This window comes from Spermophilus citellus (genome assembly GCF_964194105.1).
Source record: "Spermophilus citellus genome assembly, chromosome: 13".
Taxonomy (NCBI): domain Eukaryota; kingdom Metazoa; phylum Chordata; class Mammalia; order Rodentia; family Sciuridae; genus Spermophilus; species Spermophilus citellus.
Genome location: NC_138193.1, coordinates 21206916 through 21351094, shown reverse-complemented (window position 1 = coordinate 21351094; position 144179 = coordinate 21206916).

Here is a 144179-nt window from a genome sequence, read left to right as displayed (position 1 = left end):
CTCAAGTGAGATACCTTCCAGAGTCCAGGCTGTGACTCTCAGGCCCAGGGACCTCCACCCCACAAACACAAAGAGAGGCACCCTCTTCTCTGGTGGTGGGAGCTCTGTGTTTGGCTGGGGTTTGGATCCTACCTAGTGACCCATTAAATCTTGGGTGTGAAGGAAGACAAAAGGAGCTATGTGTGCTTAAAGGTACCTTATTTGTTCTCTGCTTTTGGTTTGGATGTAAAGCCTAAAGGTATATCAACTGGACTGATTCTAAAGCCATAAGGTATGTCAAACAGATTGATGGTAAATCCTTTGTGGTGTCTCATTTAGAATAAATGTAAAGCCCAGAGGTGTGTCAAGTAGGTTGAGTGTAAATCCTGAGAGGCATTTCACCTGGATTGATTAGAAAGCCTTGTAGGTGTTAGAATTAGCTGGTTGTCTGATGGACATGGGCTTGGCTCACAGTCTGATACAAAAAGCTGTGGTGATGGTCTGTAGACTGGGTAGGGTGGAGAGACTGTTTTTTTTTTCGTGGATAATTATCTTGTGTTGACCATGTGTGTATTTGTCTAGTTGTCCCTAATATTGCTCCTTCATTGTTGCCCCAGTGAGAAAACCTTCTTCTGTCCCTAACAGATTGGACCCATCAGTGACTCCCCACCTCAGTTCCCATGGATCCACAGACTCACTATCTCATTGGGTTTTTTTCTCTCAATTTCCTTCGATTTCTGCCTGTTGTTCTAACCCTTAGCTTTAGTATGGGATCTAACAAGTTTCATCATCTGACCTCTCTTTTCTGATTTCCATGTTGATTATGGGGTACCTGTGATCCTGGGTTCAAATCCTGCATGAGGTGGAATGGCCAAGGCTGTGGGATGCCATTTGAGGAATATCTGGATCCCCTCATATTCTGGAAGGTCTGGATATTGGTGACTAGCAGGCCTGGCCTTCCCAACCAGTTCCCATAAATAGACCAAAGGCTAGATTTGGTTCTACATCCTCCAAAGTTGTTACAAAAATGTTTCAAGGGCATAGTTTGATCAGCCAATGTTCTGGATCTGCAGGATATCAAAGGTTGCCTTTATAACTAGGCAAGATTCTATGAGAATCTCAGGTGATCCCTGTCCTCAAGAAATTGTCCAGCTGCTTAGGAACAAAATACTAAGAGTTCATCAGGAATTCACAAACCATGCTAGTCTCAAGGCAGTTGAGATTTTGGCTATATGACACACATGAGATGCCAATGATGTGATTTTGGCAAAGAGAGAATGGGCCTGAGTGACCCTTCAGGGTACAGTGATATCAGGGTGGGACATCCTGGGGATCCTGTTTTAGAGCTTCCAACTCAGCCTTATGCTTTTACCCCAATACTCCAAGAGCCCCTCTAAGACTGTCAGCAGCTCCCATGTGCTCTCAGGCCTAGGGCCAGCACTTATAAGGGGATTGGGGTCACTCAAGGTCCATTGGAGCAGAAGGGAAGGTCCCAGAGGTGCTGCAACTCCAATCACCACCACGACCCTGTACCTCTGTCCTCAGCATCTGCAGGTGCTGTGGAAGAGTGGGACCTATTGCCAGACCCCTGCTCAGACCTCTGCTCAGACCACACCTCCTCTTAGGGTCCTGGGCCCCCAGATTCACCTGTGACTAGTGTGTTAGCTACCCAGAAGAAAGCTGAAAATATATGTCCCCCATGGGACAAGATCACTGCTTCTGTCCCAGGGCTTCCAAATTGATTCCTTGGATTGTTTACTGACTTGTGATCTTGCTTTCTAGGGATAGGTCTGTGGAGCATCAGCATTATATATAATATCATGTATATTATTATATATATTTGATTCACATATATACTAATATATATATATATATATATATATATATATATATATATATATATATATATATTTAATCAAAGAAGTTGCCTTCGATTGTTTAAAATTAAAAAACAGATTCAGGTGGAGGTGGCCAAGGAGAATGGTGACTATGCTGCTCCAAAGTGAGGATGTGGCAGGAGCCTGGACCCTGTCAAAATTTGGAATCTGCTGTGTGGGGATGTTCAGCACATCACAGCTGTGACTATTCAGTGAGTCAGTCACCGTTTGTTTCTCAGCCCCTAGAGACAGATCAGAAAGACACATGTGAAGGGGAAGTGGAGACAATGGAAATGTTCATGCATTTTAGCACTGTTGATACTGTCTCTTCCAGGATGCAGAATGTGGTCAATTAACTGAGGATTTCCACTGGATTCATTTCACAAGGTTATCAGTTACTGTAGGCCTGCTTGACCTTTGCACATTACAGAGTAAAATATATTTTTCAATGAACGATGTTCTTCTGGGATCCTGGGGCCCCTGCTCCTACTAGAGCTCAAGATGGTCTTGCTGTTGATGGCCTCATTGCTCACAGAGCTCCCTCCTCTCCTCTCAGGTGCAACCCCAGATGCTCCAGTGCCCTCCTTAATCGAAACAGGGGAAATCTGCACACTCCACACTCTCCACACCACAGCAGACACCACACGTAATTCATCAGGGACTGACATGATTTGGCTCATTTTTACCATGCAGTCACTGTTTCCTGCATGGTATGGTCACTATGATTATGAGGACATCAGTTCCTGGGTCACACACTGGCTCAAGTGCACTTATCTTCATGTGAGGGCTGTAACTTATTCTGCAATCTCTGCCATGAAGCTGAAAACCTTCAAACACAAGACTATGTCACGGTTTTATACTGTAAAAATATCATGAATTTCACTACATTTCAGGTACAACTACTTGCACAGTTGAAAAACATTAATTGGGCAAAGAAAAAGAAAGTTACAAAAGCAAAGGGGATCTTTTTGAAATAATACAAAGAAAGCTTTATTGTTCCCCAGGAAGGAGGATGGAGAGACCCCAGGATTGTGGTGCTTAATGGGAGAGTCCATCCTGGGAAGGTGGTTGGGTACTAGGAGAAATCTTAGGTAGCTATCTGACATTAGGACCAGGTAACTAATTCCAGTTGTCTTTCCATGAGCTTTGATCTAGAAGAAGTGGGGAAGACCTGGACATGTTCCTAGGGTAAATGGTACAGAAGTTGAAATACCATGTTTCAAACCCGGAGCAGACAGCTCACAAACATGAAAAACCCAGTGTCCTAGAGAAGGTCCCCTATCACGCAGCCCATTCTCACATTTGGGCTCAACACTCTGAGCACACAATTCCAGGATATACACGTAATGCTTTCCAGCATGAAAGTCTTCTCTGGAGATAATTACTGAGTGCATGTCAGGAGCCACAGGGTAGAAATATCATGTTAATATTTTTGGCTATGTTTGGGATAAATTTTGCTCAATGCTAAAAATTAAATGACTGAAAAGTGAAAATTATCAATAGACAAAATAGATCAATGTTTCAGACTTTGCTTCATATCAGTACATTAAAGTTCAGATAATTCAACAGTGCTAATTTTAGCCAATTTAATTACAAACACAAACTTTTTGAGACTTTCTTACCATAAATTTTCTGTGACGAACTTAAACATTCATAAATTTACATCTTTAATTTAGTCCTCTTCATCTTGGACTATAGTGCGAGATTATTATATCACCAGACAATATACTTTCTAATCAAGAACAATTGATTTTACCTTCTCATTTTACATACGAAAATATTTCCATATGTATAACTTACTCTTATCTTTTTTAATTCTAGAGTCTTTCGTTTTATTTTTTAGTTCAAATATTCATATAAATTTTCACATATGTTTATATACATTCATATATATATTTTAATGGCAACAAATTCCTGCTCATGCATTTTCATATATATTGAGTTACATAATCATAAATTATAACCAAAACATATGGTAAACATCCATCTCAAAAGAAAAATATAACTACAAATTTATATACATTTAAATATTTTCATGTATATTTTCACATATATATTCATATTTGTATTCCTATATATGGATAAAAAAATAATTCTTATATTAACCTTAAATATTTTTCTACGTTAGTCCTATACCTACCAATACACCTCAGAAATTCTCTGTACATATAAACCAGAACATTTTACATGAATGCACCTGTTTATTTGGGGACACAAATTCATAAATTCACATAAAAACAATACAAATTTTATACAGTACTCATTTCCATAGGCATAACATAGATTTTACACATAATATAACAATATTGTTTATCTTAAAAATATCTGTAGATAAAAGTATACACACACATTAAGATATCACCTTTACATTCATATTCCTATCTATATATTGCTATATCTGTTCCAAAGGCAATCTAAAACACACACTTTCAATTTTTGAAGAAAAAGACTGTTGACCTAGAGCTCTAGACCCAGGGAAATGTTGTTCAGCAATGAAGGTAAAATCAAGAGCTCATCAGTTGTGGAACATGAAGACAATGTGTAGCTAACCCCAAAATAGCTTCAAGGTGCTGTATAAAGAAAAAAAATACAGGATTCTTGGAACACAGGGAGGAGACGGACCATAAAGAGAGGAACAAATGATGAGCATTTGACAGCTGGATCTGTGAACATGGCACATTGTGGACATCTATCCAAACATCACTGTGAATCCCCAGGTCACCAGGGAAATGCAAAATAAAACACATGAGAAAACACCCCCACTGAGGGATGGCCAAGTCCAGGAGGGAGCACCACACAGGCAGCAGGGGGGTGCCCAGGCCTCATCCCTGCTGCTGAGCTGGTCCTGGCTGCAGTTGCAAGCCACTCCCAGCAGCTGAGTGTCCTTGGGAGTTTCAAGAAGCTGTCCCCAAGATGAATACAAGATGTGGAGGACAGTGTTCTGATAACACTGAGGAGACTGAAGTAAGCAGTATTTGGGGTTGTGAACCAAAGATAGGCCTCATCATGTGTCCTACACAGGAATAGTTTAAGACATTTTTTTAACTGTGGTTTAAGCACCCAGAATATTGTGGTGAAGTACAGAGTTTTTCTGTGTCCCCTGCTCCCACAACCCCTTCCATCTGTTATCAGACAGACTCTGATAACCCTAGACATTCTGCTACCAATCATGCAGACATCATGCTCCTGTGTTTACTAAAGAGGGTGAGAAAACACAGCCAAATAAATAAATATCTCACATCCTGAACATAAAAATAAATAGGAACTCTCTTCAGCATGGAAAACCTGAGTGCACAAGAGTGCCCTTCTCCAGGGGATGGTCAATAATTTGGAAGAGGCAGAAAAGCACTGAAGAGGAATTTCAGCTGTCAGGCTGGGGCACTGACTCCAGACTGTCACCCCAGCAATGGGGAAGCAGAGGAAGGAGGAGTCTAAGTGCAAGGCCAGTTCCAGCTGCTTAACAAAGCCCTGACCAACACTGAGAAGTCTAGTCTCAACAGATGAAAAACTAAAACAGGACTGTGAGTGTAGCCAAGTGGGAGAGCCTGCCTGGATTTAACCCCCAGTTTAAAGAAAAATTTAAAAAGAAGAAAGAAAGAGAAGAGCTATCATGTCATGGAAACCTCTGGAGGAAGCTTATGTCCATAGCACTCAGATGAGGCCAGTCTGAACATTGTCCATGCTGTAAGGGCCAGGCAATTGTCAGTCAGCACAGGTGAAACTACAGGATGGAAAATCATGAAGGTCTGCAGCAGAGAGGGGTGTGAGGAGAAGCTGGAGCTCAGACAGTGTGAGGGCAAGACCTGCACTGTGCCAGGCCACACACTGTTGGACACATGTCACTGTCTACTTGTCAACTTCCACAGAATGCACAAAGTGACCCTGGTGTAGCCTGTAGATGTGGGCAGAGGTTGATGAATTGTAACAAATGCAATAGTCTCTGGGGTTGACTATGGAAGGGGTTGTAAGAGCAGAGGGGACACAGAAGAACTCTGTATTACATCCCAATTTTCTGGGTACTTAAACCACAGTAAAAACAAACAAACAAACAAATACATATAAATCAAGCCTTAAACCATTCCCATGAGGAGCACATGGAGAGGCCTATCTTGCTCCACAACCCCAACACTGCTCACTGTAGTCTCCTCAGGTCTTCTTTCTTTTCTGTAACATATCAGTGAGGCCATTGTCATGGCTGCCTGCTGAGGCTAAGCTGAAGAACAGAGTCAGGGTGCAGGGGAGCCTCCTGACCCCTCCAAAAAACTCCCCCAGTTCCCTCCAGAGCCTGTTGCCTCTGAGCTATGCTATCAGCAGATGGAGGCAGCAGGAGGACCAGCTCGGGCAGCCCAGCCTCCCTGTGCTGGTTTTTGTCATGGCCTGTGTCACTGTGGGAGGGGAATCCCAACTCTGTTGGCAGTGATAAGTGGCAACATCTTCAGGCTCAAGGCTGCTGATGGTGAGAGTGAAATATGTCCAAGATCCACTTCCACTGAACCTGGAGGGGACAACAGACTCCAAACTTGTTCCATAACTGATCATGAGCCTAGGCGCTTGCCCTGGTTTCTTCTGGTATCAGGTAAACTGGTGCCAATACTGGGTCTCCTTGAGATTTAGACATAAAGGATGGAGACTGGGTCATTGTGATTTCACATCTGGAACCTGACAATGGAAACATAAAAATAAACATCCTTTTAATTAATCACATTACTGGAGGACTTCATTAAAGAGACAGGCATTGACCACACTGTGCTGAGGACTTTCCCTAGTACTGTCCTTACCTGAGAGGCAGAGTAGCAGGTGCCCCAGGAACTCAATGGAGACAATCATGGCCATGCTGTGTCCTGAGTGGGAATGACTCCTGCACAGGGTATGAGCAGCCTCTCAAGAAGTCCTTAGGGCAGTGGGCTGTGCTGTGGGCAAATACAAATCAGTAGGGCTGGGCAGGCCTGACACAACTGCAGGGCTGTTCCTCTCAGTCACTCATCACAGGCCAGGTGTGCCCATTGACCAGGTCATTTCAGGCCAACACAGATGTACCAGAGCAGAATATGCATTTTCCTGGAACACATAGAAAAGTATCAGTAGACTCTCTGTGAAGAGTGACCTATTGCTCTCTGCATGATCCATGAAAGCCTTTTTCTCTTTCCTAAAGATGGTTCTGCATTATTGGCATTAGGAGTATGGAGGAATTAAGAGAGAAGGAAATCTCATGCTTAGGATATAAAAAGAGCACTGAAGGTAAAGGGGGAGTGGAGTGTGAACCCTCTGACATGGTTCATATTTATCTAGACACTGGCCTTGCTGACCAGGAGGCCACGGAGGTGGATACCATTATGATTCTGCCCTTCATGCCTCTGTCTCCCAAAAACACTCATTTATATAAAGGATGGTTGTTCTGTTCCCAAGAAGAGCAAGTCTGAGGCCTGCCAGGCTCTTTCTTAAGGGTCTGTTCTGGAGAGGGTAGAGTAATGTTAGAAGCAAGTCTCAGTTCCTTTAGTTTCATGTATAATGAAGCATGAAACTCAGATCTCCCGGGGTCCCTTGCACTGAACAGTGACCTGATCCTTACTGAGGGCTCTGGGGACACCCTGGCACAGAACAGGAATTGTAAGACCCCTTCCTTCCATGGTATAACCAAGTGTGTCTGTTCAGAGAGATACAGGGACAAGATACAGGACCCAGCAGCACAGCAAAGACCCAGCTGCCACAGACCTCTGCCTGACCTTATAGGCATCTGCAATCCCCACCAGCTCAGCCCTCAGGCATGACCTCATGCAATGAGAACTCTCTTGTTCTAGGTTGCAGCACAGCCTGAAGAAACTCTGGTCCTGTGGATACCATGCAGCACCACCCCATGGGACTCTGCCTGGATAGCATCATGTGGATTGGACATGATTAGCAGGAGATGGGAAGACCTCTGTTTTCCAGTGAGGTCCATGTTGTATAGTGATTGGGCTGCAGATGTATAGCAACTGAAGGGCCTGTCATACTGTGAACATGATGGGGCCCAGATGTCTGAGGCCTGCTGCCTCCTCCCCTTCAGGGAGGGAGGAGGAATTGCTCCCTGTATCTCCAAAAACTGAGAAGGACACTCAGTGCTGGCTGGGCTTTGTGCAGAGCTGAGTCGACACCTTCCATGCTGCATGAGCTTCACCAACCACTCATCAGCTACCTGAGAAGCCTGTCTATGCTGAGGGGTCCAGAGCAGGACACTCTGCAGCAGGATTGTGCTGTGACCCAGGAGCCATGCTGTATGGCCATGAGGCCCAGCACATTGCTAGGGGAAGAAGGGTTTGTACTAGATGAGGACAGCATGTGAGTCTCTGACAAGTCCCTAATATAGAGTCACAGCGGAGACATGCATAGCACTAGAGAAGAGAAGGCCATCCCCCAGAAACCAAGAAGAAGCAAGGACTCATGATTCAAAAACAGTCTCCAGAGCATTTCTGAGCTCTGGCCCCATGCCCTGGGGCACTGAGTGACTTAGTGACTTAGCCACTCACCACATGGGGACTGTTGGACTCAGTACAGTACAGCACCAGGTAGGCCCATCACTGCCCAATTTCATGATGGTAGCACTTTGGGGACTGGGCTTACCACAGTCATTGGATCCACTTGGAATACGTGGACAGGCATTCTGAGGTGCCATATCACTTCTCCCTCTAACCCTACCACCTGTGCATCAGATCTCATAGGACCTCATGGATATCCCCAAGCAGGTCATGTCCTAGGGATTAAGAAGCTTGGCTTTGATCTCAATTGGCTATCATACTAGGTGGGAAATGATCATGAAAACTTCACACATGAGCCATAAACAGGCTCTCATTAAATTTGGTGAGATTCTGTGAGAAAAAAAAAAAAACAAAAAAACAAAAAAAAAAAACATCTGAACAACTTCATGAGCATGTAACCTTGTGCTCAGCACAACACCGAGGGGAGAGCAGGGTCCTTCCTCCCCACCAGAGTCAGAGCAGCAACAGGAGCAGGGGCCAGGCCTGTCCCAGGTCCACAGGGATCTCATTTGACCCTCGTGACTTCCTCACTGTCCCTTTCTACACCAGCAGCTACACTGGAGACAGGCTTCAGCCTATATAATCAGGGAACAGTATTCAACCAATATTATGTAGGCTCTGGGGACAGAGAGGCAAGGGCAAGGCTGGGCTTCCAGGCCAAGAACACAGAGCTGCTTTCCCCACCAGGCAGCCCCTACCAGCTCCTCCCATGAGTCTCTTCTCACCACAGACACACTGGTGAAGACAGAGAGGCTCCTTGCTGATAAGAGTACACAACACTCTATTATTTCCCTCAGCTCTCTCAGTTTATTGTCCTTAGTCTGCTATCTACTGGTTGTGCTGTGACATAACATCCTCAGGATTTTAGAGCCTGAGTCCCAGTGAGGCTTCACTCTGAGTCTTCAGTTTTACTCAAGAAGCTGATCCTACTACTACCACCACCAGAATACTGAATTCTGCAGGAAAAACAGCTGTCCCCTCATGTGAGGAACCTTGTGTGCTAGTCCAGGACTGAAGACTAACAGACACCCAGGGGTCTAAAAGAGATTAGTCACAAGAGAGTTCAACATGACCTGTGTTACCCAGGAGGGATGACAAGGTGTAACTTCAGAAAGTTCACTGAGGACTGCAGGGTGTATGGTGGAGTGGGAGGAGCCCAGGCCTCCTGGTGTCCACCTGTCAGTGAATCAGTAGGTCCTTCCTGCTATGCAGAAGCTTCCCAGAGCCACACCTAGACCACAGCAGCTGTTCCAACCAGGAAGGACATGATACCCCCAGGCTCAAGACCAATGGCTCAAAGGTTTGTGCTCCGAGCTACAACACCAGGAATAATCAAGTTAATCTTTACACCCACATGGATTCTGCCATGGTAGTAAACTGTGTATCCAAGTTGTCCAACATGCTGGCCATTATCCACATGTGACATTGAACATTCAAAGTGAAACAACTACAAAACTCAATTTAAAATTTAATTCAGAGTTTATAAGGTCAATTGTGAATAGGATTCACATGTGACAGTGCACCATTTACAGTTTATAAGCATAGAATCTGCTCGATTCTGTGGTGTCTTTCAAAGATCAGCTGATACTGGGAACAGCAGAGGCCACCCATTGAGGTAAAGTATCAATATCTGGATGTTTCCTCAATCCAGGGGCCTGGAGGGAAGAAGCTCATGAAACAGTGTCTTGCTTCAAAAAGGAAGCAATAGCCATCCAGATAGATGGATGAAAATGAAAAATCAAAGGAACAAATCACCCATCAAAGAACAAACAGCCCAGAGCACTTCAACACCTGATGCCATCAACGCCATTGTGGAGGAGAACATCAGAGATAAAATTTACACAGCTCACAGCTAAAGTGTCCAGTGAGCTAAAAGGAGATGCCAGGAGTGGAATTTGAAAACACGAGAAAGACCTCTCCACTGACGACCCAGAGACTCTGACAAAGAACCAAAGGAAACCCTGCAAATGACCCAATAAAGCAAATTTAAATTCAATGAAAACAGTCACCAATCATTCAGGCCACTTTGCAGATGGATTTGTTAGGCCTGGAAGACAAAGTATATGATCTTGAATAGAAAGATGGCCATACAGGAAAGACATCAAGAGGCCAGGCCCAGAATACTCAGAAAACTAGGACTAGATCCAGAACCACACTTGAGTTTCACCAGGGCAGACAGAGGCTCCCAGACACAACTTGGGGCAGCACATGTTGTTCTCAATGAAGTGACCTTGACCATTAATATTCACACTGACCTGCACTTATGTGGTTTCCCAGTTTACCACAAAGTGCTACTGTGAATCTCTAAGTTCATTTTAGCTGATTAAGAAAGACTTAGACTAAGTAATTTCATAAATAAAGATAGAAAACATGTGACTTCTGAGCATATGTCTCTCCAAACTATGAGGAAAAATTGGTTTATTGACATAGAGGACTTTTCTGGACCCTCGAGACCTGTTCCAGATCTGCCTCATCTGAATCTGTTCACAAACATTTGGATTATTTCTTTGTTTTTTGATGGAAGCAGAAGAAAATATCCTGCACAAGGGCACCCTGAGCTTTGAGATGAAGGCTGTGAATGTCCTTCTGTGAAGGTCCATCTCTGTGAGCTTAGCTCCCCACCATCTTTTGCCGACTGAGCACCCTGTGCCTGAAGCTCTGCTTCCTCTATGCCTCCCTCTCCTCCTCCTTGAGGACAGGGAGCTCTGTCTTTAAATCAGGTTTTCCACACCCTGGAGCCCTTGGGGGTTCCCAGCCTTCATCCAGGTGACCTCCTGCAGTGACAACAGAGAGAACCCCCTGAGACTGGTGGCCCTTGTCAGGTAACAGGGTCTGTACCCCTCTCTTGACCATCACCTCTGATGAGTGGGAAACACACATTCCTCAGAGTGTCCACTGGGGAAAATACCATTCCATTTCCTCAAGTCTCATTTGCCTGTTCTGACTTTGGTGGCTGACTTTAGTCCACAGCTGAGAGACTGTCACCTGATGCAAAGTCACAGAGATTTTCACCTCTGTATTCTCATGAAAATTTGATATCTTTGCTCTTGAGTCCAGGCCTTTGTGACATGCTGTGCTATTGTCACACATGGTGCACACATGGGCCTAGGTTAATCCTTTTTCATGCAGGTGTCGAATGTCCCAGGTCTATTGTTCACAGCAACACTTCCTCCCTTGTGTGGTCTTGCCACCTTTGCCAAAAATCAACTACCCCAGTGTGTGAGTGTGGCCTCAGCTCTATCCCACCATCTGCACAGCTGTCATTATGCCAAGACCAAAGCACCTCACACCCCAGCATTGTGGTAGACAGAAGGGAGGATTGGGTGTGGTCACTGTGAGAGCACTGGCAGCATGAGGGAGGCCTGGGTTCTCTGCCCAGCACCACAGAGAAACAGCCAACAAAATTAAATTAAAAACATTAAAAATCAGAAACTGAGGCCACTCACTCCATTTCTCTTCTGCAAGATTTTTTAGTCTCCTTGTGTCCCTTACACCCCCATATTAACTGTAGGATTTGACTGACAATTATGAATAAATAAATAATTAAGGGCAGCTGAGATTTTTAAACTGGTTGCTTTGAATGTACTTATGAATTAGAGATGCACTGCTATTTTAATAATATTAGACCTAAAACACAAATAATCAAACAAGAATATACTTACCTTTGACAGCCTCTTTCAATGTTGTTCTGTAATATTCAGTACTCAAGCCTTTGCAAAATCAATTTTTTATTCCAATGCTCAACTAAGGTGTTGAGACTACACTGAACGTGTGCCCAGGAAGAGCCCAGAGTGAGCTCTGCCTTCAGTATTCCTAGTAATCGCTCTGCTTGTCCAATCTCAGGCCATAACATAATTTCCTTTGCTCTTCAGAAGGAAAGTAAAATGTATTTCTTCCATTTCTCATGTGACAAAACCTAATAAGCAGCTGACTCTAGTGTAAAGATCAAGACATCAGAGCAGCAACACTAAAGACCAGGACTCCCTGTGACATGGGGAAACACCTGCAAATTTTTTAGATGTTCAAATTCTAACACAAGTGTCTGTGCATAGTTGTCACAAATTCCTTCACCAAACTTGAGTAGAGCACTAGAAGGACAAGTGCCCACCATCTGTGCTGAGTGGGAAACGCACAATGGCAAGGGTTGCACAGGGACACTGTCCTGGAGAGAGCAGCAGAGATTCATGAGGAAGCCACTGGTGGGAGGGGTCTTGCTAGCAAACCTGAGCTCCAGAGATGGGCTGGTCTGGGATTCCAAAGCTTTCCATGAAAGTAATTGACAACAACCAGGCCTTACCCCTGATGCACAGAGAAGCCAAACTTGGACAATCAGGTTTGCAAAAAGAGCGAGATTTCCTGTGAGGCCAGCTGGCATGGAGGATAGGAGGAGTCAGCTCATGTCTGCCTCCCCAGCACTGGGAGCAGAGGGATTCCAGAAAGGGAAGGAGGCTGCCTGGAGACTGGGAGGTGAGAAGTGAAGTCTGAGGCCCTTCATGCAGGTGAAGGAGGTCATGGTGCCTCTTCAAAGAACATGCTCCTTTGGGGGTAGTTATCAGGTTCTGCATGTGAGATACTGAGCTTGAGACTTTGAAAGTTCTTTGGCTAAAGGGGAGAAGAAAAGAAGAAAAAGAAGGTTTATTGTCTAGGACAGTTGGAACTTTCTTGGAATTTCATTGTTGAAATAACTTATTGCAAATTGTGCTTGAGTGGGATCTGGAGTTTTTTTCCTAAATAACTCCATAAGTCATTGACTACTTAAGAAATTTATGTCCAGGTGTGTTGAGCTACAGTTGTATTCACACTCTTCATTATTCAGTGTTAAACATCAGGATGCAGGATTGTGACAGGAAAAAGACAAATCACTGACAAATCAGTCAGATGTTAGCTCCTTAGGATGGATGGAGGAATGTGCTCATCAGAAAGCCTGACCTTCCACCAATTCCCACCTCTTTGGAACCCTGGGATCTCTACAGGTAGAGAGGCTTTGTGTGGACACAAGCAAAAAGAAAGTGTTAAAGATTCACCCAAATTACCCTGGCTTTGTTATAAAATAAATGTGAGCTGAACCTGGAGCTATTTCTGGAGCCTTGCTTGACAGTGTCTATGCTTTGACAGATTTAGCAAGATGTTGTTGATGTCAAAATGAGAAGAAAATAAATATCTAAAAATCAAATTACTCTTAGGAATTCACCTTTAACTCCACCTGTGTTTGGGATATTATGGCTCTTCCAGAGATTCCATCCTCACCTGGTAGAGTAGGGAAATAATACCAAGTATTCCCATTCTCTTTAATCTCTCATATTTTTTTCCAGGGGAGCAAAAGAGGGCATAGGAGACTATGAATCTCTCAGACCTGAATGAAGTTTTATATCCTCTCTCACACAAACTTTGCAGGTGTGGAGAAAGAGAAAAGTGCAAAATGTCTTACTGAATGCCTCTGAGGGCAGCCGCTATGCACCAGGGGAGAGAGAGTGGCAGTGAGGCTAGTGAGTTTTTTGTTGGGGAATGATCCACAGTGGTTACCTGTGTGTCCTTTGACACAGTAATAAACTGCAGCTTCCCCAGGCTCTAAGCTGATGATGGAGAGGGTGTAGTATGTCCCTGATCCACTGACATGGAACCAGGCTAGGATGCCACTGGCCCTGCTGAGTGAACCCTAGATGAGTCATCTGGGAGCCTGCCCAGGCTTGTGCTGGTACCAGGCTAAGGAGCTGCCAACACTCTGACTGGCCCTGCAGGTGAGGGTGGCTCTTTCCCCTGGAGACATGGCCACAGAGGCTCGAGTCTGTGTCAGCACAATTTCTTCTATGGCACCTGAAATGGAAAGAGAACAGAAAGGTCCCATGTACAGTCTAGGTCATACCCCAGTCTCCACAGTAGAGCCAGGACCCTGCTGCACCCTGAGCTTGAATCACTGGGCTTGCTAAACAGAGGTGCCAGGACACAGGACCCAAATACAATGAAGGAGGTTTCAGACATGCAGAACCATCCCATGACCCCTCACTTGGAGCCAGAGTAGCAGGACACTGAAGAGCTGAACAGGGGATGCCATGGCTCCTTTAGAGTCCCCCCTAACACTGAGCTCCCCAGAGCCTTAATCAGTAACTCATATGGCTCTGGAAAGCGGTATGATTGGGGCATGCAAAGCAGCTGGGAGGGGCCAGCGGGGCTCATAGGGAGAGAGTTTGCCTGCTTCTGTCTGCACAGAAGGTGGTCCTACCAATAGAGTCCTATGCTCAGCCTCAGGGCAGATCTCCCTCCTGGGCTACAGAATTTCACCTCTCTTTCCTCATGCCTCACGTGGCTGATAAACTGCCCAGCTGACGTTGTCCTACAGGGAACAGCATGGAGGCTGTAGTCTCACTTCTCTCTTCATCTCCCAGGACTGCTCCTCTTCATGGGGGTAGGGTTACATGTCCTGGCCAGGAGGAGGTGACCAGGCCACACCTCTTTCTTGCTCCTTACTGATCTGTCCTACAGGCCCAGGAGAAACTCATCCTGTATGGGATGTAGTATGAGCAGCTCTCTTTAGCCCCAGAGTGTGCTACAAGAAACCACCAGTCCCAGGTGACAAGGGCCTGGCTCTGGCTCCTCAGACTCCAGGCACTAGGTCCCTGAGATGGACCACAGTGCTGCCCAGCAGGCAGGAAGATCTTTCTTCAATGACCCTCTAAAACCTTCTCCTCTCTGTCTTGTGTGATATGTGCATCTGACCAGATCCCAGCTTCTCCCCTGGGCAATGTGGAGGACGTCAGCTCCTGGTTCTGATCTACAAAGGATCCAGCTGGGTTTCTTTGGTCTCCTCAGCAAGGTTCACATGGGGAAGTGAGGGCCTGGTCCAAAACCTTCCCTGGTGAGGCTGAGAAACACTTCAGGCTACATTACCCTGTTCTGAGACTTGTGTCCTGTACTTCTTCTTTCCCAACAGGAGTCAAATGTGTTTGCTTCCCAGCCTTTTTTAGCTCATGGGGAATTAGCTATTAGTGCTCCCCATCAACTCCCAATGGAATCTTCAACCATTCAGAAGTTAGAGCTTCTTCCTGCAGAAGATCATGTCCCCAGCATTCTAGAAGTTACCAGCACAAGCACTGAAACTGCCCTTGGCTGGGTGGAGCTCCATCACCATGGAACTTGTGGCAGGAGAAGTTACTTCAGCTGTCCTTGCTCAGGGTTCACGTCCATGATACTGTGACGTGTCCAACAAGTTCTAACAGGACAGAGAATCAGGGCAGTGTAAGCATCCAAGTGTGCTGTGGTACTTTACCACTCTATCATGCTGTTAGCTTCAGCACAGTCCTGACGAGCATTGTGAGGAACTCAGCAGAGACCCAGGGAGCAGCCTGAAATCCAGTACAAATGCTTTCCTCACCTCCCATCAGGCCCAGGGCCTCGATGTCCATTAACTGCTCACAGTGCTCACTTCTCTCTCCTCCTGGTGATCTCCCCTGCTCAGCCCTTCCATCCTGCCCATTGGCCCTGGCCACCCTGTTCCTACAACCCTCTGTTATCCACACTCCTCCAGGACAGGCTCACAGGCCTTCGCAGTCCCTCTGTGTCACAGAGTGCTCATTCTGCCTATCTAGTATTCCCACTGTGGCCTTCACACTTATAACTCACATTAAAGACAAACCCCACTTTCCTTAGGGCTTTCCTTAAGACACTACCTTCAGATTTCTCTTCCAGGGGTTATCATGTAGCCAGCTAGTCAGAAAATACCTTAGCTTGGTATTTTATATGGAGACTATATTTATATCCTTCCAGAGTGACAAAATAATTTAGATAATCAGGACTAGGTATTTTAATGACACAATTAAGTAAAAGAATAAAGCCAAGGAGAAAAGAAATTAACACCAGAAAACACAGCACATGCATATCCAACATATCCACCAATGCTCATTGATATGTGAGTGTTAGCAATGTGTTAACAAGGTGAATGTAAGTCTCCTAGGTTAATATACTGCATGAGTGTGCACCAGGCCTAGGGCACACCAGCATGTGCAGTGCAGGAAAGTGTTGCACATATGAACCATACAGTGTTGATATGTGCATTGACATGCGTGTGAGAACAGCCGTGACCACGTATCCATGATGTTCCCCAATTTGAAGGCTCACTGGCTGGGGCACTGCTGTCATTGACTGGAGCCTCTGGCTTTTCCAGAACAAAGGCCTGCAGGATTCACCCAATGACTCTCAGCATTTCTCCCTGGCATAAGAGGAGGCTCACTGAGGGAAGCCCTGGAAGCAGTAGAGGCTAGTGCAGGCTCCTATTTTCATGAAGTTCCATGTCCTCCTGCCTCACCCAGCTAATTTTCCTGACATGCTGCTTGGGCAAACTCAGAGGGAAAGGGGAAGCTCCCACACCAGGTCACTCTCTACCCGATCTGTGCCCAGTGCTCTGTACCAGGACAGGACAGCATCAGGCTGGAATGGGGAGTCCATCAGAACTTGACCTTCAGGTGCACATCTCACTTGCTCCTTGCCCCACTTTCCTGAGGCCCTGAGGCCACCACATTTTCTGTAAAAACTGGCAAAGGAGAAGCCTCCCTGAGACCCAGCAGAGCCATGCAAGGTCAACCACACTTGCTTGCAGAAGGGCTGCCTGAGACTCAGGGATCTCCTCCTCCTCCCTGAAATGGATGAGAGGGCTGAGCAGCACCATGAAGTTCTGCCTAGGTTTCTCCTGTGGTCTACCCACTCCATCCTGCACAACGCAGCCATCAACCAACTCAGGGCCTTCTATCCATGACAGTATGGATATCTGTCACACCCCATCCATCTGCTGCTTCCTCTGAAAACCTAAACTCTTGATCTCCTGACTTTTCTCTGCACCTTAAAGGAGCTCCTGCACTGAGGCAGCTCCACCTTCCCCTGGATCCAGCACTGTTCAGCTATAAGAGCTTCACCACATCTGCACAGTGTCCACCCCATGGACTAATGATGTCAGATTGGGCCTGATTCAGGACATCTGTGTGAGAAAAGGCTCTGTCACTGACAGACTGTGTCAATGAAGATAGTCTCCAACCTCCTTTGACCCCACAGAACACATCTTTACAGCTGTTACACCAACAGTATCTTCCTGGTAGTTCTGTCTTCAACCTTAACAGGACCACGCCTTCTAAGAGCATCTAACAGAACAAGAGGGGCTCTTGATTCTGGTGTTGTGGTCTCCATGGTGACAATGATCATCATCATAAGAAGAAGACTAACTTAGCAGGGACCTACTGCTCGTGTTTTGGGGTTTCTAGATCAGGTTACTGGGATTGTTATTGTCTGCTGTGCTTGCTTTCTAGTGACAGTCTGGAGCATCAACATGCAGTAGTTCCACAGTCCTAACCATGGATTTTTTTCTCCTCAATTTATAAAGCTGTTCCTCTTCTTTCTTTACTAGGCAAGATTCTACGGGAAACTCAGGTGATCCGGTGTTCAAGTAATAGTCCATTGATTAAGGACAAAAGATTTACAGTTCATCAGGTATTTAAAATACATGCAGGTCTCAGGGAGGTTGACACCAGGCCCATGTGACCCACATGAGATGCCAAAGTTGTAGTTTTGGAAAAGAATAAAGGGGCCTGAAGAACACTATATGGTGCAGAGGTATCAGAGGAGGGGGCATTCTGGGGCTCCAGGTCCAGAGCTGCCAGCCAAGCCTCATGTTCCCCAGCCCAAATATTTCTAGAGCCTCTGTGAAAACCTCAGCAGCTTCTAGACTCTCTCAGGCCCAGAGCCAGCACTCAGCAGTTGGGCAGAGTCACCCATGACCCCAGGAGAAGCAGCACACATGGCCCCAGTGGTGCTGCAGCTCCAGTCTCCAGCATCCCCTGTGCCTCTCTCCTCAGCCTCTGCAGGTGCTGAGGAAGGAAGGGACTTTCCCTGGACCCTGAGCACCCATGCTAGAAGATTCTGCTCTTCTTTAGACTGGATTGGATATCAGATGTCTTTCAGGAAGGCATCTGTGAAAACCTAAAGGGATCTTCTCTGGGCAGGTAGCCAGGGAGATTTTAGGAATCCTTAGGAAATATCCTAGGCTCCCCCACAGAATAGATTGCCCAAGGCATATGACCTTTATGTTGCTTTACTAGGAAGGTCTCTATTGTCCCAAGGGAAATGGGCTTAACCCATTGGGGACTACACAGCCCACCATTTTAACATTTTTAAAAACATTCTATTGAAGGCCTTTGATGTCCACAATAAAAATAAAGCAGGTGCAGGCTCCATTGTACCAGAGTACAGAAGTGCGCTCCATTGTATGAACTGCTTGCCCCTCCCACCCCAATTTTTGAAATCACCTTCTGTGTCCTGTGATTTTTCATCATTCTATTTTTCTTAGGATTATTTCTCAGCAGCCCATCCCATTGAGGGGAACCCCATTCCCAGTGCCCATGCAGGTCACGTGGGAGACTGTCCCCATAAAGGTCTGTGTTAATGCAGGAATATTCATAGATGAAATGACAAGATTTTGAGAGCTGAGCCTGATCAGTCCTTTCTGGCCTGAGTGGACTAACTGGGTGGTGACCGAGGGCAGGTGGGACTAATGGAGGAGGTGGTCACTAGGGTTGAGCCCTGGAAGGTGCATCCACCCTGAGGCCCCTTCCCCTCTCTCCTTGCACTTCCTGGCCACCATGCTTGAAGCAGCTCTCCTCCCCCACACCCTTCTGCCCTGATGTTCTGCCCACCTGTACCAAGAGCAATGGGGTCAGCTGACCATGGATGGAAATTCTGAACCCATGAGCCCAAGTAAACTTTTCCTGCACTTTGTTAGATTTGTGCTGAGTTTATGCCACAAAAAAGTAAAATTGACCAAAGAAGTCTGGTGAGTAGAAGGATTTGCCTTGAATTCAGGCATCTGTGTCTCCTAAGTGCTTCCAAGGAGGTTTCTAGGCCTAGAAAAAAAATAAACCTATTATGGGGGGGGGGGGTCCTGCCCTTTTTTAGGCCATAAATCACAGCTCTGGCCTGTACTAGGCTCTGGCTACTCATTCAGAATTCCCAGCCCTGTGATGTTACCCAATTCACAAAATATCCAGGTAGTAAAGAAAACTCTCATCATAAAAACCTGAATAACCTCCTATGAATGAGAAAGTTCAGTCAGTTCACATTAACACTGAGTTAAAATATCACTAATGACGATCTGAACAGGATTTTAAATCAGCCACAATAAAAGTGCATCAACCAGAAATTGGAAATGTATTTGTAACAAATGAAGAACAAACAGAAAGCATCAGCCAGGGGACAGAAACTGTACAAGCCAGGAAAAGGAAAGTTCAGAACTGAAAACCCCATTCACCATAATAAGAGCGCAGTGGGGAGCTGAGCAGGTGAAAGGAGCAGACAGAGGAAGGAGGCTGCAGGAGGGACATCCATGGTCACACCCAGCTAGAGAACACTGGATACAGCCTAGTGGGCCAGCAAACAGGGACTCACCCACCAGGAGGTGCCTGCCAGCCCACCCCACAGCCACACTGCCAGCTTCTGAAGACAGAGACAGAGACCTTAAAAGCTGGGAGGGAAAAGGGACTCCTTAGCTTTGTGGGAGAAACAACTGGAATGAACAGAGAATTTCTCACCTGGAAACAGGGAGGACAAAGGAAAGGACACACCTTCAAGTGTTGAGGAAAAGACTGTGGACCCAGAACTGTTCCTCAGGAATCAATGTAAACTCAAGGGCCCTCAGTTGTAGAAACATGAAGAGAGTGTGTAGGTGACACCAAAGTGGCTATGAGGGGCTCTATAGAAAATACAGACATGACAGGAGCAGGGACCTTGGAACACAGGATGGGGAAGGACCATAGAGGATGGACAAGTGACAAGCATTTGAGAGCTGGGTCTGACCACTGCACATTTTGGACATCTGTCCAAACATCACTGTGACACCCCAGGTCACCAGGGAAATGCAAATTAAAACACATGAGAAAACACCCCCCTGAGGGATGGCCAAGTCCATGAGAGAGCACCCCACAGGCAGCAGGAGGGCATCCCAGGCCCCATCCCTGCTGCTGAGCTGGTCTTGACTGCAGTCACAAGCCACTCCGAGCATCTGGTTTTCTGGAGAGTGTCCACAAGCTGTCTCCAAGATGAAGATAGGATGTGAAAGACAGTGTGACAGATTCTGATAACACTAGGCATTCTACTATGAAACTACACACATACACATACACATCTAAAAATAAATCAAATTCTGTACCAGAAAATTTACAGGAATTGTGTTCAGCATTGAAAACTTAGAGGCCACAAGCCTGCCCTTCTCTGGGGGGAATGGATCAATAATGTTGAACAGCCAGAAAGTAGAATATTACTCAGCAATGAAAAAACAAACAGCTATCATACTGGGTGCTGTGGTGCTCCCCTGTAATTCTGCCAACTGGGAGGCTGAGGCAGGAGGGTCACAAGTTTAAGGTCAGGTTCAGCAACTTAGGAAGGACCTAACAACTTAGAGAGATACTGCAAAAAAAAAAAAAGGCATTAAAAATGTGACTGTGTAAGTAGTGCATGTCTGGATTTAATACCAAACTTGAAGAAGCATTTAAAAAAAAAAAAAAAAAAAAAGGAAACAACCCTCTATGCTGTAGTGAAAACCCATGGAGGAGGTTTGTGTGCATAGCACTCAGGGTGACAGGCCAGGCTGAACATCATCATGCTGTGAGTGCCAGGCAGCATCACTCAGCCCTGGTGAAACTACAGGATGGAAAATCATGAAGGTCTGCAGCAGAGAGGGGGCTGAGAGGCAGCTGGAGCTCAGACAGTGTGAGGGCGTGACCTGCACTGTGCCAGGCCACACTGCTGGACACACGTCACTGTCCACTTGTCTACCTGCACAGAATGCACAAAGTGACCCTGTGTGACCTGTAGACTTGGGCAGAGGTTGATGAATTGTAACAGAAGCAATAGAGTCTGGGGTGATGATGGAGGGGCTGTGGGAGCAGGGGGTCACAGGAAAACCCTGCACTTCACCCAGTTTTGCTCGGAACTTAAACTGTGCTGAAAATCAAAGTCTTGTAATATTCCCATGTGGAATACACGGAGAGGCCTGTCTTTGCTTCATGACACCAACAATTGTCATTAGAATCACTCAAAGTCTAAATTCTGTCCTGTAACATGTCATTGAGGCCGTTATCATGGTCACCTTCTGCGACTGAGCTGAGGAAAGAGTCAGGGTGCAGAGGAGCCCCCCCCTGGATCCTTCCACAAAACCTCCATGTGGCCCTGGGATTCTGGTGCCTCTGAGCTGTGCCCTCACCAGTTGGAGGCAGCAGGAGGAGCAGCTGGGGCAGCCCAGCATCACACTTTGGCTCCCTGGGAGGTTTTTGTCATGGCCTGTGTCACTGTGGGAGGGAAACTGCTACCTTGTTGACAGTAATAATTGGCAACATCTTCAGGCTCCAAGCTGCTGATGGTGAGAGTGAAATCTGTCCCAGATCCACTGCCACTGAACCTCGAGGTGATCCCAGGTTGCAAACTGATTGCAAGATAGCTGAGGATCTTAGGAGCTTGCCCTGGTTTCTTCTTGTACCAGTTTAAATTACGGCCAAAACCCTGACTGGCCCTGTAGGTGAGGGTGACTCTGTATTCATGAGACACAGGCAAGGGGGATGGAGACTGGGTCAGCGTGCTATAACATCTGACACCTGACATTGGAAACATAAAATAAATATCCTTGTAAGTAGTGATGTTCCAAGAGGACTTTCCTGAGTTGCCAGGCAGCACTGACCACACTGTTATTAGTAAATCCCCAGTGCTGTCCCTCCTTACCTGGGAGGCAGAGCAGCAGGAGACCCAGGAGCTGAGCAGGGGCCCTCATGGCCATGCTGTGTTCTGACAGGGACTGACTCCTGCACAGGGTGTGAGCAGCCTCTCAAGAAGTCCAGAGGGCAGTGAAATGTTATAAAGTTATAAAGGGGACAACAATTTGGGGACAACTAATTTGTCCTTTGGAATATTATTATACATTAATGAGTTTATATGCTCCTCAATGGTCAGAATATTGTGATCATTAATTATCTTAACACTTCAAATTCTTCAAATTTTTCTACTTGCTGTCACATACAAATTGCCTTCTGTTATGTTTTTTTTAATGACTCTCTCAATATTTCACTGCATCCTGTGTTTCAAAATGGTCCTAGTTTCTCTTTTTCCTACCCTATATTCTGAATAAAACATTTTCCAGAAAAATCACGTTTCCATTAGTGATAGTTCTTTTAGAAATTTTAGGGTTTTTTTGAGAGAATAGATGATTTCTTCAAGATGGTATGGATTTTTCCATTTATCAAATCACCCCTTAACCATACACAGTGATACTTGCTCATATTCTATCGACAAAATCTATGGTTTTATATGATTACATGTAATTACATTCTAAAACATAGACTTTGTTTAATAATTCTTCTGTCAAATAAGTCTCTTGTTTTTTCCTACAGTGAATCTCAATTACAGATTGTGAAATTACTTGCTTGAGCCATACCACTGTTTAAAACCAAGCTCTATATGATGTTTTTGTGAATATTCAGAATATTCAGGAGTGGAGAACATGGTCAATTTTGCTGAAAGAAAATGCTCTGTTCTCTGCTGCCATAGGCAGGATGAGGGTTGGAGAAGAGAGGACCCACCTCTGAAAACACTGGACTGGGAGGCCAGTGAGAGTAGGAGTGACAACCTGAGCATGCAGGGGACATCAGGTGTGGGCGTGGTCAATCAGAGGCAGAGCTAGGAAGAGTGCTGTGCCTCTCATTTTGGAGGGAAAAATATCTGATTTTGGCTTGTCTTGATAAACACAGTAGGACAGAGGAGGGATGAACAGAGGAAAAGAGTTTGAACAGCTAGAGAAGGAAGATAAGGGAGGAAAGATTCTGCCCTTCTTATGAATCAAGGCTTTTTTCTCATATTGCCTTTCTACTTCACCATCAGGGACTCTGAGCAATCAGTTGCCACTCTGGACTAATTAATGATCTCAGGTGTCAAATGCAAGTATCTCCTAAGCATTTCTGAAGCTTCTGGTGTTGTGCCATGGCCCACGTCCTCTGTCAGAGATGGAGGAAAGGACAGATGGAACCCGAGTTCATCAAAAAGCATGTCACATGCAGGACTCAACAAAAACACTGCCTTTGGTCCCAGAGAGGAGAGCATTTTCTGTGAGCAATTCTGAGCTTCCCTGTCTGACCTGGGACTTAGGACCTGGAGTCTGTGCTGAGTGACTGAGAGGAGCAGCCCTGCAGCTGTGACCAGCCTGCCCAGCCCTGCAGATTTGCATGTGCCCACAGCACAGCCCACTGCCCTGAGGGCTTCTTAAGAGGCTGCTCACACCCTGTGCAGGATTCAGTCCCCCATCAGGACATAGCATGGCCGTGAGGGCCCCTGATCAGCTCCTGGGATTCCTGCTGCTCTGCCTCACAGATAAAGAGGGACAGTCCTGGGGATTTACTCAGCACAGTGTGGTGAGTGCTGCCTGGATCCTCAGGAAAATTCTCTTTTAACATGATTAATATTGAGCATATTTCTTTTCATGTGTTCAAGTCAAGTTCCAGATGTGACATCACATTGACCATCCTCCCTGATTCCATCCTCTCTGTCTCAATCCCAAGGAGAAAAAGTCTCTGAAGGGCCAGTCAGGGCATTAGCAATTACTTAAACTGATACTAGCAAAAACTAGGGCAAGCTCCTAAGCTCCTGACTTATGGTGTAAACTGCTTGTGATCTGGGGTCCCCTTGAGGTTCAGTGGCAGATCATCTAGGACAGATTCCACTCTCACTATAATCAGCCTGATTCTGAAGATATTGAAACTTATTACTGTGAACAGTATGATGAGTGTCTTTCCACAGGGATACAGGCCATGACATAAACCTCCCAGGGAGTAAGTGTGAGGCTGTGCTGCCCCGGCTGCTCCTCCTGCTACCTGCACCTACTAAGGACACCACTCAGAGGCAGCCAGGCTCTGGGAGACATTGGTAGAAGATTCCAGAGAAGCTCCTCTGCATATGAAACCTCTTTGTGCTTCTTAGGCCAAGCAGGCAGAGATGACAGTGAATAGTCAAAGGTCACCAGTCAGAAGGGATGGCCCCAGTGGAAGTCTTGCTCAAAGGCAGAGACCACACCAGGAGGCTAACCTGTAGAAATCCTAATTGGCTCCATGAAGACCTTTTCCAAATGTAAATTCCCATGAGGTTCACCTGTGGGAACACTCCAGCCAACTCCTTGTCCCAGAGAGGTGGGAAAATGGAAGGTGGCAGTGAACCCAGAGGAGAATCACAGGAAGGGTTAAGCCTTCATGCTAAAGTGCAAACCAATGACTTGACCCTTTCTCAACACCACTTTAACATAGACTAATCTAAGCTCAGACAGTAAACCATATAAGCCCCTAAATTAGCACACCCAAAGTGTGTGTCAGGCCCCCTCCCTTGTTGAGGGACTTCTCTCACTTTTCCTTGAAATTAATCCTACTCCATTTACCCTTCCCTTTCATTATTGTCCATGAATTTTATTCCATGAAGGAAATTGGCAAAGCAGAAAACCAGTTTCTTCTCAAACCTCTGGATTCAGTGGTGTCCCTCCTGATTTAATAAAGGAAAAACATCAATGGATCTGAGGGGTTTGGTTTATAGTAAGACTTTGGATTTAAATAGAAATGAGAAGTCACTGTGTGTGTTCCAAACAGGAAATCCTCTAAAGCACAGGGCATGGGAATCTAACCTGTAGGCTCTCACAGTTCTGGGAGTGTGGTCATGAATATACAGATACTAAAAGAATACAGAGAGGGCAGCTGTGACCATGGAGGACCCTGTGCTCCTGGGTCAGAGCCCAGAGCACCTCTGCAGAGGCAGTCCTTGGAGGAATCATGGAATATGGATAAATTGAGTCCAAGTAGCAACATTTGAAAGTCCAGGGCCACCTGATATGAATGCAGATTCTGGACATGGGAGATTACCTAGTGCTGCCCAAGAGACAGACCTCACCTGCCACTGAAGGCCCAGGCTGGTGGCCCTGTCCTCCTTGCACATGCATGGGAGCCCAGATGATTGGCAATGCCCTCAGCGGCCTGCTACACCTCTCAGGTGACTCCCCATCCTCACCCTGGTCCATGTGTCTCCTGCAGGTGCAATGGGTGATGTGGAATCTTCCTCTTCTAGATCCTCCCTTTTAGATGAGGTCCCTCATGGACCTTCTCCACAGGAGTCCAAATCAGTGTCCTGGAGACTATGTTTCCAGAAGCCATTGTAAGTCCTGCAGTTTCCAGCTGACTTTCCCCTGTGGTCACTGTGGGTCAGGCCCACCCTGGCAATAGGTAGGCTCCCTTGCTGAGGCTTCTGTTGGGCTGATGGGTTTTATGTTTTTATTGTGTAGCTAAGGCCATGATGTGACTGCCATAGTTACTGTGTGGTCAAGGCCATAAACCCTCTGAGTCAGCACATGCACTCAAGGTCACAAACTGTGACCTGTGAGCAGGAGCCCTGTGTAACCTGATGGCAGGGGTCTTCTTTGTTTGAAATGCACATTTAAAGAGCCTAGGAAAATGGCTCAGGGATGGAGTCTGGCTAGAGGTTATTGCCCCCTCTGTATAAAGGAAGACCAGCATTCCCACCTGCCTCACGTCTTTCAACTGCCAGATCCTTGAGCCTCACTTCCTGGGCCTGAGTCTAAGCCTCACAAAGGCAGTCATTATTTCCAGCTCTTGGAGTTCTGTCCGGAAGGACAGGACACAGAGTACTTTCTATGTGTCACAAAGTGCCTTCAGCAAGTTGGAATCACATTATGAAACCTTCATTATGTCACAGAGTCCACAGTAAAGGAAGAAATTACAAGCAATAGATTAGGATCCTTTTCAAAAATAATGAACTCTTCCTACCAAATGAAAAGCAAGCCAAGTGTGGATGTGGAGTGATTTCCCATCCTGTTCAAAGTGTCAGGCTGAACAGCATCAAGTGTGTCACTGAGAGCTGTTCTGAGAGCAGAATTCCATAGCCACCCAGGCCAGCCAGGTGAGAATCTGCACTTCTAGAATGTGGAGTGGTCCATACACATGAGATCGGAGGACTACCTGTAGGATACAATTGTTATAGATAGAGTTGTTAATCTGTAACAGGTCATTTAATGAGATTTCAATTTAAACACTTATTAATAAAAAACACCTATTAGTCATTTTTCTGATGCTATAGCAAAATCCCTGAGCTAAGAATGTGCTGTGTAAAGGAAAGTTTTGTTTCATAGTTTTCAAGCCTTAAAGTCCAAGGTTGGGCAGTGTCACAGCATGGTGTGTAGGTGGGATGGGAACCAGCTGCAGGCTGCAGTGGCCAGGCCTGTGGTGTGGCCTCACTTAGGACCACTCACTCTGGAGGGGACTCCCTCTGTATGTGAGTCCAGCACTGGTCCTTCCATCAGGCCCCCTCTCTTAAAGAACCAACCATTTCCTATCATGGCCACACTGGGACTAAACCTCCAATACAGGAACTCCTAGGGAACAACCAATTAGGACCTCAGCAACCTCAATTTTTACCTTATAATTAATATGTAATTAATTGACATATTTGAACATTATTGCCCTTTAACAAAGCAGATTGTGGACAGGCATTTTCAACTACTTGATCAACTGCTGCACTGTCCAGCTTGGCTGGGCACTTGGCTTCCTCCTGCAACCTCCCATGAGAATTCTGTGGGTGTCTTTCTTGTCCACAATGACCCCTGCATTACACATCGTGGTAATGCATATTCGAAAATTGGAACAGGAGGGAGAGAAGGAGGGCAGAGCAGCTGGATCAGGGGAGGACAAAGGACAGGACAAAAAAAGGACTGGCATGAAACTGGGCACAGTGTGACATCCACACACCTCACTGCTGTGTGTGCTCAGAACGCACTCGCACCATTGAAGTAAAACTCCTCACTGTGGAAATGCTGACATTTAATAATTTCACATATACCCATTTAATTAGAATGTTTTAACTTTAGAATTTGTATGAATAGTAATCAATTCATTAAGTTATTTAGAAAAATTAAAAGTAAGCCATAATTGAAAAAAAGAATAAATGCATAGAATTTCTGGAAATTTATGTGTTTGCTTATCATATAAATTTTGGTGGTCAGTCTTGAGAATCCTGAGAACTAAGAGTGTAAACAGGCAAGGGTCCCTCAGTGTTTGGGGCACAGCTTTCCCTGACTCCCTGTACCTGGCATGTCCATGAATTGATCCTGCACTGAGTGGTGGCAGGCTGTGACTTAGAGAAGGTGGCTTGCTGCCCTCAGGGGCCTCTGGGCTCAGGATCCATCCTGACACCTGGGTTTGGAGAAGCCCCTCTGGGAGGATGGATCTCTAGTGTCACCAAGGAACCACTCTCTTGGGCCCATGAAGGAGCAGAGGGCTTTGTCTCTCCTCCTGGCCACACAGGGGTGTGTGTACCACTGGGCTACAGGGTCCTGAGAACACAGCCTGGTGCTGCAGTGACAGTGCCAACTCTGCATTCAGCACTCTGACCCAGCCAAACCCACACAATCCAGTGCCCAGAAGCCTCCCAATTCCCAGGGGTTACATGCAGGCTTGGAGTTTATGGACACAACTGACAGCATCTGGTATCAGAGTCAAAACCACAAGAAACCCATGTGCATAAGTCCCTTCTCTTTCAGTTGAAACTGGCCACATTAGACACACACAGGCTCCTCCCACCTGGGCCCACTGGGAATTTAGTCTCAGTCACCCTTAGAACCTTGTAATGTGTGTTCAGGGGAGAGAGAGCAGCTTTGCCTACTGCTCAGTTTTGATGTCCACACACAGCATGGTGAGCTATTCACAGGAGCCTGAGAGTCTGCCTTGGAATAAAGGATCTGCCTTTTCTTCTCATTCTATGGGCATATAGGAAAATGTTCCTGATCAACAGCGAATTTCAAAGATATTTTATCATGTCAACAATTTCTGAGATAAAATAACCAATCAGATAGGAAGATTTTAAAGATCTTATGTTCATTTCAAATAAAAATAGCAGCATTCTCTGAAACTTTATACTTTTATAGAATACTTTGTAAACTCAACATTTTTCTAAACCTGATTTATTACTAATCAGACACTACAGATTTCTTTCTGCTCATGGTTTTCCCACAATCCAGGTTTTCACAGTGGGAAATGGGCACGTGAGTTTCCCAGGGCTGCTCAATAGGCACCACACACCTGGCCTAACTCAGAGGAGATCACTCCCCAGCTCTGGAGGCTCAAGTCTGGAGTCCAGGGGCAGCAGGCCAAGCTCTCTCTGCAGTTGAAGATGGGCCCCTTCCCTGCCCCTTCCAGGCTCTGCTGTCCCAGGCCTTGCTTGCCTGGAAGCAGATGAACCCCAGGGTCTGCCCATTCACAGAATGGAGGAAAACATGAAGGTTAAAAAAATGTCAACTAGGTAAATATGACATGTAAAATTCTACACTCCTCCCCCAGATGTTTGTCAGTTAATCCAGTTGCTACAGTGGAAATCAGTGTGAAGGTCAATGTCAATTCAGTTTCTTCTCCAACCAGTTTAACAGACCTTAATTTTGGGAATTTCCCAGAGCTTATAAATGCCAAGCTTCTTTGTTAAATTGGTCAACAATCATACATGGTTTTATTCTTTCAATTGCTGCAGAATTCTGAGTTCAGGACAAAAGAAATTTGAACATGGCACCAATCTGCAGGAGGTGAGGTGTGAGACCCAAGGTGACCTGAGGCAAGTTGTCATTTGTTCACATAAGGAGTTAACATGCTGTTTTCTATTAAATTAAGATTGACATTTGGACTGACCTTGAGCAGCTGTGTCCCAGCCGTCTCCTCCAGGGTGAACCATGATTAAATGTAGGCCCAGGAGATGCCAATCAGTGGCCTGGGAACTTAAGCCCTGAAAGCTGAGGGTTCCTTACCTCTCATGAACTGAGTCACCTTCTGAGCTGAGAACTCATGGCTGTGGCTGCCCCCACAAAAAGGGCAGAGGAGCGAGATAATCCTTGCCTACAGCAAAGAAGGAAGAGGATCCCTGATGTGACCTGGTTCTACACGTGAGAAAGACTCCTGTGGGAGATCCTTTTCCCAGGATCCATTGAAAATTAAGAATCAATTATGGATTTTGAGTATCAGAGAAAGTTTTCTTTCTCCCTGTCAGGTGCTTCTGATTCATGCAAGGGCCCAGGAGAGATCATTTCCAGCACTTGTTAACATGGAGCTATCACAGGAGTCTGAAGTACCTGAAGGAGATGGGTTTGTTTGGAGGAAATTTCCTGTCAGTTCTAGTGGGTGTGGGATGATTTCCTTCTCCAGGTTTGCTAGGATCCCTCCAAACAGCCTGGCCATCACTCACCAGAGATTGCCCTGGACACACTGACTACATCTTCTTGTCTCTGGTGCTGTATTGGTGCTTCCTACTGAACTCATAGAAAATCTCTGTCTTTGCCAAAGATTTTTACTTTCACCATCAGATCCTCTGCCCACCACTGCAGGCAGCCTGGACATCATCTCCTTGATTTTCCTCCAGTCATAGAAGACATTTTATTTGTTCAAAGTCAGTCCACACCTGCCATTGGCTCTTTCCACACAGCTGCATCCACCAGGGCATTTGCATGCTGCTCCCTGGGGAGGAATTTCCTACAAGGCTGACATAAAAGCTCAGCTCTAACCTGCCCTTGACTCACTAGGACTCCTCAGCTCAGCTTCTCAAAATGAGGCTCCCTGCTCAGCTCCTGGGGCTGCTGCTGCTCTGGATCCCTGGTGAGGACAGAGGGAATGAGGAGGGAGAAGTGGGAGGGGGTGAGCTCATTGCGTCCTACATGTGATCCCTGCCCATGTTTGTGGTGTGAGATTCAGCTAAAAAAATGGGGAATGTGATGTTCAGATCAATGAAAGGGAGGAAGTATCTAAAGGAAAAAAGAAAGTTTTGTGTCCTGGTGGAGATTGGGACCTAAAAAAAGGAGATTTATGTGTTCAACCTCTAGACAGGCATTGTCCATGCAAACCTCTATCTTATATGACATTGCATTTTTTTTTTTTTTTGGTAAGAACCAAAACTACATACACTGCACACACAAATGATTAGTTAAGAAAGGAACAAGATAGAAATCATGAAAATGTTTCATAATACTGTGCATAAACTTTCATTTCTGTCATTATTTCAGGATCCAGTGGGGATGTTGTGCTGACACAGACTCCTCACTGTGCCCATCACCCCTGGACAGCCTGCCTCCATCTCCTGCAGTTCCAGTCAGAGCCTCCTATACAGTGATGGAAAAACCTATTTGGAATGGCATCAGCAGAAGCCAGGCCAGTCTCCAAAGCTTCTGATATATGAGGTTTCCAACCGTTTAACTGGGGTCCCAGACAGGTTCAGTGGCAGTGGGTCAGGGACTGATTTCACACTGAGAATCAGCAGGGTGGAGGCTGAGGATGCTGGGGTGTATTACTGCAGGCAATTTACACATTTTCCTCCCACAGTGATGCAGCCCCGAACAAAAACCTCCCGGCCTGGGTGGCCCAACTGTCACCTGTGCTGCTGGTTTGGGCAGCAGATCAGCAGATTGTCTGAGAGGAAGAAACTGTAGCTGAGGGCTCTGGACCTTGAGTGCCATGGCCATAGCTCAGTCACCATCTAAGCAACTTAACATGATGCTGTCTCAAAAATTAAAAAAAATAATAAATAAAATAAAAAAATAAAAATTGCCCAGGATGTGGCTCAATAATTAAGTTCAATCCCTAGTATCAAAAAAAATAAAATAAAATTTTTCAAAGTTTTCTTCCTCTTGCCCATCATTGGGCTCACATAAAGAGTTTGCCTTGAACTTTTGTTCAGGATGGAATTGTTTAGACTATGTGGACACTTGCAGATGAACTAAATGCATTTTGCATGATGAGTCATACATTGAGCAACACGGGTCCAGGTGTTAAACACTCTGGTGTAAACTTCCATTAATGAAGGAATCTTTAGAGGTGAAATGATGTAGCCTCATTGGTGTATTAATCCATTTAGTGGATTTATAGTTTAATGGACTAACTGTGTAGTAACTCTAAGCATGCTGGGTATTCCTGGAGGAAGTCAGGCTACTGGGGACATGCCCTGAGAAGTCCATATTGTGACCCTGGCACCTCCATATCTCTGTCTCTCTCTCTGCTTCCTGAGTACCATGATGTGAGCAGCTTCCTCCTTCCAGGCCCTTCTGCCATGGGCCTCACTTTGTCACCAGAGTATTGAAATCAGACAACCGTGACCTGAACTGAACCTCTGCAGTTCTGAACCCAAACCAATGTATCCTCCAAAAAAAAAAAAAAAATTGAACCCCATGCAACTGTCTCTTGTCCTGAGTTTCCTTCCAGTACACCATGTCCATGGGACCACATGGTTACCCCAGCCCAGGCCTTCTCTCTCAGCTGTCTCCAACCCCACTCCCCTCAAGCTCCATAAGCTTCCACCCTAAAAATGTTGGAAGTTGTTTTAGTCACTTTTATGCTGCCGTTACCACAAGACCTGGCAAGAACAATTAGAGGAGGACAAGTTTATTTGGGTCTCACTGTTCAGAGGTCTCAGTCAATAGACAGTTGACTGCATTTCCCAACAATCATTGGAGAACTCTGGTGACACCCTTGGCCCAGGTTCTGAGAGCATCACTAAGATGTAGGACATGAAGCCATGACCCACCTGACAGGAGGCCATGAGAAGAGCAGAGCATCCCCTCTGCACACTCCTGCCCACACTATGGACTGAGCTGTGTCCCTCAAAATTCACAGGCTGGGTCTGTGGTCTGCACAACTTCACAGTGTTTTGGAAGACAGAATTATGCAAGTATGAGGTTTGAGTTTGAGGTCTAATCCAATATGATTGGTGTCAAAATGTAAGAGAAATTAGGTCTCAGAGACACCAGGGAAAGACCATGGGACACACAGGTCTTTGCACCCATACATCAGGAGCTTAGGAGCTAAGGGAGAGCAGAAGAGCCTTGCTGGTGCCCTAATGTCTGCCTTACATTCCAGTCATGGGAAAATCCATTCGAGCAGGGGGTGGGGCTATTTTATGGCAGCAGAGTGACCACAATGCTGGATGCAGGAGCAGAATTCAGTCCTGTGGGACACTGTGTCCTTGGTGAGGGTATTCTATAGAGCCATTGGGGCAGCACCTTCAACAGAGACAGGACCCTGAGATCCAAAGAAGCAGAGGCTGCCACCCCAGGCTGAAGGAGGCTGAGGAAACCTGGCTCCACAGCAGCTGGGGAGTCTCCACTGGGCCATTTGCTACAGAAGACACTAGGGGGTGACTGAGCACGTGTGAAATACCATGGAGATGGGATGAGATAGGGCACTAATGTCCATGTCCTTGTCACAGGTGCACTGCAGTTATATGAGTACAGCTGTCTGTAGGGAAGGAAGGACAGACTTCTCCATCCTGAGTGCAACTAGAGGTCTGAATACACTCATTTCCACCTTCTCTATCTTAATTTTATGGGAGTGTCCTCAGTTCCTGAAGAGCTGGGCTCTAGACCATGCCCATCTCATCTCTTAGGCCAGAAGGAGACTATGAATATGAGCAACCAAGAGTCTGAGTCACAGATCCCCAAGGGCTCAGTCACTGACCTAGGAGACTCTGCAGGGTGGGCACCTTCTCCCACCTGGATGAGGAGCCCTGGATCCTTTTGTTCCTGCTGCCCATCAGAGGTCAATGCCAGACCACACTGTAGGGACCCAGTGTGCAATATTTTCCTCTATAGGACAGACTAGCCTGCTCATGGCAGAAGTCTAGATGCTGGGAAATGTTCCTCAGAAATCAAGGTAAATTCAAGAAGTTTGATCAAAAGGCCAAAGTGGCTGTGAGGTGTTCAATAGAGAATAGAGACGTGACAGGGATCAGGGACCTTGGAACACAGTATGGGGAAGGACCATAAGGGGAGAGACAAATGACAAACATTTGACAGCTGGGTCTGACCACTTCACATTGTGGATATCTATCCACACACCATTGTGACACCCCAGGTCATCGGGGACATGCAAATTAAAACACATGAAAAAGCAGCCCCCCTGAGGGATGGCCATGTCCAGGAAGGAGCACCCCACATGCAGCTAGAGGGGAGCCCAGGCCACATCTCTGCTGCTGAGCTGGTCCTGGCTGCAGTCACAAGCCACTCCCAGAAGCTGAGTGTTCTGGGGAGTGCCCATGAGCTGTCTCCAAGATGAAGACAGGACATGCAAGACAGTGTGAGAGATTCTGATAACACTAGGCATTCTGATATGAAACTAAAGATGGTGAAAATACACCATAAAATAAATAAATAATTGTACTGGAAAATTTAGAGGACCTGTGTTCAGCATTGAAAATTTGGAGGACAGGGCTGGGGATGTGGCTCAAGCAGTAGCGCGCTCGCCTGGCATGCGTGCGGCCCGGGTTGGATCCTCAGCACCACATACAAAAAAAGATATTGTGTCCGCCGAGAACTAAAAAATAAATATTAAAATTCTCTCTCTCCTCTCTCTCTCTCTCTCTCTCTCTCTCTCTTTAAAAAAAAGAAAAGAAAATTTGGAGGACACAAGTCTGCCCTTCTCTGGGGGTAATGGATCAATAATGTTGAACAGCCAAAAAGTAGAATATTACTCAGAAATTAAAAAAAAAAAAAAAAAAAAAAAAAACCAGCTATCATTCTGGGTATTGTAGTGCTCACCTGTAACCCTCAACAATTGGGTGTAGGAGGAGGATCACAAGTTTAAGGCCAGTTTCAGCAACTTAGCAAGGACCTAACAACTTAGAGAGATACTGCCTAAAAAAAAAAAAAAAAAAAAAAAAAAAAGAAAAAGAAAAAAAGAAAAAAAAACATTAAAAATGTGACTGTGATTGTATAAAAGTGGTAAAGTGGTAGTGTGTATCTGGATTCAATACCAAATTTGAAGAAAAATTTGAAAAAAAGAAATAAAAGGAAACAACTATCTATGCTATAGTGAAAACCCCTGGAAGAGGTTTGTGTGCACAGCACTCAGGGTGACAGGCCAGTCTAAACATAGTCATGCTGTGAGTGCCAGGCAGGTGTCAATCAGCCCAGGTGAAACTACAGGATGGAAAATCATGAAGGTCCCCAGCAGAGGGGGGGGGTGAGGAGCAGCTGGATCTCATACAGTGTGAGGGCGGAATCTGCATTGTGCCAGGCCACACTGCTGGACTCACGTCACTGTCCACTTGTCTACTTCCACAGAATGCACAAAGTGACCCTGGTGTGACCTGTAGATGTGGGCAGAGGTTGATGAATTGTAAGAGAAGCGACAGAGTCTAGGGTTGGTGATAGAGGGGATGTGGGAGCAGGGGGGACACAAGAGAACTCTGTACCTCACTCCAATTTTCCTGGATACTTAAACTATACTAAAAAATAAAGTCTTAAAGTATTCCTGAGTAGAATACATGGAGAGTCCTATCTTTGCTACACAACCCTGATACTGCCTAATTCAGTCTCTTCAGGTCTTAAATTATTTTCTTTATCATACAGTGAGCTCATTGCCTCCTGGGGCTGAGCTGAAAGGTCAGAGTGCAGAGAAGCCACCCTGATCCTCTGACAGACCCTCCTTTAGTGCTCAGGGCCTGGCTGCCTCTGAGCAGTGCCCTCAGCTGTTGGAGGCAGCAGGAGGATTAGCAGTGGCAGCCCAGCCTCACACTTCTGCTCCCTGGGTGGTTTTTGTCATGGCCTGTATTACTATGAGAGGGGAACTGTTACTCTATTGACAGTAATAAGTGGCAACGTCTTCAGGCTCCAGGCTGCTGATGGTGAGAGTGAAATCTGTCCCAGATCCACTGCCACTGAACCTTGAGGGGACCCCAGATTCCAAACTGTTTGCATATCTGATGAGGAGCTTAGGAGGTTGTCCTGGTTTCTGCTGATACCAGTGTAAATAATTGCTAATGCCCTGACTGGCCCTGCAGGTGATGGTTACTCTGTCTCCACAAGACACAGGCAAGGAGGATGGAGACTGGGTCACTGTGATGTCACATCTGACACCTGCCATTGGAAACATAAAAATAATATCCGTATGATCGTTAAGTTTCAAGAGGACTTTCCTGAGTAACCAGGCAGCACTGACCACACTGTGATTAGTAAATCCCAAGTACTGTCTCTCCTTACCTGGGAGGCAGAGCATCAGGAGCCCCAGGAGTTGAGCAGGGGCCCTCATGCCATGCTGTGTCCTGACTGGGACTGACCCCTGCACAGGGTGTGAGCAGCCTCTTAAGAAGTCCTCAGGGCAGTGAGCTGTGCTGTGGGCACATGCAAATCAGCAGGGCTGGGCAGGCTGGGCACAGCTGCAGGGTGGGCTTCTCCTGGTCAATCAACACAGGCTCAGTGTGTCCAGGTGTCCCAAGTCAGACAAGGCAGCTCAGATTTACTTGGGGAAAATGGTTCTCTGGGGACACAGGACTAAGTCAGCCCCCTGAGCTGTGAGGTTCAGCAAAGACCCACCAGAGCTTCATCTCAGCCAGCATCCAATTTGCATAGAAATGAATGAAAGGAATATTATATGCCACATACATAATATTTGGGAGATAAATTATATGAATCTATCTGTGTTTAATCTGCATCTCTAGTATGAGTATATATCTGCACATAGATATGCCCTGACTTTTGGTTTAATGTGTGGTTTTATTTATTTTTTCTTTTTTCTTTGCTACTTTGTCAGTTCTGGTGATCTACACAGAGTCTCTTACATGCTAGGCCAGCATGAGCTACACCCAAATAAGTTTCATTTTATTTATATTTAATGATCCTATAATTTTCCTGGGGTGCCCTTGATCCTGCAGTCCTTCTCCCTCAGTCTCAAGGTATCCAGGACTATAGGTATGTGCCACCCTGCCGATGGGACTCTAAGATCAGACACCCTGTGCCTGGGAAGGTAAAGCTGACATCTCTCGCCTGAACCTTTGCTGCCTCTCCACTCTTAGGACTGAGCATGAGCACCATGGAGTTCAGGACCTGCACAGGGTCCTCCTGGATCTGGAACAGTGATCTTCCAATTGCTAAGGACACTGGGTAACCCACAGGGCTATGGTTACAGATAGGAGCAGGTGTCATACAGATGAGCAGTTGTTCTTAACCCCAAGAGGACAGAAGTTCTGTGTCCAGAGTTGGGCAAGGGCTGCTCCTCCTGCTTGCTTCCCTCACACAGGGCAGAACAGCTGGCTCAGTGACTGAATGGCCACAGGAAAAACTCATTCACATCAGCTGCTGGTCACCCCTCTGACTGGACAGACAGAGGTTCCTCTGACAGCTCCAAATCTCACATGATACAGGGACTCTGTTCATAGTGGACCATTTTGGCCTCATGATCAGCTTCTGAACACCTATTGCTCTCCTTTCTGCTCTCTATAAGATCACCAGGCACCACTTTTGACTCTCCAATGAGAATCCAAGGGGTGGAGTCAGAGGAAGGCCAAGGGCCAGTATGTGCAGGAGAACACAGTTGTGACCCTGTGTGGTCATTGCCCATGTAGCCATGCCTATAGATGTAGATGGGAGAGGCTGGTGCAAGGGTGCAACCAGGCTGAGCTCAGGAGGTGCTCCCTTAGAGCTGCAGGCTCTGGCTTTGAACTATGAGGATTAGAGAAAGCATTCAGCCTTTGTTTTTTTTTTTTTTGGGGGGGGGGGTTGGCTTATTTCACATAGCATGATGTTCTCCAACTCCAACCATTTACTGGCAAATGCCATCATTTTACTCTTCTTTAAAGCTGGGTAATATTCCATTGAGTATATATACTATATTTTATTTTTCCATTCATCTGTTGAGGGACACTTAGGTTGTTTCCATAGTCTAGCTATTGTGAATTGAGCTGCTCTAAACATTGATGCAGCTGCATTACTGTAGCATGCTGATTTTAAGTCTTTTGGGTAAAAACCAAGGAGTTGGATAGCTGGGTCAAATGGTGGCTTGATTCCCACTTTTCTGAGGAATCTCCATACTGCTTTCCATAGTGGTTGTACCAATTTGCAGTCCCACCAGCAATGTGGGAGTGAATCTTTTTAGTTTATTCATATAGTGTTCCTGTAATTTTGCTGGGGTGGTCTTGAACCTGGACTCCTCCTCCCTTAGTGTCTAAGGTAGGTGGGATTATAGGCATGAGCCACCCTACCCATTGGACATTAATTTTTGAAGCAGTTAGCTTGGATATTTAAAGTTGGCATCTCTTGCCTAAACTATGGCTGCTACTCTACTCAGAGGGACTGAGCATGAGCATCATGGAGTTCATGACCTGCTCCTGTGTACCTGCTGGTCAAGATTGACCTTTCCATTGCTGAGGACACTGGGTGACCTAAGGGGCTCTGGTTACAGATAGAAGCAGGTTGTCATACACATGGGTGGTTGTTCTGGGCCCCAAGAGGACAGAAGTTTTGGTCCAGTGGTTGGCATGAGCAGCTTCTCACTTGTGTTTTTCCCACAGGGCACAGAACAGCTGGCTCAGTGACTGAATGGCCACAGGACAAACCCATTCAAATCTGCTGGTGGCCACTCTTCTTTCTGGAGAAACAGGAGTGCCTCTGGCAGCTCCACAGTTCACATGGTGCAGGAATTCTTCTCACCGTGGACATAGTGTTGTCCTGTGTGTAAGTATTTTTTTTATTGAGTGAAAGAATGAATATTATGTTTTTGATCATTGTTTTAATGATAATCTGTCAAACACATTTTCTATACAACTTTTGTTGGAATATAGAAGTCAGATTATTTGCATAGGGGGTTGGGATGTTGCAGGGAGTTGTTTCACCATGTCACCTCCCCAGAAACTCAGAAACTGCCTCATCCATGGCTCCTGGAGACTTGGCTACTCTTGAAGAGGGTGGCAGACATTGGCATCAACCCTTTTGTGCTGGTTCTGGAGCTGCCCTGGATGCAGATGCCTTTAAGTCCCAATGCACCAGGTTCTGACCAATTATAGCCTTCAGTCTGGCTTGGCAGTGCCAGGTTGCAGTAACTTGGGTGTTGCCCACTCAGATAATGAGGCATGGCTCCAGGTGTAGGCATCACCCATGGGGGTTGAGTTACATTCACCTTTTCCTTTGTAAACCTGACTCCTTGCCTCATTTGAATTTTTTCTCCCCAATAAAAGTGTTCAGCACCTCCTCCCAGTTCTCTTTCTTGCCTGGTTGCCCCCCTTGTGGCAGCTGCTGCTGAAGACCTGTCGCTGAACCCAAAGAAAAGGTACTTTCTTTGTCTGTGTCTTTATTCCCCAAATTAACATAGAGTGACCCTGGCGAATTTAGTCGTATGATATGACAGTACTGGTTCTACAGGAATGCATGAGGAATGAGCTAGGGGTTTGTGGAATCTTTCACTGATTTCAAAGGAAGTCCTGGGAGGCCTGACTAAGTGTGCCAAGGTCAGAGTACCTGAGGGGTGCCTCTGAGAGGGCAATGTTTGGGAAAGTGGAAGGAAGTGGAAGGTCCATTGGAGATCCCTGAGACTGAGAGACACCAGTAACACAGAACATCTGCTGAGGAAAAATTCAGGATCAAGCAGAAACAACACCAGAGAAAAAACATGTTGGTTGCACCTACAAAGCCATCTGTGGAGCTCCACAGCCCTTTGGAGAGAATATCAGAGCACCATGTACTCCAGGGGCTGGATGTGGGGCTACAGCACTAATTTTCCCAGCTGGATATTGGTATACTCGTCCCATTCCTTCTTTGTATGCCCTGTGACTTTCTTCCTTTTTAAATTTTTTATTCTTTTTTTATTTTGGAATATAAATGCTTACTTGGTGCTTTAATATATGGGATACATGTAACATGATTTTGATTTGTACAGGGGATCACACTGAGAATTTGCATTGAACTTGGACTTGAGCAATCCAGGAACTGTGAAGCATATGTAAACACCTGTGATGGCCTAAATGTATTTCACATTGTGAGGTGGGCATGAGCCTATCTGGGGGGTCAGAGCACAATGTTATGATGTGGATATAAGATGTTCCCCAAAAGCTCATGTGTGAGACAATGAAAGGGTGTTTAGAGATGAAATAATCAGATTATGAGTTGTGCATTTGTCTCCTGAAGATTAATTAGGGGGTTACTGTAGTCAGGCAAGATGTGGCTGGAGGCTGGTCATCGGGTACGTGCCTTTGAGTGACAGATTTTGCCCTTATGTGCAGTGCCCCTCTCTTGGCTTCCTGGGGCCACATCCTAAGTGTTATCTCTTTCTTTACCTTTCTGCCAGGATGCTCTGCCTCAGCTGGGGCCCAGAGCAATGCAGTTGGCTGTCTATAAACTGAGACATCAAAATAGTGAGCCTGAATAAACTTGTCCTGTTATTGTGCTTGTCAGGTTCCTGGTTCCAGAAGTGAAAAAACTGACTAAAGCAACTTCCAACCTCCTTAGTGATCAAATGACTCTAGCAGCTTCCTTTCCCTGCCAGGCCCTTTGACTTGGTCTTAGGGTGAAACTCGCCTCATAGAACAGATTGGGAAGTTCTTCTTTCTGCTGGTCAAGACAGTTGTGTAAGACTGATGACATTTCTACTTCAAATATGTGATTGAATTCCCCAATGATGTCCTGACTCTGTGCTTTACTTTATTTCAACATTTTAAAATTCTTTTCTTGTTATAATTCTATCCAATTTTCTAGATATTCCTGAGTCTTAATAATTTATCTCGGGCTGGGGATGTGGCTCAAGCGGTAGCGCGCTCGCCTGGGATGCGTGCCACCCGGGTTCGATCCTCAGCACCACATACCAACAAAGATGTTGTGTCTGCCGAGAACTAAAAGAACAAATATTAAAAAATTCTCTCTCTCTCTCTCTCTCTCTCTCTCTCTCTCTCTCTCTCTCCTCTCACTCTTTCTTAAAAAAAATAATAATAATAATTTATCTCTTTCTGAGAGTTGTTGTATTCCATCTAAATTGCATAATTTGACAGTAATGGCATGTTTTCATATTATCTTATAATGTTTTTACATTTCTATAGATTCATGACCAATTATGACACTGATTTTGGTCATCTCTGCCTTCCCTCTTTTTTTCTGAATGAGTTTTTGTAAGGGTCTGCTAAGTTTTTGATCTTCTCAGGAAATCACCATTTGGTGTCACTGATTTTTCTGGTTTTCTTTCATTTATCTGTCTTCTACTTTATATCATTTTCTTCTATCTGTTTGCTCTAGATTTCTCTTTCTTCTTCTAGTTTCTAAGAGTACATAATTGATTTCAGATTTTTTTATCATTACTAAAACACAAAATTAGAGGCTTATATTTATAAATTCAAATATTCATTTGTTCTCTAAAAATTTGCCACTTTGACAGAGGGGCAGCTTGGTCATTTCCTCACTTGGGAAGCAACAGAAGCAGCTGGAGAAGTGGAATGAAGAGGCCATTCTGAGGTTCCTGGGAGTTGTGAAGTTCAGGCCCATCACCAGGGGAAGCTCCCACATGGGAAACCTGAGTGCAAGGGCCATTTGGCAAGAGAGGAAGGAAATAGCCAAAGCCCTAATACTATGACAGTTGAGGTGGACACCACAAAAGGCCCCAGGGTACATATCCCTTTTTCTCACCAATGTTACCAACCATCCTCTCGAGGTAGTGGAGCTCTGACCAGCATCCAGCCCAATCAGTATCACCAAGTAAAGAAACTTTTCATATGGTTGATGAATTGGTATGAGTTGACAAGAGGGACATCCTCTGGAAAGACTTGACTTGGTGCTTTGTTATGGACTAAGAAAACATTAATACACCAACAAAAGCTCATATGTAGACAGACAAATTTAGAAATTAATATGAATCTTATTAGATTAAAATGTTGCAAAGCACAACTTAGAATAGCTCTCCTCCATTTGTGGGGATATAGAATCCCAAGGAAAGCTAGACCAATGGTACAGAATAGAGGACACAGAGTCAAACCCACATCAATGCAGTTATCTCATACTAGACAAAGGCACCAAAAACATACATTGGAGACAAGATAGCCTCTTCAACAAATGGTGCTGGGAAAACTGGAAAGCCATATGCAGCAAAATGAAATCAAGCCCCTAACTCTCACCATGCACAAAACTCAACTAAAAGTGGGTCAAGGACCTAGGAATTAGACCAGAGACCCTTTGCCTAATAGAAAAAAGTAAGCCCAAATATTCATCATGTCAGATCAGACACCCACTTTCTTAAGAAGACTCCTAAAGTGCAAGAAATAAAATCAAGAATCAATAAATGGGATGGATTCAAACTAAAAAGCTTTTTCTCAGCAAAACAATTAGTGAGGTGAAGAGAGAGCCTACAGAATGGGAGCAATATTTTACCACATGCACATCAGATAGAGCACTAATCTCTAGGATATATAAAGAACTCAAAAAAGTAACACCAAATTAATAGTAATAATAATAATAATAACCACCCAATCATTAAATGGGCTAAGGAACTAAAGAAGAAATATAATTGATCTCAGAAGAAGAAATACAGTGGATCAACAAATATATGCAAAAATGTTCAACATTTCTAGCAATTACAGAAATGCAAACTGAAACAACTCTAATATTTTATCTCACTCCAGGTAGAATGGCAGGTAGCAAGAATACAAGCAACAATATGTGTTGGAGAGGATGTGGGAGAAAAGGCACACACTTAACATTGCTCATAGTACTGCAAATTGGTGAAACCTATCTGAAAGCCCTATAGATATTTCTTAGGAAACTTGGAATGGAACGACCATTTGAATCAGCTATCCCACTCCTTGGTTTATATTCAAAGGCCTTTAAAAAAGCATTCTACAGTAATACTGCCATATCAATTTTATAGCAGCACAATTCACAATAGCTAAGCTGTGGAACCAATCTAGAAGTCCTTCAACAGATGAATGGATAATGAAACTTGGTATATACACATAATGAAATATTACTCAGAATTAGAAAAAAAAATAAAATTATGGCTTTCAAGTAAATGAATAGAGTGGGAGCATATCATGCTAAGCAAAATATACCAATCCCAAAAAAACAAAGGCCAAATGTTTTCTATGATAAGTAGATGCTGCTCAATAATGCAGGGTGTGGGGAGGCATGGGATAAATGGAGGAACTTTGGATTGGAAAATAGGAGGGAAAGGAGGTAAGGGGGCCTGGAGGTAGGAAAGATGGTGGAATGAGAAAAACATCACTAACCTGGTTTCATATATGATTGCAGGAATGATGTGACTCTACTTCGTGTATAACCAGAGAAGTAAACATTGTGCCCCATTTGTGTACTAAGAATTGAAGAGTATTGAGCTGTCATATATAACTAATTAGAACAAATGAATGGAAATTTAAAAAAATAATGTTCATTGCAGAGCAGCAAGAGCTATATTCAAACACATGGTGGGCCACTGTTACAAAGCTTCATCCACAGCTAAGTCATATCCAACCAGGGGACGTTCACCTGAAGTAATGAACCCTGAATCAGACCATCTATGTTGGGGATGGACCTTTGCCACTTATGGACCCTGTGAATTGGATGGAGTATTTAAAAGACCCTTTGTCTCACAAGGGCACATGTGAGGACTTTTTTCCCCAGGGTCTGCAGCAGCCTCCAGAGTCTCAGGAGGCCCTGAATAGACATGGCACTCTCCAGTTCCTCTCCCCACCTGAAACTCCAAAGGAGGATAATGCATTATTAATATCACCTGTAGTTAAGAGGAGGAAGTTTCCATGCATTTTCTAGAGTGCAATAGGTATTTTCTCAGGATGTGAATCAAAGAATATGCCTGATTTCTCAGTTTGACAATTGTAGGGCATTGTTGGAACATTTGGCAGTGTGGATTGGCATGAGTTTCAATTTGGGTGTCACCAGGTGAGACTCAGACACTAGGGTTTGGGAATTGACTCTTGTACATCACAGCACCTGAATTTTTGCAGGAATAAATATAGTTTTGCAAATGTGTATTCATTAGGGCCACTAAAATATGAAAATAATGGAAATCATATTGGCCATATCCCATTGTTAGGTTATATTCAGGAATGGATAGGTAACAATGAAACCCACCATTGTGTATAATTATAATACACCAATAAAATATGAAATAAAAGCAAACTGTAATTGGTAATTTAAAATCTGGATTTCTTCTGATTAACAGACACAGTTATTGGATATTATTCATAAAAAATTTGTAATAAGAGTTGAGCCTAGAATTACAGAATTTTACAAGTTTGGCAGTTCCATGCCCTTAGTTCCTTCCATAAGATGTCTATTTTTTCTATTCTTTTTCTTTCTGAATTTCAAAAGATAATACAGTAAGTTAACTAAATTGGAAGTTGGGAAATGTATACAAGAAATAAAGAGGGTGCTATGATAAATGCATGAAACCCCATCTCCTGGAGATGCCAGGTCTGGCCCCGGCTTTGCTCCAGAGAAGTCTTCCATCTCTGTTCTGTTTCTTAAATCAAACTTGCTATCTGTATTTGTCTGGCACTTCTCCGATGCTTCATCTTCCACAACAGAGAAACAAGGACCCACCCTGATTCTAAGACTGGTGTCAATAGGAGGGTAATGCTTCCCAGGTTGTGGTCAAGAGAGATCACAAAGTTGCATAGAAGTTATCCAGGGGCTGGACTGTGGGGACACTTGGTTCATTGTGAACAGAACCCAGAAGCCATGAGTATGGGCACTGGATACAGCCTCTAAGCCTTAGGGCTCCTCGTGGGACAGGATCTCTGCTGCTTGCCCAGTGATGCTGAGGCTTTGCTCTCTATGGGGTCTATTTGCCATCTAGTAGTAGGTTTGTGACAAAGCATATTGTGGAATTTGGGGTCTGGGGACCCAAAGTCCTGACTGTGGATTCCTTCTCCCACATTCATCACATTCATGAAGCTGATTCTCTTCTATCCATCACTAGGCTAGATTTCCTGGGAAACTCAAGAGATCCCTCTCTTCAGTATGTTGTCAAACCAAAGACACCAATTCACCAGGAATTTAGAAAACATACTGGTCTCAGGGAAGTTTGGGTCTAGGTGTGAAACCACAGTAGATGCCAAAGTTGGGGTTTTGTCAAAGAAGAGAAGGGGCCTGATGGACCCTTTGAGGTGAAGTAGCATTGGTGAGGGAGGCTGAGGGCTCCTGGTCTACAGAGGTCAACCCAGCCTCATGATTCTCACTTAAAATCCCTTCCAGAGCTGCTGAGAGTCTTCCAGGGATCCCAGGAAGAGCTTCCCTACTCAGCCTTTGGGCAGGGGCAAATGAGGAATGGTACAGAAGGTTCCAGAGGTGCCCAAGATCCAGCCCCACTGCTGCCCTGGCCCTTCTGCAGGGTGCTGAGGAAGGGAAGGGACCTGACCCTGCAGCCCCAGTGCGCCTGGCTTCCCACACTGGATGGGCCATTAAAGGAGTCCCAGGTCACCAGATGCACGCAGGACAGGATGTCACCCTTTCATGGAAAATGTGAGATGATGTTTTATCTAAAACAATGAACCTTTGCAGGAGCAGGAGGATGTTGATTGTGAAGGACCTTCGTTTGGTGGGATAGGAGCTTGGTTACTGACTCAGGTCTTGGCTCTGCCAGCAGATGCTCAGCACAGGAGATGACAAGTGCTGTACCAATGAACAATGGGACAGGGGGCTTGAGACATCTCAGGATCTGGCAAGGTCACACCCATCTCAGTCTTAAGGGTTTAAAAGTCAAATTTCCTTTGAGAAGAGACCAGGGGCACCCTGTTTGCATGGGGAAACTACTAAAAAGTAGTTTCCTGTGCTCAGCCACCCAGGCACTCAGAGGATGGTATAACTGTGGTCTCAGGAGTCTTGGTGACAGTTCAAGATGGTGGCATACATGGGCATCACTCATGTTGAGCTGGTTCTGCAGGAATGCAGGATGCAGGAGTTGGGGGTCATGAGGTTCCACTGAGATTTCCTAGGAGGCCCTAAAGGCCAGGTGTGGTGTATCAGGGCTGAATCCCTGCAGCAGCCCCTGAGGAGACAAGATGTGGAGATGTGAAAATGGTGGTGGCATTCCAGTGGAGGCCCCGAGTCTGAGAGATGCCAACAGCATGGGACAGCTGCTGAGGGAAACTCTAAATCCAGCAGAGGCAAGTGGGAAGGGAGGCCATGTGGGCTGTAGCCAGCATGTCCATAGGGGCAGAGCCCTGTGTCAACCCTTTGAACAGAACCTCACTGTGCCACAAGCCCAGGTGCAGGATAGGGGGCTGCAGGGCGGGTTTGCCCAACTGGATCTTTTTAGTCTTTCTTTGGTCCCATCCCTTCTTCCTTAGATTCTATTTCTCCCCTTTGAAATTGCCATGTTGGCACTCTGATGAAATTGTTACTGTGCCCATGAATAATGGGAAAGAGGGCTTGAGATATCTCAGGAACTGGCAAGAATATGGGCCCCTTGAAGATAGACTAAATGCATTTTGCACTGTGATATGGACATGAGCTTTTGGAGGTCAGGTCAAGAGTGGCAGGTTATGATATGGATATGAGATGTCCCTCCAGAATCTTCTGTTCTTCAGAGGTAAAATATTCAGATCTCAAGAGATATAATCAATTCATCTTAGTTTGAATGGACTGATCCTGTGTTAATTGTAGACAGGTGAGGAAAGGCTGGTAGAGGTGGGTCATGGGGGGATATCCTGGAAGAGCTGTTCTGCCTGTGCCCCCTGTGCCCCTTTCCCCTGGAGACCTTGTCATGTCCTAAACTTCTTCTCTCTGCCATGTCCTCTGCCATGATGTTCTGCCTCACCCAGAGCCCAGAGATATGGAGCCAGTTGCCCATGGATTGAATCTCAGAACCCAAGAACATCACTATGCCACGTGAGCAACTAGGTTGTTCCTGTCTGCTCTTTGTGTCTCAGGGATGAAGAGCTGAGTAAATCCTATACTTTGACCCAGTTCTTATATATGAGTATGTTATTTTCCTCATATTTGTGAATTTTTCAGTTTACTTTCTGCTGTTAATTTGTAACTTCATATCATTTTCTTCAGGGGAGCTAATTTGCATGTTCTATGTTCTAAGTCTTTATAACGTCATTGAGATTTGTTTTGTGGCCTAACACATGCAGGATATTGGAGAGCATTCCTTGTGCACTTGAACAATCATGTGACATGCCATTGTGTTTGGAACCCTCCTACATGTCTGTTACGTAGGTGGCATGGCTGCAGGTCTCTGTTTTCTGACTTGTTCTCTGCCTGGTTGTCCCAGGGATTATTGAAAGTACAATAGTGGAGTCCCCTCTGTTACTGTATTATCATCTGTTTGCCCCTCCTAGCTGTCCCTGTTTTTAAATGTGTTTTGGATCCCTGATGTTTAGTGCACATGTATGTGGCTGTCCTATCTTCTTGGTGAATTGACTCTGTTTTCATTACATAATTTACTCCTTTGTCTCTAAAACAATTTTAACAAACTTACAGATGTTGGACAAGAGCATAACTCCTTTCTTGTCTCTTGCTAAGTATTTGCCTATGGTATTTTCCCGTGTTTTCACTGTCAAGCTCTGCTTGTTCTAAGATCTAGTGTGAGACTATTGGACACAGCATGTAGACATACAGTTTCAATCAATGTAGCCAATCTACATATTTTAATGGGAGGTTAATTTATTTACAACAGCAGAATTACAGAGGGGAAAAAATTCCCTTGGCTATTTTTTTAAACCTTTCTTTCTGTCTCATGTCTGTTTGTCCATCTCCTCCTTTATCTTTAGTTGATTTGGGGGTAAAATATTTTGATTTCCTTCCCATTTTATTTTTTCCTCTGTATATGACAGCTCATTGTTTTCTTTGTTTTGGTGAATTTGGGTTGAAATATAACACTAAATTTATAACATCTTAACATGAGCTGGTGACAATTTGACTTCAGTCTCCTTAAACCACTGCCCTCCCTTACACTCCTCATCCCTTTATGTTACTAATATCAATTCACTCTGTTTGTTGTGAAGGTGTTAACATAATGCTTAATGAGGATGACCATTAATATATTTCCTAAAAATTCTGTGAAAAAGAAGACTAGTTTTATAATGAAACTACACTAATTATTTAAAAATCATTTCCTGTGTTTGTTTTGACACAAGAACTCTGTAGTTTTGAACGGTTTCTAGTTATGCTTTGGCCTACTTCCTTTCAACTTGGAGCACATTTTTTTCCCAGTAATCTTCATTCCGGTGGTGATATACCAGAGCATCTGCAGCTGGTGGGAACTTGGTAGGTGGTGACTGAGCTGTGGCCATGGCACACAAGGTCCAGAGCCCTCAGCTGCAGCTTCTTCCTTTTAATCTGTTGAGCTGCTGCCCAGATCAGCAGCACAGGTGGCAGCTGGGCCACCCAGGCAGGGAGGTTTTTGTTCGGGGCTACAACACTGTGGGAGGAATATGTGTACCTTGCCCACAGTAATATACTCCAGCATCCTCAGCTCCAGCTCCACCCTGCTGATTCTCAGTGTGAACTCTGTCCCTGACCTACTACCACTGAACCTGTCTGGGACCCTAGTGAACTGGTTGGAAACCTTATAGATCAGAAGCTTTGGAGACTGGCCTGATTCTGCTGATGCCATTCCAAATAGGTTTTTCCGTTACTGTGTAGGAGGCTCTGACTGGACCTCCAGGAGATACAGGCTTACTGTCCAGGGGTGATGGGCAGAGAGAGAAGAGACTGGGTCAGCACCACATTCACACTGGATCCTGAAATAATGATGGAAATAAAAGTTTATACACAGTATTATGAAACATTTTCTGATTTCTCTCTTGGCCCTATCTTAACTAAATCATTTGTGTGTGCAGTATAAGTAGTTTGGGTTCCTACCAAAAAAATACAATGTCATATATGATACAGGTTGGCATGTCCAATGCCTGTCTAGAGGTTGACCACATAAATCTCCTGTTTCTAGGTCCAAGTTTTCCACCAGGACACAAATCTTTTTTTTTTTTTTTCCTTCTGGATACTTCTTCCCTTTCATGGATGTGAACATCACCTTCCCCATTTTTTGAGCTGTAACTCACACTATGAACATGGGCAGGGATCACAGGTAGGAGGCAATGAGCTCACCCACTTCCCCCTTGTCCTTCCCCATCCCCTCTGTAATCACCAGGGATGCAGAGCAGCAACAGCCCCAGGAGCTGAGTAGGGAGCCTCAATTTGAGAAGCTGAGCTGAGAAGTCCTGGTGAGTCAAGGCCAGGTTAGAGCTGAGCATTGATATCAGCCTTGCAGGAAGGCCCTCCACAAGGAGCAGCATACAAATGCCCAGGTGGGTGCAGATGGGTGGAAAGAGCCAATAGGGTGTGTGAGTATGGACGGACTTTGAACAAATAAAATGTCTTCTGTGACTGAAGGGAAACCAAGGAGATGAAGGCCAGGCTGCCTGCAGTAGTGGGCAGAGGAACTGATAGTAAAAGTGAAAATCTTTGGCAAAGACATAGATTTTCTATGAGTTCAATAGGAAACACCAATACAGCACCAGAGACATGGAGATGTAGTCAGTGTGTCCAGGGCAATCTCTGGAGACTGATGGCTGGGCTGTTGGTCTCCCTCCCAGCAGAAAAGCTGGAGAAGGAAATCATTGCACACCCACTAGAACTGACAGGAAATTTCCTCCAAACAAACCAATCTCCTTCAGGTACTTCAGAATCCTGTGGTAGCTCAATGTTAACAAATGTTGGAAATGATCTCTCCTGGGCCCTTGCATGAATCAGAAGCACCAGAAAGGCAGAAAGAAAACTTTCTCTGACACTCAAAATCCATAATTGATTCTTAATTGTCAATGGATGATGGGAAAAGTATCTTCCACAGGAGTATTTCTCATCTGTAAACTAGAGATCCATCCTCCAGAGGGGCTGCTCCAAACTCAAGTGTCATGGTGGATCTTGAGACCAGAGACCCCTGAGGCAGCACACCACCTTCTCTAAGTCATGGTCTGTTGTCACTCACTGGAGGATCAATTTTGGACATGCCAGGTACAGGTAACCAGGGACTGCTGTGCCCCAAACACTGAGGTACCCTTGCCTGTTTACACTCTTAGTTCTCAGGATTCTCAATACTGACCACCAAAATTTATATGATAAACAAACACGTAAATTTCCAGAAATTCTATGCAGTTTATTCTTTTTTTTTCATTTATGACTTAATTTTTCTAAATAACATAATGAATTGATTATTGTTCATACAAATTCTAAAGTTAAAAACATTCTAATTAAATGGGTAGATGTGAAAATATTAAATGTCAGCATTTCCACAAAGAGAAGTTTTACTTCAATGGTGCCAGTGCATTCTGAGCACACACAGCAGTGAGGTGTGTGGATGTCACACTGTGCCTAGTCTCCTGCCCAGTCCTTTCCCATTCTGTCCTTTGTCCTCCCCTGATACAGCTGCTCTGCCCTCCTGCTCTCCCTTCTGTTCCTATTTTCATGTGTGCATTGCCATGATGTGTAAACACCGGAGTCATTGTGGACAAGAATGACACCCACAGAATTCTCATGGGAGGGTAGAGGAGGAAGCCAAGTGACCAGCCAAGCTGGCCCACCAGTTCATCAAGTAGTTGAGAAATGCCTGTCCACATTCTGCTTTGTTAAGTGCAATATGTACATATTAATTATAAGGTGAAAATTGAAGTTGCTGAGATCCTAATTGGTCCTCCTCTAGGAGGTCCTGTATTGGAGGTTTGGTCCCAGTGTGGCCATGATAGGAAATGGTTTGTTCTTTAAGAGGTGAGGCCTGATGGGAGGGGCCAGGTCAATGGAGTTGCTGCCCCTGGAAGGAAAAGTGCTGGACTCACATACAGAGGGAGTCCTCTCCAGAGTGGGTGGTCATAAGTTTGGCCACACTACAGGCTTGACCACTGCAACCTGCAGCTGGTGCCCTTCCTACCTACACACTATGCTGTGACACTGCCCAGGGGGGCCTCACCTGCAGACAACAGGTGAGACTGCCCAACCGTGGACTTTAAGGTTTGAAAATTGTGAAACAAAACTTTTCTTTACACAGCACTTACTTAGCTCAGGAATTTTGCTATAGCAACAGAAAAATGACTAATAGGTGTTTTTCATTAATAAGTGTTTAAATTGAAATCTCATTAAATGACCTGTTGCAGATTAACAACTCTATCTATAATAATTGTATCCTACAGGTAGTCCACCCAATCTCATGTGTGTGGACCACTCCACATTCTAGAAGTGCAGATTCTATTCTGCAGGCCTGGGTGGCTCTGGAACTCTGCTCTCAAAACAGCTCAGTGACACAGATGACTCTGTTTAGCCTGACACATTGAAAAGGATGGGAATTACTCCACTTCCACACTTGGCTTGCTTTTCATTTGGTAGGAAGATTTCATTGTTTTGGGAAAGGATCCTTATCTATTGCTTGTAATTTCTTCCTTTACTGTGGACTCTGTGATTTAATGAAGCTTTCACAATGTGATTTCAATTACTGAAGGCACATTGTGGCACATAGGAAGTACTCTGTGTCCTGTCCTTCCTTACCGAACTCCAAGAGCTGGAAATAATGACTGCCTTTGTGAGGCTTAGACTCAGGCCCAGGAAGTGAGGTTCAGGATCTGGAAGTTGAAGGATGTGAGGCAGGTGGGAATGCTGGTCATCCTTTATTCAGAGGGGGCAATAGCTGCGGCAGTCTGGCTGGGCACAATTCAGGAGCCACTTGTCAAAAGAAACAAACTTTATTTTTAGAACCACACAGGCCAAACAAAACGGCTCCTCAGGTAAAACCCTCAGAGCCCAACTGCCACCACCGGCTTCCCACAAGCCTCGCACACAAAACACAAGCCTCTCTCCTCCCACAATCCTCCTGCTCTTGAGGCCAATTGGCTGGGTCATGTGGGCGGAGCCAAAGAAGTTCCCCAATGAGCAGCTCCGTGGTCTGAAAGGGCAGGGAAACAGCCCAATGAGCATCACCGCACAGGAGCCAATCAGCTAGATGTTGCTGGGGCCGCTGTGAGCCAATCATTAGCTGGCAGTCTGAAAGGGTGGGGAAACAGCTCAATGTGCATCTCCAATGAGCATCACCACAGAGGAGCCAATCAGCTAGATGTTGCTGGGGCCGCTGTGAGCCAATCATCAGCCGGCAGCTGGAAGTTTGCTGGCAGCTGGGAGTTTGCTGGGGCCCCTTCGACTGTGGCTCTCAACATCTCCCCTTGTCTGTTTAAACAACAAGCATGTGGCTTAGGGACCGTGCCTGCCTTAGGTTGTCCAATAGTACATATGGTTTTTACCCATTATCGGATGAGCTGACCTCAAGGCATCAGCCTCCTGTCTTAGGTTGGTACCATTGTAATTGGATCTTACCCGTCACTGACTACCAGTCCAGTATACAGCCACACCTGTGGAGAGGTACCAGCGTGGGGGTGAGGTTCTTTGCTTCACCTCTCTTGGCCCCCAAATTTTAGCTGAACGATCATGACAAGCAGAAGGGAGGAAGATACATCAAGCCAATTGATGGCTCCTTTTGGGAAAATTATACCACTGATGACATCATAAGCAAAAATACCCCAACACTACCACAAGTCGCTGCACCAACGGATAGTTCACAATGCATACAGGTGAATTCACAATTGATACAAGTGATACATAGTCCAGGCAAGTTCTGCAAGCAGTTCAGTGATGGCTATTACAGAAGCTGTAGATTGGTTTTATCTTTGTCTTCACTGGCACTGGGATGAAGATAGGAATTCTGGCAATAATGGCTAAAGAAAAAATTATGTAACATTCCAGAAGGCACTAAAAGAAAACTATTTTCTTAACAATTTACATTATCTTGAAGAGAATTATTAAATATAATGAAAAGGAAAGGTGAAAGTAAACAAGCAGATCTGTTAACCTCCTTTTTTGTTCATATATTAAAACAATCCTCAACAGTTGTTTACCCAATTTAAATTAAACCATTTAAATCACATGAAATAATAATAATAATTATATATATATTTGGATCCATTTTTTTGTGAGTGCTCATCATATATGATATATGGACATACATACATTCAAACATATAACACAAAACACAAGTGTGCACACATAATATAATACATACAACACATAACATAATAGTAAAGGCCTTATAACTTTTTACAGGTCAAATCTCCATTGCAATCTTTAAAAACTCTATAGTCAAAAAAATAGAACTGATCAGCAAAATATTAACCTACGTCTGTATGAGCTCAAAAAACAAAATAGAACTTCATGATATGGGAAAGGGCAATAATAAAATAGATATTTAAAAAAGCATCCTGGTTCTGTCGCAGATGTAAGGATAGCCAAATTGGAGTTTTGGATATCAGCTGCTATGGATTTGAGCCAAATCATCTTCTTTTTGGTTTGTAGAAATTGCTTTAGTTAATCTCTCTGGAATCCAAATCAGCTGCTGTTCTCCCTGTGGAAACACACAAACAGGCCTCCGACTCCAGACAATCACAGGGTCAGGACTTTAGCTAATCTCTCCGGAATCCAAACCGGCTGCTGTTCTTCCTGTGTAAATGCACAAACAGACCCCCGACTCCAGACAATTACTGGGTCAGGACCTTTCCATTGTCCTGTCAGAATATCTTTCCAAAGTACCTTGGGCTTATGTACATTTTTTGGACACATATGCCTTTCTGCAGCACTAAGTCCTGATGAATCCAAATTTAAAAAGTTTATAGTAAAAAGGGTTATTTTAAGTTTATCTTTGGGGAATATATACCCCTTCCCAATTCCGTCTTTTTGCTTTAATAAGTACATTTTAATAATTTGATGAGCTCTTTCAACTATGCCTTGTCCCTGTGGATTGTATGGGATTCCTGTTATATGAGTAATGCCAAATGATGAGCAAAATTGTTTAAAAGAGGTAGAAGTATAACCAGGGGCATTATCTGTTTTTAACTGTTTTGGAACGCCCACAGTGGCAAAATTTTGTAAGCAATGAGCTATAACATCTTTAGTTTTTTCTCTAGCATGAAGGGAGCCCATCAAAAATCTGGAAGAAGTATCAACTGTAACATGCAAATATTTTAATTTTCCAAATTCTGGCAAGTGTGTGACGTCCATCTGCCAAATATGGTTAGGTATCAGTCCTCTAGGATTGACTCCAAGATTAACTTGTGGTAAAAAGGTCACACAATTTTGACATTGTTTTATTATTTGTCTAGCTTGTTCCTTAGTTATTTTAAAACACTTTTGTAAAGTATTAACATTGACATGGAAACTTTTATGAAAATTTATAGCTTCTAGTGTAGAGAAAATACATATGTCATTTGTAGTTTTAACTACTAAATCATTGCCCAAAGTAAGGGCTCCAGGCAATCCTGTATGTGCCCTGATATGTCCTAAAAAGAATGGATCTTTTCTGTCCCAGATTAGACTTTGTATAGTGGAAAACAAAGAGAAAACAGTAGAGGAAGGGGAAATCCTACCAGCATCTTCAAGGGATACTATAGCATTAACTATATACTGACTATCGAAAAATAAATTAAATACAGAATCTTTAAACATCACAAAAGCTTGTAATTCTGCATTAAGCTCTACCTTTTGAGCTGATTGTTTGGGTACTAAAAATGTAAAAGTTTGATCAGGTGTTACTATTGCTGCTGTACCATTATTTGACCCATAAGTGAATATATTTGGAGCATTCATAATAGGTGTTTTTCTTCTCATTTTTGGAAAAATTACAGGATGCAATGACCAAAAAGACAATAAAGGAATAGATGGTAAGTGGTTATCAAATGAAAAATTAGATTTGCACATGATTATTGCCCAATTATTTAACTCATTAGCTAACTCATCAATTTGATTCATAGTATATGGAGTAATAATTTTATTGGGAGAAATTCCAACACTCCCTTTGCTGCTTTTATTCCTTTGTGTATTAATTGTCCTACAGCCTCAGGATACCTAGTAAGAATAGTGTTAGGAAAATAAGATAAATGTATCCATAAAAATGGACCTTCTTGCAAAAATACTCCGGGAATATTTTTTGTTGGTAGTACAATAAACAATAAAGGCAAACATATCAATTCTATCCAAATGCATATTTTCCATATATGTTTCAATGATTTTTAATGCCTTTCTTGCTTCAGGCATTAACATTTGGGGTGAATTTGGATCTAATGGACCTTTTAGGATATCAAATAAAGGTCCCAACTCTCCTGTTGGTATACCTAGATAAGGCCTTATCCAATTTATGTCTCCTAATAACTTTTGAAAGTCATTAAGTGATTTGAGTTGATCTACTCATATTTGAATTTTTGGTGGATGGACCATGGTTGAGGATAATAGAACTCCTAAATAATTAATTGGAAAATTTAATTGTACTTTATCTATTGCTATCTCTAGATTATAATTTTTTAATAAGTTTGTAAGTGTGGCATAACATTCTAGCAATGTGTTTTTATCCTTGTGTGCTAATAATACATCATGCATATAGTGAAATATTTGTAGTTTAGGGTTTTGATTTCTGAGTGGCTGGATTACTTTGTTAACATAAATTTGACACATAGTTGGGCTGTTAGCCATCCCTTGAGGGAGTGCTTTCCATTCATATCTCTGATCAGGACCTTCATGATTCAGTGCAGGGATAGTAAATGCAAAACGTGGACTATCCTCAGGATGAATTGGAATTGAAAAAAAAAAAAAACAATCTTTAATATCTATAACTAAAACATACCAAGTTTTTGGCAAAGCAGACAATTGAGGAATCCCCGATTGAGCAGGTCCCATAATAACCATCTCATTATTAATGGCTCTTAAATCTTGCAATAATCTCCATTTACCAGATTTATTTTTGATGACAAAAATGGGAGTATTATGGGGAGATACAGAAGGTTGTATATGTCCTTCCGCTAATTGTTGTTTGACCAGATCATGGGCTACTTGTATCTTTTTTTTTAGTCAAGGGCCACTGAGGAACCCATACTGGTCTTTCTGATTTCCATGTAATTCTTATTGTCTCAGTGGCTCTTTGTGAAAATCCAACCCATGTCTGTCTGTTCCTTGATCTATTTGTATTGGTGCTGCTATACCTTGTTCTTGTTTTTCTAATCTTTTTCCTTTCCTAAAACCTTGTCTAGCCATAATAGTGGGTGCATTTTGATTGATGTTATTTGTTAATGTCAAACCTAATTGATCTAAGACATCTCGTCCCCATAAATTTACGGGAAGATGATCCAATGCATATGGCTGTATAGTTCCTTTACATCCTTCAGGATCCTTCCAATCTAATACCATTGCACTTCTATGGGGATTAGTCACCACTCCTAAGCCTTGAAGCATTTGAGTGGCTTGTTGTAATGGCCAATGTTTTGGACATTCTTGATGAGAGATGATGCTAAGGTCTGCACCTGTATCCAGTAGCCCATTAAATTCATGTCCTTGAATATTTAGTTTTAGCATGGGGCGAGAATTTAAATTTAAAGAAAGCATAGCCCAATCTACACCTGTGGAACCTAATCCCTTGGAACCTCTTTCTACAGCACGACTGGAAAATTTATCATGTAGTCTTGGTATTATTAGTAACTGTGCTATTCTATCTCCTGGTGAAATTACTGATATACCCTTTGGAAAACTGGCTATAATTTTTATTTCACCTTCATAATTGGGATCAATTACCCCAGGACTTATCATAAGTCCTTTTAGAGTAGAAGAGCTGTGTCCCAATAATAAGCCTACTGTTCCTTTGGGAAGAGGTCCTTTTACCCCTGTGGGAATGATTTGAACTCCCATCTCTGGAGTTAGTACTGATCTGGTGGAGGTGCAGATGTCCAACCCTGTGCTCCTTCTGGTTTGTCTGATGAGGGATCTGATGGACAATGTGTCCTGGGCACTACCCTGATGGGGTTTCTGGGTTCCTCCAGTGCTTCGTATATTTGTGGTTTTGGGCCCCGGAGCATTGGTCCCCCCTGTCCAAAAAAAAGCAAGAGAGAATGAAATAAAAATGGAACCACACAAAAGCATTATATCAGCCTTTCTATCCTCCTGTAATGTTCATCCGTCCTTTCTCCCCATCTGTTCCTCAGACGCAAATAGTTTTTCCTCAGATGTGAGCCGTTTTTCTTCCGTCTCACTCATCTCCAGGGACAGGCAACTTAAAATAAAAATGAAGCAAAACAAAAGAGGAATCTTAAAATGGCTACCCATCCTCTTGCCCTGCCCTCAGGGGCAAGCAGTTTACTTACCCTCAGTCGCTCCCTGTACGGGCCACCAAATGCCGCAGTCTGGCTGGGCACAATTCAGGAGCCACTTGTCAAAAGAAACAAACTTTATTTTTAGAACCACACAGGCCAAACAAAACAGCTCCTCAGGAAAAACCCTCAGAGCCCAACTGCCACCACCGGCTTCCCACAAGCCTCTCACACAAAACACAAGCCTCTCTAACTCCCACAATCCTCCTGCTCTTGAGGCTGATTGGCTGGGTCATGTGGGTGGAGCAAAAGAAGTCCCACAATTAGCAGCTTGGTGGTCTGAAAGGGCAGGGAAACAGCCCAATGAGCATCACCGCACAGGAGCCAATGGGCTAGATGTTGCTGGGGCCGCTGTGAGCCAATCATCAGCCAGCAGCTGGAAGTTTGCTGGCAGCTGAAAGTTTGCTGGGGCCCCTTCAGCTGTGGCTCTCAACAAATAACCTGTAGCCAGACCCCATCCCTGAGCCATTTTCCTAGGCTCTTTTAATGTGCAGTTCAAAAAAAGAAAGCCCCAGCCAACAGGGTACACAGGGCTCCTGATCAGAGGTTACACTTTATGACCTTGAATGCATGTGCTGACTCAGAGGATTTATGGCTTTGACCACACATTGACCATCAAACCTACATCATGGCCTTTGCTACACACTAAAAACATAAAATCATCAACTCACAAGAAGCCTCAGCAAGGGAGCCTACCTATGCCCATGGTGGGCCTGAACCACAGTGACCAAAGGGGAAGGTCAGCTGGTAAATGCTGGACTCACCATGGCTTCTGGAAATACAATCCAAAGGACCCTGATTCTGACACCTGTCTAGAAGCTCCACGAGGGACCTCATCTAAGAAGGAGGATAAAACAGAGGAAGATTCCACATCATCCATTGCACCTGTAGGAGACACATGGACAGAGTGAGGACTGGAGAGGTGTAGCAGGCTGCTGAGGGCATCGCCACACACCTGGGCTCCCATACAGGTCCAAGGAAGACAGGGCCACCAGCTAGGCCTTCAGTGTCAGGTGAGCTCTGGTTTGTGGCCAGCACCAGGGAATCTCCCAGGTCCAGCATCTGCATTCCTATCAGGTGGCCCTGGTCTTTCAAACCTTGCCACTTGGACTCAATTTGTCCATATTCTATGATTCTTCCAAGGACAGCCTCTGCAGAGGTGCTCTGGGCTCTGACACAGTAGCAGAAGGTTCTCCATTGTCACAGCTTCCCTCTTTGTGTTCTGTTTCTGTATCTGCCTCTTCATGACCACATTCCCAGAACTGTGAGAGCCTGCAGGTTAGATTCCCATGCCCTGTGCTTTAGAGGATTTCCTGTTTGGAACACACACAGTGACTTCTCATTTCTGTTTAAATCCAAAGTCTTACTATAAACCAAACCCCTCGGATCCATTGATGTTTGTCCTTCATTAAATTGGGAGTGACACCAGTGAATCCAGAGGTTTGAGAAGAGACTGGTTTTCTGCTTTGCCAATTTCCTTCATGGAATAAAATTCATGGACAATAATGGAAGGGAAGGGTAAATGGAGTAGGATTTATTTCAGGAAAAGTGAGAGAAGTCCCTCAACAAGTGAGGGGGCCTGACACACCCTAGGGGTTGGCTAACTTAGGGGCTTATGTGGTTTACTGTCTGAGCTTAGATTAGTCTATGTTAAAGTGGTGTTGAGAAAGGGTCAATTCATTGGTTTGCACTTCAGCCTGAAGGCTTAACCCTTCCTCTAATTCCCATCAGGGTTCACTGCCACCTTCCATTTTCCTGCCTCTCTGGGATGAAGAGTTGGCTGGAGTGTTCCCACAGGTGAGCCTCATGGGATTTTACATTTGGAAAAAGTCTTCATGATCCCCATTAGGATTTGTACAAGTTAGCCTCCTGGTGTAGCCTCTGCCTTTGAGCAAGACTTCCACTGGGCCCATCCCTTCTGACTAGTGACCTTTGACTATTCATCTCTGCCTGCTTGGCCTAAGAAGCAGAAAGAGGTTTCATGTGCAGAGGAACCTCTCTGGAATCTTCTACCAATGTCTCCCAGAGCCTGGCTGCCTCTGAGTGGTGTCCTCAGTAGGTGGAGGTAGCAGGAGGAGCAGCCAAGGCAGCCCAGCCTCACACTTACTCTCTGGGAGGTTTGTGTCATGGCCTGTATCCCTGTGGGAGGACACTCATCATACTGTTCATAGTAATAAGTGGTAATATCTTCAGAATCAGGCTGCTTATAGTGAGAGTGGAATCTGTCTTAGATATCCTGCCACTGAACCTCGAGGGGACCCCAGACTTCAAGCAGCTTGAAGCATAGATCAAGAGCTTTGGATCTTGTCCTGGTTTCTGCTAGTACAAGTTTAAGTAATTGCTAATGCCCTTACTGGCCCTGCAAGTGACAGTGACATTTTCTCCTTGGGATTGAGACAGGGAAGATGGAGACAAGGAGGATGGTCAATTTGATGTCACATCTGGAACCTGACATTGAACACATGAAAAGAAATATGCACAATATTAATCATGTTAAAAGAGAATTTCCCAGGGGATCCAGGTAGCACTGACCACACTGTGATTATTAAATCCCCAGTGCTGTCCATCCTTACCTGGGAGGCAGAGCAGCAGAAGCCCCAGGAGCTGAGCAGGGCCCCTCATAGCCATGTTGAAGTCCTAATGGGGTCTGACTCCTGCACCGGGTGTGAGCAGCCTCTTAATAAGTTCTCAGGGCAGTGGGCTGTGCTGTGGGCACATGCAAATCGGCAAGGCTGGGCAGGCTGAGCACAGCTTCAGGACTGCTCCTCTCAGTCACTCAGCACAGGCTCCAGGTCCTGAGTCCCAGGTTAGACAGGGAAGCTCAGAATTGCTCACAGAAAATGCTCTTCTCTCTGGGGCCAAAGGCAGTGTTTTTGTTGAGTCTTGCATGTGACATGCTTTCTGACAAATCTTGTTCCATCTGTGCTTCTTTCCATCTCAGAGAGAGGACATGGGCCATGACACAACCCCAGAAGCTTCAGGAATGCTTAGGAGATACTTGCATTTGGCACCTGAGATCATTAATGAGTCCAGAGTGGCTGACTCCTTGCTCTGAGTCCTTGATGGTGAAGTAGAAAGGCAATACAAAAACATTGATTCATAAGAACGGCAGGATCTTTCCTCCGTCATCTTCCTTCTCCAGCTGCTCAAACTCTTTTCCTCAGTTCATCCGTTTTCTGTCCCACTGTGTTTATCAAGACAAGCCAAAATCAAATATTTTTTCCTCCTACATTAGAGAGGCACAACACTCTTTCTAGCTCTGCCTCTGATGGTCCACGCCCATTCCTGATGTCCCCTGCATTCTCAGGTTATCACTCCCACTCTCTCTGGCCTCACAGTCCAGTGTCTTCAGAGGTGGCAGTCCTCTCTCCTCCAACCCTCATCCTGCCTGTGGTGGCAGAGAGCAGAGCATTTTCTTTCAGCAAAATCTACCATGTTCCCTATCCCTGAATACTCTGCCCTGATCAAGCCTGTAGGTGTTCACAAAACTTCACCTAGAGCTTGGTTTTAAACAGTGGTATGGCTCAAGTAAGTAAATTCACAATCAGTAATTAGACCTAAAAGACTTACTGTTGAGAAAACAAGTGACTTATCTGACAGAAGAATTATTAAACAAAGTCTGTGTTTTAGAATGTAATTACATGTGATCATGTAAAACCATGGATTTTTGTCAATAGAATGTGAGCAATTATCATTGTGTATGGTTAAAGGGTAATTTGATAAATGGAAAAATCCATAACATCTTGAAGAAATCATCCTGTTCTCTCAAAAATAACCTATAATTTCTAAAACAACTATTCACTAATGGAAATGTGTATTTCTTGAAAATATTTTGTTCAGAGTAGAAAAAAGGGAAACTAGGATCATTTTGAAACACAGGATGCAGTGAAATATTGAGGTCATAGAAAAATGTAACAGAAGACAATTTGTAGGTGATAGCAAGTAGAAAAATTTAGAGAATTTGAAGTATTAAAATAATTAAAGATTACAATATTCTGACCATTGAAGTACATATAAACTCATTAGTGTATAATGATAATTCAAAGGAGAAAATCTTATTAATTTTAAAGGGAAAAACAATCATTGGAGAACTCTGGTGACACCCTGAGCCCAGGTTCAGAGAGCATCACTAAGATGTAGGACATGAAGCCATGACCCACCTGGCAGGAGGCCATGAGAAGAGTAGAGTGTCCCTCTGCACACTCCTGTCCACCCACTATGGGTTGAGCTGTGTCCCCTCAAAATTCACAGGTTGGGGCTGTGGTCTGCACAACTTCATAGTGTGTTGGAAGACGTAATTATGCAAGTGTTAGGTTTGAGTTTGAGGTCTAATCCAATGTGACTGTGTCCTAGTGGAAGAGAAATTAGGTCTCAGAGACACCAGGGAAAGACCACATGACACATATGACAATGGTGATCTGAGAGCCAAGGGAGAGCAGCACAGCTCCGCTGGTGCCCTGATGTCTGCCTTAGATTTCACAGTCATGGGAAAGTCCATTTTTGTTGAACCCAGCCAGTGGTGGGCCATCAGGGGGGCTCCCTTTTTATTGCAGTAGAGTGACCACAATGCCAGATGCAGGAGCAGAATTCAGTGTTGATTGACACTGTGTCCTCTGTGAGGGTATTTTATAGGGCCACTGGCACTGCACCTTCAACAGTGACAGGACCAGGAGATCCAAGGAAGCAGAGGCTGCCACCCCAGGCTGAAGGAGGCTGAGGAGACCTGGCTCCACAGCAGCTGGGGTCACTCCACTGGACCATTTGCTACAGAAGACACTAGGGGGAGACTGGGAACATGTGAAACGCCATGAAGATGGGATGGAAGGGCAGTAATGTCCATGTCTTGGTCACAGGTGCACTGCAGTTATGTGAGTACAGCTGTCTGTAGGGAAGAAGGACTGACTTCTCCATCCTGAGTGCAGCTGGAGGTCTGAATCCACTCATTTACACCTTCACTTTCTTAATTTTAAGAGGGTGTCCTCAGCTCTTGAAGAGCTGGGCTCTAGACCATGCCCATCCCCTCTCATCAAAAACACATGACCAACCACAGGAATTCAATCTTAATGACTGTGAAGCTTTTGTCCATCAAGTCCACTTAACCAATAGCAACAAGTGTGTCCCTTAGAAATGCCCACTTATCATGAATATTGTCACTATTTGGGCTAATTCACCATTTTTATCATGGGTAGATGTTCCCACCTTCTGTGGCAGATGACACTGATGGCTAGGGAGGACCTCAGCAACTCCATGTCTAGAATCTGTACCTTCTCTTGCCAAATGCCCAGGGATTTGAAAGACTCACCAGAAATAAGTGTCTAAGGTGAGGAGTGTGATAATTAGAAAATTATATGACTCTTAGCAGCTCCCAGGGGCTCTCAGGCCCAGGCCAGCACTCAGCAATTGGGTGGGGTCACACGGCCTCAGGCAAGTAGCAGGGAAGGTCCCAGAGGTGCTGCAGCTCCAGGTGTCACCAGACACTGGGCCTCTCCTCTCAGTCTCTGCAGGTGCTGAGCAAGGGAGGGACCTACTCCTGGCCCCCTGAGGACCCTGCTCAGACCCCCACCTTCCTTGTAGGAGTCCTGGGGCTCCAGGGTCATGTGTGAATTGGATGTCCTCTGCCCAGGTGAGAAGAGCTTCAATTTATCTTTTTTAATCAACTTTTTCTGAAATTATTTTTGAATCAAGAAGAGATCCATTTGAATGTGGGCCAGGAGGATGGTGACCTTGGGGCTCTGCAGGGGAGGGTGTGTCAGGAGCTTGGTCCCTGGCTGAGGTCTGGAGTCTGCTATGGCCAGGGAGGTTCAGCACATCACAGCTGTGACTCATCCCAGCCACTAACACAGGGCCTGAGGACATGGAGACAGGAGGGGGAAGTAAAAGTGTCCAAGGTCACCTACACAGGAACCTCTCAGGACAGCACACACTGTGGAGGTCAAGTTGAAAGAGAAAACAGTTTGTTTCCCAGCCCTGGAGACAGATCAGAAAGTCCCATGTGAGGAGCAAGAAGAGGATGGGAATTGAAGAAAATGATGCAGAGTAATGTCTTCACAATACTGTTGAAAGTGGGCTCCTCCAGGCTGTACGTTGTGGCCAATTAACTAATTATTTTTATATGACATATTTGAAAAAAGTTATCAATCACTGTAGGCTTTGGTTGATCTTGCACACACTGCAGAAATTATATATATATATATATATATATATATATATATATATATATATATATATATATATATATATATATATATATTTTTTTTTTTTTTCTTTTTTCTTTTTTCGATGAACAATGTTCTTTTGAGATCTTGAGTTCCCCTGCTCTTCCTAAGTGCCCCTTCTGGTCTTGCTGTTGCTGTTCCCTGTTGGCAATGGGGCTCCTTCCTCCCCTCTAAGATGCATCTCCAGATGCCCCTGGGCCTTCCTTGATCCCACAGAGGAACAGCCACACACACCACAAACCACACATCACAGCAGACTCCACACAGAATTAAACAGGGATTGAAATGATTCTGCTCCATTTCCCTCCTGCAGTCACTCTTTCCTGCATGCCTTGGTCCCCATGACCATGAGGACAGCAGTTCCTGGGTCACACACTGGCTCAGGTGCACCTGCCCTGTGTGAGGGCTGTTACTTATTCCTTCAAACTCTGCCATGCAGCTGAAAACCCTCAAGCACAAGAGTAGGTCCTGGCTTTCATATTACATAAAAATATGGTGATCTCAAGTAAACTCCAGGTACAATTTTCACAGGTGAAAAAGATCAATCAGGCAATTAAAAGGAAACTTATAAGAGCAACAAGGATCTTTTGAAATGATACAAAGACAGCTTGTATGTAAAATGTCAGCTAAGGTTTATTGTTCCCCAAAAAGGAGGATGGAGAGACCCCAGTAGGTTGGTGCTTAATGGGTGGGTCCATCCTGGGAAGGAGGTTGGGGGCTGAGGACTGACTCATGCAGCTATGTGACATCAGAACCAGGTGGCTAGTTAAAACTGTGTCTCCTGAGCTCTGAACTAGAAGGAGAGGGGAAGTTCTGGGCATGTTCCTAGAGCAAGTGGAGCAGAAGTTGAAAACAGCATCTTCACATCCAGTGCACAGAGCTCACACACAGCAGCCCTGAGTGCCCCACAGAAGATTCTCTCCCACTCAGGCTGTTTTACATTTGGTCTCAACAATCATGGTGTACAATTCCAGAGTACAACATATGATGTTCTCCATTATGAAATTTTTCTGTAGAGATAATGCGTGAGCATGTCTGGCAGGAGGCACAGTGTAGAAATATCATCATCAATAATGTGTTATGTAATGGTTGGAATCAAATCTGTGCTATATTGAAAATTGATTGTTCAAAATGGAAGTCATTAATGAAATTACCTGAGACCTACATCTGTATTTTTGATGCTGATATTTTTATTCCAATAATCATTGTTTAAAGAGTGAACAAGTAGATAGATTATTTTATGTTAAAGGCAGGTAATACTGTCAGTGATCAGCAGATACATGTCCAAGTTATAAATCATGGACATTATCCTGATGTCCACTACCAAGTTTCTGCCTTACCCTGACACCTCTGCATGATCTTCCTCCAGGAATCACAGGGATCATCTCAATTAGATAATGTCAAGGGGGGAAAAACAAACTAGGCTTTGACCTGAATGCATTAGCCTCATAAAATGGCATATGTAAGGTGTACATTATATATTCCCAGAGTGTAGCCAGAATAATGGGTTCACAGGAGTCACACCCAGCATCTCCTTGGGGGGTTTTTCTTCCTGCCAAAGAGGGTGTAAGCCACCTGAAAACTTAATGTCTAAAATAATTGGGGAAGAACAAAAGACAAAGATTTAGAAATATATTACAAAAGCCAAGCCCCTGATACACTCAGTAGATACAAGAGCTGGAATTAGACAAAGGAAAGATGGCTCTGGTGGTTTATTTAAGGGTGTACATCAAAGGCAGGTATAAGGTGTCAAGGGTGAGCCTTGCTTCATGTTGTCTTGCAGTCAGCAAGTTGATTGGCACCTTGGCAGGTCATACCTGTCTCAGGTGCTATGTGGGCCATAGTAGAGTGGGATAGAAATTCACAATATCGCTGGACAATTGACCTGAGAAAATGTCAACTGGTCATTCCCAGACACCAGATGTTCCTATCCACCAGGCTTCCATGCAGAGAGACCCACACACAACCCATGGACAGCTCGTGACAATTGGTGGATCTCGTATATTACATCAAGCTAGTAGATATTTAGGAAGAGCATATGGCATGTGGACAGGGGGTGCCCTGGTCAAAGATCTGTGCATGGACCCTGGACAGCAGCTTGGCTGAGGGCCTGGAGGAGAAGACAGGAAATCAGAAACAGTGATCCTGAGAGGGTGCAGCAGATGCGCTTCTGGAGTGGGTTCTGCATGTAGACTTTATGGATTCTGTGGGACAGCAGAGAAGGTGCACGGAAAAAAGCTAAGTCGCATTGTGAGCTAGAAGACTCTCATCTCTGGGAAAAGTGCCTGGTCTCTGTGTCACCCTCACTACCACCATATTTACACAACATATCCTTAATTGAGTGGAGGCAGGGATGAAGGTCATGACAAGAGCCACATCTCTCCACCACCTCTACTTCGCTATTGGTACTACAGCCACCACAGGATATCTGATTTCTCTGCATCAGAACCAAATGTCACCTATCACCTGTAGGAAGTTGGAGTTTTTAATCAGTGTCCCCTGGAGGGCTGTGGTGCATTCCTCCTGGACTACACCTGTGGGCAAGGAAACAGGGACTCAGACAATCAGGAGGTTCCTGGCAGCCCACCCCACAGCCACACTGCTGCCTTCTAAAGACAGAGACATAGACCTTAAAAGCTGAAAGGGAAAAGAGACTTCTTAGCTTTATGGGAGAAGCAACTGGAATGAACAGAGAATTTCTCCCCTGGAAACAGGGAGGTCAAAGGAAAGGACACAGTTTCAAGTGTTGAAGGAGAAGACTGTTGACCTAGAACTCTAGATCCTGGGAACAGTTCCTCAGGAATCACAGGAAACTCAAGAGCCCTCAGTTGTAGAAACATGAAGAGAGTGTGTTGCTGACCCCAAAGTGGCTGCGAGGGGCTCTATAGAGAATAGAGATATGACAAGGGCAGGGACCTTGCAACACAGGATGGTGAAGGACCATAAAGGATGGACAAGTGACAAGCCTTTGAGAGCTGAATCTGACCATTGCACATTGTGGACATCTGTCCAAACATCATTGTGACACCCCAGGTCACCAAGGAAATGCAAATTAAAACACATGAGAAAACAGCCCCCGGAGGGATGGCCAAGTCCAGGAAGGAGCACCCCACAGGCAGCAGGAGGGGAGCCAAGGCCCCATCACTGCTGCTGAGCTGGTCCTGGCTGCAGTCACAAGCCACTCCCAGCAGTTGAGTGTTCTGGGGAGTGTCCACAAGATATCTCCAAGATGGAGACAGGATGTGCAAGACAGTGTGACAGATTCTTATAACACTAGGCATTCTGATATGAAACTAAAGATGGTGAATGCACATGTATAAAAAGAAAATAAAATTCTGTACCTAAAAACTTACAGGACCTGTGTTCAGCATTGAAAATTTGGAAGACACAAGCCTGCCCTTCAGTAGGGAAATGAATCAATACTCTTATACAGCCAGTAAATAGAATATAACACAGCACTGAAGAGAACACAGTGATCAAGCTAGGTGCAGTGATGCTCACATGTAACCCGAGCAACAAGGAGGCTAAGGAAGGATGATGACAAGTTTAAGGCCAGGTTCAGCAACTGAGCAAGGACCTAAAAATTCACAGAGATCCTGTTTCAAAATTAAAACTAGGAATGTGAATGTAGCTAAATGGTACTACATGCCTGGATTCAGTACCAAGTTTGAAGAAAAATTTAAAATGAAAACAGAAAGAAAGAGAATACTTACCTATCACATCATGGAAACCCCTGGAGGAGGTTTGTGTGCACATCACTCAGGGTGACAGGCCAGGCTGTGAGTGCCAGGCAGGCATCACTCAGCCCAGGTGAAATTACAGGATGGAAAATCATGAAGCTCCACAGAAGAGAAGGGGGTAAGGAGCAGCTGGAGCTAAGAGAGTGTGAGGGCAGGATCTGCACTGTGCCAGGCCATACTATTGGACACACGTCATTGTCCACTTGTCAAGTTCCACAGAATGCACAAAATGACCCTGGTGTGACCTGCAGACATGGGCAGAGGTTGAAAAATTTTAATGAAAGCAACAGAGTCTGAGGTGGTGATGGAGGGGCTGTGGGAGCAGGGGGGACACAGGAGAACCCTGTACTTCACCCCAATTTTCCTGGATACTTAAACTACACTAAAAAAATAAAGTCTAAAATATTCCCATGTGAAATACATGGAGAGGTGTGTCTTTGCTGCACAACCCCTGATACTGCCTAATTCAGTCTCTTCAGGTCTTAAATTACCTTCTTTATCTTACAGTGAGTTCATTGGCTGATGAGGCTGAGCAGAAGGGTGAGGATGCAGAGGAGCTCACACTGGATCCTCTGACTGACCCTCCTTATAGTGCTCTGGGCCTGGCTGCTTCTGAGCAGTGCTCTCAGCAGGTGGTGGCAGCAGGAGGAGCAACTGGGGCAGCCCAGCATCACACTTCTGCTCCCTGGGTGGTTTTTGTCATGGACTGTGTCACTGTGGGAGGGGAACTGCTACCTTGTTGACCTTAATACATGGCAACATCTTCAGGCTCCAGGCTGCTGATGGTGAGAGTGAAATCTGCCCCAGATCCACTGCCACTAAACTTCCAGGGGACCCCAGATGCCAAAGTTGTTTGCATTTCTGATGAGGAGCTTAATGGCTTGGCCTTGTTTCTGCTGATACCAGTGTAAATAATTGCTAATGCCCTGAATGGCCCTGCAGCTAATGGTGACTCTGTCTGCATGAGACATAAGCAAGGAGGATGGAGACTGGGTCATTGTGATGTCATATCTGACACCTGCCATTGGAAACATAAAAAGAAATATTCCTATGAGTGTTATGTTACAAGAGGACTTTCCTGAGTAGCCAGGCAGCACTGACCACACTGTTATTATTAAATCCCCAGGGTGTCCCTCCTTACCTGGGGGCAGAGCAGCAAGACCTCTAGGAGCTGAGCAGGGGCCCTCAAGACCATGCTGTGTTTTGACAGGGACTGACTCCTGCACAGGGTGTGAGCAGCCTCTTAAGAAGTCCTCAGGGTGGTGGGCTGTGCTGTGGGCACATGCAAATCAGCAGGGCTGGGCAGGCAGGGGCCCAGCTGTATGGCTGGCTTCTCTCAGTCTCTCAACACTGACCAAGTGTCCCCATGTGTTCCAGGTCAGATCAAGGTAGCATCGACTTGCATTTTAGAGAGTCTGTTTCTATCTGGTGACATTTTATAACTAAGGATATTTCAGAACAATTGTCCAATTTTGAAGAAGACTTAAGGTCTGGATTGAGAAAAGTATTTCATCCCTAATATGAGGATTACATAGGAGAAGGTTCTTGTAGAGAATACATAGTGAAGTGTTACAGAGGAGAACATCAGGCCATTAATATGCTCTCACATGTTCCTGGTGGGAGAATATCTTGGGTTTCATTTGAAATTGTGTAATTGTGAAATAACATTTTAAAAGAAAAAAATGCATTAGCAGAATTTGGATTTATTCAAAAGCATTTGGAACGGCTCTAGAGAAGAACTACCTTTATATCGGGCAAGGTCCTGCAGAAGCACAAAGATAATACCAAGTTTACTTGATGAGTGTGCCTCTTGGAGATTCCCCTGGATGTCTTTCATACCAGGGATTCAGTGGTCTGGGTTTGGTTTGGGGACTCCCATATCAGCCCCCTTTGCTGCCACTTCATCACATTCCCATGCCCATCAGCATGGGGGCTGACTAGTGGCATCAACCTGATGACTTTGCAATCCTCTGCTTCTTCCTCCAGCTCCAGCAGCTGCCTTAGCACAGCCTGAGCCCTGGAGGAGTCCAGCTCACAAGGAAGCACACAAAGGACATGGCCTGGGCCTGCTGGGAGCTGAGCCCCTGCTGCTGACTCCTGTAGTGGCTCTAAGTTTCATGTGTCCCCAGCCACTCCAGGGAGGAATGCAGAGCGAATCACACCACACTCCCTCATCCCAAGGGTCAAGATCGTGCCCAGAGCTGCCCATTCCTTTACCCTCTTGTGTCTCATTTCTGAGCTGGTGGCAGGTGCCCTCTAACCCCTGCTCCTGCCCTGGACTGGAAGACGCTGTCTTGTTCTTACTACGCATAGCAGGACAGAGCAGGTGCTCAGTGAATCAGACCTGAGGATGACAGTGACTGCAGGACCTGGTTTCAGGTGACCATCTTGGGTTACCATGGTGGGAATGGGATCCTGCATTTACACACAGAGCAGAATCAGAACCTGGAATAACTGGAAGAGGCTGGAACAGGGTCTCCCACAGGTCAAGCTGGCACTGCCTGAAGGCTAGGCTGTGGCCCTGGGCTGGGAGGAAGAAGCTCTCCTGGGCAGTGGGGCTGAGGGCATGAGCTGCAAAGCAGGGGAGCCAGGGGGGAAATCCCTCCACAGCTCTAGATGCTGAGTGGAGCTCTGAGCCCCCAGCCAAGGTGAGAGTCCAAGACTAGGAGCTCAGTCCTGGGCCTGGCTCTGTGGGGCAGCTGAGCTCAGCACATGCTTCATGGTCCTGGGGACTGACACCAAGAGGAAGGTGAACAAACCTTCTATCTCAGTCTTGTCAGAGCCAGATCCATGATAGTTAGAAAGATAAGGAGCAAGTGTCAGACACCTGGATAAACTGTCTGTTTGCATGTAAGATATAATTACTAAATCAATATGTTATTAACTTATACTTTTATTTGGAATCCATAGCATGAAGTAAAATGCATATTACATTTACTGTAGATAATAACAACATAACCAGTTTATAAAATACAGATCACACATGCTGGTGTTGTGGCTCAGTGGTAAAGCACTTTCCTAGCATCCGTGAGCACTGGGTTTGATTCTCAGCATCATATAAAAATAAAATAAAGGTATTGTGTCCACCTACAACTAAAAATATCAATGAAAAAATTCAGATAATAAGCCAAGTGCAGTGGTGTACACCTGTCATCCTAGCAACATGTAAGCCTGAGGTGGGAGGATCAGAAGTTCAAGATCGGCCTCCACAATTTAGCAAAGCCCTGTCTCAAAATTAAAAAAAAAATAAATAAATAAAATAAAATAAAATAAAAAATAAAAAGGGCTGCAGATGTTGCTCTGTAGTTAAGCATAAGGTTCAATACTCAGTACAAAAAAAAATTGCAGATAATAGAGTATATTAAAAGGTTACATTTTAGCATTTTAAGATTCACTAAAAAGATGTAAACACAAGTAGTGCCCTAATAAGACATAGTTCATTATATAGAAAAAGGACTGTATCAATAGTTCACAAATAGCACCTCAAATCAATAATAAAAATAAAAAAAAAAAAAAATCAAAGATAAAGGGTCATGACCAGGAATGCACAAATTACAGAAGGAAAATAAAAATATAAAATAAATACATGAAAATCCATTATAAATTATAGAAATAACAAATAAGATATAATATTATTTTTGACATGAATTTGAGGGCAGATTTTTAAGAAGAATCTGGCATGGACCAGTGTTAGGGAGAGTGATCCCCTGCTGATGGTGACAGTTCTTCCTGGTGGAATGGCCTTTGTCTTGCATGGTCTGCTGATGGCATTCAAATGGGAGTTTTTCTGGATCCAGGGGTTATTTGCACACAAATTCACCCTCCAAAAGTGTTCAGGGCTGAGACCTGTACACTCAATACTGACCACTGAGGCATGTTGAATAGTTGAATACCTGGGAACAATACAAATATCCCCCTAGCTTCCTCTGAAAACCACAACCTTCCCCAAGTCGATTTCTCCTCATTTTTTAATTTCTTGGTCCTCCAGCCACGCGCCTCATGCCCGCACTCCCCCAGGCTCTGCTGGCGACGGGCGCTAGGGCCTCCCCAGGGTTGTCCTACTCACCTCACAGAGGAGCATTCCCGGCGGCCTCTGGCTCCTTGCGGCCGGTTCTGAGGAGCTTCCTTTCTCCACTCGGCCATCTTCTTTTTCTAGATTCTTAAGAAGAAATGGGCCCTGGTAAACCGGCTCGAGGGATGACTTGAGGCTTTTCCTTCCCTGCCCCCCATCAAGATTATTTTTAAGTGTATATGTTTAGGGGGTAAAAAAAAAATGGGGGAAAAAAGAACTGTCCAAATACCTGTCATTTTTAATCTTCCCTCAGCCCTTCTGTGAGAAATAAATCCCTGGGGTCCACTTTCAGAATACGGTGTTCAGCCGTAATTAGATCCGATGGTAGCTCTTTTAACTGTAGCCCTTCCCAGAAAAACAAAACAAAACAAAACAACAACAACAAAATATCCCCCTAGAAGACAGACCCTGGGCTGGGGATGCTGCTCCGAGGTGGAGTCCCTGCCCTGCAAACACAGGCCTGGGTTCAGCCCACACAGAGGGTGAAGAGAGTAGGGTCCCCGTCTCCTTCATGTTTGTCTTTCCTGGAACTCCAGCCTCCTGGTGAGGATCTCTGTTCCTGCCCATCTTCCAGGACCTGGAACAACTCTGCAGGGCCGTGGGCCTGAAGCACTTGAGTGAAGGCCTGTTCACCAGAGTCCAGGCTCAGAGCTGCTGTTCCCATGTCTGGAGCAGACGTTCTTCCTCAGATGGGCTCCCTCTCTAGCAGTGTTGCCTCTTGTGGGGGCTCCAGGTGCACTAAGGCCACCTGGGCCCCTATGGAGTGATCAGTGACCACACAGGCTTAGCACCCTGGGGACAGCCTGAGGGCAGCACTGACATTGCTGCCTCTCCACCCCTCCCCCTCCCTTCCCCTCCTCCATGTGAGGTCCCCAGTGTCTGGTTCACACTACAGTGGAACCTGCAGTAGGATTTGTCCCCTCATGGTGATTCATGAGGACAACTCACCCACTGCACACATGGCTGCACCGTCTTCAGAGCTATGGCCCTGTCCTCTCTCTCATCCAGGCTCACTGCTGACCCTTAGTTCTGACCCCACTCCCTGAGTCCTCAGAGGAGGGACATTCTTCTCAGGTTGTGATAATCACAGGTTATAAAGCAAAATAGAAAACATTCAGGAACTTTCTTGGGAGGAGACTTAGTCCACTGTGCATAGAGGCCCAGTGGCCATGAGCCTGGGTACTGGGCAGAGATCCCAAGCCTGAGGGCTCCTCATGGGAAAGGGTCTCTGCTGCTTTCCCAGGGCCTCTGAGGTCAGGACCCTAGGCTGGGTTCTTTGTGGGGTTTGTTTGTCACCTAGTGGCAGAGTTGAGACATAGCAACTGAGGAATTTGGGGGTGTGGAAATCACAGATTCATAAAACTGATCCTCCTCCATCCATCACTAGGGCAGATTCTGAAGGAAACTCAAAATGATCCCTCTCCTTAGTAAGTTGTTCAACTAGTTGAGTCAGAAGACCAACACTGCCCCAGGGATTCAGAAAATATACTGGTCCTGAGGGAGCTGGCGTCTAGGTGTGTAACTCTCAGGATATGCAAAAGCTGGGGTTTTGCCAGAGAAGAGAAGGGGCCTGTGAGACGCTGAGGGGTCAGTTTTAATGGTGAGGGAGGCTGAGGGCTCCTCGTCTAGAGAAGCCAACCGAGCCTCATGTTTCCCATGCAAAACTCTTCCAGAGTTGCTGAGGGTCTCCCAGGGCTCCCAGGAAGAACTTCCATGCCCAGCAGTTGGGCCAGGGCAGCTGAGGCAGCTGAAGAGCAGTCCAGAGTGTCCCAGAGGTGCCCAGGCTCCAGTCACCACTGCCACAATTGGCCCTTCCTCCCAGCCTCCGCAGGGTACTGAGGAAGAGAAGGGACCTGCCCCTGCAGCCCCAGCATGCCCAGCTTCCCACACTGTATCTGCCCTTAAAGGAGTCCCAGATCATGACATGCACACAGGACACCTGACACCCTCTCGGGGAGCAAGTGGGATGACTTTTTATCTAAAACCATGAACTCCTGTGGTACAGGAGCAGGAGGATGGTGGTGGGCGGGCCCTGTAGATCAGGTGAGTCAAGAGCTCAGTTCCTGGCTCAAGTCTTGGCTCTGCACAGCAGGGGCTCAGCACAGGCCATGACAAGTGCTGTGCCCATGAAAAATGGAAAAACTGGCTTGGGGACATATCAGGAATTAACAGACCACACCAATGTCACCATGAAAGATGTAAAAATTAAATTTCCTTTGAAAAGAGACCATGGGACACCCTGCTTGCATGGGGGCTCCTAGGAACTAGTTTCCTGTGCTCAGCCACCCAGGCTCAAAAGAGGGTATATCTATGGTCCCAGAAACCTTGTTGACAGCTCAAGATGGTGGCAGACATGGGCCTTACCCACATGGAGCTGGTTCTGCAGGAATGCAGGATGCAGGAGTCAGGGGTCATGAAGTTCCACTGAGATTTCAAAGGAGGGCCTTAAAGCCAGGCAGGTTGCATCAGGGCTGAATCCCTGCAGCAGCCCTGAGAAGACAAGGTGTGGAGATGTGAGAATGTAGGTGGCATTGCAGTTGAGACCCTGAGACTGAGAGATGCCAACAGAATGGTACATTGGCTAAGGGAAACTCTGAATCCAGCAGACACAAGTGGGAAGGGTGGCAATGTGGGCTGTAGCCAGCAAGTCCACAGGGGCAGAGTCCTGTGTCAACCCTTTGGAAAGAACTTCTCTGTGCCACATGCCTAGCTGCTGGATAGGGGCTGCAGGGTGGGTTTGCCCAACTGGATTTTACAGTCCAGCTTTAGCACCATCCTTTCTTGCTGTGGTCCTGTTCCTCTTCTTTGAAATGGGAAAGGTGACATTCAGCCACTGGACAATGGACATATGTAACTTGCTTTAGACTTTCACAGGGGGTCACCACCCTGAGTTTTCCTTGGGTCTCAGAGACTTTGAACTTGGACTTTAAGGTGATGCTGAATTGTGAAGACTGTGGGATTCTTGAAGATGGACTCAATGCACTTTGCATTGTGATATGGACATGAGCTTTTCAAGGTCAGGAGTGGATTGCTAGGATTTCAATGTGAAATGTCTCCCAAAAGCCTCTGTTAACCTGGGCGTCTTCAGGGGTCAACCATTCAGATTAGGAGAATGTGACATCATCAGTCCATCTTAGTCTGAATGGACAGTGTCAGGAATAACTGTAAGCAGGTGGATCAGGGCTAGAGGAGGTGGGACACTTGGGGTGTGCCCTGCAGAGTTGACCTCCCTGTGTCCTTTCCTCTCTCTCCCCATCCCTCTCCTGTTGACATGACCTGAGGTGCTTCTCTCTGCCATGTCCCTCCTGTGACATAATTCCTCACCTTGTCCCTAGGGCTATAGAGCCAGTTGACCATGGACTGAACCTCCAAAACCATGAAGCAAAAAAGACCTGTTCTTCTCTCAGTGTTCATGTCTGGTCTCTTGGTCCCAGAAATGAAGAGCTCACTAAAACATTTTATTTGAGCCAACTCTTATGAGTGTATTATCTTTCCTCATATTTCTGAATTTTCCTGTTCACTTTCGGCTGTTAACTTGTAACTTTATACCATCGTCATTAGAGGAGATAATATGCATGTTCTATGTTCTAAATCTTTATAATGTCATTGAGATGTGTTTTGTGGCCTAACACATGCAGGATCTTGGGGAACATTCCATGTGCACTTGAGCAATCATGCAGCAAGTCATTGTGGGTGGAATCCGCCTACATGTCTATTAGGTGGGTAGCATTGATGCAGGTCTCCATTTCCTGACTTGTCCTCTGCCTGGGGGTCCCAGGGACTATTGAAAGTACAGTAGTGGAGTCCCATCTGTTACTTAATTGTTGTCTATTTGTCCCTCAAATTAGTCCTCACTTTTAGATGTGTTTGGAGCCTTGATTTTTGGTGCATGTATGTTTGTAACATTTATCACCTTGGAGAACAGATACCATTATCATTGAATAATTTTGTATTTCCCTACAATCAAATTTGAAAAAAATATATATTTCTGATACATAATACATAAAAGTAGCATGACTACTTTTCCTGATGTTTTCTCTTGTTTTTACTATCAAGCTCTGCTTGTTCTGAGACCTAAGGTGAGATTATTAAATGAATATATATATACACAATTTCAATGCATTTTGCCAATCTACACATTTTGAATGGATGTTCACCTATTTACATTCAGCAAACTTACAGACAGGGAGGAGTTTCCCTTGGCCATTCTTCTGTGCTTTCTCTCTTCCTCCTGCCATTTTAATCCCTGAATCTCCTCCACTACAACCACCTTTCTCTTTAGTATATTTTGCGAATACAATATTTCTATTTGCTTCTCCTTTTTTCTATTTATATGATAGCCTTTCCCCCCTACTTTTGTTAATTTGGGGTATATTATAACATACTAAATTTCTAACACCTTAATAAAAGCTGCTGATAATTTGACTTCAATCTCATTAGTGTACTACCCACCTTTACCCCTCAGCACCCCTGGGTGTTACTAATTTTGTTGTGCATGCATGAACACAACAGGATGAGTACATTCAATACCTATTTATTAAAATACTGTGGAAAATAAAGATTAGATTCATACTGAAATTATTTCCCATCTTTATTTTGACAGAAGAACTCTGTGTTTTTGCATAGCTCTTAGGGCCTCTTTAGCTGAATTAATTTCAACATGGAACACTCCAACTCTATTCCTCAGGGTCTCCCTTTTGCTGGTGCCATGCCAGGGCTTTTGCAGTTGGTGGCAACTTGATATGTGGTGACTGAGCTGTGGCCATGACACTCAAGGTCTAGAGGACCCAGTTGCAGTTTCTTTCTCTCTGACAATTTGCAGAGCTGCTGCCCAGAGAAGCAGCACAGGTGGCAGCTGCCCACTCAGGCAGGGAGGTTTTTGTTCAGGGTTGCCCCACTGTGGGAGGACTCTCTGTGGTTTGCAAGCAGTAATACACCCCAGCATCCTCAGCCTCCACCCTGCTGATTCTCAGTGTGAAATCTGCCCCAGACCCACTGCCACTGAACCTGTCTGGGACCCCAGTGTACCGGTTGGAAACCTTATATATTAGGCCCTGTGGAGCCTGGCCTGGCTTGTGCACAACCCAGTTCAAATACGTGTTTCCATTACTGTGTAGGAGGCTCTGACTGGACCTGCAGGAGATGGAGGCTGGCTGTCCAGCGGTGATAGACAGGGAGAGAGGACTCTGGGTCATCACAGTGTCCCCAATGGACCCTGAAATAATGACAGAAATGAAAGTTTATTCATTATATTATGAAACCTTTTAATTATTTTGTTCCTTTCTCAACTAAATTATTTGTGTATTCTTGAGTACATAGATTGGGTTTCTATCCAGAAATACCCAATATCATGTAAGATAGAGTTTTATGTGTACAATGCCTGTCTAGAGGTTGACCACATCACTCTCCTCTTTTTATGTCCCTGTCTTCACCAGTAGATGATTTGGTTTTCCTCTAGAAACATCCTTCCTTTCATGGATCTGAACATCACATGCCCTATCCTATGCAGTGACACCCACACAACTGACGTACAGAGCTCAGATGTAGGAAGCACTGAGCTCACCCCCCTCCCACTTCTCCTCCCCATCCCCTCTGTCCTCACCAGGGATCCAGAGCAGGAGCAGCCCCAGGAACTGAGCAGGGAGCCTCATTTTGAGAAGCTGAGCTGAGGAGTCCTGGTGAGTCAAGGCCAGGTTAGAGCTGAGCTTTTATGTAAACCTTACAGAAATGTCCTCCCCAGGAAGCAGCATGCAAATGCCCTGTTGGGTGCATCTATGTGGAAAGAGCCAATGGGGGGTGGACTGATTTGAATAAATAAAATGTCTTCTGTGATTGGAGGGAAAGCAATGAGATTAAGTCCATGCTGAGTCAGGAAGATCATGATTTCAAAGCCAGCCTCAGCAAAAGTGAGGCACTAAGCAAATCATTGAGACCTGCATCCTATTTAAAAGGTTCAGGGTGGACAGCATCATCAGCCTCATTAAGAGCTGTTCCAGTGCAGAATTCCAGAACCACCTGCTGGATGAGAATTGGCATCTTACACTGTTGAGTAGTTCGTATCCATGAGATCTGAGAGTAACTTTGGGACACAATTATTTCAGATAGAGTTTCTTAATTTCCAAAGCAGTTCATTAAGGAAATTTGCATCTAAAACCCTAGTAACAAGAAGCACATATTAGTCCTTTATATGTTGCTATAGCAAAACATCTGAGTTAAGCAAGTACTGTGTAATAAAAAGGTTTAACTGATGGTTTTCAAGGCTGAGGGTCCTAGGCTCGGCAGTCCCACCCATCCTCTGGGGAGGCCCCTGGCCTGTGTCACAGTACTGTGATCGTGGAGAGGGAACCAGCTGCACATTGCAGTGGCCAGGCTTGTGGTGTGGCCTCATGACAACACACTCTTCTGAGGATGCCCTCAGTGTGTGAGAACCACACTGTCCTTCCAGGGGCAGCAGCTCCAGACCTGACCCTTTCCTACCAGGCCCCACCTCTTACAGGATCAATCATCTCTCACCTTGGCCTCACTGGACCAAACCCCAGCACCAGCAGGGCTGGGCAGGCTGGGCACAGCTGCAGGGAAGGCTCCTGCCAGTCACTCAGCACAGGTCCAGGGTGCCCAAGTGTCTTTAGAGTAAACAGGCCACCATGGACTTGGCTGTGGATAATGTGCTCCTTTTGGGAAACAAAGGACAGCATCCTCCTTGTGCCTGAATGTAGAGTATTACTTGATCTCTTGAAGGTGGCCATGTGCTTTCTTGGTCTCCATTCCATCCTCACAGGGGCTTTCAGTCAGGTCAGAAATACATTAACTGCAATAAGTTAAATGAGGGTTCCTTGAGCACATGCAGAAATTGGTGAAATGAGACCAGTTCCTCTTTGGTCTATTTTCCTTGTGCCCTTACTGTGAATGAGAAAATCAATGCAAATATGGAGGGGAGGAGGTCATAATTTATAAGAATGAGCAGGATCTGTCCTCACTTTTACTGGCTTCTCCAGCTAAGCAAGAGATTGTTCATGAATGCTGTGTCCCTCTACATACACCCAAGTCATCCAAGGTCAGGAGGTGTCTCTGTCCATCAGAGGAATAAGAGTGACCTTCTTAGTTCTGCTTGTGATTATCTATATCCACATTTAATCTTCCTTGGATTTACAGATTACAGCTCCTCCTCTATATTATATAGTAATCAGATCAAAGTCTTCAGAAGGGGAGGTTCCCTCACTTCAATGCTCCTCATTGACACCTTTGAATCTACAAAGTTCTGGAAACCTGCATATTTTAATCTTGTCCAAACTCTTCTCATTCAGAATGGAGCAGAGTTATTAATGGCTGCCCACAGGGCCTCTGGATTTAAGCAGGATAAAGAGATAAAGAAGCATGTGAGAAAGTGAAAAAGAGTTCAGCAAAGAATGGAGAGAAATGTGGGTTCTGGAGGTTGTCCCCACTCCTCCCCACACATCCACACACCTGATGCACTCTGATACCACTTCTTGGCCGTCTCCACTTTGTGCTTCATACCGTGTCCCCCTCACAATGTCTGGACTCTGTTCCTTACATAGGAACCTCATCCATCTGAGTACTCTGCCCTTCCTTCTTTCTTGGATGCCCACAGTGAGTCAAAGGTACAACTAACCCCAATTAAGGGCACCCTCAGGACCAATGAGACTGCACGCACACATATTTCTCCCTCGCCCTGCTTGAGTCCTGCAGTCCTAAAACATCCATTAGAACTGGGTTCTTTAAGGAACTGATAGATACTTGGTGATGGAAGAAATTCACACTTAGGAATCACAAGACATTCAAGGGGGTCAATGAGGACTTAGTAGAGGAAGGGTATCCATCTCTGAAGACAGTTACTTGAGTTATGGGACTATAGCGAGCAGAAGCATGAACCTGAGCATCCAGGGTCAGCAGGCATGGACATGTGTAATCACGAGCAGCTAGAACAGAAGCTCATAGTTCCAATGGGAAGGGAGAGATCCCTGATCTTGGATGGCTTTGATGGAAGCAGTGGGACCAAGTCTTCAGAGATGGAGGAATAAATATACTTAGCTGTTCATGACAGCTGGGTCAGGTAGGTGACACTCTTTAAAATAGATGTGGCTCCCCATATTTTCCTATTGCTTCCCTGAATGAAACACAGTGTCTGGGAATCAGAGTAAAGAGGAAGCTGCCCTGGCCTCAGTGATATTCATGGGTACCAAGAAAAGGAGCTAGAACACTCATGCATATGATGAAATTGTGTCCTAATGGACAGTTCCTGTCATAGATGGAATCTAGCAAGCTCAGAATGTGTTGAAGCTGGAGGAGATGGAACTAAGAGGCCATGCAGAGGGGGCAAGGCTGAGGCTATTTGTTGCCCCCCCAAATTAGAACATACTCTGTGGGCAAATATGTGATGCCCAGGAAAACAGGCAGACACTGAATTTCTGCTGAATGTGTTAGAAGACCTAGTCCTGCATCTGTGTCCAGCCCTGACAAGCCCTGAAGATTTGCATGTACCCAGAGTACAGCCCACTCCCCGAAGACTTCTACTTTGGTGGTCACAGTCTGCAGAATTCAGTTCCAGTCAGGACACAGCATGGACATAAGGGTGCCCATACAACTCCTGGGGACCCAGCTACTTTTATTTTAAAGCAGGAAGTTTCAACACTTGGGGATTTTTCCAGCACAGTGGGATCCGATGAACTTGGTCTACAAATGCATTCTCTTATAACAAGGTTCAGTATGTGGATATTGGTTTGTATGTTTCCAATCTCAGATACCAGATGTAACACCCAGATTACACAGTCTTCATAAATAGAGGAAGAATTTAGTAGGAATTCTCCATAAATGAAGGAAAACAATTGTAGATCCAAGGGTATCAATGAGGAGTTTTGGCAGAGAAGGGACCTCTCTTTCTGAAGACATTGATCTGATTACTAAAGAATACAGAGGAGGAGCTATAGTGTGTAAATCCAAGGAACACCAAATCTGGATATAGATAATCACAATCCAGGTCTACAGCTTAAGGAGAGGGAATCACAATGTCCCACCAGGCAAGTCAGAGCCTTAGTTATTTGACACTGATATCAATAGGAAGCAGGGAAAGTTCCAATTTCCTGATGTATTCTGCAAACTTTTTCCAACATGAAGTCCCATCCAGGATCAGCATCAGAGGATCCAGAACAGATTTAGCATCAGCCTGAGAAGCCTGGAGCCTGAAGATGTTGCCACTTATTACTTTCAACTTTCAAAGTGACACAAGCCTTGACACCAACATCCCAGGAAAGCAGAAGTGTGAGGCTGGGCTGCCTCAGCTGCTCCTCCTGCTGCTTCCACCTGCTGAGGGCACTACTCAGAGGCAGCCAGGCTCTAAAGTACATTGCCTAGAAGGGGAGAGAGTACCTCTTTGTGTATTCACCATCTTTCCTTCCCCTCAGCTTCATCAGAGCAGACCAGAGTGTGTCTCTTCTTATTTCCTGAATGACGCAGAGTAGTGTATGTTGGGGTTCCACATAGTGGTATCACATGCGATTTATACAGCTGACAAATACTCAAAGCAGGACTGACGTTAATACAGGGATTGAGGGCTGGGGATGTGGCTCAAGCGGTGGCGTGCTCGCCTGGCATGCGTGCGGCCAGGGTTCGATCCTCAGCACCACATACCAACAAAGATGTTGTGTCTGCCGAGAACTAAAAATAAATAAATAAATATTTAAAAAAATCTCTCTCTCTCTCTCTTCTCTCTCTCTCTCTCTCTCTCTCTCTCTCTCTCTCTCTCTCTCTCTCCTCTCTCACTCTCTCTTTAAAAAAAAATACAGGGATTGAAGTTCACACTAAAGATATTAATTAGCAGGTCTGGCTATTAGGGATATTGGTCTTAGAAATAGGGGATTCTCTGTTTCTCCCCATAATCCTGAACTCATTTGTCAATATAGGTAAAGACTGCCTAATTCTGTATTCTCAGAGTACTTTAGGTAGCTTCAGACTGGAGGTGGTTCTCTTAAGCTCCTATACCTTATAACCTGGTCATCTTGCTGATATCTCCTCTGTCTATAAAAACTGCTGAATTTAAGCTGGGCATGGTAGCACATGCCTGTAATCCCAGTGGCTTGGGAGGCTGAGCCTGGAGGATCGTGAGTTCAAAGCAGCCTCAAGAAAAAGCAAGGTGCTAAGCATCTCAGTGAGACCCTGCCTCTAAATAAAATTCAAAAATAGGGCTGGGGATGTGGCTCAGTGGTTGAGTGCACCTGAGTCCAATCCCTGCCACCAAAAAAAAAAAAAAAAAGAAAGAAGACTGCATAATATTGTATTCTCACAGTCCTCCAGAGAGGTCCAGACTGCAGATGTTTTCTCAGCCTCCTGTACCTCCTCACCTGGTGATTCTACTGATATCTGTCTATGCCTTTGACAATAAGTGCTTGTGTTTTTAGAATTATTCACTTTGGCATGTGAATCACACGAGTGCCCCAGTTGATCACCTAGGAGGAAAAGCTGCCTTTAACAGGGTGCAGGGTGTGCTCATCAGCTGCCCACCACTGTGAGCAAACACCTCCACAAGAACCTCCTGGGGAAAGGCTGGTCTTGATTCTTGGTTTCAGAGGTTTTATGCCACAAACTGTGGCACCTTGGCTGGGGGTCTGTGTGCAGGCAGAACAGCATGGCAGGGCTTATGTTGCAGGGCAGAGCTGCTCACCTCAGGAAGCCCGGAAGAGGGAAGAGAAAGAACGAGAGAGAGAGAGAGGAGAGAGAGAGAGAGAGAGAGAGAGAGAGAGAGGTGTCAAGGACAAGGCACACCTTCCTGTCATGCCTCCAGTCACATTTCAGGGACTGTCATAGGGAGACACATCACTCTGGTGGTCTCAGTGGCTCAGATAGTAAAGATGTGTCCTCTCAATATTCTGCAGACTGGGGTTCCAAAGTCAAAGGGCAGCAGATGACCCCTCTATCATAGGCTCTCTTTCTATGGCTCCATTCTTGTATGTCCTCACAAGCTTCTCCTTGTGGCCTAAGAAGGATGGACAGAGCTCCCTGGACAGAGAGCTCCCTGGACGTCTATTTAGAAGGACATGATTCCTGTGGGATCATCCTCACCTGGATGACCTTCTTTAACCTCCATTCCTTCTTATGACCATTTCTGCAAACACACCAACAATTAGTTGAGGCGTCAACATTTGAATGGGGGCAGTTTTACTAATACTAAAGAAGTGGACTTAGTGACTAGGTGGAGGAGTGCAAAAGCAGGGCTGGGCATCCAGTCTCAGAGCCCCAACACAGAGAGTGTTTGCCCACACCTCAGCTCCCAGGCAGGTCCTCCACATGCTCCTGGCCACACAGAGTCCCAATTCAAGCCTGGGGATCTCCCTGTAGGTAAAGGATAGTATCACTCTTTTACTTACCTAGCATTTCCAAGAGCAAGCTTCTCTTTGCAAGTTGTGGTCTGTTCTGACATCTACTGGTTGATTATTGGTATTGCATCTCATGGTGTCAGAGATGGTACCAAGGCAGCTTCCTGGAAAACCATCTCTCTTGCTGATGGAGCTCATTCTATTGCATCAGTCACCAGAGGGATTCTGTAGAGAACAGATAATGATCCCTCCTGTGATGCAGACACCAACTTGAGGGCACAAGACAAACAGATAATTTCATATTCAGAAAATAAAATAGTTCTGGGACAGTATGGCACATCTGGACACTGTGATCCAGGTGAGATGCCACAGGTGTGGATTTACAAAGGCTCCCTTGGGCTGCAGGGCATACTGTCAGAGGTGGCTGGAACCCTGTTCTTCTGTTCTATATCTGTCCATGCAGCCCATTCCCATCATCCCAGGAGCCTTCCAGAGCATATTCTAGGCCACAACAGCTACACCATCTGGGGAAGGACCTGAGGCCTCCAGTGGCTGGTGAGGTTTGTGTTCTGAGCTGCAGCGCCTAGAAAGACCTTGAGAATCATTTAGACCAACACTGGTCAACAGAATCTTCTGTCATGCTGAAGAGATCTGTATCTGAGCTGTCCCATGCGGCACCTGTTAGCCACACATGGCCTGTGAGATTAGACATGGGAAAGAACCAAGTGCCAATAAAATGTTCATTGTAAAATTTAACTGAATCTAAGTTTATAGAGTCACTGTGGCTACTGTGCTCCACATGAGACAGCATAGTTCTAAAAGCAGCATCAGCACAATTTCTTTGGCCACCAGGATGTAATTGACCAGCACACAGTCTGCCACATGTCATAGTAAGAGTGATGGACAGTGGCATCCCAAGTCTCCAAGCTGCCTTTGTAAGGCAGACATTAGAAAGTTGACGTTCTGTCATTCTGATGTCTCTTTCTGCTGGGGAGGTTTCTAAAGATTTTTATTTCTTTGAATGGCTCATGTTTCCCTGCTCCTTTGGGTGCCTTGCCATCTTCCGTTGAAATGCAGCGTTTGAATTAAACACTCACCTGCACAGTCTTTGAATTCTGATGTGAAACCCATTCACTAGTTGTCAGGGCTTTCTCTGAGGACTGGGGTTTGCCTGGGTGAAGGCTTTTATCTTTCCTGGGCATGGAGGTGCCTAAGTGTGTGCTTCCCCTCCCAGTTTCCCCAGAATCCATGGCTGTTTAGAAATGAGCTGGTAATCCTAAGCGTCCCATGAAAGCTTCTTTAGGGCCTGGGTGTGCTGTGTATTTCCTGATCCCTTTTCCTTCATGCAGTGGTCACACACAGTGGTGCCCACCACTGCTGTCCACAGTTACTTCACCTGAGCCCTGAGCCCTGCACTTGTCCCTGTCTGAGTTCTGAGTCATGTGAGAGAGAGAGCAGTCCACCAGGCATCCCACAGATGAGGTAGAAAGTCACAAGAAAGTGCTGCTCTGTTTCTCCTGGGCCATGGGAGGGACCAGGGAGTTGGGTACTTTGCTCTTAACCCTGCCTCTTCTCACAGAGATTGGGTAGGGAAAGGTGTATAAGGGTCCAGGTGATTCCTGCTGTAACTCAAGTGGTCTTTTCTTGACCAGGCTTTGACTTTTGTGTTTCAGAAGAATTTGGAGTGTAATCAGAATTTTTATCAGTTTTTCCCATTCAGTTTTTAGTCTTCTTTTTTTTTTAAGAGAGAGAGAGAGAGAGAGAGAGAGAGAGAGAGAGAGAGAGAATCTTTTTTAATATTTATTTTTTAGTTTTCGGCAGACACAACATCTTTGTTCCTATGTAGTTCCGAGGATTGAACCCAGGCCGCACGCATGGCAGGTGAGCATGCTACCGCTTGAGGCACATCCCCAGCCCTTGTTTTCTTAATTTATTTTATTTTTATGCTTCAATAGGAAAAAAAAAATCCTAGAAATTCTTACTTAAATAATGTTATTCTGACACTCTCATCAGTTGAAGAAAAACAAAAAACACCTTTTTATTGATGAAATTGATTTAAGATATAAAAAATTATTTAACGAGAACATTCTTTTCAATTTTAAGAATTGAGTTTTCTAACTGCTCTGCAATATATTCCTTATATTACACTAAAAAATACTTATATTAATTTTAATTGTATTCTTGATAGAATATGTTGTTAGAAATGGAAACCTCAAACACAGTATATTTTCCTAAGTAGGATAATTTGTTCATTTAATTCAAGTCTTTTTTTAAAAATTTCTACTTTACAATATTAAACCTCTTGTTCATGGATCACTGTAGTTATTAGAACAGAGTTTAAACAGAAGGAATTAAGCATACAGGCTCTGCCCTTACCTGGAATATGGAGCCCCTTACTCTCATTCATGCTGAGCTCGGGTTTGACTATCATCATTTCTTCAGAGTTTTTATCATTTTCACTCTTTGTGTACACGTAGTATACAGGTTTTGTGGTCTCTAAATCTACATGTATAAAACTGAACAACAAAACTGGAACCCATACATTATATTCGGTTAAAAAATGAACTTCTATTTTCACTTAGGATGTCGCAGGCCTCAGCAGATCATGCAAAACATTGCACTAAGCAAAGAAGAAAATAACCATAAAATAACCACTTTACACTCAAGCTTGTCACACTCAGAAGCCTGGGAAGTGTGAATCAGGCGGTATAGCGATACCAGATTTCAAACTATATTACAGAGCAATAGTGACAAAAACAGCATGGTACTGGTACCAAAACAGGCGGGTGGACCAATGGTTTAGAATAGAGGACACAGAGACTAATCCACAAAGTTACAACTATCTTGTATTTGATAAAGGGGCTAAAAGCATGCAATGGAGGAAGGATAGCATCTTCAACAAATGGTGTTGGGAAAACTGGAAATCCATATGCAACAAAATGAAACTGAATCCCTTTCTCTCGCCATGCAAAAAAGTTAACTCAAAATGGATCAAGGAGCTTGATATCAAATCAGAGACTCTGCGTCTGATAGAAGAAAAAGTTGGCTCTGATCTACAGATTGTGGGGTCGGGCTCCAAATTCCTTAATAGGACACCCATAGCACAAGACTTAATAACAAGAATCAACAAATGGGACTTAATTAAACTTAAAAGTTTTTTTTCTCAGCAAGAGAAACAATAAGAGAGGTAAATAGGAAGCCTACATCCTGGGAACAAATTTTTACTCCTCACACTTCAGATAGAGCCCTAATATCCAGAGTATACAAAGAACTCAAAAAATTAGACAATAACAAATAACCCAATCAACAAATGGGCCAAGGACCTGAACAGACACTTCTCAGAGGAGGATATACAATCAATCAACAAGTACATGAAAAAATGCTCACCATCTCTAGCAGTCAGAGAAATGCAAATCAAAACCACCCTAAGATACCATCTCACTCCAGTAAGATTGGCAGCCACTATGAAGTCAAACAACAACAAGTGCTGGCGAGGATGTGGAGAAAAGGGTACACTTGTACATTGCTGGTGGAACTGCAAATTGGTGTGGCCAATTTGGAAAGCAGTTTGGAGATTCCTGGGAAAGCTGGGAATGGAACCACCATTTGACCCTGCTATTGCCCTTCTCAGACTATTCCCTGAAGACCTTAAAAGAGCATACTACAGGAATACTGCCACATGGATGTTCATGGCAGCAAAATTCACAATAGCTAGACTGTGGAACCAACCCAGATGCCCTTCAATAGATGAATGGATAAAAAAAATGTGGCATTTATACACAATGGAGTATTACACAGCACTAAAAAATGACAAAATAATGGAATTTGCAGGGAAATGGATGGCATTGGAGCAGATTATGCTAAGTGAAGGTAGCCAATCCCTAAAAAACAAATGTCAAATGTCTTCTTTGATATAATGAGAGCAACTAAGAACAGAGCAGGGAGGAAGAGCAGGAGGAAAAGGTCAACATTAAACAGAGACATGAGGTGGGAGGGAAAGGGAGAGAAAAGGGAAATTGCATGGAAATGGAAGGAGACCCTCATTGCTATACAAAATTACACATAAGAGGTTGTGAGGGGGAAGGGAAAAAAACAAGGGAAAGAATTAAATTACAACAGATGGGGTAGAGAGAGAAGATGGGAAGGAAGAGGAGGGGGGATAGTAGAGGATAGGAAAGGTTGCAGAATACAACAGCTACTAATACGGCATTATGTAAAAATGTGGATGTGTAACCGACGTGATTCTGCAATCTGCATTTGGGGTAAAATTGGGGGTTCATAACCCACTTCAATCTAATGTATGAAATATGATATGTCAAGAGCTTTGTAATGTTGTGAACAACCAATAAAAAAAAATCAAAAAATAAATAAAATAAATAAACATATACTTTACCCCCCCCAAAAAAAAAATTTACCTTTTTAACTTGGAAATTTTTTATAAGTCGTTTTCTGTTAGATGTCTCTATTGAATTTCCTCATATCAGTTGTTTTTCCTTGACTGAATTCAAACTGATGCTCATCTTGTTTGGACATCCTAACTTTTCTGAATTTTTACCACATCTTATCATTTTTATTGGTGAGGTAACCAAACTGATATTTTTTTACTATTACATGTGCATGTGCATCAAAACTTGCTGAATGAGTGAGTACTTGTGGCTTAAAATAATAAGAGAAGACATTATTTTAAAGAATAATGTGTCATCTATATTCTTGTAGTTACAATATATGGAAAAATATATGTACAAGACAAACCATAATTCAACTGTCAGCATTTCATGCAAAGATAATATAAAAATGCTTTAACCAATTTAATAAAAATACCAAAACCAAAAAAAAAAAAAAAAAAGAAGAAGCCTGGGAAGAAATTAAAAGGAGACCTACAAGTCCTGAGACACATTGGACCTATTAGGGGGGGCTGAAGCTTACCTGTTTTTTTGTGTTCCCACTTTAACATCTTAAACCTGAGTGTCCCCAGCACTCTGGCATAGTCCTGGGAGAGGGGCTGCCCTAGGGAAGAGGACCTGACTGTGCTTTGGGGGTTGCCTTGAGCTGAGAGGTTGATTGACATGGCTGAGTCCTCAACAGCAGGCTGGGTTTCTCCTGTGGCCATTTGCTAAGGTTTGGGGGGAGGCAAAAGTGGGAGGATGCCAAGTTCTTGTGGGGCCTCCTCTCCTTTGATTCTGCACTGACCACCTCTGTGTGTGTCAGGGACATGGCCTTGGGTTCATGTATATCTGCTCATCTTCCCAGCTCAGCTTTGCCTCCTGGTCAACCTCCTGTCCATCTTGTCCACAAGGTCCCTCCTGAGTGACAATTCTCTCTGGACTCACCCCAGGTCTATCTTGTGGGAAAGGTCACCTGGTTGGAACTCTACCCTGCCCCACTGGGTGGACTAGATTGTGTGATGTGAGAGAAGCACATTTAGACAGGAGCTTCACTGACCCTTGAGTCACTGGGCCACTGGAGAGTGCAGGACACACCACATTTCCATGAGGCTTGCAGTGGGCAAGGACAATTTTGAGGGCCAGGCAGGATCTGTGACATTTGGGATTCTTTCTGAGAAAGAGAATATATTCCATCTAGCTTTCTAGGTAAAGCCCAACCCCAGCAGTGTGCCCACCCCAGCCAACAAGGACCTTGGTTGTGTGCTGAACAAGACTTGGCCTTTACCATGTCCCATTCACCTTCTCATTCAGTGCCATGGTCCTAAGAGTAATAATATTTTTCTCCACTTGAGCAAGGATTGGCTTACAGATTCTTACACCTACCCAGTTTTTGGAATGTGGCTTCTATTTTAAGTTCTGTAATTCTTTCACACTTGACTCATTATTTAAAAATATATCCATGGGATTCATAGCACTCCCTTGTTATCTGAGAACCCATGACTGAATCTGATCAAAGGTATCGACATGAGGACTTCTTGGGTGTGTGGTGTAAAATGTTGAGCCTGACCCTGAGCTGGAGAGGGATGTGGGCCAGGAATAAACGAAGTGCAAAGAAGGGTGAGGGAGAGGAGGTCATCACAGCCCTGCTAAGTCCAGCCACGTGCAGGTGAGGTTTATACCAAAATAAATGCTAAAGAAAACACATACCTTTTTGTTGCCACAAACCACCTGATTCTGAGCCTGGTCCTGGTGAAGGCACCTGATGGGAGGGAGCCCCAGCCTGAGTGGTCATTCAGCTCACCTTCCATCATGCTGGACTGACCAAAGGCTCCCGAAGACCCTTCACCCTCCCTCCTGCTCCTGCCCTGCCCCTCTGATGAGGTCTTAAAAAGATTTTGAGCTCTAAGCTAAGTACATGGTCCAGGGTCCTTCACTATTCTCTGTGCCCCTGAGATTGTAGGATCTTTCTCTTCAATAGACAGAGAATCTGCAGTGCCTCTCCCCTAACAAGCAACACATGTGGAGCTGGGCCACCCATCAGGTAAGTTTGTGCGGTTTATACCTTAATTTTTATAGTTAATTTCATAGCTTGCCCACAGCAATAACAACAGCCTCCTCAGCATCCACTGTCCTCAGTTGTAATATGAAATCTGTCCCTGATCCTCTGCCACTGAAGTTGCCTGAGACCCAGAGACAAATGAAAGCCCAAAGGTTTAGAAACCACACAGACTTTCCTGCCTTCTGCAAGAATCATTGTATCCCTCTGTCTGTAGAAGGTTCTGGGTGGACCTGCAGGAGGTGGATGGGTGAAGGCAGGAGGGAGGAGCCTGGGTCATCACAGAAGCACCTGTGGATCCTCAAATGAGAGAGAAATGGAAGGTTATGCCTACCATTATGAGCCATGTTCATGATTTCTCTCCCAACCTTATTTTCAGGCTACTGTGGTGTGTGTGTGTGTGTGTGTGTGTGTGTGTGTCCATGTGTGTGAGTGTGTGTGTGTCTGTGTATGTGTGTGTATGTCTACAAATGTGTGTTTGTTGAGTGTAAGTGTCTGTGTATGTGTGTGTGTGTAAGAGAGTGTTTGTGTATGTGTGTATGTGTGTATGTGAGTTTATGTGTGTGTCTGTATATGTGTGTGAGTGTGTGTGTGCTTGTTTGTGTGTATGAGTGTGTATGTGAGTGTGTGTGTGTGAGTGTGTCTGTGTGTGAGTGTGTGTGTGTGACTGGGTGTGAGTGTGTATGTGTCTGTGTATCTGTTTGTGTGAGTGTGAGTGTGTATCTATGTGTGTGGGGGTGTGTCTGTGCCTGTGTGTGTGTGTGTCTGTGTGTGTGTGTGCACCAGCAGTGGTGACCACAAACCTAAGGGTCCCATCCCCAGCAGGCCTGCTCTCCCTGGAGCCCACATGCTCTCACCTGAGGGGAAGGGGCTGCTCTTTCACTGCTGGGCTCCCCTAACCCCACCTGTCTGAGATCCACACAGGAGAATCCTGAGCTGAAGGCCTCAGAGCCCACCCCTGGTTGGGCTGTGCTGCTGGGAGGAGAGCAGGTGGGCAGAGCAGCTTGCAGCTTTACAGACACACCTGCCACACACGTGACTGTGTCTCCTGACCTTGGCACACAAAGGCCCAGAGGTGAAGGGTTTAGAGCTGAAAGTAGCCTGAACCTGGTCCTCCTGCCTCCTTATCCTAGTTCATGGCCAAGATAGATCAGACCTTGGCTTAAGAAGCCAGGATGGCCTCTGTCATATCCAGGTGACACTATGACATCACAGTGAGGAAGGAAGACACTGGACCTCATGATTCTCAGCCCTCAGGCTTACCAGGAGGCTGTAGCTAGAGGTCATGTCTCCCTGTCTCTCTGTGCATGTCACATTCTCTGTGCCCCATTATGCTGCCTGAACCTGTGCTGGCCTCCTTCTGCATCATCTGAAGCTTCATGCTGACACCTGCTCATCTGTCCTACCAGCTGTCACTAGTGGCAATGTCATCAGGAGGACCATTCCTGCAGCTCTTCCAGAATTGACACATTTTCCAGTCACTTTTTAAAAATGTGTAGATAGATTCCTATTAGCCATTGATCACCAGGATGAATAGTCCTAGCCTCAAAAATGGGACACTTTCTTCATAATTAGTCTCTTGTCCTATGGGATCTGACAATCATGTGTTCATCATTTCACTCAGTTTAATGGAAGAATGACGATGACAAATCTCTGGGTCAAGAACTTTTTACCAGAAAAGTAAAATTTGAGTAGAGAGAAACAGAAGTTTCTAAGGTGCTCATTGGCATGATCAAGAGGGTGGGGATGACCCTGCGATTCTGAAGAGCTAATCTTCTATGTCCGAGAGAAACAGAACCACACAGGTCTGTGCTTCTGAGGCTTCTCCACTCCAGGCAGGAAGAGAATCAACCTCACAGGGCCCACGGTCAGTGGAGCTGGATTTTTGTGTGTTTCTCCCTTCATTAACGCAGCTGCCCCTGCATACATAATGATGTCATGATCAAGTCCACTCAGGTTCTTATTCTTCTACAGTTGAGGTTCCTGATCCAATGGTGCAACATGTAAGAACTTTTTCCATCTTTTAAAGCTTTCAGAAAATCTCCATATGATATTTCTGGCAGATACAGGCTGAAATCAAAGGCATAGACAAGAATCCCTCCCAGCCCTCCCAGTTTTGGTCAGGTCTACTGGAGTCAGGTCAACATTGAGGGGCAGTCTAGTCCTGTGCTTTAGGTATAATATAGGGGGTCGACAGTGGCCAGCCTGGTTGGCGAGTTGGATGCTCAGAAGTGCCAGAAGCCACATGAACTGTGTGGGATGAAGTTGATATTATAGGAGTTCAAGAAGGGTCCCTCATGACATTGGTTCATGAGCCTAAATGGGACAGTAGAAGATGACTCTCTTCAGTCTATTATGTTTGTTCATGCAAATTATTGACAGTCCCTGCTCCTTAATGACCTTTAAATGATCATTCATTTATGAAGCACTTGTTTTAAACTCTAAACTACTTGTAACTGCCTGGCCATAGCTCTTCCAAAAAGACATTGTCAACAATTCCCTCTCTGCATTTCTTGCAAGGCTGATAATCTATCCAAACTGGTTGTTACCAGCATTGCCTTGCCTTCCTCAGTTTGCATTTCAGCCAAGAGTCCAAAAGCCCCAGAAGGAGAGAGACCATGACACATTCCCAGTCCAGGGCTGCAGGTCCATGATCCCCAGAGAGGGCAGAAGGTGCAAGTCCAGATCCAAAGGCCAAAGGACTTGAGGTTGATGTCCAAGACTGGTGGCAGGAGAAGCTCATGCTCTGGAGAAGGAAGAGCTTGAGAAGATAAAGAATGAGTGTCCCCTGCTTCTCCTGTAGTCCACCTGGCACAGGCCATTGTGCTGAGCCTCCTACACTCAGGAAGGATTTCCTCACTTGGTCTCATGAACATGACATCCACCATCCTGGACATGCTCTACTAGCACACTAATGCTCCAGGCCTCTCTCCATCCACACAACCTGACACCACCCAGTGTCCCTCACATCTCATGCCACAGCTACACAGAGGAAACAAACTCTGTCCTGGAGTTTGTTTATTATGATCCATGGCCATGACCATTCTGCTTAAGCAGACAGGATGGCTTCTATCACATCCAGGTAACACTATGACATCACAATAAGAAAGAAAGACACTGGACCTCATGATTCTCAGTCCTCAGGCTGATAAAGAGGCTGTGGCTAGAGTTCATGTCTCCATGTCTCACTGTGCAGGTCACATGACCTGTGCCTCATGAGGCTGCCTGGACCTGTGCTGGCCACCTACTGCAGCACCTAAAGCTCCATGCTGACACCTGCTCAACTGTCCTAGAAGCTGTCACCAGTGGGAATGTCATCAGGAGAACCATTCCAGAAACTCTTCTAGAATTTCTACATTTTCCAGTAACATTCTTAAAACATGTAGATAGATTCCTATTAGCCATTGATTACCAGGTCTATAACCCTAGATTCAATAATGGGACCATTTCTTCAAAATTACTCCAATTAATCCCCTGTCTGAATGGGATCAAATGACTGTGCAAGAAGAATGGTCTTGTCTGAGCTACTGGGGCTGAGTAGGAGTAAGAGGACTGCAAGGCAGAGGACCCCCCTCTCTGCTTCTAGGAAACCCTCTCAATGCCCTTCCGAATCTGGTGTCTCTGAGCTGTGCCCTCAGTAGGTGGAGGCAGCAGGAAGAGCAGCTGGGGCAATCCAGCCTCACACTTCTGCTCCCAGGGAGGTTTTAGTCATGGCCTGTGTCACTGTGGGAGGGAAATGGTAATATTGTTTACAGTAATAAGTGGCAACATCTTTAGGCTTCACGCTGTTTATGGTAGAGTAAAATCTGTCCCAGACCTACTGCCACTGAACTTTGATGGAACCCCTCATTCCAAAGTGGTTGCAGCATAGATAAGGTGTTTAGGAGCTTGTCCTGGTCTCTGCTGACACCAGGCTAAATAATAGCTAATATCCTGATCTTCCCTGCAGGTAACGGTGACTCTATCTCCTGGAGATGCAGACAGAGATGATGGAGACTGGGTCATGTGAATGTCACATCTGACACCTGACATTGAAAACAAAAGCAAATAGCCACAGAATTATTCATTTCACAAGAGGACTTCCCTGCAGATCCAGGCAGCACTGACCACACTGTGTTGAGGACATCCACAGTGCTGTCCCTCCTTACCTGGGAGGCAGAGCAGCAGGAGCCCCAGAAGCTGAGCAGGGGCCCTCCTGTCCATGTTGTGTCCTGACAGGGACTGACTCCTGCACAGGGTGTGAGCAGCCTCTTAAGAAGTCCTCAGGGGAGTGGGCTGTGCTGTGGGCACATACAAATCAGCAGCACTGGGCAGGCTGGGCACAACTACAGGGCTAGTTCCTCCAGTAACTAAGCACAGTCTCCAAGACGTTGAGACTCAGGTTATACAGGGAAGATCAGAATTGCTGAAAGAAAATGTTCTGCTTTCTGGGGCCAAAGGTAGTGTCAATCTGAAGTCCTTTATGTAGTGCACTATTTGATAACATTTAGGTTTTGTTCATGCTTTGTTCCATCCATGACAGAGGCTGTGGTTTAGGTCACAATCCCAGAAAGTGTGGGAAGTTTACAAGCTTCTTGGATATTGAATGTATCACTGTTTTTGTGGCCAGAATGGCCAATTCTGTGCTCTGATTCATTTGTGATCTAGGTGTGAAAAAGACCGGCAATACAAAAAACTTTGGGTCTTGATTTATAGGAAGGGCATGACCTGTCCTCCCCCATCTTCCATCTCTAGCTGCACCAACTCTCTCCCTCTGTTTGTCCCTGCCCTGTTCACTGAGTTGATCAAGACCAGCCCAGGTCAGGATTTCCTCACCTCCCACTTGAAGGTCACCATCTCTCTTCCTGGCTCTGATTGATTGCACATGTCCATGGCTTATGTCTCCTGGATCCTCAGGTTATGACTCCCACTCTCTGTGGCCTCAGAACCCAGTGTCTTCAGAGGAGAAGGTCCTCTCCTTCACATCCTCATTCTTACCCCAATTCTATGATCTTTCCTGTGCATTCTGCCCTCATCAGGTCTGTAGTTATTCACAAAGTTGACCCCTAGAGATTGGTTTTAAAAAGAGGTATGGTTCAAAAAAGTAAATTAATGCATTGCTATTAGATGTAAGAGATGTACTGTTGAAAAAAGAAGTGGCTGATTTGACAGGAGAATACGTAAGCAAACTCTGTGTTTTAGAATGTAATTAAATTTGAGAATGTGAACCAATGGATTTTTTAGATAGAACATGAGCATGTGTCTCTGTGTGTGGATACAGAGATGGGGTAATAAATGGATGGCACTTATAGTCTTGAAAAATTCACTCTAGTCTCAAAAAGTGTCCATAGTTCCTAAATACTACTATTCAATAATGGGAATCATAAATTTGGATAATGTGTTATTCAGAAAATCTTGGATAGAAAAAGCAGAATCCAGAACTATCCTGAAACCCAAGATACAACCAAATATTGAGGGGGGTCATAGCAAAATAAATTATAAACCAATTTTCAAGGGACATCAATGAGACTAATATGGAGAATTTGGAGTACTAAAATTATTAAAGTGGAAGAAACGATTTATAGTAGAGGGGGTGGAGAGAGAGAAGGGGAGGGGAGGGGAGGGGAGGGGAGGGGAGGGGAGGGGAGGGGTGATAGTGGAGAATGGGATAGACAGCAGAATACATCAGTCACTAGAAAGGCAATTTGTAAATCAATGGAAATGTAACTGATGTGACACGGCAATCTGTATACGGGGTAAAAATGGGAGTTTATAACCCACTTGAATCAATCTGTGAAATATGGTATATTAAGAACTATGTAATGTTTTGAACAACCAACAATAAAATAATTTAAAAAAATAATAATCACAATACTTATGACCCATTGAGAAACATACAAACACATTAGTACATAATAATATTTTGAAGGACAAAGAGATACTCATAAATCAAAAATAGAGTTCTCCACACATTCTTATTAGTTATGAAGGGGATAAATAGCAAAACATTGGAGAACTCTGGTGACACCCTGAGTCCAGGTTTAGAGAGATCATCACTAAGATGCAGGGCCATGAAGCCATGTCCCACCTGGCAGGAGACCATGTGAAGGTCAGAGCTTCCTACCTAGTAAGGGCTGAGCTGAGTCCCCTCAAAATTCAAAGGTTGGGGTTGTGTCCCCCAGAACCTCACAGTGTGACTGATCTTACAGACAGGGTATTGGAAGAGGTAACTATGAAAAAGTGAGGTTTGAGTTAAAGTCTAATCTACTATGAATGGTGTTCTTATAAGAAGAGTAAATTAGATCTCAGAGACACCAGGGAAAGAGCATGTGATGGACATCTGAGAGAGCTAAGAGACAGCAGAATGACCCAGCTGTTTCCTTGATGTCTGCCTGAGATTCCACCATCTTTAGAAAAGCCACTGATGTGAAGCTGCACAGTGGAGTCCCTCTTTATGGCAGCAAAGTAACCACAATGCTGGATGTAGGAGCACAATTCAGTCCTGAGGGACACTGCGTCCTCTGTGAGGGTATTCTATAGGGCCACTGGTGCAGCACCTTCAACAGTGACAGGACCCCAAGATCCAAGGAAGGAGAGGCTGCCGTCCCAGGTTGAAGGAGGCCGAGGAGACCTGGCTCCACAGCAGCTGGGGAGTTTCCACTTGTCCATTTGCTACAGAAGACACTAGGGCTGACTGGGCACATGTGAAATGACATGAAGACAGGATGGGACAGGGCAGTAATGTCCATGTCCTGGTCACAGTTGCACTTCAGTTATGTGGAGATAGCTGTCTATAGGGACTTCTCCATCCTGACGAAGCTGGTGTTAGAATCCACATGAAGCACCATGTGAAGCATCACTTCTCTTCCTTAACTGGAAGATGGTGTCTTAAGCTCCTGAAGAGCTGGGCTCCACACCATGCCCATCCCATCTCTGGAGCTAGGAGGAGACAATCAAAGTGAGCAACCATGAGTCAGAGTCAGAGACCCCAAAGGCTGAGCCATTGACCTGTGGAGACCCTGCAGGGTGGGCACCTTGTCTCACCTGGATGATGGCTGTGCACTGACTCAGGATCTCCTGTGACCCACTTGTCATTTTCATGAACACATACTGACTGTGCTGGGTGCAGCATCCTGAGACCCAGGGAGGCTGACAGAAGAGCTAAGGTCCCTGCCAGTCTCCTCAGAGGAACAGATGGCATTTGGTGCTTTGGCACAGGGAGTCTCATTTCCCAGAGGATAAAAGCCAAGGCGGTCAGCTCTGTGAATCTCTTGGCTGTGGTGCAGGGGCAGGAGGTAGGTTGGACATTTCCTCCTGAAAAATTCCTGAAGCACTTTGTTCGTTAGTAAATTTAAGTCCATATGTGTCCTTGCTCAGCATATTCCACAATCTTCACATTCAGTTCCAAACAAATAGAATTCTGGGTCATAATGCTATGGTCTGACATAAAAATTATGCCAGACCCCATTTTGTTCAGATACCTCACCCTTTGTGAATTTGTCCCGCTTCCCCATGAGCCCACTGCATAGAAGCTCACTCCTCCACCCTCACCCACTTGCACCCTGACCACAATATCTGTGAACTATGAAAATAATGCATGCTCACCTTCCTGAGTATTTACTAAAAGTGTGAATTCTGAGAAAAGTACTTTCCACTTTATGAAGTGTGTCTTGTGATTACAATTGCCTCTCCTGCCCCCTTCTTTGGTTTTTAGTTGTTATTACTTTGTTTCCACCCCAGTGTAGGGTTGAGGGTTGCAGAACTGTTTGCTTTCTTTTCCTTTGGCCCTGGCCAGAATAAATCCCTTGTTTTTACTTCAGAAAGACCCAGAGTTTTATTTGAAGGCCCCAGTGAGATACCTTCCAGAATCCAGGCTGTGACTCTCGGCCCTCTGGGACCTCCACCCCATAAACACAAAGAGAGGCACTCTCTCCTCTGGTGCTGGGAGTTCCATGTTTGGCTGGAGTTTGGATCCTACATAGTGACCCATTGAATCTTGGGTCTGAAGAAAGACAAAAGGAGCTATGTGTGCTTAAAGGTGCCTTATTTGTTCTCTGCTTTGAATGTAAAGCCTAAAGGTATATCAACTGGACTGATTCTAAAGCCATAAGCTGTATCAAACAGGTTGATGGTAAATCCTCTGTGCTGTCTCATCTAGAAATAATGTAAAGCCCAGAGGTGTGTCAACTAGGTTGAGTGTAAATCCTGAGAGGCATTTCACCTGGTTTGGATTAACTGGTTGTCTGATAGACATGGGCTTGGCCCAGAGCCTCTGATCATAAAGCTGTGATGATTGTCTGGAGACTGGGAAGGGAGGAGGGACTGTTTGTTTTTCATGGATAATTATCTTGTGTTGATCATGGGTGTGTGTCTAGTTGTCTCTAAAATTGTTCCTTCATTGTTGCTCAAGTGAGAAAACCTTCTTCTCTTTCTAACAGATTGGACCCATGAGTGAATTGTCATCTCAGTGCCCTTGGATACACAAACTCACTATCTGATTAGGTTTCTGTCTCTCAATTTACTTTGATTTCTGCCTGTTGTTCTAAACCTTAGCTTTAGTATGGGATATAACCAGTGTCATCATCTAACCCCTCTTGTCTGGGTTCCATGTTGATTAGGGGGTTCCTGTGATCCTGGGGTTCAAATCCTTCATGAGGTGGAATGGCCAAGGCTATGGGATGCCATCTGAGGAATATCTAGTTCCCCTCATATTATGGAAGTTCTGGAAATTTGTGACTAACAGGCCTGGCCATCCTGAAAAGTTTCCATAAATAGAGCAAAGGCTAGATTTGATTCTCCATCCTCCAAAGTGGTTATAAATATGCCTCCAGGGCATAATTAAATCAGCCAAAGTCCTGGATCTGCAGGATATCAAAGGTTCCCAGAGTTGCAACAGGCAAGTTATGAAAAAATCTTCTTGGCATCCTTCTGTCCCTGTTGTATCCCCTTCAGATGAGGATAAAGTGTTGCCACTGCTTAATAATTCTTGTGGACCCCAGACTTCTTCTCATTTATCTGTGTCCTCCTGAAGGTCCCCTGAGTCTGTTTTTTTTTAAATCATCAGAGTTACTTATAACTTCTACCTCCTCAGAGAGAGACGATCTGTTGATGGAAGTGGTGATGTCACTTTCCTCCAGTCTCTTCTCTTCCTCCAGTCCCACAACATCCCTCCACGTGCTCCCTTGCTGCTACTTTCCCAGGTGCAATTTCTTCCCCAGCCTCACTTGTTCTCTTGTTGCTTCTCCAAGAAGTTCCCTCAGGGAGGGATGAGAGTACTGCCTTTGACCATGTCCCCTTTACACCTTCAGATATATAATCCAGAGAGTCCAAATTTTCCTTTCTCTGAGATCCACAGGTCCTTATTTCTCTCCTTGAGTTCATTTTTTGCATACATCAGCCCACTTTGAATGATTGTCAACAGCTCTCTCTGACTCTTTTTACTTCAGGGGTGTAAAAAGAGCAGGACCACATCAAGGTGGAGGCCAAGAGGGCTATCCTTATGGAGGTCAGTCACACTGAAGCCAAAGAAGGACAGTTGTTAGAGGAGGCCCTTCCTGACAACTTTCCTGATTGGGATCGTAACTCTAGGGTAGGCTGGGATTAGTTGTATGCCTATCACTGACATTTGTGGGTAGGACTTAAAGAGGCTTCTAAGAAGCCGATTAATTTGTCTAGAACTACTGAGGTTCTTCAGATCCCCAACAAGGCACCAAACATGTTTTTTGAAAGGCTACAAGATGCTGTCAATAAATGTACCCTCTTGGACTCAAAGGTACCAGGAAATTCTTGGGCAATAAATCTGGCTTTGATCTCTCAATTAGCCCCACTACAAAGAGAAAAGTCTGTGAATCTCTAAGAATGGCAGGTTTCTGCAGGCTGTGGATTGCATCCATTGCAGAAGAAGCAAGGGCTTTGTTTGAAGCCACCCCAAGTACTGGTCCTTTAAAACATACTGAAAAGTGACAGCAGCCCTTTGAACCACCAAGGCATCCCTAATCAAGGCTCTGCTCTGTCTCTGCCCAATGTTACTAAGCCCTTCAACCTGTTTGTGGCAGAAAGTTGAAGAATTGCCAAAGGGGTCCTCACCCAGGATGTTGGACCCTGGAAGAGGCCAATTGCCTATCTGTCTAAAACATTGGACTCAGTAGCATCCACATGGCCTTTCTGCTTAGGTATCATAGTGGCCACTGCCCTTAAGGTCAAGGAGGCAGATAGGTTAACTTTGGGATAATCCCTCAGAGTAGCAACCCTAAACTTTGTAGAGACCCTCCTAAATTGTGCACTATACAGATAGATGACTAATAGTCATATTATTCAATATCAGAATCTGTTACTTCACAACCCCTGCCTCACTTTTCCCCCACAAGGGCCCTTAACCCTACCTTGCTAAAGCCCCTCCACAACTGCAAAGGTATGCTTGACCAGGTGAGCTCAGGAAGGCTGGACTTAATCAATGTTCCTTTGACTGAGGCTGAAGCTGTCCCATTCATAGATGGCAGCAGCTAATCAGAGATAGGGTCACAATGGAAACAGAAGTGATTTAAGTTCAAGTCCCGCAAAAGGAACCTTGACACAGTGAGTGGAACTAGTTGCCTTGATAGGCTTGAGTGTGAGCTGAAGGTAAGAAAGAAAACATTTGCATAGCCATCAGGTATGCTTTTTGCTACTCTTGTGTGCACTGAACCATTTATAGGGAACAGGGATTACTAAGTGCTGAGGGAAATTCCATAAAACATAAAGAGGAGATATTAGCCCTATTTGTGGCCATTTTGTTACTTAAGCATGTGACTATCATATTCTGCTGGGGTCACCAAAAAGGAGACACTACAATGGTCAGAGGCAAAAATTTTGCTGATGAGACAGCTCAATGGGTGACATTGAGCTCCAAACCAGAACAAGTCACCATATTCCCTTTGGATTTATATCTCAAAACCAGCCTTCCTTCCCCCCAAGACTATTTTCCAGAAGAAGAAGAGCAGGATAACAAAAGGCAGGGTCCAAAATCAGAAAGCTGGTGGACTCTGCCCAACTCCTGACTAATGATAACCTAAACCTTGGAGAAAAAAAAGATTAATATTGGAATTACATATAACTACCCATTTGGAAAAAAAAAAAATCACTGACTTTCTATCTGAAACACACTACATCCCAGGACTAAAATATACAGCCCAGGGCATCTCTGAGTGATGTCTAGCCTGCCAACAGGTAAATGCCAAACAGGAAGGCAGACCCAACCTGGGGTTCACAATTGAGATGAGCTGCCTGGAGACCATTGGAAAGTTGAATTCACTGAGGTAAGACCCCCCTCCAATGGTACTAAATATCTCCTCATTTTTGTGGATGCTTTATCAGGTTGGCCACAAAGAAGCATATTTTACCAAAAATGAGAATGCATGGACTGTAATAAAATATCTTCTTAATGAAATCATACCATACCTGTCATGGTAAGATCAGATAATGGGCCAGAATTCACTGCAGCCATAGCACAAGGAATACCAAAGCCTTTAAACCTAGACTGGAATCTTCATTGTGCTTACCATCCTCAAAGTTCTGGACAGGTTGACTGCATGAACTGGACACTGAAGTGTACCCCCAGTAAATTTGCACTAGAGAGCAGTGCCGGCTGGCCAATGCTTTTGCCCATTGCTCTTTTGCAAACCCAATGCTCCCCTTTTAAGGTAAGAAAGAAAACATTTACATTTTAAGGGAAATTTTTCTCCCTTTGAGATCATGTGTGAGAGATCACCCCATTTGCTCCCCCAGGTGTGTGGAATTTATTTGGCTGAAATCATCCACCAATCTCTTGTTAACTGCTGTAAGTCTCTCTAGCAGATAAAAGAAAAAGCTTACTGATTCTTGTGTGACAAACAACACAGAGAGGCCACTGGTTTCCAACACCCGTTCCAGTCAGGAGACAAGATCTACATCAAAGGGTTCTAAAGGAGACGACTGACACCCAGCTGGAGAGGAGCTTACTCCATCATCCTGACCACCTGGGTGGCCATAAAGGTAGATGGGCACACTGCATGGATTCATCATACCCCAGTGAATCTCACAAAAATACCTGCTAAAGAAGCAATGGTCTCTCACTGAGACCCCATCCATACTCTTAATAAAAACTGGAAAAAATGTTAATTATGTATTTTCTCTTGCTTGGACTGTGTCCTAAGTCCCAGGCTACTGAACTCCCCAGGTGTAAATTTACCATGCCTTCATCCTGCAAACCTGCAGAATTCCAGCTCAAGTAGATTGATGCATTCCTAAACCAGGTGAGACAGACCTAAATAGAACTTTGTTAACTGTACATTTGGATGGTGCTCTTCCCCAATTTAGTGGCAATCCTTATACCCTGAAGTGGAGATATATATATGATTATGTGATTCCCCCTACATGAATGTAGGGATCTCTTTAATTTTTATTGTCCCTCCTCATTGTTATCAAGATAGCCACCTATAGAGATGGATCTAATGATAAAACTTGGTTTTCAATTTTGACAGAAAATTCTCCTAAACTTTTCCTTGGTGGCCCTTTTAAGAGTCAGAATTATGCAACCTCTGCATTACATACCCCAATCTGGACATACTTGGGAGGTTCAGATATACCAAATGGGAATTGATCGTAGGAAAATTTAAACTCTTCAGAGAAAGGAATGAGAATAACTCATGGCCTATAGCTGATAGGATCCCTAACAGATCTACCAGACACTCTTTTCTATGATCATGACCAAGGAGCTCCCAATATAAAAAATATTTTCTATCTGGCTCCACCAAATTGCCTTAAGCAGCCAGGAAACCCAACATTTTCCCTACTTCACGTGCTGTCCTAAATGTTATTAACAAGTCTTGGCCTACACAAGGCAATACTGTTGCTTCTGTCTCAAGTCCACACCCCCTTATTATGTAAGGGACATATCAACTAAAATCCACCTAACCAAAAATAAACCTAATTATGTTAATCGTGGACCACTCCTCACTCTAGGTGACATGTCACAAAAGGCCTCTTGCTTTATCTTCCCTAACCACGGTAACTTGGGAATCAACTTTCCCAGGAATGTGTGCTCCTATAATATTACTGGATAATCCACTGTGTCATATTTTTCTGCTAATGGGACTTGGTTTACATGTGACATTGGGGTTATCTCACTGCATACCCCTACTCATAACCCAGCTATTTGTATTACTGAACAAGTGTTACCCCAGGTCTTTGCCTATAGGGGACCAGAAGGAGCTATCCCCTCTCAACTGGAAATGCCCCAAATATAAATTACAAAATCAAAAGAGCCCTTCTCATTTTATTCCAGCCCTAATCAGGTTAGGTGTAGTAGGATCAACTGTGGTTGGAACAGCCACACAAATAAAAGGAGAACAAGAGCTCTCTCACCTAACCCAGGAAGTGAATATAGATTTGGGCCATATTGAGCCAGCCTTTGGTCATTAACGTAAACAGGTTCAATCTCCGGCAGAAGTTGTACTTTAAAATAGAAGAGGCCTAGACCCTATTGTTCAGTCCCAAGAAGGACTCTCTGTGGCTCTGGGAGAAGCTTGCTGTTTCCACGCCAAAAACTTGGAGTTATTAAAAGTCACTTTTCCAAAGTAAGAAACCTACATGGGAGAGATCAGGGGCTAAAGGAAAATGAGCCCTTGTTCCAAAGTTGGTACAAATGGAACCCCTGGCTACCTACTCTCCTTAGAGGCCTGGCTGGACCAGCAGGCGTAATGTTTAGAGGATTGCTCAGGGGCCCATGCATCTTATCAAATTTATTAAAAAACACATTTCTTCTGTTAAACTCATGTGTATGCACTGATATTAGTATCCCATACCCAACATAGATGAAGAATCAAAAATTTGATGATATCTAGAAAAGGAACAAATGTCATTGGATGATTGGAAAATTAGGCCAGGCTGACCCCATTTTTTTCAGATAGTTCACCCTCTGTAAATGTGCCCCCTTCCTTATGAGCCCACTGGCATTGAAGCTGACTCCTCCAACCTCACCCACTTGCACCCTGACCACAATATCTGTGAACTATGAAGCTAATCCATGCTTGCCTTCCTGAGTATGTACTAAAGATGTGATTTCTGAGAAAATGTGCTTTCCACTTTATGAAACGTGTATGTGATTATAATTGCACTCCTGCTTCCCTTCTTTGTAGATTTTAGTCCTTATAAGTTTCTTTCTACCCCAGTCAGGGTTGAGGGTTGTGGAACTGTTTGCTTTTTTCTCCTTTGGCCCTGGCCGAGGTAAATCCTTTGATTTTACTTCAAAAAGATCAAGCACTTTATTTGGGATTTAGAAATAGTGTCCTAACAATGACAGGAAAAAGACACACAGACCACTATTTGGTAAACTGACTCTGGGAAAGCCTACCTGTCCACAAATCCCCTCATCCATGGAGCCCTGAGCCCTGCTGTGGGTGTAGGAAAAGTCACAGCTGGATGAGTCTTGCTGAGATACAAAGCCAGAAGAAGATTGAGCCTTTACATGGCAGGATCAGAATACACAGAATTGTCTAAGACCTTTTTTTGGAAAGTAGAGGAAATATCCTGTGAGCAGGACCTGAGAGCAATTCCTGTAACCATCATTAACAGGCTCTGTGCTGGACAGAGGAGGCCATCACTGGGTTAAGAAGAAAGGAGAAGTCACAGAGATGCTGGCACACTGTTGTGCTTGTGTAGTCACTACTAACCCTGAGCAGAACCCTGGTATTTATGGGTCTTCCTTAGCCTCCATTTCCTCCTGCTCACCTGCAGGTAACAGCAAGCACTTCCCAGCCTGTTTAACCTCTGCCATGTTACCTAGGGAAGAAGAAGAGGACCTCATGGACCAAGCACCTTTGAGATCTGAGTGAAGCAGGGAAAACAAACTCCAGATGGTTGGACTTTGTGCCTATGGACAAAGCAGTCATGTTCCAGGCAGAGAGAGACTGAAGTCAAAAGGGACTGTGGTAATTTCCACTGAAATCACTTGGACCACTCTGGTGGCCACTGTGGCCTTCCTGACAGTAATGAACAACCACACCCTAGGATCTAGGCTGCTGATGGACAGGATGAAATTTCAACCTGACTCACTAACATTGAGCCAAGCTGCGGCATCTCTGGCCCTTCTGGATGCATCACAGTTGACACCTCCAGGTGCCCTCCCAGGTTCTGCTGGTGCCAAGGTCACCAGCTGCCAACACCCCAGAGTGCTCTTCCCCTGGGGACAGAGACAAGGAGCCTGGAATCTTTGTCAGCACATTTCTCAGGTGATACCTGACATTGGAATTTGGAAATAAGACTGACATCTCACTTATTCAATTTAGGTCTCAACCTGGTCTCCACAGTAGAGCCCAGATCATTGTAGCACATTGTTCTGTGACCGTTATTGTCTTTCCATTGTGTTTTGACTACTGGGCTTTCTAAACAGAGGGGCCAGGACACAGGACCCACAGCATTGGAAGAGTTTTCATAGATGTACAGAACAATTATATGTTTCCCTCAGTTCATTGGATTAAACAAAGGGGAATGAGGAGGATGGAGGGAGGATGGGAATAAGAAAGACAGTAGCAAGAATTAATCAGACAGCAGGGGAGGTAGAGAGGGAAGATGGGAGGGGAGGGGAGGGGAGGGGGGATAGTGGGGGATAGGAAAGGTAGCAGAATACAACAGACACTAATATGGCATTATGTAAAAATGTGAATATGTAACAGATGTGATTCTGCAATCTATATTTGGGGTGAAAATGGGAGTTCAAAACACAATTTGAGTCTAATGTATGAAAGATGATATATCATGAGCTATGTAATGCTTTAAATAATCAATAAAAAAATTAAAAAAAAATAAAAAAATAAAAACAGGAAAAAAAAAAAGAATTAATCAGACATAACATCCCTATGTTCACATAGGAATACATGACCAGAGTAAATCCACATCATGTTTGGTCAGAAAAATGGAATCCTAATTAGAATAAGTTTTACTCCATGTATGTATAATATGTCAAAATTTGGCATGTGTATATGAGAATAACAATTTTTAAAAAAGGAAAAATAATTATTGCTACCATCCCTTTGGGGCTTTGCCCAGTGCGATCCCTTCAAGTCTTCTTCAGTAGGGAGTTTATAATGCATCACAATAAAGAGACAAATTCCTTAGGGTGGTATTTTATAAGATGCACATACTTATCACCTTACAGGACAAAAACCTGAAGAAACAGAGTCAGTGACCAAACATGGTAGAATAAGCACATTCTTTGGGGGAGGAAGTTCTTTTTGGGAAGACAAAAAAAGTGTGTTTCTTTTATTCTTTCTATATCCCCTGTGTTCCACATCATGGAGCAGCACCACCTCCATTCAGATAGGGTCCTCACCTAGTCCCTGAATATCACACCAATCTTCTGTGAAACAGGCTCACACACATACAGAGCATGCTGTACTAACACTCCATGTGTCTCTCCACCCAGTTAAGATGACACCATAGAACGTGTATCAAGTATTCTTCACAGAACTACACAGAAGTAATAAAGTCTGTGTTAAATCAAGAGAAGTGTTGTCATGTCTATACTGCTGGGACTCTGGAGGAGCAAGGGGAGTTTAGGACAGAGGATCCTCTCTCTCCCCTTCTTCAAAATCCTGCCATTGAACTCTAATGTTGGCTGAGCTGAGCTCTAGCAGGTGGAGGCAGCAGGAGGAGCAGCTGGGGCAGCCCAGCCTCATGCTTCTGCTCACTGGGAAGTTTTTGTCATGGCCTGTGTCACTGTGGGAGGGGAATCCCAACTCTGTTGACAGTAATAAGTGGCAGCATCTTTAGGCTCCAAGCTGCTGATGGTGAGAGTGAAATCTGTCCAAGATCCAGAGCCACTAAACCTTGAGGGGACCCCAGATTCCAAACTGGTTGCATAATTGATCATGAGCCTAGGAGCTTGCCCTGGTTTCTGCTGGTACCAGTGTAAACTGGTACCAATACTCTCACTTGCCTGACAAGTGATTGTGACTGAGTCTCCTTGAGATTTAGACATGCAAGATGAAGACTGGGTCATTGTGATGTCACATCTGGAGCCTGACATTGGAAACATAAAAATAAACATTCTTGTAATTAATCACATTACTGGAGGACTTCATTAAAGAGTCAGGCACTGACCACACAGTGCTGAGGACATCCCCAGTACTCTCCTTACCTGAGAGGCAGAGCAGCAGGAGCCCCAGGAACTCATTGGCCATGTTGTGTCCTGACTGAGAATGGCCCCCGTACAGGGTGAGAGCAGCCTCTTATGAAGTCTTTAGGGCAGTGGCTGTTCTGTGGGCACATGCAAATCAGCAGGGATGGGCAGGCTGGGCACAGCTGCAGGGCTGCTCCTCTCAGTCACTCAGCACAGGTCAGATATTCCCATTGACCAGGTCATTTCAGGCCAACACAAATGAACCAGAGCAGAATATGCATTTTCCTGGGAGACATAAAACAGAATCAGCGGACTCTCTGTGAAGAGTGACCTATTGCTCTCTCCATGATCCAGAAAAGCCCTTTTCTCCTTTCTAAAGACAGTTCTTCATTATTGACATTAGGAGTATAGAGGAATTAAGAAAGAAAGGACATCTCATGATTGGGATGTATAAAGAGCACTAAAGGCAAAGGGGGAGTGGAGTGTGTGAACCCTCCGACATGGTTCAGGTTTATCCAGACACTGGCATTGCTGACCAGGAGGCCAGGGAGGTGGAAGCCATTATGATTCTGCCCTTCATGCCTCAGTCTCCCCAAAGCACTCATTTATAAAAAGGATGGTTGTTCTGTTCCCAAGAAGATCAGGTCTGAGGCCCGCCAGGCTCTTTCCTAAGGGTCTGCTCTGGAGAGAGTAGAGTAATGTTAGAAGCAAGTCTCAGTTCCTTTCTTTTCATGTATAATGAAGCATGAAACTCAGCCCTCATGGGGCCCCTTGCACTCAACAGTGACCTGATCCTTGCTGAGGGCTCTGGGGTCACAGCAAGACCTCTTCCTTCTACTCCTGTTCCCTCCTCTCTGGACACCTAAAGGGTCTGGTCACATTCACTGAATGGGCTTTCATTGTGTTCTGTCCCCTCTTTGGAATTCACAAGGACAGTCCATCTTCACTACTCATCAGTGTCATCCTCAGAGCAGGGGACCTTGTCCTCCCAGCAGTCTGGTCCACAGTTGACCTGTTTTGTGGCTTGATTCCATGAATCCCTGGGGGAAATTTCCCCTTGCCAAGTTGCAGTTAATACAGGTCACAAATGAAAATAGAAGATCTTCCTGAGCTTGCATTTGGGGAGACACAGCTGATGTGCAGAGCCCCAGCAGCCCTGTGGGCCTGAGTGCAGGCCAGAGCTCCCAAGCCCTAGTGTTCCCTATGGGGGGTATCACTTCCTTTGTCCCAATGTTTCTGGCTCATTTTCCTTGAATTATTTATTTTCTGCTCTTTGCTGTCTAGGGACAGGTCAGTGGAGCATCAACAACCAGGATTTGTAGTTTGGGGTAACAAATTTTTGACCATTAATCTTTTCTCCCAATTCATGACATTTCCTCTTCTTTCATAAGTACGAAAGGTTCTGTAGAAAACTCAAGTGATCCCTCTGCTCAAAAAAAATTATTCAATTGCATAAGGACAGAAAATTAACAGTTCAGCAGGATCTGATAACACATACTGATCTTAGGGCAGTTGATATCTGGGCCATGTGACCCACATGAGATGCCATGTGACCCACATGAGAGGTGGTTTTGGAAGAGAGAAGAGAAGGGGAACACTACTGACTTACCATCTCTGTTACCTCAACTCCATGTCATTCCCTGTCTGCTTCATAATCTTTCCCCATTAGTAACTTTTGCATTAAATGAGCAAATTTAGCCTTCAACGGAAGACCTGTAAATGACCCTATATATATTTGTATTAGAAGGAAAGGGGAAGTTACATGCAACAAGTGTTCAGTAGTTTGAAAAGTGAAAACTGGTGTACATAGCAGTGTCCTGACATGACCTGGGTTCAGCTCTGCTTGGGTAGGACAGATTTCAGGGTGTTGGTATTGTCATGGCCTCAGGTGTACCCACAAGGTACAGAAGAAGAGCATGGTATAGCCAAGTGTGTCTGTTCAGATAGGTACAGGGACCAGATACAGGACCCAGCAGCACAGCAAAGACCCACCTGCCACAGACCTCTGCCTGACCCTGTAGGCATCTGGAATCCCCAGCAGCTCAGCCCTCAGGCATGACCTCAAGCAATGAGAACTCTCTTGTTCTAGGTTGAAGCACAGCCTGAAGAAACTCTGGTTACATGGACACTCTGCAGCACCACCCCATGGGACTCAGCCTGGATGATGTCATCATGTTTATTGGACATAATGAGCAGGAGATGGAAAGACCTATTTTCCAGTGAAGCCCATGCTGCCCAGTGATTGGGCTGCAGACCTACAGCAACTGATGGATCTTTCACACTGTGAACATGATAGGGCCCAGATTTCTGAGACCTGCTGGCTCCTGCCCTTTAGGGGAGGGAGGAGGAATTCCTCACCTGTATCTCCAGCCACACAGAAGGAAGCTCAGTGCTGGCTGGGCTCTGTGCAAAGCTGAGATGGCACACTCCATGCTGGGTGAGCTGCACCAAACACTCATCAGCTTCCTGCGAAGCCTGTCTGTGCTGAGGGGTCCAGAATAGGACACTCTGCAGCAGGGTTGTGCTGTGACCCAGGAGCCCTGCTGTGTGACCATAGGGCCCAGCACATTTCTAGGGGAAGGAGAGTTTTTGCTAGATGAGGACAATGTGTGTGTCCCTGGCAAGTTCTCAATAAAGTGTCACAGCAGAGACCTGCAGAGCACTAGAGAAGAGCAGGCCATCCCCAGGGTTTCAGAATAAAAAAGCAACTACTGTTCTAAAAGCAGCCTTCAGAACATCCCTGAGCCCTGGAACCATGCCCTGGGGCACTGAATGACTGAGTGACTTGGCCTCTCACCACAACGGGACTGTTGGACCCAGCAGCACAGGGCAGCACCAGCTGGGCCCAGCACTGCCCAATTTCATGATGAAAGCACTTTGGGAATTGGGCTCACCACAGTCATAGGATCCACTTGGAATATGTGGACAGGCATCCTGAGGTGCTACATTACTTCTCCCTCTGATCCTAGCACCTCTGCATCAGATCTCATAGGACCTTGCGGATATCTCCAAGCAGGTCATGTCCCAGGGATTAAGGAGCTGGGCTTTGATCTCAATTGGCTCTCATATTAGGTGGGAAATGATCATGAAAACATCCCTCATGAGCTCCAAACAGGCTCTCATTAAATTTTGTGAGATTCTGATCGAAAGAAAACCAGCTGAACAACTTCATGAGCAAGAAACCCTGTGCGCAACACAACACTGAGGGGAAAGCAGGGTCCTCCCTCCCCACCAGAGTCAGAGCAGCAGCAGGAGCAGGGGCCAGGCAGGTCCCAGGTCCACAGGGATCTCATTTGACCCTAATGACCTCCTTACTGTCCCTTTATCCACCAGCAGCCACACTGGGGTCGGGCTTCAGCCTATAAAATCAGGGAACAGGATTCATCCATATCATATTGGCTCTGGAGACAGAGAGGAAGGGGCCAGGCTGGGCTTCCAGGCCAAGAGCACAGAGCAGCTTTCCCCACCAGGCAGCCCCTGCCAGCTCCTCCCATGAGTTTGTTTTCACAGCAGACACACTGGTGAAGAGGAGGCACTCCCTGTTGATAAGAGGATACAACACTCTATTATTTCCCTAATATTGTGGAAATAGGCAGCCCTCTCAGTTCATTGTTCTTAGTCTGCCGTCTACTGGTCATTCTGTGACAAAACATGCTCAGGATTTTAGAGGCTGGGTCCCAGGGAGGCTTTACTTGAGTCTTCAGTGTCATTCAAGATGCTCATGCCACTGTACCACCACCAGGATATAGAGTTCTGTGAGAAAAACAGCTGTCCGCTCATGTCAGGAACCTTGTCTGCTAGTCCAGGACTGAAGACTAACTGACAACCAAGGGTCTAAAAGAGATTAGGGTTTAGGATGAGCTATGTGACCCAGGAGAGATGACAAGGTGTGACTACAGAAAGTTCACTGAGGACTGCAGGGTATAAGGTGGGGAGGGAGACCCAAGGCTTCCTGGTGTCCACTGCCAGTGTATCAGTCAGTCCTTCCTGCCATGCAGAAGCTTCCCAGAGCCACACCTAGACCATAGCAGCTGTTCCAACCAGGAAGGACCTGACACCCCCAAGTTTGTGACCAATGGCTCAAAGTTTTGTGCTCCTAGCCACAACACCGGGAATAAACACATTAATCTTTACACTCATATTGATTCTGTCATGGTGGTGAACTGTGTATCCAAGTTGTCCTACTTGCTGACCATTAGCCACATGTGACATTGAACATTCAAAGTAAAACAACTAAAAAATTCAATTTAAAATTTAACTCAGAGTGTATAAGATCAGTTGTGAAGAGGATTCACATGTGACAGTGCACCATTTATAATTTATAAGCATAGAATCTGCTCCACTCTGTGGCATCTTTAAAAAATCAGCTGATACTGGGAACAGCAGAGGCCACCCATTGAGTTAAAGTATCCAGTGAACTAAAAGGAGATGCCAGGAGTGAGATTAGAAAACACAGGAAGAGAAATATCTCTTTACTGGAGACTCAGACACTCTGACAAAGAACAAAAGGAAACCCTGTAAATGACCCAATAAATCACATTTAAATTCAATAAAACAGTCTCCAATCATTCTAGCCACTTTGAAGACAGACTTGTCAAGCCTTGAAGACAAAATATATGATCTTGAATAGAAAGGTGGCTATAGAGGAAAGATGTCAAGAGGCCATGCCCAGAATACTCAGAAAACTGGGACTAGATCCGGAACCACACTGGAGCATCACCAGGGCAGACAGAGGCTCCCAGACACAACCTGAGGGAGCACATGTTGTTCTCAATGAAGTGACCTTGACCATTAATATTCACACAGACCTGCACTAATGTGGTTTCCCAGTTTACCTCAAAGTGCTACTGTGAATCTCTAAGTTCACTTCAGCTGATTAAGAAAGCCTTAGACTAAGTAATTTGATAAATTAAGATAGGAAAGATGTGAATTCTGAGCATATGTCTTTCCAACTCATGAGATAAAATTGGTTTGTTGACACAGAGGACTTTTTTGGACCCTCGAGACCTGTTCCAGATCTGCATGATCTGAATCTGTTTACAAATATTTGGATTTTTTCTTTATTTTTTTGATGGAAGCAGAAGAAAATGTCTTGCACAAGGGCACCCAAGCTGTGAGATGAAGGCTGTGAATGTCCCTCTGTGAAGGTCCATCTCTGTGAGCCCAGTTCCCCAACATCCTTTGCCCACTGAGCACCTGTGACTGGAGCTCTGCTTCCTCCATGCCTCCCTCTCCTCCTCCTTGAGGATGGGGGGTGATCTGTCTTTAAATCAGAGTTTGCACAGCCCCAGAGCCCATGGGGAGTTTCCATCCCTCTTCCACGTGACCTCCTGCAATGGCCACAGGGAGAACCCACTGAGGTAGGTGGCCCTTGTCAGGTATCAGGGTCTGAACCCCTCTCTCCCTGTTCAAAGGGTCATCTTCGAACAAGTGCAAGTGCCCATCACCTGTGCTGAGTGGGAAAGACATATTCCTCAGAGTGTTCACTGGGGAGATACTATTCCATTTCCTCAAGTCTCGTTTGCCTGTTCTGACTTTGGTGGCTGACTTTAGTGCCACAGCTGAGAGACTGTCACCTGATGCAAAGTCACAGAGATTTTTACCTCTGTTTTCTAATGAAAATTTAATATCTTTGCTCTTGAGTCCAGGCCTTTGAGACATGTTGTGCTATTGTCATACATGGTGTGTAGCAGGGCCTACCTTCATCCTTCTGAATGCAGGTGTCCCTGTGTCCCAGGCCTATTGTTCACAACAACACTCCCTCCCTTGTGTGGTCTTGCCACCTTTGCCAAAAATCAACTACCCCAGTGTGTGAGTGTTGCCTCAGCTCTATCCCACCATCCACACAGCTGTCATTATGCCAGGACCAAAGCACCTCGCTCCCCAGCACTGTGGGTAGGGAGAAGGGAGGGTCGGGGTCAAGTCACTATGAGAGCACTGGCAGCATGGGGGAGGCCTGGGTTCTCTCCCCAGCACCACAGAGAACAGCCAACAAAATTAAATTTAAAACATTAATAATCAGAAACTGAGACCTCTCACTGTATTTCTCTACTGCAAGATTTTTTATTCTCTCTGTGTCCCTTACATTCCCATGTTAATTGTAGGATTTGACTGACAGTTATGAATAAATAAATAAATAAAGGCAGCTGAGATTTTGAAACTGGTTGCTTTGAATGTACTTATGAATTAGAAATGCACTGCTATTTTAATAATATTAGACCTTTCAAAACACAAATAATAAAACAAGGATATACTTACCTTTTGACAGCCTCCTTCACTGTTGTTCTGTAATATTCAGTACACAAGCCTTTGCAAAATAAATTTCTTATCACTATTGCTCAACTAAGGTGCTGAGATAATACACTGAACGTGTGCCCAGGAAGAGCCCAGAGTGAGTTCTGCCATCAGTGCTCCATGTCATCGTTCTGCTTGTCACATCTCGGATCATCACAAAATTTCCTTCATTCCTCAAAAGGAATGTAAAATATGTTTCTTCCATTTCCCATGAAACAAAACCTAATCAGCAGCTGACTGTAGTGTAAAGATCAAGAAGTCAGAGTAGTAACACTAAAGACCAGGACTTCCTTGAACATGGTGAAACACCTGCACGTTTGTCAGAGGTTTAAATTCAAACACAAGAGTCTGTGCACAGATGTCACAAATTCCTTCACCAAACTTGAAGAGACCACTAGAGGGACAAGTGTCCATCAGCTGAGTGGGAAACGCACAATGGCAGGAGTTGCAGAGGGACACTGTCCTGGACAGAGCAGCAGAGATTCATGAGGAAGCCGTCTAGTGGGAAGGGTCTTGCTAGCAAACATGAGCTCCAGAGATGGGCTGGTCTGGGGTTCCAAAGATTTGAATGAAAGTAACTGACACCAACCAGGCCTTACTGCTGATGCACATGGAAGCCAAACTGGGACACCCAGGTTTGCAAAAAGAGTGAGATTTCCTGTGAGGCCAGCTGGCTTGCAGGACAGGAGGCCTCAGCTCACCTCTGCCTCCTCAGCACTGGGAGCAGAGGGTTCCAGGAAGGGAAGGAGGCTGCCTGGGGACTGGGAGGTGAGAAGGGGAATCTGAGTCCCTTCATGCAGGTATAGGAGGTCATGGTGCCTCTTCACAGGAACATAGTCCTTTGAGGGTAGTTATTAGGTTCTGCATGTGAGATACTGAGCTTGTGACTTTGAAAGTTCATTGGCCAAAGAGAGAAATAAAAAAAAGAAAGAAAAGGTTTATTGACTAGGACAACTGGAATTTTCTTGGCATTTCATTGTGAAATAACCTGTTGCAAATTGTGCTTGAATGGGATCTGGAGTTTTCTCCTAAATAACTCCCTAAGTGATTGACTATTTAAGAAATTTATGTCTAGATGTATTGAGCTACAGTTGTATTCACATTCTTCATTATTCAGTGTCAAACATCACCAGGATTGTGACAGGAAAAAGACAAATTACTGACAAATCACTCAGATGTTAGCTCCTTAGGATGGATGGAGGAATGTGCTCATCAGAAACACTGACCTTCCACCAAATCCCACCTCCTTGGAAGCCTGGGCTCTCTATAGGTGGAGGCGCAGGAATAACTGAGAGGCTTTTTGTGGGCACAAGCACAAAGAAAGTGTTAAAGATTTTCTCATCTTACCCTGGCTTTGAAATAAAATAAATGTGAGCAGAACCTGGAGCTATTTCTAGAGCCTCGGTTGACAGTGTCTATGCTTTGACAGATTTAGCAAGATGTTGTTGATGTTGAAATGAGAAGAAAATAAATATCTAAAAATCAAATTACTCTTAGGAATTCACCTTTAACTCCACCTGTGTTTGAGATGCTATGACTCTTCTGGAGACTCAATCCTCACCTGGTAAAGTAGGTAAATAATACCAAGTGTTCCCATTCTCTTTAATCTCTCATATTTTTTCCAGGGGAGCAAAAGAGGGTATAGGAGACTATGAATCTTTCAGACCTGAAGAAATTTTTATATCTTCTCTCACACAAACTTTGCAGGTGCAAGGAAAGAGAAAAGTGCAAAATATTGGAGTGAGTGCCTCTGGGGGCAGCCTCTGTGTCCCAGGAGAGAGAGGGTGGCAGCAGGGCTGGTGAGGTTTTTGTGGGGGACTGAACTACTGTGGTAATCTGTGTGTCCTTGCACAGTAATAAACTGCAGCATCCTCAGGCTCCAAGCTGTTGATGGAGAGGGTGTAGTCTGTCCCTAACCCACTGTCACTGAACTGGGATAATATGCCATTGGCCCTGCACCCTAGATGAGATGTCTGGGAGCCTGCCCAGGCTTCTGCTGGTACCAGGAGAAGGAGCTGCCAACACTTTGACTGGCCCTGCCGGTGAAGGTGGCTCTTTACCCTGGAGACAAAGCCACAGATGCTGGAGTCTGTGTCAGCACAATTTCTCCTGTGGCACCTGAGATGGAAAGGAACAGAAAGGTCACCTGTGCAGTCTAGATCATACCCCAGTCTCCACAGTAGAGCCAGGACCCTGCAGCACCCTGAGCTTGAATCACTGGGCTTGCTAAACAGAGGTGCCAGAACACAGGACCCAACCACCATGAAAGACTTTTCACAGGTGTGCAGAACCATCCCATGATCCCTTACCTGGGAGCCAGAGTAACAGGAGGCAGAGGAGATGAATAAGGGATGCCATGGGTCATTTATGGACCCACCTAACACTGACCTCCCCAGAGCCTTAAGCAGTCACTCATATGGCTCTGGAAAGCAGTGTGGATGGGGCATGCAAAGCAGCTGTGAGGGGACAGTGGGGCTCCTGGAGCAGAGAGTTTGCCTCCTTCTCTCTGCACTTGAACACCAGGTGATCCTAGCAGGAGAGTCCTGGGCTCAGCCTGAGGACAGATCTCCCTCCTGGGGTACAGAATTTCACCTCTCTTTCCTCATGCCTCACCTGGCTAATAAACTGCCCAGCTGACATCGGAACAGTCCTACAGGGAACAGCATGAAGGCCTGTGGTCTCACTTCTCTCTTCATCTCCCATGAGTGGTCCTCTCCATGGGGGTAGGGTTACCTGTCCTGGCCAGGAGGAGGTGATCCGCCCACAGAATAAATTAACACCAGAAAACACAGCATATGCATATCCCACATATCCACCAATGCTCATGCTCCTTACTGATCATTCCTGCAGGCCCAGGAGAAACTCACCCTGTGTGAGTTGTAGTTTGAACAGCAATCTTTAGGCCCAGAGTGTGTGGTACAAGAAACCACCAATGCCAGGTGACAAGGGCCTGGCTCTGACTCCTCAGGCTCCAGGCACTAGGTCCCTGAGATGGACACCAGTGCTGCCCAGCAGGCAGGAAGGTCTTTCTGCAATGACCCTCTAAAACCCTCTCCTCTCTGTCTTGTGTGATGTGCATGTCTCACCAGATCCCAGCTTCTCTCCTGGTCAATGCGGAGGACCTCAGCTCCTGGTTCTGATCTACAGAGGATCCAGCTTGGTTTTCTTGGGCTCCTCAGCATGGGTCACATGGGGACGTGAGGGCTTGGTTCAGAACCTTCTCTGGTCAGGATGAGCAGCCCTTCAGGCTACATTACCTTGTTCTGAGCCTCGTGTCCTATATGTCTGCTTTTCCCACAGGAGTTCAATGTGTTTGCTTCCCCAGCGTTTTTCGGCCACAGGGAATTAGCTATTAATATAATGTCAGCTCTCAATGGAATCTTCATGCATTCAGAAGTTAGAGCTTCTTCCTGCAGAAGATCATGTCCCCAGAATTCTAGAAGTTACCACCACAGGCACTGAAGCTGTCCCTTGGCTGGGTGGAGCTCCATCACCATGGAACTTGAGGCAGGAGAAGTTACTTCAGCTGCCCTTGCTCACGGTTCACATACATGATACTGTGACATAATAGAATCTCTCACGTCCTCCTGTCCAACAAGTTCTAACAGGACAGAGAATCAGGACAGCATCAGCATCCAAGGTGTGCCGTGGTACTTTACCACTCTGTCATGCTGTTAGCCTCAGCACAGTCCTGACGAGCATTGTGAGGAACTCAGCAGAGACCCAGGGAGCAGCCTGAAATCCAGCACAAATGCTTTCCTCACCTCCCATCAGGCCCAGGGCCCTGCTGTCCACTAACTGCTCACAGTGCTCACTGCTCTCTCCTCCTGGTGCTGTGCCCAGCTCAGCCCCTCCGTCCTGCACACTGGCCCTGGCTGCGCTGTGGCTTCAACCCTCTGTTATCCACACTCCTCCTGGACAGGCTCACAGGCCTTCACAGTCCCTCTGTGTCACTGAGGGCTCATTCAGCCTTTCTAGTTTTCCCACTGTGGCCTTCGTACTTATAGCTCACATTAAAGACAAACCCCATCGTCCCTCTGGGGCTTTCCCTAAGACACTTCCTTCAGACTTCTCCAGGGTTTATCATGTAGCCAGGTAGTCAGAAAATTCCTTAGCTTGACATTTTATATGGAGACTATATTTATATCCTACCAGAGCAACAAAATAATTTACAGAATCAGGACTAGGAATTTTAATGACACAAATAGGTAAAGGAATAAAGTCAAGGAGAGAAAAAATTAACACCAGAAAACACAGCATATGCATATCCACCATATCCACCAATGCTCATGGATATATGAGTGTTAGCAATGCATCAACAATGTGAATGTAAGTCTCCTAGGTTAATATACAGCATGAGTGTACATCAGGCTAGGGCACACCAGCTTGTGCACTAATGGAAAGTGTTGCACATATGAATCATACAGTGTTGATATGTGTGTTGACATGTGTGTGAGACCAGCTGTGTCCATGTGTCCAAGCTTTTCCCCAGTTTGAAGGCTCACTGGCTGGGACACTGCTGCCATTGCCTGGAGCATCTGGCTTTTACAGAACAGAGGCCTGTAGGACTCTCCCAATGACTCTCAGCATTTCTCCCTGGGATTAGGGGAGGCTCACTGAGGGAAGCCCTGGAAGCAGTAGAGGCTACTGCGGGCTCTTATTGTCATGGAGTTCCCAGGTCCTCCTGCTGCACCAGTCAGATAGTTTCCCTGACATGCTGCTTGGGCAAACTCATAGGGAAAGGAGAAGCTGCCACTCCAGGTCACTCTCTACCTCACCTGTGCCCAGTGCTCTGCACCAGGGCAGGGCACCATCAGGCTAGAATGGGGAGTCCATCAGAACTTGACCTTCAGGTGCATATCTTACTTGTTCCTTGTCCCACTTTCCTGAGGCCCTGAGGCCACCATATTCTCTGTAGAAACTAGAAAAGAACAAACCTCCCTGAGGCCCAGCAGAAGACTTGCAAGTTCAACCACACCTGCTTGGAGGAGCAGGACTGCCTGAGCCCCAGGGAGCTGCTCCTTCTTCCTGAAATGGATGAGAAGGCTGAGAAGTGCCACAGAGCTCTGCCTAGGTTCCTCCTGTAGTCTACCCACTCCATCCTGCACAATGCAGCCATCAACCAACTCAGGGCCTTCTCTCCATGACAGTATGGAAACTCTGTCGTACCCTGTCCATCTGCTGCTTTCTCTGAAAACCTAAACTCTTGTTCTCCTGACATTTCTCTGCATCTCAAGGGAGCTCCTGCACTGAGGCTGCTCCACCTTCCCCTGGAACCAGCACCATTCAGCTATAAGAGCTTCACCACAGCTGCACAGGGTCTACCCCATGGCCTAATGCTGTCAGGCTTGGCCTGAGTCAGGCCATCTGGGTCAGATGGGGCTCTGTTACTGATAGACTGTGTCACATGAAGATAGTCTTCAACCTCCCTTGGCCTCAAAGGGCACATCTGTGCAGCTGTTACACCAATAGCAACTTCCAGATAGTTCTGACTTCAACCTAAACAGGATCAAGCCTTCCAAGAGCATCTAACAGAACATGAGGGGCTCTTGATTCTGTTGTTGTGATCTCCATGGTGACAATGCTCATCATCATCAGAAGACTAACTTAGCAGGGACCTACTGCTCCTATTTCAGGGTTTATAGATCAGGTTCCCAGAATTGTTACTGTCTGCTGTGCTTGCTCTCTATTGACAGTCTGGAGCATCAACATGTGAGATTTATTGTCTGGGGTTCCACAGTCTTGACTGTGGATCTTTTCTCCCCAATTTATGAAGCGGTTTCTTTTCTTTCTTCACTAGACTAGATTCTACAGAAAACTCAGGTGATCCCTCTGCTCAAGCGATAGTCCATGGCTTAAGGACAAAAGATTAACAGTTCATCAGGAATTTAAAATACATGCTGGTCTCAACGAGGTTGACACCTGGCCCATATGACCCACATGAGATGCCAAAGTTGTGGTTTTGGCAAAGAAAAAAGGGGCCTGAAGAACCTTATAGGGTGCAGAGTTACCAGAGGAGGGGGTGTCCTGGGGCTCATGGTCTAGAGCTGCCAACCAAGCCTCATGCTCCTCACCCCAAATATTTCTAGAGCCTCTGTGGGACCCTCAGCATCTCCCAGGGTCTCTCAAGCCCAGAGGCAGCACTCAGCAGTTGGGTAGGGTCACCCCTGACCCATGAGAAGAAGCACAGATTGTCCCATTGGTGCTGCAGCTCCAGTCACCAACACCCCCTGTGCCTCTCCCCTCAGCCCCTGCAGGTGCTGAGCAAGGAAGGGACCTTCCCTGGATCCTGAGCTCCCTGATCAGACCACATCTCTAGGAGTCCTGGGGCTCCAGGTTCACTTGACTAGTGTGTTCCATGCCCAGGTGAGAGCTGCTTAGATTTTCCTTTTTGAATCAAAAACAGATTTATTGGATTATTTTTATATCAGGAGGAGGGCCAGAAGGATGGTGACCCTGGGGCTCTGCAGGGATGGGTTGTCTGAAGCGTGGTCCGTGGCTGAGGTCTGGAGTCTGCTGTGGCCAGGGAGATTCAGCACATCACAGCTGTGACTCATCCCAGCCAGTAACACAGGGACTGAGAGGGAGTGAGGAACATCTGGGGCTCAGACAGTGGGAGGGTGGGACCTGCACTGTGGCAGGCCTAATATTGGACATACATCACTGTCCACTTGTCTATTTCCACAGAATGCATAAAGTGACCCTGGTGTGACTTGTAGATGTGGGCAGAGGTTGATGAATTGTAACAAAAGCAACAGAGGCTCGGGTGGTGATGGAGGGACTATGGGAGCAGGGAAGACACAGGAGAACCCTGAACTTCTCCCCAATTTTCCTGGATACAGAAACTACACTCAAAAATAAATTCTAAATCATTCCTGGGTGGAATACATGGAGAGGCCTGTCTTTGCTGCACAACACCTGATACGGCCTAATTCAGTTTCTTCATGTTTTAAATTATTTTCTTTATCATAGCAGTGAGCTCATTGCCTTCTGGGGCTGAGCTGAAGGGTCAGGGTGCAGAGGAGCCACCTGGATCCTCTGACAAACCCCCGTTGTATTGCTCAGGGCCTGGTGCCTCTGAGCTCTGCCCTCAACAGGTGGAGGCAGCAAGAACAGCTGGGGCAGCCCAGCTTCATACTTCTGCTCCCTGGGAGGTTTATGTCATGGCCTGTATCACTGTGGGAGGGAAATGGTAGCCTTGTTGACAGAAATAAATGGAAACATCTTCAGGCTCCAGACTGTGGATGGTGAGAGAATAATCTGTCCTAGATCCACTGCCACTGAACCTGGAGGGGACCCCAGATTCCAAACTGTTTGCACGATAGATGAGGAGCTTAGGAGCTTGACCTGGTTTCTGCTGATACCAGTTTAAATAACTGCTAATGTTCTCACTGGCCCTGCAGGTGAGGGTGACTCTGTCTCCAGGAGACACAGGCAAGGAGAATAGAGACTGGGTCATCATGATGTCACATCTGACACCTGTCATTGGAAACATAAAAAGAAATATCCTTGTAAGTAGTGATGTTTCAAGAGGACTTTCTTGAGTAACCAGGCAGCACTGACCAGACTGTGATTAGTAAATTTCTAGTACTGTCCCCTGTTACCTGGGAGGCAGAGCAGCAGGAGCCCCAGGAGGTGTGAAGAAACACTCATGGCCATACTGTGTCCTGACTGGGACTGACTCTTACACAGGATGTGAGAGGGCTCTTAAGAAGTCCTCAGGGCAGTGGGCTGTGCTGTGGGCACATGCAAATCAGCAGGGCTGGGCAAGCTGGGCACAGCTGCAGGGCGGGCTCCTCCTGGTTAATCAACACAGGCTCAGTGTGTCCAAGTGTTCCAGGTCAGACCAGCGTACCTCAGATTTGCTTGGGGGAACATGGGTTCCCTGTGGCCCCACAGGACACAGTCAGCCCCCTGTGCTGTGAGGGTCAGCAAAGACCCACCAGAGCTTCATCTCAGCCAGAGTCCAATAAACTTAGAAAAAAATGAAAGGAATATTATATGCCACATATATAATATTTAGGAGATAATTTATGTGGATATACCTGTGTTTACTCTGCATCTCTAGTATGAATATATGTATGCACATAGATATGCCATGACTTTTGATTTAATGTGTGATTGTTTTTTTGTTTTCCTTTATTACTTTGTCAGTTCTGGTGATCTACACAGAGTCTCTTACATGCCAGAAGCAATGAGCTATACCCAAATCTGTTTCATTTATATACAGTGATTCTATAATTTTCCTGGAGTGCTCTTGAACCTGCAGTCCCCCTCCTTCAGTCTCAAGACATCCAGGATTATAGGTGTGTGCCACCCTTCCCAAGGGACTCTAAGTTCAGACATCCTAAGCCTGGGCAGTTAAAGCTGGCATTTCTTGCCCAAACCCATGGCTGCCTCTCCACTCTCAGGACTGAGCATGAGCACCATGAAGTTCAGGATCTGCACAGGGTCCTCCTGCTGCCTGGAAAAGTGACCTTCCCATTCCTCGTGATACTGGGTGACCCACAGGGCTATGGTTACAGGTAGGAGCAGGTGTCATACAGATGGGCAGTTATTCTTGACCCCAAGGGGACATAAGTTCTGTGTCCAGAGTTGGGCAAGGGCAGCTCCTCCCTGATGGCTTCCCCCACACAGGATGAACAACTGGCTCAGTGACTGCATGGTCACAGGACAAACGCACCCACAGTGGCTGCTGGCCACTCTTCTGACTAGACAGACAAAGGTTCCTCTGGCAGGTCACAGCTGACATAATGCAGGTACTCTGCTCGTAGTGGACCATGGCAGCCACACGTACAGCCCTGAACACCTGCTGCTCTTCTTTCTGATCTCTGAAGACCACCAGCCACCATCTTTGACTCTCCCATGAGAATCCAAGAGGTGGACTCAGAGTCAGGCCAAGGGCCAGGATGTGCAGGAGAACAGGGTTGTTACCCATATGAGGACAGCCATGTAGGGAGTGAGTACTGACAGTTGAGAACTCAGAGTAGGAGGGGAAAGGACAGAGACGACCCAAGCAGGAGGGCAGAGGAGAGACACTGGAGGATCCCAGGATTCAGGGAGAAGGGATGGGAGGGGGAGAGAGGGTGTGACTTCATAGCTGTCCCCAGCCTGCTCCCCTGAGAGTCCTCAGACTGTCAGCAGCCCTGTGCACAAGCAGCATTTGAGTGGAAGTTTGTCCCCTAGTGGGGACAGGAAAAAGTTCACGTTTGTTAAAGGAAGTGTGGCTGCTGGTGCCAGAATAGACTTGTGTCCCTGCTCCACAGCCCTCCCAGGCAAGCAGGGTGTGCAGAGGGCAGCAGGAGCCAGCAGGAGCTCAGCAATCAGGCCTGGTCCTGATGGTGCCAGGCTGGACCCTGCTAATACTCTTGCTGAGTTGGTAAGGGACAGTGACCTCTCTCCTGGGAGACAGTAAGAAAGACTAACATGAGTGAGACCCTGTGTGTTCTCAGTTTACAAGAAGTGAGTCTTCTCTCCATGTTTCTAATTGATAGTGAGAGGGACATCACTGGACCAAGGCAGGAGGTAGTACCCTGGGGGATCAGGTGGCAGGAAGTTTGGGAGGGATTTTACTACCATCCTGGTAGTCAGGAGGGCAGCACAGTACCTTAGTGTCTGTTTTGCAGAGGACAAGGGGTCACTACCTGGAAGTCCTCTTGGGCCTGAGCCCTCAGCAAGGAGCAACAAAGTATCTCTGTGGACATCCTCGCCATGCCCTTGACAGACTTCACATAGAAGTGTCAATGCTTTGGCTCAGGCCTGCCTGGCCTCCTCCAAGGCTCTGCACTATCCCCCCAGAGCCCATGGGCTCTGCAGCTGTTCCTGCTGCACCTGGAGGCTGCCCTCCCTGGGGATGGTGCTGTGGCTGCTGTACCTGCAGGGCCTGGTGAGCCTCCTGCTCAGAAGAGTGGGCGGGATCCCCAGGACACACACACAGGGGCATGTGCAAGTGACATCCATACAAACATGGATGTGTGTGTGTTCACAGGTGTGCTTAGGTGTAGAAGTTATAAAAGTGCAAACTGAAGTCTTGTGCTAAAAACACCTTCTCACAAATTATTTTTCTCCTGTCTGCTATGGAATATTTTTGTGTTAAAAAGGGAAATCATCACTGTGAAGTAACCTAACAGTGTAAAATAGGTTATTTTCTTAACCATAACTACCACTATATTGTCCTGCGTATAAACCATTTTTTTCCTTGAAGGATGTGTGTGGTATCCAGATGAAATTTTGACAATCTTGGTGAGGGTGAGACACAGGTAATTATATAAAAGTGAGGTTGTGGATATAGGTCTAATGCAGTGTGATGTGACTGGTATCCATATATGAAGGTGAAATAAGGTCTCAGAGACACCAGGGAAAGCCATGTGACAAGGAGGAAGACCGCCTGAGAGCCAAGAGAGAGCAGAATGACCTGTTGGTGCCTTGATGTCTGCCTGAGATCCCACAGTCCTGAGAAAGTCCATTTCTGATGTGAAACTTCCCAGTAGGGGTCCCTCTTTATGGCAGCAGAGTGATCACAATGCTGGATGCAGGAGCAGAATTCAGTCCTGAGGGACATTGCGTCCTTTGTTAGGGTATTCTATAGGACCACTGGCACAGCACCTATGACAGAGACAGGACCAGGAGATCCAAGGAAGCAGAGGCTGCCATCCCAGGCTGAAGGAGGCTGAGGAGACCTGGCTCCATAGCAGCTGGGGAGTCTCCACTGGGTCATTTGCTACAGAAGACACTAAGGGGAGACTGGGCACATGTGAAATGCCATGGAGATGGGAGAGGACAGGGCACTAATGTCCATGTCCTTTTCACAGGTACAATGAAGTTATGTGGGGAAAGCTGTCTGCAGGGATTCTTGCAGATGTGTGGGGTGTGGCCTCAGGTCTTCACCTCACTCTCACATGACCCCAGGAAGGAAGGACTGACTTCTCCATCCTGAGGGCAGCTATTGGTCAGAATCCATGTGAAGCACTGATTTCCACCTTCTCTTGTTTAACTGGTAGTCAGAGTCCTCAGCTCCTGAAGAGCTGGGCTCTAGACCATGTCCATCCCTTCTCTGGAGCCATGACTATGAATGTGAGAAACTATGAGTCTGAGTCACAGACACCAAAAGCTGGGCCACTTACCTGGGAGACTCTGCAGGTTGGGCACCTTCTCCCACCTGGATGAAGGGAATGGATCCTGGTCCATCTGCTGCCCATCAATGGTCAATTTGAAAGCACACTGTGGGGACCTGCAGCACAATCTTTTCCTCTACTGGAGAGACCAGCCTGCCCAAAGCACATTCTGTGTGCTTCCTCCTGTGGGGTTATGTGGAAAGCCACTCTTAATGACCCAAGCCTTCCAGTCCTGAAGCAATCACTACATTTCATGGTGACTTGGGCATTGTCCCAGCCCAGGAAGTAGAAAGTGTCTTCAGGTGTAGGCATGTCACCCATGGGGTTGAGCTATGCTCACCTGTTCCTTTGTAATCCTATCCCTTTGCCCTGTTTGGGATAGAATGTTCCATGAAAATGCCCTTTGTGTGTCCCCTTCTCTTGCTCTGCCCTTGGTGTGGCCTTCCTAGGTGTTAGTCAACCTGCTGACAGCAGACATCAGGAAACTAGACTCCACCCCCTGAAACCTGACCCCTTTTGTCATTTGAATGGCTTCTCCTCAATAACATGGATCAGCACAGGCTCATTCTCTCTTTTTCCACGGACCACTAAGATCAGAAAAGCCATCACAGAACCCAAAGAAAAAGGTATTTCTCTGTTTCTATGTGATTATTTTGTGCCAGTCCAGTTCACCTGGAGTGACCCTGAGTGTTTTAATCATAAGGAACATGACAGTGTTACCTGTGTGTGATTGCACTGTGTGGGGATAGGACATGACAGAGGGGAGGGGATTTCAGCCACTACTCAAGAATAAAGTCCCTGAGTCCTCCCTGGTCATTATTGCTCTGTGTCCATGAAATCCACAGAAAGAAAGGCTGGGGGAGGTGTGTGCACAAGAGTTCTGCAGGTGACCTTGGACTGACTCAGGCCTTCCTGTGACCCACTTGTTGTTCTTATGAACACATAGTGTGCTGGGTGCAGCATCCTCCGACCCAGGGAGCTGGCAGACAAGCTCAGGCCCTTTCTAGTCCCCACAAAGAAGCAGCTGGACTTTCATACTTTGGCATATGGAGTCTTGTTGCCCAAGAGATAAAAGCCTAGATGACAGCTCTATGAATCCCTTGCCTGTGGTGCAGGGGCAGGGATTAGGTTCATCCATTTCCTCATAAAAGTACTTGCAGAGATTCATGAGGAGTGGTCTCCTGGGACTTGTTCCTCTAGTGACCTGAAATCCATAGGCTGCCTGTTCTGGGAACAAGAACCTTTTCTATGAAAGCAATTAACACCAATCAGGGGCTCACTGCCCAGTGCGGGTGCACACAGAAGTCTATATGGTAACATCAGTTTTTAGAAAAAGAAAGTCTAAGCTGTGAGGTGAACTAGCGAGGAGACCACAAGCAGGAAGCTCAGATCATTCCCCACTATGGGGCAGCAGTGAAGTTTGCAGACAATGGAGAAGCTGCTTGTTGGTTAGATAGTGAGAAATGTACTGGGGGACTTTGACAAGGGTGTAGAAGGTCATTGTCATCTTCACAAGTCACATGCTTCCTCTGAGAAGGGTGTCAAGGTCAAAATAAAGGATCATGAGTTTGTGATGTAACAAAAGCTGCCTCCTAATCCCAGGCCTATTGTGACAAAGCCTGTTTCGAGTGGATTCTGAATGGTGTTTCTGAAAAATGCCTGAAGCACTTTGTTAGTGAATTTATGTTCAGGTATGTCCTTGTTTTATCTGATTTCAAAATTTCTACTTTTGGGTCCTAGCAAACAGAAAATTTCTGGTTTGTCGGAGGAAAAAGAGACACAATACATGTTGTTAGGATATCAGGTCCTGTGAATGGGCACAAGGCACTGACACCAGGAGAGCCTGAGTGTCCACAAATCTCCACCTTCATGGAGCCCTGAGCCCTGCTCTGGGTTCAGGAGATGCCATGGCTGGATGAATTCTGCTGATTCAATGCTGGAAGGAGCTGGACCCTCATATTCCAGGATCACAATACAGAGAAATGTCCCAAGGTCTTATCCTGGAATGCAGAGGAAATGCCCTGTAAGCAGGACCTGAGAAGAACTGCTGCAGCCATCATTAACAGGCTCTGTCCTGGAAAGAGGAGGCCATCACTGGGTCAGGAAGAGAGGAGAAGAATGCAGGAACCCAGGCACATGATTGGGCTTGTGTAGTCGCTATTAACCCTGAGCATAGCCCTGGGTGTTTATGAATCTTCCTGACTCTCCATTTTCTCCTGCTCACGTGCAGATAACAGAAAGCACTTCCCATAGTGTTTAGTCTCTGCCATGTACCTGGAGAAGCAAAAGAGGGCCTAAGGGACCAAGCATCTCTCCTACATGAATGAAGCTGTGTTTCTGTCTCCTACACTCTCACTTCCATGGGGCAGAAAAAAACAGAGAAAACTGCAGAAGTCTGATTTTGTGTCACTGGAGAGAACAGTTATGTACCAGGCAGAAAGAATTGAATGCAGATGGCAGCTGTTATTTCCCCCTGGAATCATCTGGGATGCTCTGGTGGCCACTGTGGCCTTACTTAGTGCAATGAACTACACCATCCTAGCTCCAGGATGCTGATGGTCATGGGGAAGTCTCTCCATGACCCACTGACCATAAGCCAGGCTGGGACAACACTGGGCCTGCAGGATGCAACACAGATGAGGCCTCCAGGTGTCAGCCAGGGTTCTGATGGTGCCAAGGTCACTAGCTGCCCACACTCCAGCTTGCTGTTCCCCTGGAGACAGATGGGAGACTCACCAAATCTGTGTCAGCAGTTTATCATTTGAAACTGGAATTAGAACTAAGACTGAATCATTTCTTGTTCACTTTGGGTCTAACCACGGCCTACACAGTAGAACCAGATCAATGCAGTACATTGGTTTCTGTCACTTGGATTGCTGAGAGGGATTCTCATGGAATCCCCATCATCCAGCTGTGACAGCTTCACCACAGCTGCACAGTATCCACCCAGTGGCCTGGCTGTCATGGTGGGCCTGAGTCAGACCATCTGGTTGGGGACAGACCTGTCCCACAGATCGAAGACATGGGTGGAGTTTCCTACAGATGCCCTCACCTCACATTCCACATCAGTGAAGCTCTGACACTGGCAGCGCCCTCCTTACAGGTGTGACTTCTAGTTAATCAAGATGATCCATTGACCACTGACATATGACACCTCTGTTCTGGTCAGGATGTCATTGTCTCCATTGTGAAAATGCTCTTCACAACTGTCAGAAGAGCAGCTTCACCGAGACCACAGGATTCAGCCTTAATTTCCCTCCACAGCCTCACTGGGCTCTGGGTGTCTATGCACTACCTGGTCTCAGCTCTTGAATCCTATCAATTTGTCTTGATCTGCAATGAAATATCTACTGGACTGTCCATCACAGCCACCAGAGCTGACCTCTGCACTCTTCTCACCACCCACGTTCAGACCATCACCTCAGGAAACCCTCACAGGCCATGTCCAAGCCTTCCTGCTCAGGGGACCCTTGTTTTATCTTTTAACCTTCTCTCTAATATTTGTCAAATGACTCACAAAAGGGAAAAACCTACCACCTCCAATTAGGGTCTGCTGCACTAGAATTCCTTCAGCTTTCTCTTCTAGTGTCTCTGGAAATGCACAAAAAGCATATTTCCTAAAGCAGTGTTTTAGAAAATAGAATATTTTTAAAATCAATTTGGGGTTAATAAATTTATTTATTTATTTATTTATTTTTAATTTTAAGGCATTATAATTGTATATAACCTTGGTCCATGGTGTTCCTGTTTGTATGTGCTAATGATCAAACATTGTAATGATGGAAAATAGAAAACAGGTTAAAGATCCTTTTTCTAAATGTGGGAACCCGGAAGTGTTTCTTCAGATTTTGGAAACTTTTCATCATTTACCAACTGAGCATTCCCATACAAAAATCCTAAATCCACTGGCATCCATCCAAAATGATTAAGATTTCTGAGCTTTTCAGATATGGGATGTTAGGACTAGAGAGGCTCGGCTTGCCCTAGAATAAGGTGCAGTAGAAGAGAGTCACCCAGAGATCTCAGGATGTGACTCTGGATGGTGGGAGCATTGCTAGGTGGACTCTGTGTGTGAGGCACGTGCTGTGTGCTGTGGTCCCCTCTCTCTCTCTCTCTCTCTCTCTCTCTCTCTCTTACATTTTTTATTCAAAAAAGATAAATGACAATGGAATCCATTACAATTATATATATATATATATATATATACACACATACACATACACAGCACAATTTTTCACATCTCTGGTTGTATATAAAGTATGTTCTATTCTATTTCCTAATATTTCTAAGACAAGGTGACATGTTGGCTGTGGCTTGTCTGCCACCTACTGGTCCGTCTTAGCCATAACATGGTTAGGGTTTTAGACTGGGACCCAGGAGGCTTCCCTGCTAATCTTCTCTTTTGCTCAGGGAGCTGACCCTATAGCATCCATCACTGGGACAGATTCTGTAAGGAACACAGATGTCCAGCTCATATCAATAATCTTTCTTGTAGTTGAGGACAAATGACTAACAGACAACTAGGGATTCAAAAGTGATAATTGAGAAGAGGGTTAAGTGATGAACTCTGTGTGCATGTGAGAGGCCAAGGCTGTGGCTTCAGAGAGGCTCCTGAGGATGCATGTGTGGAGGCCGAGTGGGGGAGCCCAGGCCTCCTGACCTTCCTGTCAGTGCAGCCTTGTTCCTGCCCTCTCAGAAATATCCCTGGGACAACTCAAGACCATACCACCTGTGCCTACTAAGAAGGCCCAGAGGTTACACAGGCTTGTGACCAACTGCTGGGAAGTTTGTGCTCTTATCTATAACATCAAAGATGGTCAAACCAACCTTTCAGACCAATATGGGCCACCAGTCACCAGTGTGTATGACCACTTGAGACACAGCAAGTGCATCTAAAAGATTCAATTTAAACTTTAATTTCCTTTTAAATTTGTAGTCACTCAAGGCCAGTGTTCACCACATAGGCCAGCATAGTTCTAAAGTAACAGTCAGGTATGTCACCAAGACCCCCAGTGTGCTGGTTTATAAGCATATGCTCTGCCCTGTGCCGCCATAAGAGTGATGGACAGTGGCATCTCAGTCCCCTGGTTGCTTCATCGAGGTGACATGGCTGTCAGACTCACTGCTACTAACACACTGAAACAGCCCCAGAGACCTTCAGATGCAGAGACTGTGACCAGAGCTCTCTCTGGGAGCTCCATCCCTCCCAGCCAACAGGCAGAAGGCAGATGCCCACACCCACCAGGGCTGCTGGCAACATTTTCCCCAGAGAAGTCCACACACCTGGACTCCTAAAGCATCATTCCTGGGTGAAATCTTGGTTATGTACACTTCCTTATCCACCTGCATCCTCCAGGCCCTGTAAACAAACCTAGCGGATTAAAGAAAAGGAGTCATGAAGTGCTAGTGACAATCCACCCCAGGATCAGAGTCCACTGGACATGATTTCCAGGGACCCTTGGCCCCTCTCTGCCTTCACTACTGTGTGCTGCCCCCCACACACACCAGTGGCCACATGCCTAGGAACACCCTGAAGAGTTTCTTGTCTACAGTCATTGCTAGAGCAACAGGTGCTTTCTTGCACATTGTGAAACATGCTTTGCTGTTATGCTTTTTTCTTTCCTTAGATAATTATTTCTAAGTGGATTTCAGGCACTCTTCTGAACCTTGGTTTCTACAGAAAATGAAACACAGTTTTCAGTTACATGTTAGCAGTGTAGGAATTGGAATTTCTCCACCATGTCTGGAACCTGAAGCCACACAATATTCTGCTGCTCAGCACTCTCTAGGCAGAAATGGAGGGACCAGAAACTCATGGTGTTTGGGGTTCAGCTGTGCAGTTTCTCTGTGGTTCAAGGACAACTTGGTTGAACATTTCAAGTTACCATCAGGGATTTGTAATAAATAAAATATTCCAAAATATTGTATTTCTAATTAGGAGGAGTGAAGAATGCAGGGGAGTTGGAGATATGGAAATTAACCAGTTAACATAGGCCAAAGCAAAAAAAAAAAAAAAAAAACTGCTCCATACTCTTGAGTGTTAGGTGGAATCACTTAATAATACTAATACTACTACTACTAATAATAACAACAACAACCAACCCTGAGGACATTCAATCTTAATGACTATGAAGCGTCTGTCTGTGAACTCCTCTTAATGCATAGCAGCAAATGTATCCCTAGGAATGCCCACTTATCCTGAAGATTGTTCCTATCTGTGTCATTTCACCATTTTATCCACAATGTTTGCCATCTCACTGTGAACAATCTATGCCTTCCCTCCCTGAACTTTCATTCCAAAATGACCTTGGTTTTCAGGGTGAGTGGACCTGTTTCCAGGTGGTATGGAGCCTGGCCACTGGCCACATCTGGAGCATGTTGCAGCATGTGGTGATTTTTCCAAGAGTCTCTGGAGAGGAAGGTGATCCACTTCATATTATTATTTTTTTCTTTTTTTTCCAAATATTAGAGAAACTAGAGCCTCCAGAGTTTGGGGTCAATAGACAATGACCATTTTTTTTTTTCCCTTGGGCATCTGCAGGGTCCTTGGGACACATCAGGAAGACAGAGTGATGTTTGCAGATAGAAATGGCCTCAAGTACTCAGTTTAGATCTCAGCTTATATTAAAATGCCTCATAGGGCTAGGGTGGGCCTGCAGGGATGGTGGAGGGAGGGGGGCCTCCATATCTCTCTATTTCAGGTGTTTCCTGTATTTTATGAAGGCTGAACCTGTTGATGACAGGAAGATTCAAATGCTTACTGACAAACTGCACTGAATTCAGTGTCTGAGGCCTAGGAAGGGAGCATCTATGCTCCCCACAGTACAGTGTGTGATCCCTAATAAGCCTCCACAGTCCTTGACCTGGTACCCACAGGGGGTAGATAAGGGCCCATCAGTGGTCATTCCACCTGGTGGCTGGATGCTCAGAAGCTTCAGGAGCCCTGTGAGCCCTGGCTGATGGCACCTCAGGAACCTCACTGGAAAGGCTGTGAGGGTGGCTAATGGGTCCTTGTGTTGGGCCACGTGGGTGACTGACAGCCTCCTGCTGAGCACAGACCAGCTGATTTGTATCCACTTGGAAAGTCATTATTTCCAATCAGGGACATTTTGAATGATCCAATCTCAGTTTATTTATTCAATTATTTTTTTAACAATTTTGTCTGTAGACTTTTATTTGTTTTTACTCTTGGGTGTGACATTCTATCAAAAGAAGCCTTCAATGTCACTGAAGTGCCCCCTGCTCTTTTCAAAGGCACAGTGAGAGGTGACCCCTGGATTTCCCCAATGCTATCTCCAGTCTCCCAGGGAATCCCTGACTCAGGCCATGGAGGGACATAGTCCAGTATAAGCATTTGACAAGGTCAAGGCAGACACACCCCAAATCCAGAAATAACTCAGAAAAAACACGGTGCCTGGAGCAGCCAAGATGCCTTGGTCTACCTCAGGCCCAGGGCAGTGGAGTGGCTGACCATGGACTGAACATTGAAACCATGAGCACCAAGTAAATGTCCCTCCACTGAATTTGTTTTTCTCAGGTCTTTTGGTCACAGTGTGAAAAGTACACCATCACCCTGGGCCACCAGCTGTCAACCCCTTTCATAAGTGTCATTCCTGAAGGACATCTGCCATTAACACTTCCCAGGCCTTTTTTCCTCGAGGGTTGCTCAGAAGGGACCAAGAAGAGTGAATCATGTGCAGCCCCAGCACCTGTGCTAAAACCTGTGCCCACAGGGAGAACAGAGGAACCTCTAGGAGGGGTGAGCACTGAGGGCACCTCCACCCTCACCCTGGATTCCCAGAGAGTCGAGGGTCTCATGGGTAGAGATTGACAACTTCTGTGGCAGATGACACTGACGGCTGAGGAGTGCCCCAGCACCTCCATGTCTAGAATCTGCACCTTCTCTTGCCAAATGTTAGTGTCTGTGAACAAGTCAGGATGGCGCCTGGCATTTTGCCAGAGAAATGTTAGAGTTCGTAAACAAGTCTGGATGGTGCCTGGCATTTTGCCAGAGGGAGTGGTTTGTGAAGAAACGCCAGCGAGCCATTAAGTGTGGAGATTCCTTATTGGTTGACTGCTGTATCTAGTTTATGCTAATTAAGATAAGCTGTGTGTAATGTATAAATACCTCTGTTGTCCTACAATAAATGGCTTCCACTCCTGCTGTATCAACGTACACAAGTTATTCGTCACCCCCCAGTTATTTTGCTGCAGCCAGACTGTGGCAGCCAAATGCCCAGGGCTTTGAAAGACTCACCAGAAATAAATGGCAAATGTTTAAGGTGAGGAGTGTGATAATTAGAAAATTTTATGATGCTTAGCAGCTCCCAGGGGCTCTCAGGCCCAGGGCCAGCACTCAGCAGTTAGGGAGGGGTCACAAAGGGATCCTGGGGAGTAGCAGGGAATGTCCCAGAGGTGCTGCAGCTCTAGGTGCCACCAGACACTGGGCTTCTCCCCTCAGCTTCTGCAGGTGCTGAGCAAGGGAGCGACCTAACCCTGGCCTCTGATGACCCCTGCCAGAACCCCACCTTCTCTATAGGAGTCCTGGGGCTGCAGGATCGCCTGTGACTAGTGTATTCTCTCCCCAGGTGAGAGTGACTTATATTTTTCTTTCTTAATCAAAACAGGTTTATTGGATTATTTTTTGTATCAAGAACAGACTCACCTGGAGGTGGACCAGGAGGATGGTGACCCTGGGGGCTCTGCAGGGGAGGATGTGTCAGGAGCTTGGTCCCTGGCTGAGCTCTGAAGTCTACTGTGGCTGGAGAGGTTCAGCACATCACAGCTGTGACTCATCCCAGCCACTAATATGGGGTCAGAGGATATGGAAACAGGAGGGGGAAGGGTGCCCAAGGTCACCTACACAGGACCCTCTGTAGAGGTCAAGTTGAAGAAGAAAATAGATTATTTTGTAGCCCCTAGAAGCAGACCAGAAAGTCACTTTTGAAGGGGGAAAAAGAGGATGATAAGTAAGGAATTTCAGGCACATTTATGCCTTTTTAGTATTTGTAATATTGGCTCTACTGGCTGGGGACTGTGGTCAATTAACTAGTGATTTTTATTTGAATTATATTGAAAAGGTTATCCATTACTGTAGGCCTGGTTGATTTTGCACACTGCAGAAGTAAAAAAAAAGATATCTATATATATTTTTCAGTAAACAATATTCTTCTGAGATCTTGGTCTTTGCTTTTGTTGTCCTTTATTAGTCATGGGTATTTCATCTCCCATCTCAGATGCATCTCCAGATGCACCTGTGCCTTCCCTGATCCACAGAGGGGAAGAGCCACACCCTCCACACCCCACTCACCACAGCAGACCCACATGTAGTTCATCAGGGTTGATATAATTCTGCCCACTTTCACTCCTGCAGCCACTGTTTCCTTCATGGCTTGGTCCCCACAACCACAAGGACATCAAAGCCTAGATCACACACTGGCTCAAGTGCACTTGACCTCATGTAAGGGCTGTAGCTTGTTCCAGCAAACTCTGCCATGAACCTGAAAAACCCTCAAACATCAGAGAATGTCTGGGTTTTATATTGAAAAAAATAATGGTGAATTCCATTAAACTTCAGGAATAATTACTTTCACAGTTGAAAAAAAATAACTATTGGGAAATGCAAAAGATGGTTGCAAGAGCAACAGTGATTTTTTGAAGTGATACAGAGATAGCTTGTGTGTAAATTATCGATAAAGTTTTAATGTACCCCAAATAGAGGAGGGAGAGACCCCAGGAGGGTGGTGCTTTATGCAAGGGTCAACCTTAGGAAGGCCGTTGGGACTGAGGAGCAGCCTCAGGACCAGGTGACTTATTACAGCTCTCTTTCCTTGAGTTTTGACCTGAAGGGAGTAGCAAGCACTCTACATGGACCTAGAGTATGTGGAACAGAACTTGAAAATATTGTTTCCAGTCCAGTGCACAGAGCTCACACACATGCACACCTGGTGTCCTATAGAAGCTGCCCCTCACTCAGTGTATTTTCACATTTGAATTCAATACTCATGGCGCAATTCCAGGCTCTATGCCAAATATCATCTTGAAAAAGTGAAAGAGTAGATAGAAAACACTTTATTCTAAGATGCAGATTAGACCTCTGGGAATCAGCAGATTCAGAGCAAAGTTATAATTCATGTACAGAGACCAGGTGTCCATACCAAGTTTCCCTCTTACACTACACCTCATCATGAGCTCACTCTGAGAACCATGAGGATTGTCCTCAGCAGTTAATGACAAGGGGTGGGGGAGCATGGAGAGGCTTTGACTTGACTGCATTAGCATCATAAGATGGTACAGGTAAGGTGACTGCCCCCACAGTGTAGCCAGAATGATGAGGGGCTCTGATATATTTTATCAAGCCCATATTTAAGAAGGGTGTATAGTCACAAGCTCTGTGTGGAAAGATGTGTGTCCTTGTCAAAGATGTATGCATGCATTCCTGGAAAGCAGGTTGGTTCAGGGCATGGAGGGAGAAGACAGAAAATCAGAGTCCATGTGATCCTGAGAAGATGTACACTAATCAAAAGCAGAGGAGAGCAGTCTTCAAATGAAGATAGAAGAAACAAAAATAGGGAGGATATTTTAATTCCTATCCCTGCAAACACAGGGCTCAGCAGAGGCTGCTGCTTTGCTGTGGCAGGCTAGTGACAGAAAGAGGAAAGGGAAAAGTCACAGTGTGGATATCTTAGTTTTCTGCTGCATGAAAACTTCCCTCAGTTCATATGCCATGTGTGGTATTTGGTTACAGACCAAGAGTCACTGTTTTAAGAAACAAAACTTTCTGCTAGAATCAAAACAGTTTTGTTGATGTCATTGCATGTGTACTTCTGTAGACTGTGCTTTGGTTTCAACATCAGGTGACCCCCTACACCTACTGTGTTAATGCAGGAATATTCAGAGGTGAAATGACAATACTAGGAGAACTGGGATTATTCAGCCCTTCCTGGCTGAGTGGACTAACAGGGTGGTGACTGAGGGCAGGGGCGAGTGGCTGGAGGAGGTAGTCACTAGGGATGAGCCCTAGAAGGTGCATCCTCCCTGAGGACCCTTCCCCTCTCTCCTTGTACTTCCTGGCCACCAAGGGTGAAGCAGCTCTCCTTCCCCACACCCTTTTTCCATGAATTTCTGCCCACCTGGGTCCAGAGCAATGGGGTAAGCTGACCATGCACTGACTTTCTGAACCAATGTACTTAAATAAACTTTTTCTCCTCTAAGTTAGATGACTATTGGAATTTTGTCCCACTGATATGAAACAGACCATGAATACTTAAGAGGGTTTGTCTTGAATTCAGGCATCTGTAGGAACTAAGTGCGTCCAAGGAGAATGTGCTTCCTGGGCCTAGAAGGATAAGAAAACTTTCTTAAGGGCAAGCTGTGGCCCTCTGTAGACCAGAAGTCAAAGCACTGGCACTAAATAGGAGCTTGCTAGATATTAAGAATTTTAGGCCTGTGAAGGGGCCCAATACCAGTAATGTCCAGGTAAAAAGAAAACATTATTCATTATATGAAAACCTGGACTGACTCGTGTGAATGAGAAACTTCAGTCAGTTCACATTAACACTGAGTTGAAATGTATCTAAGGATTATATGAATGGGATTTTAAAGGAGCCACCATAAAAGTGCATCAAGGAGCACCTGCAAATGTGTTTGAAAGAAATGAAAAACAATCAGAAAGCAGCAACAAGAGTAATGAAACTATACAAAGGCAAAGAATGAAAGTTTCAGAACTGAAAAATTCATTCACCACAATGAAAGCAGAGGTGAGCTGAGCAAGTGAATGGAGCAGACAGAGGAAGGAGGCAGAAGCAGGGACAGCAAAGGTCACACCCAGCTAGAGAATCCTGGGAGAACCCTGAGAAGGCAAATGCACAGGGACTCAGAATGAACCAGTAGGTGCCTCTCAGCTCCCCTCACAACCACACTGCCAGATTCTGAAGACAGAGACAGAATCCTTAGCTTTATGGGAGAAGCAACTAGAATCACCAGAGAATTTCTCCCCAGAAAACAGGGAGGACAAGGGAAAGAACCACTTTCAAGTGCTGAAGGACAATTCTGTTGACCTAGAACTCTAGATCCAGGGAAATGTACTTCAGAAATCAAGGTAAAATCAAGAGCCCCTCAGGTGTAAAAAAACAAAGAGAATAATACATAGCTAAACCCAAAGTGGGGGCAAAGTTCTCTATAAAGAAGTAAAGTGTGTGAGGAACATGGATCTTGCAACACAGGATGGAGAAGGACCATAAAGGGAGGACAGATGACAAGCACTTGACAGCTGGGTCTGACCACTGCACATTGTGGACATCTGTCCAAACATCATTGTGACACCCCAGGTCACCAGGGAAATGTAAATTAAAACACATGAGAAAACATCTCCGTGAGGGAATGGCCAAGACACACTATGGACACATATCACTGTCCATTTTTCTAATTCCATAGAATGAAAAAAGGGACCCTAGTGTGACTATAAACGTAGGCAGAGGCTGATGAATTCTAAGAGATGTAATAGCATCTGATAGATGCTGATGATGGAGAGGCTCTGGGAGAAGAGGGGACACTGGAGAACTCTGCACTTCACCCCACTTTTCTGAGACTTACACTATAATAAAAATAATTTCTTAAAATATTCCCATGTAGAATACATAGAGAAGCATAGCTTTGCTACACAATCCCTGATACTGCTTAATTCCATCTTTTCAGGTCTTAAATTATTTTCTTTATCATTCCAGGGAGAATATTGTCATGGTTGCCTACTGGGGATGAACTGAAGAACATAGTCAGGGTGCAGAGGAGTCCCCCTGGATCCTCTGACTGACCCTCCTTGTAATGCTCAGGGCCTTGCTGCCTCTGAGCAGTGCCCTCAGCAGGTGGAGGCAGCAGGAGGAGAAGCTGGGGCAGCCAAGCCTCACACTTCTGCTCCCTGGGAGGTTTTGTCATGGCCTGTATCACTGTGGGAGGGTAACTCCAACTCTGTTGACAGAAATAAGTGGAAACATCTTCAGTCTCCAGGCTGCTGATGGTGAGAATGTAATCTGTCTCAGATCCACTGTCACTGAACCTCGATGGGACTGCAGGCTGCAGATTGGATGCACCATAAATTAGAAACATAGGAGCTTGACCTGGTTTCTGCTGATACCAGGGTAAATTATTGTAAATATCCTCACTGGCCCTGCACAAGACACAGGCAAGGAGGATGGAGACTGGGTCATCATAATGTCGCATCTGACACCTGCCTTTGGAAACATAAAAAGAAATATACTTGTAAATAGTGATGTTGCAAGAGGACTTTCCTGAGTAGCCAGGCAGCACTGACCACACTGTGATTAGTAAATCCCCAGTGCTGTCCCTCCTTACCTGCGACGCAGAGCAACAGGAGCCCCAGGAGCTAAGCAGGGGCCCTCATGGCCATGCTGTGTCCTGACCGGAACTGACTCCTTCACAGGGTGTGAGCAGCTTTTTATGAAGGCTCAGGGCAGTGGGCTGTGCTGTGGGCACATGCAAATCAGCAGGGCTGGGCAGGCTGGGCACAGCTGCAGGGAGGGCTTCTCCTGGTCAATCAACAGAGGCTCAGTGTGTCCAGGTGTCCCAGGTCAGACCAGGGCAGCTCAGATTTGCTTGGGGGAGCATGGTTCCCTGGGGACATAGGACACAGTCAGCCCCGTGAGCTGTGAGGGGTGATCTGTAGTCACTTTCTGGTTGAGGACAGGCTGTCCTTGTGTCTTAGCACAGTTCTGTGTTGGTGACCCTTGGAGGAGGAGGAGACATTACAGAAGCAAAGGGGTAGTTTATACTTTTGAAGTAAAAACAGAAATAAAGACAGAAAGAGAGGAAGATGTGTAAACTCACTGAGGTGTTTGGGGTTTCTGGACATTGGCACAGCATAGGTAAGAGGCAGGGAGGAGGGACCCACCCTTGGACCCAGCCCTCCCTGCCTCAGAGTCCCACAGAGCACACTCTCCCATCATGATTCCCATCTTCTCCAGAACAACAGGTCTAAGGCCAACCAAGCTCTTCCTTTTAACTATCCTTTAGGAGAAGAATAATTTTGCAAACAAGTGAAAGTACTATAGATGATTAGAGAATACAGGGCTGGTGCAGCATCTTGGTTAAAACAGCAAAGATCCTGAATCTTTACATATCTCTGCTTTTCAAGTATTACCAGAGGGCTTTTTCATTCTTAGTAATGCCTCATGAGCTCAAGAGGGCTGCAGTATCTCTGAATGTCATGCTTGCTGTCAAGTCCACTAGCAACTTTTCCATGAATAAAAAAGGATAAAATTCTTCAGTTTTCATTTTCTTAGAGTCATCCAAAACCTTTATTTTTCCTTCCTTCCTTCCTTCCTTCCTTCCTTCCTTCCTTCCTTCCTTCCTTCCTTCCTTCCTGTCCTTCCTTCCTTTTTTTCTTCCTTCCTTCCTTCCTTCCTTCCTTCCTTTTTTCTCTCATTCTTTCAATCCTTTCTTCCTCCATTTGGTGCTGATGACTGAACCCAAGGTCTGGTGCATGCTTCACAGTTCTATGCCTCTGAGTCAGAACCCCAGCCTCTCCATCCCTCCCTCAGTTACACATCATTTCTGGGATCATGAATTGTGTCCCCTGATACTTCCTTCTTCCCTGGTCTGGGAGGGCTCACTTGTTCCTTCCACAAATAGCAGGACGGAGCTGGTGAACAGTAAACTAAAGGAAAAAGGGGAGGTTTAAAAGCTTCACCCTATTTTAAATATCCCTGTGCTTGTGCTAAGTTCCTTAGGGAAGAGAGACTACAATGAAATCTTTACTGTGGGATGGGAAAAATACATTCAGATCAAGTTTCTCCTTAGCAAGGTGACAACCTGCCGGTGGACACTTGTGGAAATGTGTGCAGAGCATCTGATGAAGGAAGGACTTTGCTGGTGATGTAGATGGGAGAGGCTGAGGCAGGAGCTCACACAGGCTGAGCTCAGGCTGGAGCTGCCTGAGAGCTGCAGGCTCTGGCCCTTGGCTCTGATTAGGAGGTCTCCTGGGCACATGGTGAGGACCTGGGGAAGCATAGGCCCTGCCCTCAGGCTGCCTGAAAGGGGAACCAGGGGAGGAAGGTGCTCCACACACTGGGGCTGAGCCAAGCAGGGAGGCCATGGCCAAGGGAGATTCAGAGACCAGGAGTCAGTTCTCGCCTGGCTCCAGACTCAGTGCTGAGCTCACTCTCCTGGCCAGAGACCCCGCTAGACCAGAGAGGGGGTCAAAAAAGACCCCCGGAGCCTCTTCTCAGCCAGAGTTCAATTTGCTTAGAACTAAAAGGAATACTACCTGCCACATATGTAATATTTAAAAGTATAAAACCTATGGACACACCTGTGTTTACTCTATAACTCTAGTATGAATATATGTATGAACATAGATATCTTGACTTTTTGTTAAACATGTGACTTTATATTTATTTATTACTTATTTATTTGTTTGTTTATTTATTAGTTTCTTGGCATCAGTGATGCACTCAGGGTTCTCACATGCTAGGCCAGGATAAACTACACCCAAGTCGCCACCCTTTTGTTCACATACTGTGTTCTACAATTTTTCTGGAGTGGCCTTGAACCTGCAGTCTCAAGGGGTATAGGATTATAGGCATGTGCCACCCTGCCCATGGGACTCTAAGTGCAGGCACCCTGAGCCTGGGCAGGTAAAGCTGGCATCTCTTGCCTAAACCCACAGCTGCCTCTCCACTCTCAGGACTGAGCATGAGCACCATGGAGTTCAGGACCTGCACAGGGTCCTCCTGTTGCCTGGAACAGTGACCTTCCCATTACTCAGGACACTGGGAGATGTAAAGGGCTCCAGTGACAGAGAGAAGAAAGTGTCTTAGAGATAGGCAGTTGTTCTGGGGCCCAAAGAGAATTTCTATGTCCAGAGCTGGACATGGGCAGCTCCTGTATGGTTACTTCCCCTCACAGGGCAGAAGAGCTGGCACAGTGACTGCATGGCCACATGGAAAACCCTGCCACAGCTATTGGTGGCCACTCCTCTGACTGGAGAGATAGAGGTGCCTCTGGCAACTCCACAGCTCACATGACATAGGGACTCTGCTCACATTGGACCATGTTGGCCACACGTACAGCCCCTGAACACCTGCTGCTCTCTTTTCTGGTCTCTAAAGACCACCAGGCACCACCTTTGACTCTCCCATGAGAATCCAAGGTGTAGAGTCAGAGGCAGGCCAAGCCCAGGATGTACAGGAAAACAGGGTTGTGACCCATATGAGGATAGCCATGTGGGGAGTGAGGAGTGACAGGTGTGAATTCAGAGTAGGAGGGGACAGGACAGACCAAACTCCAGGGACCTAGTCTTCATTCCTAGTCCTTCACTACATCTTTCAAGTGCAGTTCCCCAGCGAGGCATCTGCTCAGACCCACACAGATGCTGCTTCTCCTGACTGTGTTAGAAGTACTGGTTTCTCCAATTAACATTATAGCTCTCTCTGAGTCTTTCCTGGGTACTCATTGCCCTATAGACAGAGAGTTTACTGGAACAACAGGCAGTGAGAGAGGTGAAATGATTCCCCAATGGAAAGTGTGAGTGTGACAGGGAGTGGTGAAGTGGAGACAGCTACAACCCCAAGGTCCTTTTGAACTCTGATTCCCAGGGACATCATTGAGGGCTGTCTGCCATCCCTGCTATACACTGGCGCCCTCTTGTGGCCCTGTGTGGAGAGGCACCCTGTGGGTTTCCTTTCCACCTGGTGGTTTTAGAGTGCTGTGCACTGTCTTGCACATTTGAAACACGTTCTGCTACTGTTGTGCTTGTTTAGATAGAAAAATCACATGTGATTTTGATGCACTCTGAAGGACTGTGGTTATATTTGAAAATCATTCCTAGTGAGATATTAGCTGCCCAGGAATTGAGATCCCGCACTGCATCTGGAGTTCAGATGCCACACAATATTTTGCCAGTCAACACACTCTAGGAGGCAGTGGAGGGACAGTAGTGTCATGTTGCTTGGAGGACAGGCAATTGGGTGAATCTTTGTTTGAAGCACATGTTTTGTGACCTCTTTCAGTCATGATCTGTGGGGTGTGATCAATGGAAATTGTGAGATGTCATCAATTTAATTATCAGGGCTGTAGGTTGCAGGGGAGATGAGGGAGTCATCAGTTAACAGCTTCTGGACACAACCAGCAAAAGCATCTTCTGTATCCTTCAATGTTTGCTGAAATCATGAACACACCCCAGGGGGACCTGGCCACTGGGTCCCACTCACCAGGAACCTTCTTGACTGCTTACCCCACACAATCCATAAGGACCAAGTGCTTGTCCTGAGGGACACTCTGTACCCCAGGGCTCTCCATCCTATGTAGTGTCACCCTCTCATTCATAGTCCTGTGGGCTCAGTGCAAATAATTCACCCTTTCCTTCCCCAATTTCCATTACAACAATACCATATCCACTGGACGTGTTCCCTGTTGCCATGGAGCTTTGTCACTGGTCATTGCAGGAGCTAATTTAAGGACATGGTGCTGTCCATAAAAGGACCTCTACAAGCTCAATGCCCTTCATTTCAGTGAAACTCGTGTCTCCAGCACTTTACTGTCACAGGCAGTAGCCCTTTTCCCTGCCTCAGCATCTGCAGAACCCTTGGACTATTATCAGGAGGACAGAGGTTAGGTTCACATGGAGAATGACTCTCAAGTCCACAGTTCTGGCTGAGTATCACTTTAGTCCACTGAATATCTTCCTGGGACCAGGCTGAGCCTGCAAGTATTGTGGAGGGAGGGGCAGCTTCTCTCTTTCTACATCAGTCACACCCTTGATATTATGAGCACTTCAGCCAATATTAATGGGAAAATCCAAATACATTCTTGAAACTCTGTTAATTCTGTGACTGAGACCATAATCCACTATCAGGTGAACTGACATGTGTCCAATTCAATCAGTAGATGCTTTGTCAGGTCAGTGCCTCTGGGGCTGAGGAGGAAGAAAGAGAATGAGGGTTGATGGGAGCTCCCTGAGCCATTTTATCAAAACCCCTAGTGCTCTTCATATCCTGGTGCCTCTAAGCAGTGTCCTCAGCAGGTGGAGGCAGCAGGAGGAGCAGCTGGGGCAGCCCAGCCTCACACTTATGCTTTCTGGGAGGTTTTTGTCATGGCCTGTGTCACTGTGGGAGGGTAATCCCAACTCTGTTGACAGTAATAAGTGGCAGCATCTTCAGGCTCCAGGCTGCTGATGGTGAGAGTAAAATCTGTCCCAGATACACTGCCAATGAACCTCGAGGGGACCCCAGATTGCAAAGTGTTTGCATATCTGATGAGGAGCTTAGGAGCTTGTACTGGTTTCTGCTGATACCAGTGTAAACCATTGCTAATGCCCTGACTGGTCCTGCTGGTGATGGTGACTCTGTCTCCATGAGACACAGACAAGGAGGATGGAGAATGGGTCCTTGTGATGTCACAATGAAAACAAAAACAAATATCCTTGTAAGTAGTAATGTTGCAAGAGGACTTTCCTGAGTAGCAAGGCAGCACTGACCACACTGTAATTAGTAAATCCCCAGTACTGTTTGTCCTTACCTGGGAGGAAGAGTAGCATGATCCCAGGATCTGAGCAGAGGCCCTGATGGCCATGCTGTGTCCTGATTGGGACTGACTCCTGCACAAGGTGGGAGCAGCCTCTTAAGAAGTTTTCAGGGCAGTGAGCTGTGCTGTGGGCACATGAAAATCAGCAGGGCTGGGCAGGCTGGGCACAGCTGCAGAGCAGGCTCCTACTGGTCAATCAACACAGGCTCAGTGTTTCAAGGTGTTCCATTTCAGACCAGGGCAGCTCAGAATTGCTTGGGGGGGGGGACATGGTTCCCTGGGGCCACAGAACAGATTCAGCCCCCTGAGCTGTGAGTGGTGATCTGTAGTCACTTTCTGGTGCAGGACAGGCTGTCCTTGTGTCTTAAGCACAGTTCTCTGTTGTTGAAACTTGGAGGAGGACAAAGAAGCATTACAGAATCAAGGGGATAGTTTATGCTTTGGAAGTAAAAACAGAAATAAGGCAGTGTGAGAGAAAGATGTAAAAACTCACAGAGGTGTTTGGGGTTTCGGAACATTGGCACAGCATGGGTAAGAGGCGGGGGACCCACACTAGGACCCAACCCTTCCTGCCCCAGAGTCCCAGAGAGCACACTCACACCCATCATGATGCCCATCTTCTCCAGACCACCATGTCTTAGGCCAGCCAGGCTCTTCAACTTAACTATCTTTTAGGAGAAGTAAGAATAATTTTATAAAAAATAGATATTTTACAAACTTTAGAGATTGAAGTTTGGAGAATTAGGGAATGGTCAGCATCTTAGTAAACAGTAAAGATCCAGATTCTGTATATAATTCTGCTTTACCAGTATTACCATATGTGTTTTTAAGTCCTAGTAATGCCTCATGACCTCAAGAAGGCAGCAGTGTCTATAAACATTATGTCCTCCATCAGGTCCTCTTGTAACTTTTCCAGAAATAAAGCAAGTAAAATGTCTCACTGTTGTTCTTCTTTAGACTTATCAAAAAGCATTCTCAATAACTGTCCACAATCTTTTTTTTCTTTTCTTTCTTTTTTTCCCCTTTAATTTCCCCCTTTGATGCTGATGACTGAACCAAGGCCTGGTGCATGCTGCACAGTTCTCTACCTCTAAGTGAGAGCCCCAGCCCCTCTCTTCCTCACTTACCCATCATTTCTGGAATGATCAGTTGTCCCGTGATACTTCATCCTGCCCTGGTCTGGGAGGGCTCACCTGTACCTACCCCAAACAAAAGGACAGAGCTGGTAATCAGTAAATTAAAGAAAAAGTGGGAAGATTTAAAAGTTTCACCCTATTTTAAATATCTTTGTGCTTGTGCTAAGTGCCTTAGGGAAAAGAGACTACAATGAAATATTTACTGTGGCATTGGGAAAAGTACATTCAGGTCAAGTTTCTCCTTAGCAAGGTGACAACCTGTAGGTGGACAATTGTGGAAATGTGTAGTGAGCTTTAGATGAAGGAAGGACTTTCTTGTGTAGTAGTGTCATGGTGAGATCACAATAAATCAATCCATGGATCTGAAAGCAGGAGACAGGACATGTTTTCACAAGCTGGGGGGCCAAGGGGAAGGCACAAGTCTCTACCCTTGGAACCCCTCCAGGGTTTGAGTCCACTTTTTATACCATAAGTAAAGAATGGCAGTACATTAATCACAAGTGGCTGTTGCTGGTTCACAACCACAAACAAACATAACAGGATCTAAAATCATAAACAGCAGGGAAGTGGGTCAAAATCACTCTTGTTGAGCACAGGTTAAAGAATGGTCACCAACATCTAGACGAGCATTCTCTGACAGGACACATGGCCCAGGAAACATGAGAAACACAGAGAGAATAACTTTATATTGTATGAGAATCACCATTTTGTGCTGCCAAACTGCTGTGCCAGCCCCTGTGGATGGGCACAGAGGCTGGGGTTCCCATGGGAGAAGCACTTCTTACAGGAGGTAGAGTCTCAGGGTAAAATGGAGTCTGTGTGGTCATTGCCCATGTAGCCTGGCCCATAGCTGTAGATGGGAGAGGCTGGGCAGGGGCTCAGCCAGGCTGAGCTCAGGTGGGGCTGTCCCAGAGCTGCAGGCTCTGGACCTTGGCTATGAGGACGCAGCTCTTTTGGGCAGTGGGACTGAGGACCTGGGGAAGCAGAGGCCTTGCCCTCAGGCTGTGGGCAACAGGTCCTGCAAAGGAAGGTTCTCCACATCCTGGGCTGAGACAAACTGAGAGGCCATTGCCAGGGAGGTTCAGAAACCAGGAGTCAGTGCTGGGCCTGGCCCTGTGGGGTGGCTGCACTCTGTGCTGAGCTCAATGTCCTAGGAAGAGACCCTGCTGGACGTGAGGGGAGTGCCAGCAAAGACCCACAAGAGCCTCATCTCAGCCACAGTCCAATTTGCTTAGAAATGAATGAAAGGAATATTATATGTCACATATAGAATATTTAGGAGATAAATTATCTGAGTATATCTGTGTTTACTCTGCATCTCTAGTATGAGTGTATGTCTGCACATAGATATGTCTTGACTTTTGATTAAATGTGTGATTTTAAGGTTGTTTTTGTTACTTTGTCTGTTCTGGTGATCTTTACAGAGTCTCCCACATGCTAGGCCAGCAATGAACTACATCCAAATAAGTTTCATTTTATTTATATACAATCCCAGGAACTTGATCTAGAAACCCTGAAATAGGAGCAGTAGGTTCCTGCTGAATTAGTCTTCTTAGGATGATAATGAGCATTTTCACCATGGAGACCACAACAACAGAATCCAGAGCCCCACGGGTTCTGTGTTAGATGCTGTTGAAAGGCCTGAATTTTATAGATTGAAGCCACAACTACAAGGAAAATGTTGTTGGTTTAACAGCTGCACACCTGACCTACCTACAGGTGCCACCGTTCAATACACATGCATGAGTTTACCCACTGACTAGGCTAAGCCCCTCCTAACGCCCAAAGTTTACAGAGTTATGGGGAAGCACAACACACC